Raw genomic sequence first — 144179 nt, forward strand, 5'->3', positions numbered from 1 at the left:
TTGACAGCAAGGAGAGTAGAATATAACATTCTTAGCTGGCCATAACTGTAGGAGCAACCACTATTTATTCCCACTGATTTTTTTCACAGTCATGGAAGGTAAAGTGCTGGCCACACTTTAAACATGAGGGAACTGGGGCTTTGAAAAGTTGCATTACTTGGCCGTGTTTTCATGTTGTTGAGAGGATCCAAGCTTAGGATGTGCTGGGTAAAAAAGCCAAAGATTTTCCTGCTAATAGTGCTGGATCTACCGATGTTGTTTGAAGGGATTCACAGTTTGACCAAAATAACTTTTATATTACCTGAAATTTCACCGTCATAATTTTATCCTTAGAGGAAGATCACAAAATATTGAAAAGAGTACTGGGTAAGCAATGGAAAGATCTTGGATTCTGACTTTAGGTACACTATCTACAAAACATATTTTTGTCTCTCTCTCTTTGAATGCCAGCTTCTTTATCTGTCAAAAGGCATAGCTTTTATTTCTCAGAGTGGATAGGAGGATAAAATAGACAATGTACATATCATGTATAAATGCTCTAAAACTTGCAAGGGCAATCAAACACTATGCATAATTTTAACTTTTTAGTTTTGAATTCTGTAAAGCACAAGATATTCTTGTAAAGGTAACTTCTGAGAGTTAAAGACAAGATGAATATCTGAGAAGATGAGAGTTGGCAAGATAACAACGGTAGAATGGAGGTAACACGGCTACTTTGCAGTGCTGCTCAGATTCTGCAGGTCACAAACCCCAGGCTTGAAACCACCAGCTCCCGGGCCACAAGAACAAGAGAACAGAGAGACTTAGCTGCTAATTGAGCTAAATTCACCCACAATGTTGAATGACAATCCTGAGTCATTATACAATCACCAAACACCCTCTGCCTTCTTGGGACTTCCAACATAGTGGCATATAATCTGATGTAAAGAGACAAATATTAACACTCTGAGAAGACTAGCATGCGTTGTGAGCTTCCAACAGGATTGAAGAACTTGGGGATAGGGTCTTGTGCAGACCTCAAGTTCTTAAGGTATATTTTATCCCAAAATGTGAACAGGATCAAAATATAATAGTCACACCAATGAGCAGGTTGTATCAAACAAATATTTTTAAGATAAATGATTGCTACTAGAAAAACACAAATGAGATCTGGCCTTTAAAGCATCTAAAATAAGTCGAATGAGCGTAAGATCATGATTGTAAAATACTTATAATATATAGTCTACCTTTTTGCCTGATGCTATGGTTTCCCCTTCCTCTTTTGCCTTATGCTTGATTTATTTCCTGTTTGTTTTGGGGTTTTATTTTTACTTTTTATTGAAAGATAGCAATATCATAAAGAGACATCAATATATCCTAAGTGATCAGTACAGTGATGTTCACAAGCTGAATACAGAGTTGTAACCAAGAAACAGAATATTATCAGCACCCCAAAAAACACAACTCTCCCCTTCTAGCTTCTAGTCATTATGTAAACCTCCCCTTCCAAGGGTACGTATATCTTGAATTCTAAAAACCTAGAATGATTTTGTCTGAATTTTACTTTATGGAAATGCAAGCCAGCTTGGTTTTTGTGAGAATATGAGTGTTATACATGAGGAGAGAACAAACAATTCTGCTTGTGTCTGAAACCCCAAGATAGCTATTATTTCTCTGAAAACTACACACAAGTCTACATTATCCAAATTGTAAAGATCTTCGGTTTCAGAGATCACAAATTCTTTTTGTAGTCTCTTTCAATGTTTAACATCCTTTGCAGCTAAGAAACACAGCAAAAGTCCAAAACTAAATGTCCTTGAGAGAGTGGTAGCCTCATTCTTAAAGCAATAGCTGAGTCCCAAGGAAAGGTTGGTTGTAAAGCTTCATTTAATGTTTGGCAGCATGTCACTCATCATCTGCTTATTCAGACAATGATTGATAAGGGGCAGCTGGTGCCAGACTTTATTGGGAGAGCATCCAGAGCCAGAAGTTGCCAATACACCATAGTTTACACAAAAGCACAGCTTGTGGAATATATAAAATGTGTGCTCATCAACTGAAATGGCAACTCCTTTTGTTTCCCATTATAATTGGGGGGCAGGAGGAGGAACTGGGTATATACACACCTAATGAGTATGGTGCGTACTGTCTGGGGATGGACGTGCTTGAAGCTCTGACTCAGGTGGGGCAAAGGCAATATATGTAACCTAAATATTTGTACCCCCATAATATTCTGAAAGAAATATATATATATGTATATATATCTCAAAAAAAGAAATTTCAATTATTTTGGGAGAGCCATTGGGTGGGGTGGGGAAGGTCAGAGGGAACTTGAGGCTTCTTCAGTCAGTCCAGAATGTTAAAATGTCACATTTTAGGGTAAAAATATTTCTAATTTCCTTCACTACAGAGCAGCAGTTTCTCTGTTTCTCCACTGTCCCTCATCTTTCCAGGCCCCCAAATGTAAGGAAAGATGGGACAGAGAAGAAGAAAAAGCATCATGCTGTCCAGCTCTCCTTGTCTTACTTGAGCACTGGTGAAGTCCAGGGCGCCTTGCAGGTGGGACTGGTCTGGGGATATCTTTGTAACCAATTCCATTTAAAAAATTTCAATGACCCCTGTATTTTTTTTTATAATATTCTCCCTTAACTACTTGAACTTTTAGAGTTGTTTCCCAGAAAAGGCGGGATTTTTATAAGACAAAGGAGTTGAGATTCTGAAAGCCCCAGCAAGAATCACTATCCCCCATGACTTATCCCAATGCATATGGCCCCTCCTTAAAATCCCATGACCTGTTTTGGTCACGGAGATAAATTTGAGACTATTTCTCTCATTCTCCTGACAGACATCTTTTGCACTGAAATTCCTGTCTTTCTTGGCAATCCTTGCTGTCTTGATAATTGGATCTTTGTGGGGTGAGCAACTGGATCTAGGCTGAAACTCCCTTGTGGTTTCAATAACATCTCTGCCAAATTCTGATGAGAAATAACCATCTCGAGATTTTTTTTTTTTTATTTTCTACATTTAGCTACTGCATTTGGAGTCATCATAGCAGGGACAGTAAAGTAAAAATCATAAGTCTACTGACTAATACTGCAACTGGGGCATAATCTCCGTACCTCTCTGCTGTGGACCATGCCTTAACAAGTGACTTGTACCTAATAGTACAGATGTTTTTTTCCCTCTAAAACTTTTGACATTTTCAGATAGCTCTCTTTTCTGATATTCAATTGGGTTATTTACAATGCTAAATTTATCTTATATAGTCTAAAAAATTAAAATAAACTTTAGTTTAATAGTCTTTATAATACAATATGGGCACAGCTGTTCATATTCTTCACAAATAGTACATCTGTTACTCTTTAAACAGAAAATACACCTAAAAATATTAAAGGTAACAAAAATGGGGCATCTAGTGGGTAAGAATTCCCCTCAAGTCCGTCTCCACCACATAGCAGAGGTAGAGCCCAGCAGTAAAATGTATAGGCTTTCAAGTCAGGGATCTTGTAATTAATCTTCAATGCTCCATTATTAAGTTTGTAAACCTTGTTTTCCTCATCAATGAAACGAGTAAAATAATATCTCTCTCAAATGAGTTTTGTGAAGGTTAAATGAATTAATAAAAATGAATTAATGAATTAATAAAAAGATGAAAAAGATATGCCATGCAAATGGACACCAAAAAATAGCAAGAGTAGCTCTACTTCGATCAGATAAAATAGATTTCAAAACAAAAACTGTGAAAAGAGACAAAGAAGGTCATTATATAATGATAAAGGGGTCAATTCAGGAAGAGGATATAATAATAATTCTAAATATATATGCACCTAACACTAGACTACTCTGATATATAAAGCAAATATTATCACAGCTAAAAAGAGAGAGAGAGAGAGAGAGAGAGCACGCGCACGCGAGCGCCAAATACAATCATCAATGGTGACCTCAACTCTCCAATTTCGGTACTGTACATCATCCAGACAGAAAGTCAACAATGAAACTTTGGACTTACTCTGCATAATAGACCAAATGGACCTAATTGATATTTATGGAATGTTTCATGCAACAGTTATAGATTCATGTTCTTCTCTTCAGCTCATGGATCATTCTCAAGGATAGACCATATGTTAGGCCACAAAACAAGACCCTTATCTTTCACCATGTACAAAAATCAAATCAAAATGGATTAAAGACTTAAATCTAAGATCTGAACTATGAAACTACCAAAAGAAAACATCTAGGAAATGCTTCAGGACATTGGTCTGGGCAAGGACTTCTTTAGTAATACACCCAAAGCAAAATTGGACACATGGGATCGTATCAAGCTATAAAGCTTCTGCACAGCAAAGGAAACAATCAACAAAGTGAAGAGACAACTCACAGAATGGGAGAAAATATTTCCAAACTGCCCATCTGACAAAGGTTTAATAACTAGAATATATAAGGGGCTCCAATAACCTGGCAGGAAAAAAATCAAATAATCTGATTAAAAAATGGACAAAGTATCTAAATAGACATTTCTCAAAAGAAGTCATGCAAATGACCAACAGGTATATGAAAAAATGCTCAACATCATTGGTCATCAGAGATATGCAAATCAAAACTACAGTGAGGCCGGGTGCGGTGGCTCACGCCTGTAATTCTAGCACTCTGGGAGGCCGAGGTGGGCGGATCGTTTGAGCTCAGGAGTTCGAGACCAGCCTGAGCAAGAGCGAGACCCCATCTCTACTAAAAAGAGAAAGAAATTATATGAACAGCTAAAAATATATATAGAAAAAATTAGCCGGGCATGGTGGTGCATGCCTGTAGTCCCAGCTACTCGGGAGGCTGAGACAGGAGGATCGCTTGAGCTCAGGAGTTTGAGGTTGCTGTGAGCTAGGCTGACGCCACGGCACTCACTCTAGCCTGGGCAACAGAGTGAGACTCTGTCTCAAAAAAAAAAAAAAAAAAAAAAAAAAAAAAAAAAAAAAACTTCAAAACTACAGTGAGATATCATCTCACCCCAGTTAAATCTGCTTTCACCAAAAAGACAGGCAATAATGAATGCAGGTGAGGATATGGAGAAAGGGGACTCCATGTACACTGTTGGTGGGAATGTAAATTAGTGCAACCACTATGGAAAACCATAGGCTCCTCAAAACACTGAACATAGAACTACCACATGACCCAGCAATCCCACTACTTGGTATATATCCAAAGCAGGGGAATTCAGTATATCAAAAAGATATCTGCACTCTCATGTTTATTGCCGCACTATTCACAGTAGCCAAGATATGGAATCAAACTAAGTGTCCATCAATGGATGAATGGATAAAGAAATTGTGGTACATATGCACAATGAAATATTATATAGCCACAGAAAAGAGTGAAATCCTGCTATTTGAAACAAGATGGATAGAACTGGAGAACATTATGTTAAGCAAAGTAAATCAAGCACAGAAAGACAAATCTTGCATGTTTTCATACATTCATGGGAGATAAATATTAAAAATAATTGATCTCATGGAGACAGAGGGTAGAGTAATGGTTACCAGAGGCCAGGAAGGGTAGCAGGGAGTAAGTATAAAGTGGGGATGGTTAATGGGTGTAAAATATAGTTAGAGAATGGACAATATTTGATAACACAACAAAGTGACTATAATCAGCAATAAGTTCTTCAATGGTAGGATGTCATGATAAAACAAAACAACAATAAGTTAGGACACACTTTAAAATAACTAAAAGAGTGGAATTGGAATGTTCCTAACACGAAGAAATGTTAAAGTCCTGAAGTGATGGATACCCTTATTGCCCTGATTTGATTAACACAGTGCTGACACGTGAGTTGTATTTAATTCAGGCTAGTTTTAATCCTGGGGTCTCATGAAGCAAAACCCTGCAGTTGGTTCATGAAAATCTTACTTGTTGATGTTTTTATTGTTACAATTAATATTGAAAATTTAATTCTAAAAACAAGGATTGTGCTGCATATAATTCACACACAGAAAACAATAAAAAATAACAAATTAGGATCATTTTGTTTTAATAAAACACCGTGGCCCCAGGGAAATTTTTTTCCTAATGTGGCATTCAATGAGTTAATTCACATTATATGCCTATATCAAAACATTATATCAACCCTATAAAGATATACAGCTGTTATGTACCCATAATAATTAAAAATTTTAAAAATACAAGAAAACTACATCAGTATGCAGTGGGTTAGGTTAGAAATCATTTTAAGTTGCTAGAGGGGTGACCCTTATGAGATGTCAGATAGACTCTGCTTGAAAAATGAATGGAAGTTGAGCCCACATAGATCTTATTGCCTGACTCATAGCAAGTTGGATTTTCCCAGACCTTATCTCTCCCCTACATCTCTTCACTCTCTAGTTCTGGTTAGACTAAGCATTAGTTTTCCCATTCCAGTTATTTATGGAGGAAGAGAACCAGAAGAAAAGAAATGGTTTCAGTATATGGCAAAGAGGTGAAAACCCACCTATGAAGAAAGAGAACTTGGTTCTGCTGAAAAACGTCAACAAGAAGTATGGCAAGTGCCTATTGCTTAGATATAAGGCCAGCTTTGAATAAGCTGGACCCAGTGCAACAAGCAAGAAAGATACGTCTATGTTCTTTTGCTCCCAATATAAATTGTAACACTTTTTATATCACTAAACAATTCCCAAAATCATCATAAATATTATAACTTCTGTATTTTATGGTAATTATTGTTGATAGGGCAGGGATTCATCTCCCCGTTATATAGACGGGAACACTGAGGCTCTGACAGGTTAAATGACTTACCCAAAGGCAGATAGGACTGGTATATCCCTTCAGGAATTAATCCATGGTGGAGAATGAAAAAGAAGTCCTTATTTTAATGAAAACCAGTGGGTAAAAATATCACTGTATGCATTTCTTCTGAAGAATTCTTATCTTACAATTCTGAAACATTATGAGAATGTTTCAGTCTTAGAAATGTCTGAAACATCTCTTTTATACTGGGCTATTACTACATTATTCACTGTTTATTTCAAACAAAATATGACATCTTTCGTACACCTTGATGTTTCTATCTATTCTCTTGTTTGCAAATTGTGACCTCCAGCTCCCCTCCTTCAACTTGCCTCCTCCTCATTCCATTGGGAGGACAGCCAGGATGGAAATGCTGAACATGGCAATGTGGGCTTTCCTCACAGACTCTGCATTCTCCCTCACAGCTGCATGTGTACGTTGCTCACAGAAAATCTGTCTGCAGCAGTTGTGAACCCTGGTCCATGAATGCCTCAGACCCTGGCTCTTGAATCTGTGTCTGTGTTGGACACGCTATTGCCTGAATGCTGCTTTCTTACTGCTGCACACAGCTGAAGCAGGATGTCTTTTTCTTTTAACACTTCTCAATGTCTTATTTAGGGTGTTGAATCCAATCTTGACTACTAGAAATGTCTGCTTTTCGAATGAGTTTCCTATTAGTTTCCTTTTTCTCCTGTCTGTATTTAGCTATTTCACAAAGTTCCTCTTTATTTTTTTCCTCTGGTTCATTGTCTTTCTGTCTCTATGTCTTTGGCACTCTCAATTTGGATTTTTGTTGGTTTATTTAAATTTTTAAAAATTATTCTGATTTTTCATAATTATTATAGAGAATTTGGAAAAATGCAAACTGATTTATAGAAGAAAATAAATTCCTGCCAAAATTTCACAGCAGAGAAATTTCTTTCTTTCACTCTTTTATTTTCTGTATATAATTAAAAAAATACAAATTTAGAATTGAACTGTGAAAGTCTATGCCATTTTTTCAGTTACATTATCAGTACCCTCGCTATATTTATTTTCAATTGCACTATTTTAAACATTGTATTAAATTCCCTTAAGTAGACATACTATAATCCACCTATGTATTTAATTAATTAAAAAAGAAAAATATCATAAACTATAGTATTTAGCAATGATGGGCAATTTACTTTTGAGAAACTGAACTTTAAACTACTTAAGTAAAAAAATCAGCTTCTATTAGCAATACCAGAAGACTGCCTCATGTTATTTACTTTAAGCTACTTACATTGATTGGCTAGTGCATTTAGATTCATGTTGAGGATTTCAGGCTCAAAATGAAAAAAAAAAACTATATTTGAGGTAGTGTATGTGAGCTATACTTAGTTTCTTTCTTTTTTTTTTTTTTTTTTTTGAGACAGAATCTCGCTTTGTTGTCTGGGCTAGAGTGAGTGCCATGGCATCAGCCTAGCTCACAGCAACCCCAAGTGGGCTCAAGGGATCCTACTGCCTCAGCCTCCCGAGTAGCTGGGACTACAAGCATGCGCCACCATGCCCGGCTAATTTTTTCTATATATATTTTTAGTTGGCCAGATAATTTCTTTCTATTTTTAGTAGAGACGGGGTCTCACTCTTGCTCAGGCTGGTCTCGAACTCCTGACCTCGAGTGATCCTCCCACCTTGGCCTCCCAGAGTGCTAGGATTACAGGCGTGAGCCACTGCGCCCAGCCTATACTTAGTTTTTAAAATTTTATTTAGATTACAATTTTATTGTCTTCAAATATGCGACAAACAACTAAAGTTGAATGCCAAGGAGTTCTTACTTTGATCTCCAACAGTAATGGTGGAGATGAGTAATGAGAGATGATTATCATTTTGAAAAATAAAAGGTACAGACGGATGTATGTCATGCTACCAGCAGAGTTGCAAAAAGGAGAATGTGTGTGTGTGTGTGTTGATATATTTTAAAATTTTTCTTTTGTGTTTACACACACCCCCACCCACAATCTGCTTGTACAGGGATGGAATGTCTCTGGGAATAGTCACAAGAAAGTCATCACACTGATTTATTCCATGGGGAGATACTAGTTTGCCAAGGAGATTTTTTACTGTATATTTTACAATTTTTGCATTTTTATTTTGTGAGTGTGTTACCTCTTTCAAACAAATAAAAACCAAAATAAAAACACTAATAAAAAATTTTAAAAGAGATGAATATTTGACTCAGATATTCATCAAGGTTTTGAATTCTCCGGTACTATTTGCAATGAAATTGTCAAACTGCCAAGAGAGAAGCATTATTCAGGGTTCTTAATTGTCTGAGTGTCTGAGGTATCTCTTTAGCATTTAGTAACGTCCTCTCAGAAAATGTTTTTAGAGACAAAAAAAGGTATGGGGATGAAACAAAGCAGTTGTATTGAAAAATTATCAAAATATTTTATTTTTTGATAAAATAGTTTGTGAGCTTCTTTAATAATGCCATAAATAAGATTTAATGACTTCTGGAATTTTGAATTATCTGCAAAAATTGTAATGTGATGGGAAATTATTTGTAATCTCTATAGGCGACAAAGCACTTCAAATCATACTGTGGTTTGTTGCTTACAATCATGATTAAAGGAAATGTTAAATTTCTGTTGGATGTTAGTAAAAATAAACGAATATATATATATTTTTTTCTTCCCCATTCAAGTTGAGAGAGTACCAAAATCGTATCTCTTGACTTTCTTTGGGGGTATGTTGGAAAAGAAAGAACTTTGTATAAACCCACTGAATACAACATAGGAAGGGCTATCATAGAGCACTAAACCAGTTTGAAGGAATCCAAAGACTCACCACAGAGGTAACATCCGAGTTAGGTCTTAAAGGACAAGCCAGAATTTTCCAGATGAATGAGGAGATAAAGGAATATTTCAGGAGAAGGAACAGTGTGAACAATAGCAGAAGGATGTGGAAATTTGTGGAACTGTAGCACATAGAGAACTATGTGCATTTCATTATTCCTGAAGCACAAAGTCCGGAGAGGAGTTGGGGAGAGGAGCTGTGGAGAAAGGCAGGAGTGTGCATCGGAGAATATTGTAGGCACAGCTGAAGATCTTGGATTTTATTTAGTAAGCAATGGGGAGGCCCTGAAGAACTTTAATGAGTGGAGTCACATGGTCTGCTTTGTGTTTTCTATTGAGTACTCTGGCTGCATTGCAGAGGGTAGGTTTGAATTGGTGGGAGATCAGAGAGAATGTTACTTCAGAGTTTGAGTAGAGATAATTAGTAATGAAATAGGGACACTCCTTTTAGAATGGGGACGGACGAAGGATAGAGGTAAGAAATATTTAAGATATTGTGGTAGATTGGATCATTGGTCTCTAATTTTTGTGCTCTTCCTGCTTTGGAATTAAACACTCACAGCATTTACCCGGTGATGTACCTTGCACCAGAGGCAGAGTGTATTTCCCACCCCTTGGCTTTGGGCATGGCTGTATAATTTTCTTAGGCCAATGGGATATTAGTGGACTTGTTATAAACAGAGTTTTGAAATGTGATTGTGCAGTTCGCCCTCTTGAGCTTCTTTCATCACCATAAAACACACTCTAGGTAGCCTCTTATTCCAGGAGGATAAAAGACACGTGGAGCACACCTGAGTCTCACCCTCAGGCTGAAGCCAAGCACAGCTGTCTTGAGTCTGAAGTACAGCATCTCTGCTAAGAACAGCCTAGATCAACAGAATCACAGTCACTCTGTAGACCCATAAAAATAGCTATTGTTGAGGCCACTCAGATTTTCAGACTGTTTGTTATGCAGCACAAGGTGGTAAGCAGAGAGAGGAAGTTAGAAAGATTCAGTGGTTGAATGGATATGGAGTTTAGGAAACATTGTACAACTTTCTCTAGGTTCTGATTAGAGTGACTAAAAGATATATTTGTTCCAAAAACTGAGAACAGGATTAGTAGAACAGAAAATAGCTTTTGTGGAAAAGATTAACGAGGTCAATATAAGACATTTTGAGTTGGAACTCTTAGTGGAACATCTAGATGAGACACTTTAGCAAACAGCTGTATACATAACTCAAAGTTTGAGACAGTATCAGGAGTGAAGACAGAAAAGGATAAGCCATTAGGTTATAGTTGGTAGCTAATATCATGAGACTTAATAAAATGGCTCACGGAGAAAATGAGTAATGAACATAAAATTGGACCAAAAAAAGAACAGCAGTCACACAAAGTCTGGAGAGAGTAGAAGAAACCAAGAAAAGATGCTGAGAAAATATTGTTTGGAGCTAGAAGGAGAAATACAGTGTTATAGGAAATAAGAAAGGAGTCAGTTTCAAGAAGAGAGAGAGCAATATTATTGAATACAGCTGTGGTAGACTGGTGTAGAAGACAGATTGCAAATAGGTTGACTAGGGACTTTGAGACGAAAATCTTACTTTTTTCTGAAATTTATCCCTAAACTAGCAATGACATCTATATATCTCAACTACAACTAGGCCTTCATGCAATGTAATAGCAGATTGAGTTTAGTGTCCTATATTTAGGTTCATTTATAATTTTTTAAATAAAATCTTATTGATTACTTTAAAACCCTATATATGAAATAAAGTTTATCTTCAGTTTATTACATACTTAATATCTGATTTTTGAAACATTCATTATGGTAGAACCAGCTGATGAATTGGCATTCAATGTCAAACTTCAAATTTGACTTCAAATTTCATTATTGCTTCAGCTACATTACATCACATAGGTAATGGCCACAAAGTGGAATACCAATTACATATGAGTGTGTTTCCATGTTTCAGTATCTGATGAGCCCATTTGATCTATGAGAATCACTTTGGTTATTACTGAAAGTAGACAAGAGCATCTTGGCAGAAACTGTATTTTATTGCATCTGTTAAGCAGAAATTTAGGTAATCCAGGATCAAGGCATGACTAAACGTGTTTCTAGCTCTGTTTTAAAGCCTTATTATGCTTTGCCTAAATGTTTATAAACATTATGTTCCAGCAATGTTGGATTTAATTGAAAGCTCTCCTATAAAATGAATTCAGTCTGAAGCTACTTGTAAACGTTGTTGAGAGAGGTGGTGTTCATGTTTACAACTACTGAAAATCAGACAGAGCATTTGGGGTAAAGAAAGTAAAAGAGTCAATTGTAGGAAAACAAATACTTCCACTTCCTTTTTTAAAAACTTTCTGATTATGATATGCGTTTTTTGGTCATGTCCCACCACTCAGTGACAGTTAATGCTAGAATATGGGTGCATACTAGTGTATATGCTTCTTTCTACTTTTTTTCTACAATATCCATAAATTATATCTTTTTTTAAAAAATGAGATGATATTCTTACAATATTCTGAGTTCTTTTTAAAAGAATATTTTATCTTCTATTTTGTTTTTTATACAAATGCTTCTCAAACTATCTATGGTAAAGGATCATTGTTTTTTTTTTTTTTAATTTGTAGTTCATTGCAAACCAATTCTTTTGTAAAACACAACAAAAACTTATTACTACAAAAAATAAAATAAAATAAAGAAACATAAAATTAAAACCTGAATTTTTAATTATTATTAGACTCAACTGACATTAAACTACTCTGTCAAATTGCTACAAAAGAATTAAAATGCTGATTCTCAATTTTTGTACCTACCCTAGGCCAGCATTAAACTGTTCACCCACTGGAGCCTGCCCCCATAGCACACTTTGGGTAGCCTTATGCCTCAACATCATTTTTGATATCACGTATCCTGTTTCATTGCTCATATATACAGAAATGTGTTCTAATTATCCCTTCTGCCTTATTTTGGGGGAGGGTTTAGTCAGGGACAACTTTTGTAAAGACCAGATTCAACAGTTGAAGAAGCAGTTACCATCAGAGGTGGACTCTATTATATTTGAGATAAAAGGTATAAAATTCACTTAGTAGAAATAAAATGTATAAAATGCATAAATCTGAACAAAGTATAAAAGACAAAAAAGTGCCTTTGGAGAGATAGCCAAAGGAGAAGAAGTTGGCAGAACAGTAGAATGATGTTTATTCTTCAATCTTAAAAAGAGCCAAGAACACAATTAGACTATGACCAGAAGGAGTTGTTTCCTTCCACAAAAGGTTTGTATCAGATGATTATCTTTAAAATTGGAGTACATGTGCCACGAGTAATATACAACATGTTATTTGATGATACATGGATAAGTATGTTTTCCGTATTTTTAGTATGAGTATGCATAATGTTAGAAGAATATAATTTAGCCCCAAAATTCTGATATCATGGCTGGTATCACTAAAAATAAGGTTAAGTAAGATAATTGAGAGAAAATTATTAATAATAAATTTGGTATGCAAATATGGCTCTATGAAAATTATTCAATTTGGGAGAAGTCTGGATTTGATACAACTTAAGGTCCTATTCATAGTCAAAATTCTATATATTTTCAGCTATTGTTTTGGAACATAAGATATATATAATATATAGCATAGAACTCTGGGCCCTGGGGAAATGGCTAGAAACATGGAAGAGAGGTTGTTTTGGTTACTGTTGCTGTGAAGCAAACCACCTTAAAATTAGTGACCTAAAGCAATAATTTGATTGTGTTCATTGATCATGTGGGCCAGGAATTCAGAGAGGGCACAGCAGAAAGGGCTTGTCTCTGCTTGATGTTGCCTGGGGCCTCAGCTGGGAAGCCTTGGCTGGGAGAGGATTTGAAGACCAGGCTGATGCTGAGACTACCTAGACACTTACTGTCTTCACTGTGTGATGTCAAGGTAGTCAGACATTTTACAGAGCTGCTCAGTGCTCCAAGAACAAAAAAGAAGTAGAGTCACTTTTTCAAATCAAATTCAAAAGTCATACAGCATCACTTCTGATGTGTTCTATTGGTTGCAAAAGAGTCTCAGGTCCATTCAAATGCAAGGGATAGACCACAAACCTTATCACTAGATAGGAGGAGTATCAATAGATTTGCAGCTCTTGGGACTCAGAAAATATTACCTCTCCCCAAGCACTTCGAACTAAAGGAAACTGAGAGGGCCTGAGAAGCAAGATCACTCTGACTTCTCCACCTTTCTGTGTGAAACATGGTCATGTTACAGCCCAGCCAGGTTCATCACCTCCTGCTCAAGAGGAAGCCAATACACTGAGACAGTAGGTGTTACAGTGGAGAAAGAGTTTAATATTGCCACGTGAGGAGATGGGAGTGATTTCTCAAATGCATCTCTCCAAGAATTTGGAAGAAATGTTTTTTAAAGAGAGTTTGGTGGGCAAAGGGCTAGGCAGTTGGATTTGCTGATTTGCTGGGTTTGGGGTGGAATTGTAGGGATGTAGGAATTGTCTTCATGTGCTGATCAGTTCCTGGGTGGGGGTCTCATGGGTCTGGGTGCGTCAGCAAATCCACCGGAATGCAGGGCCTGGGAGATATATCAAGAACTAGCCTTAAGTTCCACATGGGTGGTGTGATCTATGGGAGCAATGAAGAAAACTAAAAATCTTTATGACCATCATGTATATGACTACAAGCAGGAAAGCAAGCTAGAGAACAATGGCTGGTTATATATATATATTTTAACTATAACTATACTTTTACAGAGTTCAGGCCCCTACCACGATTCCCACCTTGTGGCCCTTTATTAATTTTATAAAGGGTGGTTTAAAGGAATTTACTGACCAACATTGCCTGAAAGTAGGTCATAAGACACTCATTCCAGAGAGGTCCTGCTCCATATCCAGGGTCGGGGGAAGGAATGCTACACTGAGAGGCCAAGAAGAACCTGAAGAAACAGACCTTGATGTGCTCCCTACCTCAGTCTTTTACCAGTAAATCATACCCTTTTTTCCCAATCACATTCCTTTCTACATAACTGTCCATTTTTTATCTAACCTAAGCAAATAAATATAGTTTTCCCAGGGTCTTTGGGTCATTGTTTCTGAAACTTTTCATTTCACATATAACTTTGTTAAATAATTTTGTTTTGTTTTTCTCTTGCTAACCTGTCTTTCGTTATAGGAGTGTCAGCTGTAGCCCTTGTGATGGGTGATAAAAAATATTAACTTTTTGCCCCTATGTAGCTATTTTTTTTAACAGCCTTAAAGGATGAAAGTGAGCCACATGGCATAAAGCCATGCTGCCCCACAGTATTAAATATGAAATGTCTCATTTCAAATCAAAAGCGTAGTTTATTATATCTCAAACAAGAAGCAGTACAATTAATGAAAGTATGCGCCTAAACTATGGATACAGGTTTGCCGTCTTAACGGTAGCTTGTTTATACCAGCAGCGAAGAAGCCTGGAGAGAGAGTGGCAATGACCTGAGGGTAGCTGGTGGCAGCTGCACCTTACAGATGCCCACTGTGTGACCTGACAGAGCCAGGATTTAAACACAGGTTTGTCCAATCCTTGTCCCATGCTCTCTTTACCATGCCATTCTATTTTGCATTTTATTTTTACATCCCTAAAAATAAAATGTGTAATTGAACAAAAAATAAAGAGAGAAGTGGTGATGAAATCATAAAAGGTGTTTTCCACAGCTTGTTGAGAATTAAATGTTGTTCCTTGCAAGAAGTGACTCAAAGCCTGGAAGAAGTCACAGTCAGTTGGTGCAAGTTCTGGTGAATACAGTGGATGACAGAGAGTTTCCAAGTCCAGCCTCTGCAGTTTGAGCAGCGTGGTTTATGCAACATGCGGTCCAGCGTTGTCCTGCAAGAAGATCGCCCTGTCTCTATTGACCACTCTCGACTGCTTAATCACAACCATCCTCATCATTTCATCCAACTGTTTGCAGTAGACATCAGCTGTAATTGATTGACCAGGTTTCCTGAAGCTGTAGTGGATAATACCAGCGCTGGACCACCGAACAGACACCATTACCTTTTTTTTTGATGAATATTCAGTTTTGGATTATGTTTCAGCACTTCATCTTTATCCAACGATTGTGCTGAACGCTTACAATTGTCAAAAAGAATCCATTTTTTATCACACATAACAATACGGTGTAGAAATGGTTCACCATTATGTCATGATAGTAAAGAAAGGAAAGCTTTGAGACCAATTCTTTTCTCACACTTGTTTCATTCATGTGGTACCCATCTATCCAGCTTCTTGACCCTGCCCATTTGTTTCAAACGGTCCAATATTGTTGGAATAGCAACGTCAAAACTTGCTGCTAATTCACACATAGGTTGAGATGGATTTGCTTCCACTACAGCTTTCAGCTCATCATTATCCACCTTGGTCTCAGGTCACCCATGTGGCTCATTTTAAAGATTAAAATTACCAGAATAGAACTTCTCAAACCATGGATGTACTGTGCATTCATTAGCCACATCCTTCCCGAACACTTCGTTGATATTTCAAGCTGTCTGTGCTGCACTGGTTCCACGACAGAACTCATCTTCAAAAATAAACACGAATTTTTGACTTCCATGATTTCACAAAAATTGATATTAAAAAATCGAAAGATAATCACAAGCCAAAACATGCTTTTGAAAGACTGAGGATGTATCTTCACAATAAAAGTAAAACAGGAAGCGTAAAAGTGAAATGTCAGAGATATCAACTGTCAAACTTAGTACTTAAGGAAATCGGACATTTCATACCTAATAACCTTTAACTTTAATTAATTTGGTTATGGAAATTTCTCAAAAGTATTTTCCATGCAAAAACATTTAACAGTGCCCCTCCTTAGATCAGTATCCCAAGAAAGAGTACTTGGAATAAAGTCATTTGACAAGGGTACAACAGAAGCGTCAAGTAAATGCCTCCACCACATTTGCCCAGTTGTTTATCCAACCCCCAACTTTCCTCACCCCCAACTTTCCTTGACCAGAAATAATTTTCTATAAATGGAAAGAAAAATACGATGATTAAAAGTTCTTCAATGAGAGAGTCCTTCTATCTAGTGAATTCCAGCCAATCACTTAGTGAATTTTAATATCAATTCTTTTGGTAGACCTCTTTTGTGTTATTACTCAGGGTAATGAGCAGAGATCTATTTTTTTGTTTGTTTGTTTTTACTATGCTGATAAATATTTTCTAGTCATTTGCAAGACTGCTAATTTTGTTGAGCTTTTTGTTTTTGTTTTTGTTTTTAAAATTCTATTTCAGAGATAAGGGAAATAAATAGGGAGATCTGGTATAATATATTGTAATTTATAAGCAAATAATCCTTTGCCATTTTAGCCACACTTGAATCATTGCCAAATCAATCCACAACACCACGACTCAAAAAAACATAAGATCAGAATGGCAAACCAACCACTCAGAGCAGCTCTTAAAGAAGAATGAAAGATTTCATCTGATGTTTCCTTAAAAAGGAGAACGAAATCAATACTCATTTAGTAAAACACACAAAAACACCTAAGCTGGAAGCCTAAATATTTGGTGATAAAAATTCCCATCTCTACATGGCTTTATCCTCACTCCTTGAGAAACTGAGATTGGTTTTAATGACTACACCCTTCTTAGTGGTGGTATTCTCTTCATCAACTCTATAATCCTCTTTGAATTAAGTTCTAGCCAACAGAAATACTCTGAAACAGAAACAAACATGAATGTTATAATATGGTGAATATTTTTAAGTAGTGCCCCTTATAGGAACAAAGTAAATCAGCTGAAAACTCTATTGAAAACTTGAATTCTTTCTGTAGGTTGGATTTATATAAATGCTATCTAAGCTACCTTTTTTTTGTTGTTCGGAAATTTGGTTGAATTATCCATATATTTCAAAGCAAAGTATTTTGGAGGCATCTATGATAATGAACTGTGCTTCCCAAGCTTTAATGTGCACAGAATCACTAGGAGATCTTGTTAAAATGCAAATTATGCAAATTATGATTTTGTAGGTCCAGACAGTGTCTGGTCGGCATGGCCTCAGATTCTGACACCAATGCTGCAGGGTACAAGACTACATGGTGAGAAAGAAACTATATTTTGGTTTTCGTTCATTAGAAGAATTTCAAAAATAATCCTAATTATAATCAGCTTTACATGTTTTTTGATACACAAACTGGTTCAAATAATTGCTACAGTTGATTCAAATAAAATAAGTTTATGGGCAGGTAAAAAAGCATTTCTGGCTTTTTACCAGAAGCACAAAGATTGGCAATTTCAGAGTTAAATTTTTAGGAGACATGAGAAAATTGGTTTCCCTGATCATCACCTAAACACAAATCTGGGAATGACACCAATTGGACATCAGACTGAGGTGGGGGGTGGGGGAGGGGATGGGGGTATGCCTACACAATGAGTGCATTGCACACCGTTTGGGGAGTGGTAACACTTGAAGGTGCTGACTCGGGAAAGGGGGGGTGGGGAAAAAAAATATGAAACTATTGTTTTTAACTTGCACTGTTCACTTAATAATTTATCATGAATATTTCCCATATTATTTCATATCATTGTACAAGAAATAATGTATACATTATGAGGACATACTGTATCTAACAAGATATACTGTTAGACTCTTTGATTCTGTAAAACTAAATTGAAAAAAAAAAAAATAAAAAAAAAAATAAAAAATAAAATAAAATAAAAAAAAAAAAAAAAAAACAAGAAATGGCAAAATTACTATAGTATTTACTGAACAGTTGATTAGTTCATTTGAATTCCCAGTTTTCAGTTTGCAAGGCTGAGGTTCTTGAGATGTGTGTTTTCCTTACACACTGACTGTTGTGTTCTTAATGTCAGAATCAAAGAGAAATTGAACTAGAGAGTAGCCAACCACACAGACAAACACACATTGAAGCTAAATTTACTCTGTCCCAGTAGCATACCCAAATGTGTGTGAAGAAACCATTCTAGACATTTCTGTCAGGGTCCCAGCCCTTTACTAATTTTCAAACTCTGAGTTGAAAGGAAAAAACAGCAGTATGTAATTAGAGAAATCTATGATTTACACATTAACGAGCAATGAAATGCAACCCACAGAGGGGAGAAGGAAATTGTGGCCAGCTAGTAAGTGTCTGTACTTATTAAGGCTAAAGAAACAACCTATGAAACAAATCTAAGCCTTTCCCAAACAGTGCAGGGTAATTATATTTGGCATAAGTTCCACAGGGAAGATGCAGCTTTAGAAGCTTAGAGAACTGAGAAATGGGAAGAAGAGAGCCAGCTCAAGATATAAGTAAAACATTTTTCAGATATATCATAGATGAGGGAAAGGATAATGGTGAGAAGAAAGAGACATTGAAGGCCATGGGGAAAAGCAGAAAATGAAATATGCCTTTTTAACCTCAGCCTTCATTCTAGAAGATGATGGGAAAATTTAAATTTCAAAGTCATCCACAAGAACTTGGAGAATAACCTTGATGGAAAATTTCTAGCAGGACTACAAAGATCTTTAATGCCAGAAATCAAAAGAAACAGATGAACAGTCCCTTGAAGAATTTATTCCTCTCCTGATGGTAACTTTTGTTAAACACTGGCTCTTAACTAGAAATGATGAAACAAACATCATTTCTGTCTTTGAGAAGTTTCAGTGGAGGGGAAAGTTTACAAACATATACTTACACATTCCAGCAGCCTATATATGCACAAGTTCAGTCAAAAATCTTTCTTTTTTTTTTTTGTCATTGGGAGCTTTGGGTTCAAACTGCAGATCCTCCACTTACTAAGAAGTAAGTGTGACCTTGGACAAGATGTTTCACCTCTTTAAATCTCTAGTTATCTTTAAAATGGAAATGATAATATTTATAAGTCAAGACTGCTGGAAGAATTAATTATAATTCATTATTATAAGTATCATATAATAAGTATATTATAATATGAATATATTATAAACACAATTCTTATATAATTATTAATTAATTATAATTAATTAATAACTATAAGTCAAGACTGTTGGGAGTATCCAACTTGCAAATACATAATACTTGTTGTTTTAAGCCACTAAATTTTGGGTTAATTGTTATACAGCAATAGATAACTAACGTATGGTAGATCAACTGGAAAGGATTTGGAAGTGCCTGAGCTCAAAAGTGTTTGTCTTGAGAAAGCAGTGCTTCTGGAAGAGATGCAGCTATATTGGCAGGGAAAGTCCTCCCTTAGAGGCTTGGGAGTGAAGAGAAAGAAATAAACAAGTTTATAAATTAAGGGTCTTCCAGAAACAAAAAAGAATTATAGAGTCAGACACACTGCCCTCCCCATCTCACAAACACTCCATTAAATAACCTGCCTTTCACTGTGCCAACCAAAGAGTGCATTCTTGAACTTAGAAACATAGTAAACCACCTAAATCCCAGGCTTCTCATCTCAGAAACACATGCTATTATTCACCCAGGAAAATTTAGGCCATTTAAAAATAAACAGAAAATGGAGAGCAATAGCCATAGAAAGCTATTATGAGAAGAAAACAGAACATGAAAATCAAAAATCCTCAGCTAATGAAAATGTTCCCACAAGAGAAATAATAAAACAGAGAAAACCTATAAAATAGCACTCTGATGTGAATTAAGTATCTTTAAGTATTTGTAAATATGAAAGAACATCTTATGTTAGAAAAAAATTCAGACTAGCAATGGGCCAAAACAGGAAGATGTAGTATGAGAATTGACCAATCCTAACAAAAAAATTGAAGAAAAAGACAAACGTCTCAGAAGTAGAGAGTAAATTATAAGTAACCTAGGTAGTATAGTATCAACTAAAAATAGAAAAGACATTAGGAGAGGAATGCAAGCAGCCTAGAGAAAGAAAAAGGAAGTAATAAAGACAGTGATACACAAGATAGGAAGAAGATCCAAGAAAAACAAAACAGTCAAACAAACAAATATTTAAAAGTATTATCAAAGAGAACTGTCCAGAAATTAAAAAATTTATGCGTATTGAAAGAAGTCAATGTGACCAGAAGGAGCAACTCTGGGACATATCCTAGGAAACAGACGTCAATGCTATAGAAATTTTAAAAATCTGCTACTCCAGGAAAAAAGACCACATTTTTAATGAAATATAAAATCAGTAGGATCTGGACAGTAGTGGGTAAAATAAAATAATAGTGGTGCAATAATTTCAAGACATTCTAGGTAAGGATATATGACCCACGATTTTACATCCAGCCAACTGTCTTTCAAGTATTAAGGCCATAGAAAAACAGATTCAAACACTCAAAAACTTGGGGAATGTTATACTTCTGAGCCTTTCCTGAAGAGTTGACTAGAGGAAGAGCTTCATCCAACTGAGAAATGACTAGAGAAACTTGAACAGAAGGATTAAGATTAAACTTAAAAAAGAAGAAAGGGGAAATTGAATAAAGGTGTTTATTATTTATTAGTGAATGGCTAATATGTGGGAACAAAGGGTATTATTTAAATTTCATAAACCAAATAGTAGAGTCCATAAAATGAAAATATAATGATGATGATAATAATAGTAATAATAGTGTTTATTTCTATTAATATCAACTATTAAATACTTTTGTTGTTATTGTTATTTATTTGGCCAGAGAGTATTTTGAAATAATAAAAATCGAATGCCTTTAAATAGGGCATATGTTATCCAATTCCCACTGGCTCTGTGCTCTTACAATCTCACCCATTTATGTTACCTGCCTGTCCCTGAAGGCATTTTAGTTGAGGCCTGGGGACACTCTATATCAGGGCGAACAAAACACATAGATTCTGCTCTGAAGAAGCTCACACATCTACCTATATCTGATTAGCATTCCTGATCCTGATAAAGTTTTAGGCACTGAGAAAGTGAGTTTCTACGTCTGAAAGCCTGGGGTATGGAAGAAGGGTTTTGAAGAATTTACTAAAGTAAGTACTACTTCAGTTAGTCGGCCTTCCTTGGCAACACCCTATGTTATCACGTAGATTTCCATATTTCCATTAGTACTTCTAAGCTTCTTTCGTCATGGTGGATTGAAGACATAATGTCATCTTCATTTATAAAAATTGAGAAGTTATTGTATCATTTATCATGAGGCCTGGAAGCAAGAAATAGCTTTGCATTGTGATGCCAAAAGAAGAATATTCAAAAGTAAGGGACTTTTATGGTCATTGAGAAAACAAAACAGAACTGAACTAGATTTATTTGAAAATTGACAAGTTTTAAGAATTAAGAGACAAGATAGTGATTCCTTTCCACCAGAGGGCGCCATAGACTAGACTCCAGCAAGCGTGCTTGCAGGTCTGCGTACGTAAACACAATCACCTAATGCCGCTAGTTTTAGGCTTTATATTTTTGTAACAAGGAGAGGTTTTTAAGATCAACAGTGAACATTATTGGTTTGTCAATAAGCTAGGATTTGTCTTAAAGGCATTAATTTGACTATACCCGTCAGACATTTTTACCCTCCAGATGGAAAACAAAAACAAAGCAAAAATGGTGGCTTAATTTTATATTCACATAATTTGATATTTACATGTGTTACTTCCACAAGGTTATGGATGATGGAAAACTGTTTTAGCTACCGTAACCCGAGGATGAAATCTACCTACAGTTTTGCTTGTTGGGATTCATCTGGGCTAAGTATTTGGAATTTGTGTGTTCTGTGGAATAGATCTAATTTCCCAGGAAGCTACAGAAAGCAAGGCTTGTCCCTCTTGCTGTTTCTCTAGCACTAGAAATTAAGTGTGTCTGTCCCTTTCCAACCCAGTTATGCAATGAGAAAATGCTGCCCCCTTCAGCACAGAGAATACCCCAGGTCATCACCTATTGAAAATTCAGGCTTTGCCCCGAGTCTGTGACAATCAAACGCTTGCAAGCCACGCTTTAGTTTGCTTCAAATGCTGAGCCTGTAAAGACAGGTTTACTTACACTCCCTTTGTACTCTGAGCGGCAAATTTTATCAGCTGAAAGCTCACTTGCAGTCTCCTGTGAGTGTTCAGTAAGCCAAAGTGCTTGTGAAGTATAACTCCCACGGCTGCTCTCGACTGGCTGATTAGGACCGGAATAGTGCGTTTGAAAATGGAGCGCCATTTGAAATTCATGGGCTGGCAGAGGATCACAGCTGATCATAATTTCTCATGTGAAAATGTGATTTCCCTCCCCCTGTTTCCTCTTGTTACACCGCCGAGGAGAATTAAGTGCGTTTTGCAGCCCATGGCCAGGGACTTCTGCAAAGGTGCTGTGGGGAGACACAATTAAGAGTAACAAAGGCATCGGCTTTCCAGGCTCAGAATTTCTAGGCTTACTATGGGATGGCTTTCAGGCTTAAGAATTGAGGAATCCTATATGAAGAGGCAGTGGGGAGAGGGAAGTAAATGTTTCCCAACAGCTTAAGCCACTCCCCAATCACTTTGAATAACAACATGAGCTTATATCTAACAAGTGTCTCATAGAGATAACATAGCTTTGAGGCTCAGCAAGCATCTAAACCCTATATTGACCCTCCCACTCTCCCTGGGACTCTGGAGAGGGATTGCAATTGTTTCTGTTTTCATACAGCAATTAAGAAATTACTAAAATTCTCACTTAAGTGTTCTTACCACACAAACAAAAACAAAGAAATATAAGGAAAACAAACAAATATTTTATTATTTAAAAAAGGAATTAGTAAGCCATTTAAATATATAACTAAATGAACATTCCACATAGCATGTTTGTTAGCGAATATAATTTTTCTTCTGGCTTTGCTCCTTTCCCCAACAATATCATGTTTTTCTTATTCTAATCCTGCCCAATACTAGACTATTTTGCATTTTCTACAAAGCCTAAATCCTCCTCTTACAAAATTTAATTATGAGAATTCATGACAGCCACACGTTTGAGCAACTTCATAGGGAACATGGACTCTCCACCTGGGGGCTCCAAGTCAACATAAATAGTAAAGAATTGACAAATTGCAATCAATAATTCAAACCTCTAGATATGGACATTACATCTGAGTAAAGCAGTATATTCTTTTGCATTGGAATTATAGCAAACCACTATGTTTGCATTGATCAGAATCTATTCGTCAATTAAGTATTTCTGACTAATAAAAATAGGAAATAAAATGGTTGCTGACTAAATATATGGAGTGTTCCATCACCCATGCATCCCTACCCTTCTAGTTGCCTTCTCTCTCTCCTTTCCTTCACTGCATTTAAGGAATTTAAAGAGATACATGTTGTCCATATTTCCCATTTTTTCTACAATCCCCAATCATTGTTTTTTGCTCCTGAACTTCACTGAAACTGCTTATGTTAAGGCTAACAATGATCTTCTGGTTGTCAAGGTCAACAGAAGCCTTATTGTCCGTATTTGATTTGCCTTTCTGTACCATGTGGCATCACAGACTTCCTTCCTTGTCTGATTCTGTCATCTGGATTAACTTCCCCTCTCTGGCCATTTCCTCTCTGCATCTTTCCTCTTCCTCTCCCTGTGCTTACACATTCTTTTGGGTTTGAGCCAAACCAAAATATCCTAACCGCTCCCCCCACCCCCGACCCCGACAAACAGAGGATTGTTAAATTAAAGACACTGAAAATGCAGGTAAACACTCTGCCTCAGCCTGTTTGCCTGATGACAGGATGTAAAGCCTCCCTTACCGGAGACAGCACTTGCTTTCTGGCCGAGAGAAAAGGCACCAGCAGGAACCAGAGGAATCTGGGAACAGATTTTATTGTCTTTCCACATTTCCCCACCTTTTAAAAGACTGGAACTGCTCTCTCCTTTTTCTTGTCACTGTATAGGATTTATAGCTCTTTATGAAAATACTATTTAATCAGGGACCCTAAGCCACTGCCTTGAGAGAGAAACTCTTGAAATGAGGCCTCTTCTGCAAGATGGGTACAACACATGTTAATAAACTTCTGCTTGTTTTTGGTTTTTTTTTTTTTTTTTTTGCTAATCTGATTTTTGTTTTCAGGAGAGTGTTTTTAGTTTCTCAGTTAAGAACCTAAAAAGGGAAAGAAAAGAAGTTATGGTTTTTCCCCTACAGTTTTCATTCTTATTCCTTTTTTCTCAATCTACATGCTCCCTAAGTCACCTCATCCTAACTTCAGCTACCATGTATGTAATGATAATTTTTGAATCTTTTCTCTGGTTCAGACCTCTGAGATTCAGTCTCCCAGTTCTGTCTCCTGAATTGCCCCACTTAGATGTCTAGAGTAGGAAAAATGCTATGTGTCCACCCAAACTGTTGCTTTCTCTTTTGTGTTTTACAGGGCACATATTTGCCAGCTTTTCTTGCAGTTGTGTAGGCTGTGCACTAGTCATATGGCTAGCGGAATGTGGGTAGGATCAACACACATCCCTTCTGCTTCTCGTCCCTATAATGTCCCACAGGATCCTCCAAGCTCCTTCTCTTCCCTGACAGCGTTGGAGGGTGGTGGTGTCACAAGATTCACCAGCCAGGAACATTCACACCAGATTTCGATGGAAGGAAGAGTACAATTGTGTTAGGCCACTGAGAATTGTGTTGTTAACGACAGCAGTTGGACTACTCTGATTATTGTAGTGTAATAAAGGACTCAGTATCTCTAAAATGGAACTTATTTTGCTCTACAAAACAACTTCCATGTTTCAGTGAATGGGATCCCCAGCTTGTCGAAACCAGAAAATTTAAAGAATCAAAATTTATGCTCCAGTTTCATCCCCACATGCGGTTTCTCACCAAAACATGTTAATTTTAGCTCTTTAACATTTCCACGGGCATTCTCTAGTTCAGGGCCTCAGGGCCTCATGGCTTCCTAATCATTCTCTGCTTTTGGTCTCCTCTCCTGTCCTTTGGAGTCAATTTCCCATGCCCCTTGGAGTCCATTTCATACACCCTTTGAAGGATAATCTTGTTCCATATAATTATTTCTTTTCACCTTAAAAATTAATAAAACTGATATTCTGGTAAGAAATGAGTATATACATCTTTTAGAAATGTTGGAAAACTCAAAAGTAGAAAATATAAATAAATTATAATCTCAGTACTCCATACAAGCACTGTTAAACATTTGGTTCATGGGTTTCCTATGTTATTATTTTTTTTTTTCCCTGATATAGCATCTCACTCTGTCACCCAGGCTAGAGTACAGTGGTGTCATCATAGCTCACTGCAACCTCAAATTCCTGGGCTCAAGCAATCCTCCTGCCTGAGCCTCCCAAGTAGCTGAGACTATAGGTGCATGCCACATGCCTGGCTAATTTTTCTATTTTTTGTAGAGGGGTGGTCTCACTCTTGCTCAGGCTGGTCTTGAACTCCTGGCCTCAAGCAATCCTCCTGCTTCAGCCTCCCAAAGTGCTAGGATTACAGGCATGACCCACCACGCCTGGCCTATGTTAATTTTTATGTTTATAATCTTTCCAAATTTTTAAATTGAATTTTTGTCAAAGTAATACATATATAAATTTTAAAAGTTGATTATTAACACTACATTTATAGTGAAAAACAACAGTTCCCTGTCTCATCCCTCCCTATGTCCAATTCTAGTCCTCAGAGGCAAATGCTTGCAACTAGTTTAGTGATTTATTATTCAGCTGTTTTTCTCTGTATTTCTAAGTGAAATGAAATTCATTGATTTTTAAAAATTTTTTATGTAATCTACTGATTTTCTATGGAAAATGAGGATTTAGTTCTGTTGTATCCCATATCCCCACACAAATCTACTTGACAATAAAATTATGCTACTCTTTTTGGTTAAGTCAATAATGGTATTTACATTTTTATTACTCTGTAAATACAATTCAAAACTGAGCCTCATGAGTACACTGATTATATTATTGTTCAAGTTTTTGTTTTTCCTGGTATTTAATAATTACCTCCATTTATTGTCTTAGCTTTTTATCAATAACACATTTATCTCTATATCTTCAAAAAGAACCAAACATTCTTTTCACTTTTTAAAAACACATTAGATATTCAATTAAATACATTTTGGGGCAAGTTCCCTGTTACGGCTTTCCATATTCCTATGCTAATCTGGAGTATATATTTTTAGTATCCAAAATACAAAAATAATGTTTATAAATCAATAATAAAAAATAGAAGATGTGAAAGACTATTCTAAAAAGGAGAAAGGCAATGACCAATAAACACATGTGAAAAGTTGCTCCATTTCCCAAGTATTGGCAAAATTATAAAGCTTGATGATACTAAGTTTATCAAAGAGTTGAATTGGTGCAATCTTTTGGGGGAGTGCATCGTAACCCCGGGACGTTGTAGATGTGCATAACCTAGAAGTTATATACCCTAAAGTAACTCTTACTCACAGATATGAGCAGATGTGTGGATGCATGCTTTTTGCAGCATTGTTCTTAATAGCTCCTAACGGGAACAATTTTAATTTCCATTAATAGGACATTGAATAAATAAATTATATTTATGTAGTGGAATGCAGTGCTGCAATGAAATTAATGAAGTACGTATCTATATGATGAATCTCAAATAACAAATGCAGAGAAATGATAAAATGTCAATTTCAACACAGTGATTATTCCTGGGAGAAAAATGTTGGGAAAGTAACAGGGTAGAAGTACACAGAGGGCTTTAACTGTATTTGCATTTTCTTTGGGAAGCAGCATGGTGACTACGTTATATTATTCCTCATACCTCTTTGTCTTAAATATTTCTTATTACGTAAAAAAGCACAACTGGAGTTAAATTATTGTAAGAGAGCATATTTGGTGTGTTTTTTGACTATGCAGAAATTGGCTGATAACATTGGTTGTAAGGTCATCACTGGATGATTTTCCAGAAAGAGGATCATAAAAATAATGGTATTTGACAGAAGAGAAAGGGAAGGGCTAACCACTCGATTCTTTTTTTCCCTTCTTTCTAAACTTCTCTGAGCAATGAGAGGTGCTGTGTTTGGATGGTATTTTGAGAATAATTCCCCTGGATTGGTCTGTGGCTATTGAGCAATTTCATTTTGATTCAAGGGAACTTTATGTCTCAAAGTGCATGAAACAGCAATTAAGTAAATACCTGTCTAGAAAAATGAGCTTTGAAAGTGTCAGTCTTTCATTATAAATGGGAATGTCTTCAGAAAAATTTGGCCCTCTGTAATCCTAAACCTTGCAGGCTTGTGTGGAAATGTTGAAGGCTTTTTCAGATTTTCACACATCTTAATGTTGCAGAAGTTTGACTTGCTAATTAAGCTAAGGTACTCTGCCAGTGATGTTTATTAACAGAATTTTGAATTCAGTCCTAATGCTCCTGGATGTGTTTTATTTTGGATTGAACACATCTGCACTGGGCTGTCAATATTTTCCATTGTAATGATAAAGAAACTGCAACAGACACATAAGATAAAAGACATCAAGCACCAAATCATATAATAATACCAGGAGCTGCATTGTGCTACTTTGTCCACCATCAAAAGGAATTCTATGGATTTCTGCAGTGAAAACAATGGGTCAAAAATTAGAATTCACTCCCAGCTTCACTAACTTACTGTCTGGTGGTGTGATAAGTAACTCCAAATCTCTCAGTATTTAGGCACTAAAATATTAAAAAAGTTTGCAGCATTCACAGGGAGTATAACTAGGCTTAATATATGTTTAGAAATTCCTACTAATAAGCTGCCTTTCTTCCAAAGCATTCGAGATATTAAAACTAATTAGGTGCTATCTACTTATTAAGTGCTAGATGATGAATGTTTTTACTGAGTTTTGAGATTCTGGGGAAGAAATTGTGAAGCATAATTATTGTTGGCAGTGAATAGTATACGTGATGAATAGCATGAAAAAATTTCATTTCATTACTGTAGCAGATTTTAGCTATTTCACTGTAGGAATGGGAAAAGGTGCTGTCTAAATTGAAAGGTGGAACCCATAAAAAGACACATTGATATATCTGAAGCTTCAGGAGGGCTCAGGATGGACTCTCAGGAGGTCACGTGAATTGAGACTGAGGAGAGTGAATTTCTTTATTATCTAATTTGTATCTAGAAAAGCCAATTTCCAGAACCCAGTCTGCTTGGGAAATATTCCAGTGGCTCAAGAAGATGTATAAAATCTGCCCTTTGGTAGAGAAAAGAATGGTTAAGAACTTGGAAGAGAATGAAATACTACAGCCATAATTTCAACATGTTACTCCCAAAGATTCCTAGAACTACCCGCTAAGGTCTGAAGACAGGCCCAGAGCACTGCAGCGACAGTCCTTGCTGCTTCCTCTGCAGGCAGCTGCAGTGGATGAAGTCTCAACCCTCAGCCTGACCATCTCAGCACCCACCCCGTCTTCCAGAAACTGTTACCTTTGAGAGAGAGATTTTTTTCCCTTTCTTCTGTCCAGCTAGGTTGTACCATAGCCTCCCTCATGAATTACAGGGAGCAACTTAATAGCACTAGAATAAACTTGCATTTCAATGATTTACTGTAGCTGCCAGATAAACCAAGGAATAATTATCCTTTACAAAGCAACTATAAAATGCTTTAGAGTTTCTAAAGTGTTTTCATTCTCTGCTTATTCCATAGTCAAAGACAAAAGACCAATTTTTTAATAGTGATTTTTCCAAATATTGATATATTTGCTCCTTTCAAAGAAACGTCTGCATGCTGAGAACCATCTGTCCCCCTCCAAGTCTTAGATTCTGTTCTTGAAACTTTTTGGGATGAAGAAGCTAGAAAACTTGAAGAAGTCTTGTTTGAGACCTCTATTATTTTGCTTCCAAATGAGTGAGAGTCAGTTTTATATGACTTACATTCAATGAGGGAATGCATTAGCTTAAAAATTAAGCTGCAGGTGGGGAAAGATATCAATGATCTCAAAAACATCTGGAACTAGAAACTTAAATGTCAACAAAACCTTATTTCTGCCTTTATTTTTGCTTTTCCTTGAGTTCCAATTTCATTCTCTCTCCTTTTAGACCACTGCTGCAGCTGTGCTGATTTATGTCATCTCTAATTCCTAATTTAAAAAAATCCGGGGGAAGGGCTTTGATATGGTTGGGGTGGGGAGGGACGGTTGGGGTGGTGAGGGTAATAAGACAACCTGATACTCCTAGGAGAATCAGATGGTTATAGCACAGACAAGAGAAGCTCTCCACGTAAAATGGATGGCATTCTTAGAAGAAATGGTGTTTGGGGGCAGACGAAACAAGATGTGTCCATAATAAAATCTCATTTAATCCTTCACCAGTTGCAATTCATAGATGAGAAAACAGCTTTAGAGTGGGGTAGTTATTTATTCAAGGTTATGCAGCTCCTAAGTGAGAGAACTGTGACTTGAACCTGGGCTTTCTGTTTCCCAGGCCATTCTGTTCTCTAATGTATCACCATGAAATTTAATCTATAGGTTGGCATATGTCAGATGACACTGTGAAATATGAAAGATTTCTTGAGAAGACCCATGGAGGTTCTCTATTGTTCCAAGTTTGGGGTTGGCCTCAAAGAGCCTGTGAGCAGTATTAGTGAGTCATTCCTCAGAATCAGTCTACCAACCAACATTGATTCATTGAGGACCTTCTATGAGCCAGGCACCATGTTAGACTTTTGAGTTACAGAAAAGAGGAGGAAAAAAGACATGGCTTAACTAATTAACTAAATAATCATAAAACATAAGTGTGCAAAAAGGAAACTGCCTGATGCTATGAGAGTATATAGAATAATACAACATACGTGTGTGTATGTGTGTTTAGTGACTGGGGCTATGTGGTTATGAAAGTTGTCCTTGTGGAAGACCCTGAGGTCATTTATGTCAGAAACTGATTAATTCTGAGAGTTGATCCTTAAATGTGTGTAGATGCTCTTAGTTTTCTTTCCAGAGGCCACCTACTTTTGAAATTTATACTCTAACAGAGTGCAAGAAACTTGAATTCATTTCAAAGGAAATATATTCTCATTATTAAGGACCAATTAATGTCAGTGTCTGTATCAGTTAGTTATTGCTGTGCAATAAATCAACCCCAAATTTAATGGCTTAAAACAACACTAATTTATTATGTACCCATAATAATTAAAATGTTTTTTTAAAAACCACTAATTACTCATGCATCTACTAGTTAGTGGGGTTTTTGCTAATTTGGGCTGGGCTTACTTGACTGCAGAAGTCTATTTCAAGCCCAGGATGCAGCTAGACTTGGCTCCTTACTGCCAGTTGGCTCAATCTGCTCCCCACGTAACCATCTTGAGGCCCAAGCAGCCACAGAGGGAACCCTCTCTCATGGCAAAGGTGGAAGTGTGAGAGAACAAGCCCAATTACATAAAGACATTTCATGCCTTTGATTGCATCATGTTTGCTGGCGTCCCCATTGACTGAGGCAATTCCATGGCCAAGTCCAAAGGCAAGGGCTAGGGAAAAACATTCCTATCATGGAGATGGTGGAGACATCAGGAGCTGGACAGAGGGAATAGTCCTGATCAGCAATCTAATCTACCATAGGGTCCATAATAAAAGTGCATTTAAAAAAGTATATTAATAAAAGTACATTCCCAGGTGATTCTAGAAGAGAAACAAGAAATATTATAAGGAAGGGGTTGACTTCTAAGAGCGGTAGATATATATATTTTGCCACAGAAGGAAATAATAGTTTTTTTAAACAAAAATTTATTTTCCTTTATATAGAACTTCTCCATCTACTTTTATTAATTTCATGTTAGCCAAGTGATCATCTGATTTACAAAGTGCCTTCATTACATTTTTCTGGGTAAGACAGTAGGAATGTGACTTGGCACACTTTTTCCCTTTTCAAATCTCAGGCTCAGAGTTGAATTAATTATTATCCTGTTTGGGCCACATTGTTATGATTATTATGTTATGGCCATGCAAGGCCACTTCTTTTTTCTTTTAAATATTTAGGGTTTATTTTCTTTTTACTGCTTATAATTTAGTCTTATTCCATGCCCTTTCCCCACTTTTGGCAATGATTCTGAATCTTTCAATGTATATCTTTCTGTTTATATGGTTCTTCTAAATTTTATACTGACAGTTTTGTGTTATTTTATTTTAAAATGGCATTGTGTTATCGGTCTTATTTTATTATTTATTTTTGCACTTCACACTTCCCGGATAATATCCATTCATGTTACTATGCATACCTGTTGTCTATTACTATTTAATACGTGGGAATTTATATTCACCACATTTTACCTGTCCATTCTCTCAAGGATGGAGGCTGCATTTGACTGCTCAGGCTGCCATAATGAAATGCTGCAGACTGGGCAGCTTAAACGACAGAAATTTATTTTCTCACAGTTCTGGAGGCTGGAAGTTCATGATCAAGATGCTGGCCAATTTGGCTCCTGGTGAGAGATCTCTTCCTGACTTGCAGATGCCATCTTCTAACCATGGCTTCGTATGTCCTTTCCTCTGTGCATACGTGGAAAGAGAGAGAAAAATTTTACCTCCTATACCTCTCAAAAGCCCTATCTCCCAATACAGCCACACTGAGGGTTAGGGCTTCCAGATATGAATTTGGAGGGGACGCAGACATTCAATCCATAAGATGTACCTATATGAGAAATTTTTCAGATTATTGTATCCTGTACTGCAAGAGCAAACAACCTCACAACTTCGGTGGCTTAACATAACAAAAGTCTATTTTCCACTTATGCTGGAGATCCAACACAGGTCCTAACACGGGGGATATGCTCACTGTAGCCACCCAAAGATCTGGGTTGATCAAGATGCCATCTTGACATTTTGCTTCCATTTTTAGTGCAGCAGTAGCAAGAGAGCATACATCTACTCACTTTTCATAGGCCAAAGCAAATCACATGCCCATATCAATCTTCAAAGTGGAGGAGAAAAGCAGCTCAAGCTTACTATGTGCCTGGAAGGTTGAGAACTAGAAATATTTGATGATTAGCACTAACTTCCACAATCTATGCCCAAGAGCGGAATTTCTAGATGATAGGGTGAGTATGCATTTTCTTAATTCACCTTACTGATGCTAGACTGTACTCCAAAATGGCTGTACCACTCTACTTTCCCACCAGCAGTGTGCAAGAGGTCCGTATCCTCACCAATGCTCAGCATTACTTAGCTTTCTAATTTGTCAGGCTAATGGATGCAAAACAATATCTCATTTTGGTTTAACTTTCATTTACCTGTTTAGCAATTATTTTGAATATGAACTCATATGCTTAATTTTGAATTTCCTTTTTGTTAAACTGTATATTCATATCCATTGCTTATTTTTTTTTCTTGGTTTTTCTGTCTTATAAATTTGTAAGACTTCGTTTTATAATTTAGATGTTAATCTCCTGGTGATTTTAAACAATTTCAAATTATTTCTCCCATTCTGTAACTTATTTATTAATTTTATTTATGAAATCATTTTTTGAACAGAAATTCTTAATTTTTTATATAATTTATATATATTTTTGTCTTATGGCTTGTACATTTGGAGTTATGTTTAAGAATTACGTTCCTGCAGTTTACAATATTTTTCTTTATTTTCTTCCATGTAGCTTATCGATTTGTTTTTCACATTTAGGTCTTTAATCTACCTGGGATCTACTTTTACATGTAGTGTTATGTAGGGAAAAGTTTCATTTTCTCTTGATTATATGAGAGTTTTCCCAAGTAATCTATACTCTCCTCATTGATTTGGTGGTGCCAACTGCATTGTATATTGAATTTTCATATCTACATTGATCTGCCTTTTACCTTTCCATTCTTTTTATTGGCCAATTTTTGATTTTTTCATCAATATCATACTGCTCTTAAAAACATGTTTGCGGCATATCTTAATATTCAAGAGAAAAAATCATTCCTCTTTTCTTTCTTCTTTAATTAAAATAAACTTAGTGATTGGTGGATATTTATCTAGTCATGTAAGTTTTAGAGTAGATTTATTAAGTTCCTTTAAAAATAAAAATAAATATTTGGTTGGTATTGAACTGAATTTAGTTTAAGTACAATTGACATTTTTACACTGTTAAGTTGTCTTACCCAAGGGCAATGACTGTCTCCCCAGTGACTCCAAATATATTCTATATGCTTTATTAGATATTTAAAATGTCCTCCATATAAATATTGTGAACTTAGTTTTTTTAAAAAACTCATACATAGCAACTTTGCTTAACTTTCTTATTAGATTTAATAATTTCTGATTTTTATGTCTTATGGCAGATAATACTTTTGTGAATAATGACAATTCTGTAAATAGTTACCATTTTACTTCTTCTGTTTTAAATATTATTAATACCACTCTTTTGTCTCTTTTTCTTTTATTACACTGTTGGCCAGGACTTCCAGCACCATGCTAGGCATTGATGGTGAGAGTGGGCATATTGATCTCATTCCCAATTTTAAAGGGAATGTACTTAAGGTCTGCTAGGAGTAGTGTGTGCTATACATTTTTGGTATGTGAACTCTCTGAAGTGCAGAAGGTTCCCTTCTAATCTTAGTTTGCTAAGATTTATTTTAAAGTTTTAAATAAGTACTGAAATCCATCAAGTGCTTTGTCTGAATCAAATGAAAGACTAACCTCATTTTTTTGCTTTTAGTCCATTAATGTAGTAAATTAAGTTAATGTATTTTCTCACTTTAATCACTTTATGTTCTTAGGGTAAGCCATACTTGGCCATTATATATAATATATAAGTACATTTTTGGATTTCGTTGGCTGAAAGTCAATTTCCTTGCAATGGCTTACAAGGCTCTATAGCACTTGCCGGCCCCCTGGGTCCCCGTCCCCATTATAGCTCTGACTCTATTTTCTTCAACTTTCCCTGTGCACTCACGTATTCAGTCATTCTGTCTTCCTTTCCATTCTTCCAAACTGCCAGGCACCTTCCCACATCAATACCGTTGCATTTGCAGATTCTTTTGCCTGGAAAAAACTTTCTCCAGATATACAAATGGCTCACTCCCTCACCAACTTCAGGTCTTTACACAATTTTCCATCTTCTCAGTGAGGCCTACCCTGGCATTCCTATCTAAAATTGCAACCCCCCCCCCCACTCCAACAGTCTCCGTCCCTTTTGTTTGCTATATTTTACTGTATTAACACACCTTTCATATACAAACTAACCAAACCAGAGCTCACACCCCTAACAATCTCCTTTATCAAGCTCTCACATACCAAGGCCAGTATTTCCTCTACCCCTAGTCAAGCCAGGGCCAGTAGTCAGCCCACTAGGGACAGACCCTATGCCCCAGAGTCCACCAGAGTTATTCAAACTAGCCAGTCCAAGGCTGTTTACCTTGGCCTACCTTGCCTTCCCCGTGGAAACCCCAATCAAGGCTTTAGCCTTTGCCTTCCCCTCAGCCCTTCTGCCTTCTGTTCTCCTTGGTGCTTCTGCAAATGGCCCTGCAAGACCAGCTGCACCTCTTGTATCTAGGGATCTGTGAGTATGAACTTCTTCCTTCATGAAAATCATCTTGTGTCTGTGTTTCTTGCCATACCTAATTAAAACAAAACTCGAGGACACATTTTAAACAGTTTACTTCTTATTTCTTATCACTTAGCACATAACATACTATACAGTTTAATATATAATCTTCCCTAATTAGAACACAAGTTCCATAAAGCAGGAATTTATTTTGGTGTTTTTTTTTTCACTTCTTTATCTCCAGTATTTAAATAGTCCCTAGTAACTGCTGGGCCCTCAATAAATATTTATGAAATGAATGAAGGAATGAGACATTAATGGGTAAAATAAATCTCATATTTTTCTTTCAAGTACTAGTTTCAAAACTAGATAAGGAAAATAAGGGGCAATCAATGTTGACATTTTGATACATTTTCTAGTAATCAATTTATGCATTTTTATTTACAGCTGATTGAATGTTTTCCTCTGACAGCAATCATTTCAATGTTTGCTGAGCAGCTGCTAACTCTGTACCAGACACTACCAGACACAGCACTAGGTCCTGGGCAGGCAAGGACGATAAAAATAGACATTAGTCATTCTTGTCCGTAGACAGTTTTTAGTCTTCAATTTTTTGATCTCCTGTTTTTTATATTATAGGAAATTTCCCTTGTTTTAAAAATAAGATTTCTATAAAAAATAATTTTAATAGCTGAATAATAGAAGACTTAAAACAACTTTCCATCCATTACCTTGAGTGGGGGGACTTGCTTTGTTTATAGACAGAAAGTTTAGATTAGCTGCCAGTAATTTAAAAGTTGCTTGATTTAATATTAAATAATCCAGATTTCTACCTGCTCTAGGAAAATAGAAAATTCCAAAAAAAAGGTGCTTGTATCTCCAAAAGGAAACTTATTGTTACTTAGAGCTGAGTGGCAGCAGCTAATTCAGACCGAGTATTGGCTTGTCAGTAGGGTTATCTTTCATCTGCCTGTTTTACTCACTTATATTAACTGGCCTCTACTCATTTTGAATTTGTGACCTCTGTGTAGAATAATACATTATATGGATGTATCATAATTTTCTTAGCTGTTGCCCCAAGGTTAAACAATTAGGTTATTGCTAAATTTTCACTGCTGTAAACAATGCATAAATCTCTATCTATATGTCAAATTCTTTCCTTGGGGTAGATTTTTCTAAAAGGGAAATTACTAAGTCATAGGGTAGGGATACTTTAATTGCTTTTCAAAAAGAGTGTACAATTTTCTACTCCCAATTATGTATGAGGGTGCATATTTCAATGATGGTCTGCTGAAGTTGCATTTTAGAATGTTCTAATCTTTACTAATTTAATAAGCAAAAATTATATTTTAATTTGGATTTGTCTGATTACCACTGAGATTAAACAGTTTCTGTATTGTATTAGCAGTAATGCAGTGCTATTTGCAAATCACTTTTGTTTTAATTTACCATATACATGAGTTTCATGTGAGCTTTTTCTATATTAATTATATTAACCATTTCAGTGCTTTATTTACTATAAATATTTGTTGTTTGTTTTTTAACTTTATGTTTTCTTTGGTAAGTAAAAGTTATTTACTTTTTAATATTCAAATCAAGATATTTTCCTTTGGTATCTCTTCTACTTTTTTAACTTTATTGCATCTTTCTCCTATAGAAATAAATTAAATAGCCACATACACATTGTACTTTTTAGGGGGTGGGGGGCAAGGGAAATGTACGTAACCTAAACTTTTGTACACCCACAATGTGCTGAAATAAGAATAAAAAATATATATATATGCTATGGAAATAAAAAAAATTTAAATATTTTGCTTTTTATTACCTTTAGAATCTATTTTGACATAAGGTGAGGATCTAAATTTTTTTTTTTTTGTTCTCAGTTTCTATTGTTTTGGTTTTTTACTAGCACCAAATCAATATTCTAAAAATATTTCTTAAATAAAACTCCTCTGCACTATGTACTTCATTTACATTAAGCTCTTATGTACAATAGAGTCTGTATCTAAGTGATATTACTTTGTTTCATAAATCTGCCACTCAACTTTTATTCCATTTCATTATTAAAGTTTCATAATGTACTTTAGCAGCCAAATCTTGTTAAATACCAATCTTTTAATTGTTTAAAAAATAGCCATTTTCATTTATTTTTAATTTTTCTAGAGAAAATCTAGAATTATAATTTCAAATTCCAAAAGATATTCAAATTGGGATTATGTCAAACATATAAATACACTTAGAAATAATTGCGATTTTAAAAATAATATTGACACAGACCTTTCAAAAAATTGTTATCTCTCTACTTCTTAACATTTCTATTATATATTTCAGTAATGTTTGGTGGTTTCTTTTCATAAAAGTCCAGCACACAATGGCTTCAATTATTTTTATCAATTTTATGCTTTGTTGATATTTTGAAGAGGATATTTCCTATTACATTTTCCACCTGTTCATTGCTGGTATTTAGGAAAATTTTAATATATTTTTGGATATTTGTATATCCTTCTGAATCTTTATTTGTTTTAACTTTCCAATTAATTCAATAAGTTTTCTATATTCAATATTATAATCCCCAATAATGATATTTTTCTTTTCTAATTATTAAAATTCTTATTTTGGTTACAACTTCCAAAATATTAAAAATATTAATGAAGCTGAATGCACACCCCTGTAGTCCCAGCTACTTGGAAGGCTGAGGCAGGAGAATCACTTGAGTCCAGAAGTTCAAGGTTGAATTGCACAATGATCATCCCTGTGAACAGCCACTTTACTCCAGCCTGGACAACATAACAAGACTCTTTCTGTCTGACTCTCTCTGTCTCTCTCTGTCTCTGTCTCTCTCGCTCTCTCTCTCTCTCTGTGTGTATATATATATATATATATATATGATACTTCACATCTTTGCCTTCATTATGGTTTTAAAGAAATTGTCTCTAATGTTTTGCCTTCGGGTGTGTGTAATATCGTCTGTTGATTTGCTGACATCTTCATCACGTTCATAAATATTCTTTTTCTGGTTTATTACTTATTACTTACTTTTATACAGAATTAGAGTTAAATTCAACCCACTGTCTTTTCTAGGATCTACTGAGACAACCGAATTTTGAGTATTTTATTAGTTGATATTATATATTATGTTAGTTTTAAAAATAATACATATATTTTTGCATTTCCATAGTTTAGCATGAATTATTCTTTTGCTATGTTGTTAAATTGTATTTACTGGTACCTTTAAAGATATTTATATATATATTCATAAAGGAGATTACATAATTTTCTTTTTTGCCATATATATAAGTTTTAGAGCTAGATTACAACTTAGATTTTGCAGTCTCTGTCTCTTTCTGCCAAGGTTGGCATCATTGAGAAGGTAACATTTGAGTAAACACTAGAAGGAAGTGAGGGAGTTAGCCATGCAGCTATTTGGGAAAAATGTTGAAGGCAGAGGAAACAGCTGGTACGAAGCTCTAAGTTAATGAGTTTCTCCCATATGCCAGGCTTGGCAGTAGATCCAGGGGTTTAAAGAGAAAATAAAATGTCAACCCTGCCCTTGAGTCTAGCAATGAAAGTATATTGATTGTTCTACTATAGTAAGAAAGCTACTCTGAGAGAGATAATCACATAGTGCTTTTGGAGGCTATAGGAAAGGATTCTCACCCAGTCTGGAGGTAATCTGGGAAGAACTCTTGCTGGAGTCATTGCTTCATATGGGTTGGGGGAATAGGACTTACCAAAGTCAAGGAGCAAAATCTGTGTGAGAATAAAATGCATAGAGGCAATTTCAAACAGTTGAGTATAATGGGAGTAAATAGTACAAGAGGGTGGTAATGAGAGTTGAGATGAGAAAGCTTGGAGGGGCCAAACCATGTTGCATCATCCTAGGCAGTTTCTTACCGCTATTAGCCAAAAAGAAGTGGGAAAGACTTAACCACATTTTGGTTTAGAAGAGTAACTGATGATCACGTGTAGATGATATCAAGCTTGGCTGGAGCAAGCTGCAGGCAGTGAGGGTAGTTAGGGTTCTGTTGATCCGCTGAAACAAAGACTGAAACAGAACTGAACAGAGGCAGATAGAGGAGAATGATGGAGTGGGTGGATCTGAGAGCTGTTAAGTAGCTAAAATGAGCAGGCTTTGGTAACTGACTAGATGGAAAAGGAAGGATGTCTCCCAGGCAAGGAATGTTGGAAAAGGAGTGGGCTGGGGGGAGATGATAAAAAAAATAAGCACATCATTCAAGGATTTAATGTCAAATGAAAGACACTGGATTCAAGCTCCCAAATGTGTTATGTGTGGGTGTGTGTGAGTGTGTTTTAATTCTCTTTCTTCAACAGTAGTGCACATTTTCATAATATATTAGATCTAAGAGCCTGCTTTATTCTGTACTTGATACCTAATATATGTATGTGTGTTTCTAATAAAGTCTAAATATATCTAGAGGGCTTATTTATTAATTGAATTTCCTGAGGCATAACTCATTCCCTTGATGTGCTAAAAATCTGATAATTTCAGATCCTTAATGCTAGAAATATTGATGAGAACGGTTAAGTAACTTCACAAAGACTCTGCTATTCATATTTGTCTTTTATCTTTTACTAGAATATGAATTTCTTTCATTATCCCCCTGCCATACACACACAAAACTTTCTATTTCAGGAAGCCTTCAACAATGCCCTTTTGCTGTGTTATCATTCAAAAGACAAATTTATCATATCTAAAAGTGTCACCTCAATCACATTGCTTCTAGTAGGAAAAAACTTGCTCCTGATATTTGGGAGAAGGTTAAATGAAGCCAGAAGGCTCCTGTGTCCCATCTCATTGACCTTCCCTGTAGGCTGTTCTTTCAGTCTTCCCACTGGGAGAATCAGTGCTTCCCATTAGATGATCCCTCAGATGGGAAAGAGGAAGCAGGTTCTTGCAAGCAGGGGAGGCCCAGCGAAGCTGCCCTTTAGCACAGTGGAGGACAGACTGTCTGGGAAGGAGGCAGTGAGCTGAGCCTGCTGGACCTCATGGCACCGGAGGCAGAGCACAGCCCCCAGAGGAAGCGAGGGTCCTGAGGAAAATGGCAGACGTGTCAGTGTATTAGTCCACTCCTGCTGCTATAGCCAAATACCTGAGGACTAAGTAATTTGTAAAGACCAGACACGTGTTCTGGAGACTGGGAAGTTCAAGATCAAAATACTGGCAGGTTTGGAGTCTAGAGAGGGCCCAGCCTCTTCTTCTGTGGTGACTGACACCTTGAATGCTGTGTCCTCTAGAGGGGATGAACACTGTGTCCTCTCATGGCAGAAGGGATGGAAAAGGGGGAAAAGGGGGCCTACCTTGTTCCCCAGTCCTTTAATAGAGTTATTGATCCCATTCATGAGGGTACCACCTTCATGTCTTAATCACCTCCTAAAGGTCCCCCCCCTTCATACCATCACATTAATGATTAAGTTTCAACATGGATTTTAGAGAGATCACAAACATTTAAACCAAGGCAGTCAATATGATAGAAGAGTGACAGGCATGTCAAGAGGGGTGATGAGATGTATCCATAGAGGAAGCTATTCTGAGTGCAGCTCTGACAATATGAGCTCTGAAAAAATTCAATCTGAGTGACTTTTAGATTTCTGTAAGCATCTGAGAAAATTTGAACATGATTTGGGTTTATTAGATTTGAAAATTGATTAAATGCTGTAAAGGATTTACTGATGGGAAAACTTTAGCATTTGTATTAATCAGGTAATTGTCACAGATCCATTCCAATGGATTTCTGTGTTGTTATTGTTGCTGTATAGCATTATTTCTCTCTGGGTAACTTTTGGTTCACTTGATGTTATGACAACCCACTCTGAAATCATACCATCTTAATTTTAAATCTTTGTGGTAGAGCATTAAAAACCTGGGCATATCAAAGTCAAGCCATGCCTAAAACTTATGCCTAAGATGCTGACCTCCTGTATGAAACTCTTCAGCTATATCATCATGTCCTTAAAAATATAGCTTAACCAATTTAAGAAACAAATTCATTTTTGGACCAGAAATGTGTATCAAGTTTTATACATGAAAATCAAGATATTTTTGAGAGCCAGAATTTTTTAAACTTGTGAATAGATAGATCCAGATAATGTGGCAACTTGAAAAATCCTGTTTGAATCCCCAGATATCCACTGAAAGTCCAAGTGAATATCTAAAATAAAAGATGGGAGGGATTGTATCAGCCCTAGAAACTAGATAAAATGGTTTCAGCCACAGACCAGAAATATTAAGGAATTTCTGCATACAGAACACAGATTAGAGCCAGATTAAATTACACAACAGCCTTGGACCAGGTAATCGGATGCCCTTTCAAAGCCATATTTTTTGAATATCTGATGAACATTTCTTTATAAAAAACATGAGGGATTGCCTGGAAGAGCAGCGGCCTTCAGATCTAATCAGGGACAATGTTACTCAACTTCCAACTTGCACATCCCACTTAGCAGTTAATACGGCCCCCACCTGTAGCTATTCAGTGATGATCTAGTATTACCTGAGCAGCTTCCTTGTGGGCTTAATCCCCCTATAAACAGTTTATAAAATATTCCTTCTCACCATCTAAAGTCCTCTTCCCAAGGGAAGTATGGGCAAATACAGTTTTATTTTGTTTCATGTTTTCAGTGATATTTTCGCCCCACAGTTGTAGCACCCCTAGCCACCTCTGGAGTTTGGTGACTCCGCAATCCACCTTTGATTAAAATGACAACAGTTTGAAGGAAAAAACAATCTAAGCCCCACCTCCTTCATGCAGATGGTAAGTGATTGGAAGAATATTCAGCTGAAGGCTATCGTTGTCTTCCTTAATTTGGAACAAGTATGCCTAGAAATGAGATGGAGTGTGAGGAAGAAGGTGAGTGAGATACATTTCAATCACAACAGTGCTGGGGACATGCTACAGGTGCCCAAAGCTAGAGGAATCAGGGGCTAGGATGGCACATAGTCTGTATTTGCATATGGCGCCAATGGAAGTGCCAAAGCTGCCTCCAGGAAAGAGCAGCCTGCCAGGGAGGGTGGAGCTGTCTGTTTAACTTAGGGCTGCCAACACACAATGGAAAAAGTCTTCTGCAGAGAGATAACATTCCCTACTGCCAAATCAAAACAAGTCAAACAAACAAAAACAAAAATATCTCTCTGATCCCTTCCTCTACCTTCTGCCTGCTGAACCAAAGCAAAGTCTAGTAAAAATAAACTTTCCCTTCTTTCTCCATATTTACTGAATGATTAAACAAATGACCCGTATCATCTCTCATAACATCCATTTCTAATCCCAATGCTGAAAACAAAACAAAAAACCACAAATCTTTCTCTGTAAGAATGAACAAGTAGCAAATGAAAGGTCAGATATTACAAGAATGTTTAAATGAATAAAACATTTAATTAGTAATCATTAAATGAATTAATAAAGCTAATGAATCAAAGCAAATTTATTAGTACCATAAAGAGACTCTATAATAAAAATTATAAAACTAGAGAAAAATTTGCAATTGGTAGTCTCATCAAAAGATGAAACTTGATTGAACACAAAAAAGGAAATATCAGAGTTGAAAAATGTCCGTGGCTATTAACTACTATGTAAATATGACTGACAAATTAAAAACTGTCATGGAGGCAATGGAAAACATAATGAAATTCTATAAAAATTTCTTAATTAGGCAAAGTAGTGAGAAACACAAGACTTCACAAAAGAAGTATATTGAGAGCTGGGTGTGGTGGCTCATGCCTGTAATCCCAGCACTTTGGGAGGCCAAGGCAGAGATTCACTTGAGGCCAGGAGTTAAGAGACCAACCTGTGAAACTCTATATTTACAAAAAATTAAAAAATTACCTGAGTGTAGTGGTGTGTACCTGTAGTTCCACCTACTTGGGAGGCTGAGGCCAGAGGTCCCTTGAGCCCAGGAGTTCAAGGTTACAATGAGCTATGATTGCACCACTGCACTCCAGCCAGCGTGACAGAGCAAGATCTTGTCTCTCTCCAAAGAAAAAAACAAGAGAGAGAGAAGCATATTGGAATGCTGTAAAAACTTTAATCAGTGAAGGAGAAGAGACAAGCACAAGACTTTCTTAAGTCATAGGGAAATGGAGAAAGGGAGGCGATAGGGCTGTAAAAGTCATCAGTGCTCTTCACTCTTCACTAGGTACTTATAGTTCTCTGTTAAGTTTCCCAGATAAAATCAAGGACAGCCAGTTAAATTTGAATTTTAGACAAATAATGAATTTTTTATGTATAAGTATGTCTGAAATATTGTATAGGGTATATTTATTCTAAAAATTATATTTATATGAAATTCAAATTTAAGTGGGTATCTTGTATTTTTATTTACTAATTTTTGGCAAACTTACTCTATTTTCTATCTTCTGTGTATAATAGGATTGCATTTCCCTACCTCTTGAACAAGTTGGGTATGACCATGTTGCTTGCTTTGGCCAGGGAAATGACAGTGGTATTTGACTCACTTTACAAGGGAAATTGCCAAGAGCTGGTCAACCATTTGACAGAGTAGAATCCCTAATTAGCCCACCTTCGACAATTAGTATGAGGAATTAATAAACATTTCTAGTTTTAAACCCCTGAGATTTGGGGGTTATTTGATACTGCAGCATAATCTAGCCTATCATAACCAGATGGTCTCATGACTGATATATAAGTAAAGATTAAAATCAAGAATATAGACATGCATATATTTAAGATTGCAAATACACTTCCACTTAGAGCTTATTGACCAGGCTAAGTCACAGGTTTCATCAGGGGCAACTGGAGGTACAATCGTACCATGCACATAGAAGTTGGAAAAACCCAGAAAAGTGGTGAATACTACTAATATAACTACACAGAAATAGAAAAATACAGCAGCAAAGGAAAAAAAAAAAATCTTTGAATGAAAAGATTTGTAAACTTAATAGCAATAGTAAAAGTAAAAATCTCAATGTTAATAAATTTATATTAATAAAACAATAGCATTTAAAACAAAAGACAAAGGCCATCCTCAGTAGGCAAAAACATTTTGAAATTGTGGCTGACATTACTGGTGGCCAATCCAGCATCCTCAGTTTTATTTATGTATCTATGTGGGGGTTGCTGGGAGGCAATGTATGTATCTAATTTTGTTTTCCAACCTCTTTTTGAGGGAATAGCTGCCATGTGATATAGTACTGACCAATAGAAAGTAAGTGGAAGTCACTGGGCGCGGCTTCAAGGAGAATGGAGCAAACCCAGAAGGCACATGCTTTGTGCTTTTTGTCCTTCCGCTTCTTTTTACCTGAAGTACTTTTATAATACTAGAGTTGGCCTTGCCATTTGTGACAATAAGAAAATCAGCAAGGGCCTAAAAACCTTGGTGAACGAGTGGAAAGACAGAAGGAGCCTATGTGTGGACTTCTTTTTAGGGAAAAAAAAAAAAATCTCTTTACTTAAGGCACTTTATGAGGATGGTCTTTTAAATGAAGCCAGGCATAGTTCTTAATAGATACACGAATCAAAAAGAAAGAAATTTAAAACACCAAATTAAAATGGGCAAAGTATATCAATAAACACATTCGCCTTCACAAGGGCCAATTAAAAATTACAATAAAATGAGAAAATACCTTAATTGACAGTGGGGTGGGCCAGGGGGTTGGGGAATTACAGGTATGCCTTACTAGTGGGATTGTAATCTTGCTCAATGTCAGTGGAAATTATTTTGGGGAGTACACAGGAAGTGTTTTAAAATGTACACTAGTTTATACCCAGCAATTCCACTTCTAGAAGTTTCTCCTTTGGAAATATTTAGGGTAGGTAGGCAGACCAATGTTTTGAAAGCCTTTATTCTAGTAATGAAAATCTTAGAACAAATTGGCCAAAAATAGAGGTTTGTTAAATCAATTAGAATAATTTTATTTAATTAAATTTATTCTAGAATCTTACATGTAAAATTTAAATTAGATAAAGTTGCAGCTGCTGTGATTGCATTAACATATAAAAGCCCAGGAGATAGATGATATATATCATCAATAATGCACACATATGTATGCATATGTGTAATTATTAAACAACAGAATTAGAATATATGCAACTTGCTTTTTCAGAATTAAATATGACACCCTGCCATTTTAGCATACTCACATTTACCACGTTCTTTCTTAATATCTTCCTACTGTTTCTTACAGTCTTTCACACAGAGTTTTGCTGTTGTTTGTAGTCTTATCTAATCCATCTTTTTCTTTGTGCTTGCTTCCACTGCTTTAAATTTTTTTATCCTCCTTCCCACCCTGAGGTCAGATTCTTTTAAAAGTAGTTTAATTTCTTGACCCTGATCCTTTTATACTACTGGAATGTAAAGTATAGTGGGAAGTTTGTTTAAATTAACATGTTAACCAATTTTCCTTGCACAGTTCATTGAATGAAATATTTGTATACAAACCTTTGTCTGGGCATATGTTAAATTGGCCATAGATCTGGAAATTAGAAATCTGAGTAGAATAATATAACCTTTCAGAGTTTCTCCTAGGGGATTTTAGGCAGTTATATTACTGGTCAAAATCCTTCATCCTACATTTGCAAGATAAAAGCATCCCTTGCTTTTTTTTTTCATGGGAAGGCCAGTGAGGGCCATACGTCTGTCAGTGTTACATGTGATAGAACACTCAATAGCAGCATTTGACTAGAACTGTCAAAACAAGATAATGGATAGCTTATTTGGATAGATCAAATCGTGACAAGACTTCCTGTCTCGCAGGGAACTACCTTTCTTAACTTTATTCCAAAGCCCAAGAGGTGCATTAGAGGGATAGATGAAAAATATTCAGAGAAGAATGAACAAGGGAAGATAGGCTGAGAAAAATAAAGATGTATTCCCAAGGATGCCTTTGATCTTCAAAAAGCTTAAGTGTCCTTTGGATCAGAGAGCTGCAGGACGAGGCTTGGGAAGTAGAGCCCAGAGCAAGCCAGCTATCCCCAGTGTGAAGCCAAGTGGACTACTCTGGGGCTATTCAGAGCCGCCTGTATTTCATATTCTGAAAACATTCTCCACTGAAGAGTGGTGGTATTCTCCTTTTCATTTTTCTGTTCGTTTCCAAACTCAGGACTCTTAACTTTGGACTCCTGTGTAGCCACAATTCTCCCTCTGGCCACAGAGGTCACCACCACAAACCTGAGGGGACTCAATGAGACACCATTTGGAAGTCATCTTTCTAACTGAGAGCTCTGCCATAGTCCCAGCCAGCCTGACATCATAGGGCTTAAGGGAGGAGCTGCTTTTGCCGTGGCAGAAAGGCCATTTCTTCCCAGACAAGGCTTTCTGAAATTATAGCCTGGGAGGAAAATGGCTCCGTGCCAATTTTAATACATGTTCAAATTCAGGGTGCAGCCTCAGAGGTCCAGAAGACAGAAAGAAAGAAAAAAAATAAAAATGTACCTTTGGTGACTGTTCTTTTCCCTTTTGCCTTGTTATTTTACTCTTCTTGGGAACTGAAAAGATTTCTTACAACTAGCCAGAGAGGGAACGGGGAATATATAGCATTGCCAATTTTCACTTGGGTTTATGGATTTTGCTAACTTCAAGTTTAAATTATTAAATTATAGACAACTCAAGAAATAACTAAAATAAGTACAATTTTGGTCTTCAGGCAGTGCTTTCAAAGGTACTAAATTTTAGTTCAATTGTTTTTATTTTGTTTTGTTTTGAGCATTACATATGGCCAAGTACCACACTTGGAGAAACAAAGAAGGAATAAGAGAAAGAAGACACAGTTCCTACCCCTCAAATATTTCAGTCTAGTAGTTTATAAGAAGAAAGTTAAATTGAGTATTTTGTATGTTATTTAAATTTGAATTTTTCCTTTCATTTCAGAGTTATCATTTCAGGGCCCCAAACTAAGAATAATAGCAGGGGTTAGCTGAGGCATGATCTATATAGCCTTTCAAAGCTCCTGTCTTCAGTTTCCCATAGCAGTAACCTGCTTGATAAATACATTTTTGTTGGCTTGCTTTCCTTCCCTGTCTTACTTTTTCCTACTCCCCTACTGGTGCCTCCTGGGGTCACTGTCAAGAACTATGAAGGGTCTGAGATTTCATTATACACACAAGGTCATAAGTTAACTTGGCACAATATCATGAATGCTGGTAGAAGACACAAGATTGCTGAGTCAGACACAAAGGGCTTTATTACTCGCAGCAATAACAGTAACCAGAGCATTAGTGCACTAGCTTGTTTCCCAAGCCCCAATTCCCACAGTGTGACACCAGAGGACCACATGATACTTGCACATTCAAGTTGTGTTATAGAAGATGAACCTTTGCTGCAAAAGTGAGTCATCTTTACTATTGGAAAGTAAAAATACAAAAAAAAAAAAAAAAAACCCAACAAAAACAGAAACAGAAACACTCTTTTTCTGTGGAGAGAGACACTATCTCTATCTTCCAAGCATGTTTGTTATATAAACAACCTTGAAAAAATATTTCAGATCCAAGACAGTGGTTGGTTCTGTTCACAGTTTGTGTAGAAATGTGAGATACCCATGGAGAAATGTCTCCTGACAATCACTTTCCACATAAACTACTTGTGCTTAAATCTTTGTCCAGATTCTGCTTCTGGAGGAACTCAACCTAAGAAATAGAGCAGGAAGTAACTTTTTAATATCTTATACATTGTATTATTATTTATAGTTACTATTAACTTTCTTCTTGATCTTATTTTTTTAGAATCATCATCTTGATGTCACCACATATTATTTGAGTGACTTTGGGTCACACACATAATCTGAGTCTCAATTTCCACTTGTGTGAGAAGGGGAACATACCCAGCCATGGCTAACAGGGAGGGTGGTAATGAATATCTTAGATTATGATGCACATAGAAATGATTTTGAACTATGAAGCACTATATGTGGATTGGCAGATAATTATCATCCTGAACAGTTTAGCTATATCATGAATAAAAATTAAATCTTGGATCCTTATATTTTTAATTTTAGAGATTTAAATTCAGTTCTGCAAAGCTTATCTTGCCAAATTTCAGGGCAAAAATTATGTAGGGTAATTTCTTTCCAAAATTGGAAAACGTGCCAAATCTGCAGGGTCTCCTTCTGCCCTTTCAGAATAGTCACTCTTGGCTAAATGTCACTTCCATCCCTCTCCCACTCCTGCCCCAACCAAGCTCAGGATATACCATGCCAACCACTGGTTCTTGCAGCTTCTAAATGGTCTGGCCAACCCAAGATTCCAGAGGAAGTCAGTAATGGAACAGTCAGCCTGCACGCCTGGTACTTCCTCCTGACAGCTGTAAACAGCTTGTCAAAGCTAAGCAGGTCAGACCTGAGATAGACAATGACATCAATATGCCAATAGGCTCCTGCTTCCTCTACCTGCTGTGAAAACAGGGTCAGCAGCACAGCATTGTGGGATGAAGAGCTCAGGGCTCACCCCGAATTCTCCTCTCTATTCCCATTTTCCTTTGATGACCTGTGTTCCTGGGCCCTGAAGTTCTGAGCAGCTTAAATCATTACTTGCCCAAATATGTTGACTTTTGCTAGCATTTTTCCCCCCTCCCTCCCTCCCTTCCTTCCTTCCTTCTTCCCTCCCTCTTTCCTACCTCCCTTCTTGCTTTATTCTTACTTTCTTTTAAATAGATAGTAGCAGCTATGTAGTCTGGGAAAGATGATCTGGCAGAGAAAAAGGAAACTAGGGCAGGCCAGTCTCTCTGTCTCTCATTTTCTCAAATAAATATAAGACATATGTATACAGTATATGTATAATATGTGTATATATATTTTATCTTATAATAAACAGTACATTTTCTAGAATCATATTTTATTATTTATATAGTAATATGGATAGCATGAATATTCATGAATATATACATTTTCATATAAGATACATAATTTATATTCAGATGTATATAATATATAAAATGACTATATTGTATAACAAATGTGTATTTATAAAAATATACTAGATAGTAACAACATGGACAATTATAACCACAATTATTGCAAGAGTGGTTCAGTTAATCTTTCTGCTAAGTGATTTACATATATTATGTCATGTAATCCTTACAACAATCCTATGAAGGAATAGTATTTTCCCCATTTATTTAAATGAGAAAACTAAATTTTTAGAGCTATAAAATGATTCAACTTAGTCAAGGTCATCCACCTTGTACATGGTAAATGCCAGATTAAAACACAAATCTGTTTGTGGATGAAGGGTGATGTGGACTCTGAAGTCCTCACATGTTAGGAAGAACAGGTTTATCTGTGGGTGTTCGATTCTGCAGAACTTGTGAAGTCACAGGAAGGAATATACCACTTGCCAGATCAAGAAACCCATAAAACTTCATTATTTTTTATGAAGTGAAGTCCACTTGGAGCAATACAGTCAAACATTTTTATCTGATGTCATTGTTTCTGGCTATGAATGACAGGAAAGCATTTTGGAGGGCAGAAAAATGGCAGATCATCCACAAGGATTCTCAGGTATTGATGTATTTACCCCTTCAAAGGAATTTTGATATACACCGACCATCTCAGCACTAATGCCCACTCAAAGCCATCAGCACCCAGGGCAGTAAACGCACAGGCTTCAAATGACAAAATGCCTATTCTGTTAAACCCCAATGGTCTTCTTCTGCTTATTTTAAGAAATATAGTAAAACCATAAGGTGATTCTTGAAAGTGATTTTAGAAATCATAGTAACTGGACCCCTTTTGTTTATTTATACTTTCTAAATTAAGAGTGTTACATATTCTTGTAAGACAAGTGAAATAAAGATATACAAAGGCAAAGCTAATCGCCTTTTCATCCCACCTCTTCTCAAATGCCATTCTACTAAAAAACTTACTGGTAATGGCTAGGTGAGTATCCTTCCATTCCTTTATCCTTAAAAAGACATAACCATGGTATCTATATGTACGTGTGTATGCTGGTAAAGACAAAAGAAATTTTTTTTTTTTTTTTTGAGACAGAGTCTTACTCTGTTGCCCAGGCTAGAGTGAGTGCCGTGGCGTTAGCCTAGCTCACAGCAACCTCAAACTCCTGGGCTCAAGCGATCCTCCTGTCTCAGCCTCCCGAGTAGCTGGGACTACAGGCAGGCACCACCATGCCCGGCTAATTTTTTCTATATATATTTTTAGCTGTCCATATAATTTCTTTCTATTTTTAGTAGAGATGGGGTCTCGCTCTTGCTCAGGCTGGTCTCGAACTCCTGAGCTCAAACGATCCGCCCACCTCGGCCTCCCAGAGTGCTAGGATTACAGGCGTGAGCCACCGCGCCCGGCCTGACAAAAGAAATTTTTGTCTGTATTTTTGCCAAAATTAAACAATACCATGTATCACTTTGCAAACTTTTTTTTTATTTCAAAGTATCATGGGGTTACAAATGTTTTTGGTTACAAGGATCAATTTTATAATGCTTGAGTCAAGGTTATAAGTGTGCCCATCACCCAGATAGTGTTCATTACCATTAGGTAGGTTTTCAACCATCCCCTTCTCCCTCCCTCCCTCCTGTTTGATTTCCTTTGAGTTTTACTACCCTCTATGCACATGTGTGTCCATCGGTCAGTTCCAATTTATTAGTGAGTACACGTGATGTTTGTTTTTCCATTCTTTACTTCACTTAGGGTAATGGTCTCCAGTTCCATCCATGGATATTCAGACCAGTCACTAGATAGAAATCAAACTCTTTTTTTTTTTTTTTTTAGTTTCTTCAGTCATATATACAAACATATACACTTTTTACAAAATGGGCTTATATCACACATGCAAGGTTTGTAAAAGTGCACACTGTTTTTTTAAAATTTTCTTTCATTTGTCTTTCCATGCTTATCTCTCAGTCCACCCACAACACCACTCCCCCCCAAGCTGTGTTTAGGTAATTTGTGCTATCACCTAATGTGCAAGTTTATTATACTCTTATAATGATATGATATATATAGACATATATATAAATAACATTGTAAGTACATACTTTTAAATTTATTTCTAAAATCAATTTTATTGTGTAGACTTGAAGTTTAAAAATGATGTTATGGGATACATACAGAGAATACAATGGTTAGGACAGTGAAGCAGCATAACATACTTATTATTTCATGGTTACTTTTTTTTATAGTCAGGAATTTTTAAGTAACATTGTAATTATTTTACTCTACTTTATATTTTTGAGTAGGTAATACATAGTATGAAATATTCAAAATGCTCCAAGTTTGAAACATAAAATGTAAACTTTTCTTTCCCCTGAGAAAACCATTATTATCAGTTTCTTGTGTATTTTTTCCCCAGAGATAATCAACACAAATGTAAGGGATTACCATATACACACATATACATTTGATACTTTAATTTTCCCATGTAGCAATATTCCTGTATAGAGAATTACTTCACTCATTTTACTGGCTGTATAATATTTCAGTATATAAGTATACCAAAATTGATTTAGCTAGTGTCATATTGCTAAAAATTTGTGCTGTTTCTAACCTCTTGCTATTTCTGAAAAGTAGCATTTAATATTTTCCAAATGGCATTTTGTACATGTGTAAAAGAATATTTGGAAAATAAATGCCTAGAAGTGGAATTGGCATGTCAAAGTGTGTGTGCTTTTTAAGTGTTGAATAACTAGTTATTAGCAGATCTGGGTAAAGAATTAGATATGGAGATTTTTTTTCTACAGGGCTCTCTCAGACTTGAAAAATAGATTCTTCTCTGATGAAATTGGAATCTTGCCTGGGACAGGAGCCAAGCCTGGGATTTCCCTGAGATTGGAAAAAGATCCCCCTTAAAGCAAACTCACCTCCTCTTGGCCCTCTAAACGTAACAGTGGGATAGGAAAAAGGGTAGATGCCCTGCCCGGTGGCCAACAGGTTAAGGCTGGGGTGGGGGCGGGCAGGAGAAGGTCTACTTATCTTCAGGTATCAGAACTTAAAAACTTGAGAAAAGGGTTGGCTTTTCTGTGTAGATGAGTGGTTTGTGCCTACCAGGACCAGTTTCCGAAGTATTCAAATCAGAATGAAGGACCCCAAGAACTAAAGCTGATTATTGAGGGTTTTCCTGAAATCATATCTAATAACAGAATGAGCAGGGGAGAGCTCTGCTATCAGTTTGTATTATTTTTATCTTTCACTCATTCTCTCCTTCCCCCTAAATAGCTCTCTGTATATTAATTCTAAGTGTGAATATTTGGTTGCAATTTTACTGATGGGACCAGAGCCATCTGTTTATCAATGTGCTTGCTTTAATTAATTAATTATTGTATTTATTTATTTTAGAGATGGGGGTCTCACTATTTTGCCCAAGCTAGTCTCCAATTCCTGGCCTCCATTGATCCTCTCTCCTTGGCCTCCCAAAGTGCTGGGATTACAGGCGTGAGCCACCACATCCAGCCATGCTTTGGAAGACCACTCTTTTTACACGTTAGTCTTTAAAGTAAGCAGAGATATTTCCCTTTTGCTCTATAACACATTCTGTTTCTGAGCTGACATACTTTCTGCCAACTTCCAGAAAATGTTATTCTTGGTCTTTTTTCTTCTTCTTCTTTGTTTTTCCCCTAGCAGTGCAGCAATATTCTTAATCTGTTACTGTTTTAATAGTCGATTTAGGCTGACTATTAAAATAAAATAGCACACTATAAAACTACTGCACTGATGAGTGCCCTCCGAATGGTAGATTCTGAGGAGATGGTGTTCTTCTTAAGGGATAGCAGAGCTTGATTGTAAGCTCTGTCTTTCCCAGCAAGAACTGGAGAAACAATTCCATGGGGAATCTCCTAGCATTGTCTGCCCTTAGGCAGAACACCAGAACTATCTTAATGTTAATACAGATCTAAGAGAAACAGTAACATTCTTCCCTTGCTGGTTCTAATTAAGAACCCAAGCAAGAATGAACCTTAAGCAAAATGGGATTGATTATATCTTCAGCACCTCCAACTCATTTTTGGATTCCATTTTCACCTAACCTTAATCAGGTCACTCTTTGACCTCAGGTTGCTTCCTGATTATTCCCCACATTTTAGACTTTTCTCTACTTTTCCTTTCAATACTTTTCTTTTTTTTTTTTTTATTCATTCACCATACCTCATTCCTGGCAGGTGACAATTTTTCCATATAAGATCTTCCTTGATATAATGCCTGAAGCACAAAATATGGCCAAGGGAGCATTTTGGCAATATATTCAGGGAAATGGTTTAGGTCCTGGGAAGAGGGAGGGTTTTGGTCTTCTATTAATCATATCGTATATGTTGTTGCCTACTCTGTAAATTTACAAAATTGATCCCAGACTTTTGAAGGCTTTATCTCAAAGAAGATTAATTTGTTAGGAACCTTTAGGAAAGATCACTATATTTCTTCATCCTTAAAATCTTCTCTAAAATCCTGTTCCTGGTAATACCATGTCCAGAGTTAATAGAAATGCACAAGAGTCCTGGGAAGTACTAGGCAAGTATTGTCCTTTCAAATCTGAAATTAACTGGCTAGATTCTTTTTTTACTAAAAAGAATATTTTTCTGAATTTTATCCTTGATCTCTCAACTCTAAATTTCATTGAGATGCAAGACTTTGCATTAAGTAAGTCTACAAGCCAGGTTTTAAAGGAGAAAATCTGATAGAATGTATGTATGTGAACCTATGTTGAATTACATAGAGCAATGTTTATTTATGCTCAATGAGTAAGTGCTAACTATGAATCTTAAAATAGGTCCTAGCATCTTTGGATGTGTTCAAAGTTTACTTCTTAAGAATATGCCCTTCTTTTAGAGGTTGAAAATGTTCCAACTTGATATGCCTGCACCTTTCTACACAAGTCTATTTTCTCAACCCACTTTCTGTGAATAGGTTTTAATCTGCTGTAGTTTTTTTGAGAGTAGAGAACATGAAACTTCAACATAAGAAAAGGAAAAGCTGAAAATTTCAGTACTAGAGTTAGAGTGAGGAAGAGAACTTAAAAGCAAACTAGAAGGTTTCAACTAGCTAATGGTAAAACCTCCAATGCCCATAATGGGCTGCAAATAATTCTTATTATCTTCATAAGGCATGTTGTTACTTCTCTGTCAGACCACAAGGAAGAGTCAACTCCATATGGAGTGACTTTAAATGCTGACCCCTAAGGGGATTTGTAAACTGTTGACAGAGTATGGCTTCTCCTATGTTCTCATAAGAGATCTAGTGGTTGGCAGTTGCCAAATAGGATGCTTTTAAACTGTGTTTTGCCTCCTTTAATCACACTAAGATGGAAATTGTGGGAAAATCAAGAGCAGAGGGCAGTACAAAGCTTTTCCTTGGCTTTTGTTGCCTATTAAATGGAAGAAGAAGTGATATCCAGATATTAGTTGTTCTGCTTCCAGAACTTGGCTTCAAGGAGGTTTCTTCAATTCTCTACATGGTCCAAAAGCCCAGGGCTGGCACTTCCCACTCAGTGATCAGGAGCAGATCATGGGACTATGCCCAAAGCAGACTATGGAATCCTTATAGTCATCAATTCCAGCAAAGGAAGGGTCTATTTCTAGCAGAAATTGTAGGAGCCGCAGTGAAGTAATAGGATTACAGCTTCCTTTTCTGTGTTTGAAATAATCTTCCCTAATTTATCAAAAAGTTCAGGCATACAGGAGTCCTATGCAAATAGACTTTAAGCAGGATATTTGCTGATGTCACATAATCTTCAGGAAAGAAATACCACCTATGTCTCAAGAAATGGCCCAGTGACAATGGCATAACTCACATTGAAAATAAGGAAGAAAACTCTTAATCTTATCTGTTCCTATCAGGAGAAAAAAATCACCTGGAGGTCCCAGATGCCTCAACCCTTTCTAAGATATTTTCTCCTTCTTCATGGATCTTTCAGGAAAAAAAGTTAAGCTTAGATAGGGTTTGGTTCATATAAATTATTAGGAGAAATACAGAAAACAATAATCTAGCAGATTTATTAAGTAAACATTTAAGACCTATGAGGAATGATGAGAGTTATTATGATTTTGTAATTTCAAAACAAGTTTACTCTTTCTTTTCATATCTAGAAGAACACACAGATCTATAAACCAGTGATTTTGAAACTAAAGGAAATCAGTTAAAGTTATCATAATTTTGGTAAACTGGTTTATCCAAAAGGTGGACTCTTGGCCGGGCGCGGTGGCTCACGCCTGTAATCCTAGCACTCTGGGAGGCCGAGGTGGGCGGATCGTTTGAGCTCAGGAGTTCGAGACCAGCCTGAGCAAGAGCGAGACCCCATCTCTACTAAAAATAGAAAGAAATTATATGGACAGCTAAAAATATATATAGAAAAAATTAGCCGGGCATGGTGGCGCATGCCTGTAGTCCCAGCTACTCGGGAGGCTGAGACAGGAGGATCCCTTGAGCTCAGGAGTCTGAGGTTGCTGTGAGCTAGGCTGACGCCACGGCACTCACTCTAGCCTGGGCAACAGAGTGAGACTCTGTCTCAAAAAAAAAACAAAAAAACAAAAAATAAAAAACAAAAGGTGGACTCTTTGAGGCTAAGTGGTATCAGGACACTCCAGAATTAATCCTAGTGAGATAGATGTTTAAAAAATATTATATTAATATATAAACAGTAAATGATTTGATTTAGTTGCTTCTAATGATAGATACTTCATAACAATTTCTGGTTTTTACTTTCCTTCTATAATAAATGTAGCAGCTCTCATCTATCCCTGGCATGATGGACCCAAACGCAGAAATGATAATAAGATGAAGTCTGAAAGAACACCTACCTACCTGTGGTCACCTAATTGAAAGTAAAAATGAATAAAAGAGCTGATGGGGCATATTCTATCCAGGATAGGAGAGACAGTTGTTGAGGTGGGGAATAACTAAAGGTTCAAGGATGCTAAATATCAGCACTGATATAAAAGAGTTGTCCCAAACCTCATTGCAAGGTGATAGTCCTTTTTTTTCTTTCTTTCTTTTCTTTTCTCTCTCTCTCTTTTTTTTTTTTTTTGGAGATGGAGTCTCACTCTGTGGCCCCAGCATCACCACACCCAGCTAATTTTTCTATTTTTTCTAGAGAGGGGGTCTTGCTCTTGCTCAGGCTGGTCTTGAACTTCTGAGCTCAAAAGATCCCCCCTCTACCACCTCGGCCTCCCAGAGTGCTAGAATTAAAGGCATGAGCGATGGCACCTGGCCCCAAGGTGATAGTCCATAATCCTTCACTACTATTGGAGCTACTTTCCACCCTGATTTTTTTCCATTTCTGAGTTTCAGAAACTGCTTAGGGCAGAATGTGCTTTTTCGTGCCCACAGGCCTTCACATTTTTTGGACCATTAGGAAAATCGAAGCTATGTCAACCTGGTAGGCTCAGGATTCAGCTACATTATTCTACTATAGAATTCCCTGTCCCTTCCTGCTGTCTTCCTTCAGCCTGCCCCTATCTCAAACTCTCTTCTTTTTATATTTGTAAACACCAAAGTTCTGACATCTATCTTCTCCTCAAACATTTTAGTGGATTACCACTGATTGAGGCCTCCCTCTTTGTTATATTATAGATTTTGTTTATACAATGTCTTGAGATGGGGGCATGGAGGCTCATAATCATTGTAACTTTTTTTATCCATTGTTGTGGTAAAAAACACATGAGTTATATCCTCTTAACAATTTTTTTAAGTTAACAGTGCAGTATTGTTAACTATGAGCGCAAAATTGTATGGCGGATCTCTAGAATTTTTTCATCTTGAGTGACTGAAACTTTATGTTATACCTATTGAACAGAAAGTCCCCATTTCCCCCTCTCTCCAGATCCTACTACTTCAATTAATTTATGTTTTTATTGAGGTGTAATTGATATAAAAAATTTCATGTTTAATGTATACAATTTGACGGATTTGAACGTATGCATACACCTGTGAAACCATCACCACAATCAACATATGTAATAATAAACATATTCATCACCTCTAAATGTTTCCTCCTGGCTCAACCCTTCTCTTTTTCTGGTAAGAACATTTAACTTGAGATCTACTCTCAACAATTTTTTTAAGTGTACAATAGAGTATTGTTAACTATAGGCACTATGGTGACAATACAAAACAATATTGCCAATAAAACCTTACACTTAAGATGCTGGAAAAACTTGAATTTTGCTTTCTTCAGTTATATTACATTTGACCCTTGAACAACATAGGTTTGAACTAAGTGGACCCATTTTTATGTGGATTTTCTTTTACCTCTTCCATCCCTGAGACAGCAAGACCAACCCATTCTCTTCCTCTTCCTCCTCCTCCTCAATCTAGTCAATGTGAAGAGGACAAAGATGAAGATCTTATGGTGATCCACTTCCTGTTAATGACTACTAAATATATTTTCTCTTCCTTCTTATTTTCTTAAAAACATTTTCTTTTCTCTAGCTTACTTTATTAAAAGTAAGATCTCTAGATATCTAGAACTTTTTCATCTTGTATGACTGAAACTTCCTATCCACTGAACAAAACTCTCCTTTTCCTCTCCCCACAGCACCTAGCAACTACCATTATGTTCTCTGCTTCCACAATTTGACAATTTTAGATACTGAACATAATAGAATAATGTAGTATTTGTCGTTATGTGATTGGCATATTTCACTTAGCATAATGTCCTCAAAGTTCATCCATGTTGTCACAAATGGCAGGATTTCCTTCTCTTTTTAAGATTGCATAGTATTCCATTGTATCTATATATCCATTTTCTTTATCTGATTATCTACCATGGATATTTAGGTTGTTTCCACCTCTTGGCTGTTGTGAATAATGCTGCAATGAACATAGAACAACAAATATCTCTTCAAGATCTTGATTTGAATTCTTTTGGATAAATACCCAAAAATGGGATTGCTGGATTATATGGTAGTTCTCTTTTTAAATTTTTGGGAAATCCCTAGACCATACTATTTTCCATGGCATCATTTTACATTTCTGTTATACTGACAATGCACAAGGTTCCAATTTTGCCACCTCCTTACCAACACTTGTGAAGTGACACCTCAGCATGATTTGGATTTGCAATTTCCTGATGATTAGTGATGCTGAGTATCTTTTAATATACCCACTGGACATACATATGCCTTATTATAGAGGAATATCTATTTATGTAACTTCCCTTATTCTGACCCTTAGGCAGAAAAGTCTTTCTTCAAGAAACTGTCCTGGACCATTTATATATATATATATATATATCTTCAAGGTGCTTCAGAATTTCTAAGAGGCATAAGTATCCCATTGCAAGGAAAAGGTTTGCATGCTTTCACATGGGTGATTTTGTGGCACCTTTCTCAACAATAAAGAAAAAAGATATCTTTTTCTCCAAACTAATTTACTAATTAACATATCAGTCATTATTCAAACATGAAACAGAATTCACTCCAGATGGTTCAAATGAGAAACATTGATGAAAGAACCACTTTAATAAGTGTGGGCAGAGATGAAAAAATAAAAAAAATAATAAAATAAAAAGGCAATGATGAGACTAACCACAGTGGAAAGCTGTTATCACCACTAGGGTTGAAGAGATAAAAGCAGAAGACAGTACTACCAGACTGAGAGCTGGAACCATGGAGGAAATGTCTAGTGGGCTGGAGTCATGAAGACATGTAGCTGCTGCCAGAGATACTTCATCAGAGCAGGAAATAAATGAGGAACAAACACCCAAACTACTTCCTTCTGCCATCTGGTCTCCTGCTACTGTCTCTCTCATTGATGAAATCCAACCTGAGGCCAGCTATTAAGGGGGCCCATTTGTTGCCTCAATCTAGTGTACAAGGCAAGGCAGAGAATAGGGAATTAACCTGGTTCGGCAACAGGGGAACAACTAGAAAGGAACAAGCACAACTAGCTAATTCAATGACAATACACAGTTGAAATTTAAGATTGTGCCAAGTTAAAAATATAAACCTCTCTTCAACAGCTTGAGGCATGCAAAATACAGCTGGCTCAGTCTATCACACCTTCTTAGTGTCTCAATGATGAAAAATCAGCTTAGCTTATTCACCTGGTTTAGTGTTGAAATCTGCCAATTGACTCAGGTAATTAAGACTTCAGTGTTTTCTAAGAAAAAGGACCTACTGCACATGCTCCTGACATTTCAACCAGTAATGACTTGTTTATTTTATTAAGACTCAAGAAAAACAATTTTTATTTTGATTAGTACATTTTGAAAACCCAGAAAAATTTACCCAAGTTAATGCATTAGTAAAAAAAAAAGTAACTGATTTTTATTTTCCAGTTTTCCCAAAAATAAAAAACAAAAAACAAACTCAATTAACCAAGGAACTAACCAACCAACAAACAAATTAAAAACCAGGTACAGTTGACCCTTGAACAATATGGAGATTAGAGGCACTAACCCCTGTGCAGTTGAAAATCCAATATAACTTTTGAGTCTCCCAAATCTTAACTACTAGTAGCCTATTGTTGACTAGAAGCCTTACCAATCACATAAAGATTCAATTAACACATATTTTGTATGTTATATACATTATATACTGTATTATTTTAATAAAGTAAGCTAGAGAAAAGAAAATGTTATTAAGAAAATCGTAAGAAAGACAAATTATATTTACTATTCATTTAATGGAAATAGATCATCATAAGATCTTCATCTTTGTCCTCTTCACATTGAGTAGGCTGAGGAGGAAGAGAAATAGAAAGGGTCTTTCTGTCTCAGGGATGGGAGAGGTGTAATAAAATCCATATAACAATGGGCCCACACAGTTCAAACCTCTGTTGTTCAAGGGTCAACTGTAATATAACTGAAGAAAGCACAATTCAAGTTTTTCCAATGTCTAAGTGTAAGGTTTTATTGGCAATATTGTTCCTGGAATTTAATATGAAAATTTTACTGTTTGAGGTGGTGCTGAAATAGCCCAAAAAAAAAAAAAGAGGAAGAAGAAGAAATATTCCATTTGCTATTGCTATAAAAAAATCACTCTGAAACTTAGTGGTTTAAAACAATAAAAATCATTATTTTGATTATGAATCCACAATACTGACAGGGCTTTGTGGGGATGACAACTCTGCTCTATTTGGCCTTTGCTGGGATGGCTCAAATGGAGGCTAAATGAGAGTTCTCTTTCAAGCTTGCTCACTCACATGGCTTTCAATTTGGTCTGGCTATTGGATGGATCAGTTGGGCTGTGGGCTGGACGACTTGATTCCTCTCCACATGATCCTCTACATGAGCTGCTTGAGCTTCCTCACAGCATGGTAGCTGTGTCCCAAGAGCAAACATCTCAAGAGAACCAGTAGGAAGTACATGATATTTTTTGAGTTAACCTCAGAAGTTACATAAAGCACTCTATTTAACAAGACTATCACAAACATCCATCCACAGACCCCACTTCTATATATGGGAAGAATATCAAGGTCACATCGTATAAAGGTATGTGGGATGGGAGATGTTGGTGTGGACATCTTCAGAAAATACAAGCTACCTCAGGAGAATATTGGACTTTGATTTACAAATTTTTCTTTAAGTGTTTTTATTTTATTGTCGCCAGGGAAAAGTATCAGCTACCTAATTTCTCTGATTTTTACTCTGCCATTTCATCAGTTGCTTTCTATAGGATGAAATCTTTTCATTTATTTAACGATATATGTGGTTTTCTGTGTAGTAACATTTTACTAAATATTAATGCTATCTTTGTGCATTTGTTTTATTCCTCTTTTTTATAAGTTCTTTTTGTTTTTCTTATTTCCCTTTGTTCATACCTCCTGTTTTAAAAAAGAATGAAAGAGATTAAGCAGTGTTACAAAACATCAAGTTTCTAAGTAGGTGAAGGATGGCAGTTCCTTAAGTGATACATATTTTTTAAATTAGTTATTTTAATGAAGAACATTTCAGCCTCTCTACCCCTCTCTTGCACTGTCAAGAAACAGCATGACAGTGGTTAACATCTACCTAGGACTATGCCAGAAATCAAAAGACACAAAAGAGGAATTCAGCTGTAAAGACCTTGCGGGCTGGAACTTTGCCATATTCAAAATTCTCAGTACCTATCAGGAAGTCTGACTCACAGCAGTTACTCAGTAAATGTCTGTCAAATAAATGAATGAATCTATAAAGAAATGAAGAAAGACATGGCTTCTGTTCACCATGACGTAATGAACTATTTGGAAAGAGGTCAATAATTTATAAGGTAACAAGAAAGAAAGATGTGGTATAAGGGGTAGACTGACATGTCTCCAAAATCAAAGAGCACTGGAGGAGTAAGATGATAAAGGAAGGAGCAATAACAAGAAGTATCCATCACTAACCCGAGAACTCAGATGGCATCGTTTCTCGGCCTTTTAGCTAAAATCAAGTGCAGAACTCAGATGGCAGTGGCAGCGGCTGTGGAGATTGCTGAGGGGCAGGGTGGGTGGAGTGCAGATAGTAAAGTACCGAATCATAGGTAAAGGCCAAAGAAGATAGCCATTCAAAAGGTGAAAGAGGATGGAGTAGTGATTGAGAGCACAAGCTTCCGAGTCAGAGACCTAGGTTCAAGTCCCAGCCTTAGCAGTGGTATGATGTTGAACTAAACTTCCTGAGGCTCAGTTTTCTTATCAATAACATGGGATAAGAATATTTCCTATGTTGAGCAAAGTAGGCATGGATACACATATAATATTAATACCACACCATTTATTACAGCAGTGGAGTATCAGAGCACAAATCCCTTGGTTCTCAATACACCAAAGGATACGTGCATTGACAGAATGGTATTGGGTTGGATGCCCCATGGTGAGTGTCCACTGCAATGACTCTGCCCCTACAATGCTCCACATATCAACAGAGAAAGGGGGTAGAGGACACCTAGGTCAGTGTGTAACATAGAGCCTCTGGCTCAGGAAGACAACCTCATCAGAAAGAAGGAGACTGCAGAGTGCAACTTCTGTTCTTTATTGTACACCAGCTCCTTGTTAAGCTGCTGAAAAGAAGTAGGAAACAAAAATCCAAGGTTCCCCAACTTTGTCTCTACTCAACCTACTTCTTCAAATTGCTGTAATGATTAATGTAAAATGCTTAGCAAAGTGCCTGGTATATCATAAACTCTCAATAGACGTTAACTATTATTGCATTGTTATTGAGTTTCTACTGGTCTCTTAAGTATCCCCTTTCAAACATAAATTGATGACATTCATAGCAGAAATATGTCACATAAACATAAGTTATAGAATATTACTATTGTCGGAGTTGTATTAGCTAGTGATTGCCAAAAAAAAAAAAAAAAAAAAAAACCAAGAGCCATTTATCCCCAAGGATCTGTAGATTACCTGGGGATCAGCTGAGGGTAGGCAGATCTAAGTGGGGCCTGGCTGGGTTTGGCTCAGCTCTGTACCGTATGTTTCTAATTCTCTTTTTAGGAGCAATGGTAAGCCTTGGCATACTCTTCTCATGCTGATGGAAGAGGCAACAAGGAACAAGCAAAAACATGCAATTCTTGAGTCCTAGATTTAAAATTGGCACACTGTCACATTCACTAGTTATTCTGTTAGTCAAAGAAAATATGCTATTTGGCCATATCCAAAGTCCAGAGGGGGAAAAATACACTTAAATTCTTTAGTGGGAAGAACTACAAAGTCATAGAGGGGATAAGTGAGGCCATACCAAAACGATGGACTTGCACAATTTAGTCTGTCAGCAACAGAGGAGTCTATGGGTTACAAAGTCTTTTGCACAACTTCTAAAAAAAGACAGCATGGCCCCCAAACCTGTCTCCCTGCCTGGACTGGGTTGAAAAGTTTCCCCCCGGATTTCATGCCCACTTAGAACCTGTCAATATGCTCTCATTTGGAAATAAGGTCTTTGCAGATGTAATCAAGTTACCGTGAGATCATTCTAGATTAGGATGGACCCCAATTCAATGACGGTGGTCCTTTTAAAAGGAAAATTTGAACACAGGGATACAGAGAAGAGATCATGTGAAGGCACAGAGGCACAGAAGACACAGAGGAGCATTCCGTGAAGACAGAGGCAGAGATTGGAGTGACGTGTCTCCAAGCCAAGGAACACCAAGGATTTCTATCAACCACGAGAAGCTAAGAGAAAAGCCTGGAACAGATTGTCCCACAGAATCTCCAGAAGGAACCAACCCTGCCAACATCTTGATTTCATTTCAGATTTCTGGCTTCCAGAACTGTGAGAAAATAAATTTCTGTTGTTTAAAACCACCCAGTTTGTGGTACTTTGTTACAGCAGCCCTAGGGATCCAATACACTGGCTACAGCTCACCAAGTGACAAAAGGTGCCATTGGCCTTAAAGCATTCCAACTTCTATGCTACAACTTCCTACAGAGTATTTTAAAACTCCAGGTACAATCTCAGCATTTCTTCACAAGTAGATTGATTTCCAGTCCTGTTTTTGTTTGAGGCAATGTATTTAGATGGCTAGAACATGGAGCTAAAATTTGGAAATCTTAGTCATCTTCCTTTTCATTCTCCACATCTAGTCATTCACCAAGATCAGTCATTTCTTTCTCATGAATTATACTTGAATTAGCCACCACTGTTACTGTGTTACTATAGGCTCTCATTTCTAATCAATGATACTCACTGGTCCAGTGCTACCACAGGGGATTTTTCAAAAGTTTCGAACTGGTCATATCACCATAAGACCTTGCTTAAAAAGAGGGACTTGAGGATTCCAACTAAACTCTTGAGCATGTCAGATGAGACCCTTCATGGCTGGGCCCACGTGGACATTATCAGTGCACCAGGTCCCACGCCCTTGCATGCATCCCGTGTTACAGACACACTATTATTTATCCTTCATTGCCAAACATCTTCCTCTACCTCCCCACCTCTGCACATGCTATACTCATCATCATTCTCCCATCTATCCCTAGCTAATGTCTACCATCCCAAGACCCAAGTTAGGCAACACTTCCTAGGGAAATAACTTCCTTAATTCCACTAGATTTGATTTAGCATTTTTTAGATCACTCTTTGTTTTAGCATTTTTTCCCACAGTGTATTATAGTTGTTTTCTACTTTTCTATGCACTAATTGAAGGCTTATTGTGTCTTCCATGTTTCTGTCCCCAGCACTTGCTACAAAACAGCCATACTGATGTATAAAGGAGTCATGGTTGTTGAAAGAATTATTTATTCATCCATAAAATTATCCCCCTTGTCCATGGGATAATGTATTTAAAGATGCTCACACCCCCAGTACTAATTATGTCTTGTATTCATGGTTTTTGTTGTTATTGTTATTGTTTGTAACATTTTATTTTCTAAAAATTAGTAGAATCCTTACTTCTCAGTGCTTAAACTTTTTAAAGTATAAGATTAAATTGCATAAACAGTCTTTGTTTCTGTGGAAAAGCTAGAAATGAGATATCAAATACTATGAAATATAATTTTAATTTTTAAAGTTTTGCTGAAGAACGTACCTGTGATTATGATAACATAAGGATTATATTTTTGTTTTATAGTTATAAATTTTTAAATCCATAGTTTGTAAGTTTAGATTTCTTGTTCCTATGCTGGATTATGAGATTTTTAACGTTTTTTCCACCTTAAATTTATTCCAAACATTTCTGGCTGTTCTCTCTCTCTCTCTCTCTCTCTTTCTCCCTCTCTGTTTAATACCGTTCTTTTATTAAAATGTTTTATTTGTGCAACATTTATTAAAATTATAATAAAATTAAAATTTTCCCTTTAAAAAATATTTCTGATTCTATCTATATTTCCAGAACTTTTCCACTTAACCAAAAAAGAGGTGGAAGGTCTACATTCCCTTCCCTTGAAATTGGGTGGGCCCTTGTGACTGTCTCAATGAATAGACTGAGGCAGAGGTGGTGATATGTAATTCTGTGATGTAATACAGTTTACATCTGGCTCATCCTCTTGGGATGGGACTTAGCATATGGCCACCATACTGTGAAGAAGGCCAGGCCTCATGGCTCTGCCAACTTAAAGAAGAACTGAAACTTTATCCTTCAGCTCTGCTGAGTTTCCAGCTCACAGCCAGCATCAATTGTCAGCTCTATTGGGAATAAATTCCTCAACTCCTAGGCAAGAGACTCCTGCTAATGTCACCTAGAATAGAAATGAGCCTTCTCCATCCAGACCTACCCAAATTACACATTTGTGAGAAAAATAAATGATTGTTATTGTTTTAAGTCATCAAGTTTTCGGGTGGTTTGTATAGCAATAGATAACCAAAAAATTGTTACAAATGTAAATAATGAGCAGTCTTTAATAACGGTCTGATCAACCTGGGGTAAACAATCATGTGTGAAAGCTTGCGGAAGATCAATGTCTGGGCAATATCTTCAAAGGCCCATGCGAAGGAAACATTAAAAAAGAAAGGAGGGATCTTTTTTCCATTTAAATGTACGGAGAAAATATTTCTTAAATAAACTTGAAAAGTCCATACATTCCAAATGCAAAAATTAAGAAGACATACAAATTGACAGATTTGGGGCTGCATCTATATCTGCATACCACCCAGGAGATGCACTTACAAATCTAAAACTCTCACTGGTCTCAGAATTAGTTGGGTTATTACAATGGGAACTCTTTGATCATCTGAGAATACCCATCTGATATTTTATGCTGCCCTTTGATGAATCCTTTAGTTAGGGGTCAGCAAATTATGGCTTGCAGGCCAAGTCTGGTCCGCTTCCTATTTTAGTAAATACAGTTGTACTGGAACACAGACATGCATATTCATTGACTTATTGTCTGTGGCTACTTTCACACTAAAATCGCAATGTTGAGTCATCATGACAGAAATCACACAGCCTACAAAACTGAAAATGTTCACTTTTGGCCCTATGCGGTCAAAGTTTGCTGACTTCTGCTTTAGATGAATAATTTGGGGGCTTTACAGGAAGCCTGTCAGCTAGATTGGCCTGAGGAAAGCTCATTTCCATCATATCCAAAATTTCTGCTTCAGAGAAATTCACAATCCTGGGGAGAGCTGTCCCTGAGCAGTTTCTTGTTCTAGAAAGGAGAAATAGGGGTGAAGGTCAGAAGAAGCCAGGGAAGGCTGTATGTACACACAAGCCTGGGCGTCCAGTAGATCTGATTTAATGGGCAAGTTAGAAAGGAATTGACATCTCTCAGCTTGTTAATCAGAAATCTATGGGTTGTAAGGGACAAAATCCCATTTAAACATCGAGGAGTGTACCTCACTTCAAGTGTAGCTGGAACCGGAGGCTCAAATAATTTCACAGACAGTTTCTCTCCTCTATCTGCTTTTCGCTGAGACGACTTTATTCTCAGAAGCCCCTCAAGCGATCATGTCGCCCAAAGATGAGCCGGATAGGTACCAGCCGGAGCCTCTCGGGAAGCGGCCATCTGTCCTGCCCTTGCTGGAGTTGGTCCGGGAGGCCAGTTATGGCCCCAGCATGAATGAATCACTGCCCTCGACGCCGCCCCCAGCAGAGGAAGACTAGGAAGACGAGTTGTAAGGGCAGTCGCGGGAGATTGTCTCTTGGTACCTAGGGGGAGCAAGCAACCGGCGCCAAGGACGCAAAGCCAATGGGCAGGTCTGGGGCCGCCAGCAGGAGGGCGCTAGAGACCTTACGACGTGTTGGGGACAGTGTGCAGCGCAAACACCAGACGGCCTTCCAAGGCATGCTTCAGAAACCGGATATCAAAAACGAAGACGATGTCAAATCTTTGTCACGAGTGATGGTCCATGTTTTCATTGACAGTGTAATATACTGGGGCAGGATTGCGACTCTAATTTCTTTTTGTGGCTTTGTGGCCAAACACTTGAAGAGCATAAACCAAGACAGCTGCATTGAACCATTAGCAGAAAGAATCACAGACATTCTTGTAAGGACGAAACAAGACTGGCTAGTCAAAGAGACTGCAATGGGTTTGTGGAGTTCTTCCATGTAGAAGCCCCGGAAGGCGGCATCAGAAACATGCTGCTGGCTTTTGATGGTGTTGCTGGAGTAGGAGTTGGTTTGGCGTATCTAGTAAGATAGCCCTGTAAATGCAATAATTCTAACCGACAACAGCCACCAGAACCACATACGTCTGTGAATCAAATGTATTTACGAAATTAGGCTTAAAGCTGCCCAGGCTGTGACCTGACCTCTGAGAGTTCCATTCTAGCAACCTCGCCAGAAAAGCAAGTGCCAAGAGGGTTATGGCTAACAGGAATAAATACATGCGAAAAGTAATCCCCCTTGATTGAAGAGTCACTGTCTGAAAGAAGCAAAGTTCAGTTTCAGCAGCAAGCAAATTTTGGGAGGCCATGGAGGAAGAATTTTAGATTTAGTGAAGATAGTAGGGTGGAAAGACTTATTTCCTTGTTGAGAACAGAGAGTGGCCAATAGCCAGGATAGCCATAGAATTCATTAAATATGCTCATAAATTCATTAATTTCCTGTAGTGTTAAAAGAGAAGCACTAACAATGCCAGTGACCTGTATAAAATGGATTTAAGCTACAAGTAGTAGAACTGACTGGAAGCCTCAGTACTGTACAACTAGAAGCCTGTTCTACTTTCACTTGGTTTGAATGATTCCTAGTTTATTAGCCTAGTAATGGCTAAGAATACTTAAGGCTTAATAAAGTTACAAACATGGAATATCCTCAAATTAGTTTTTTTCATACCCTTTTGAACTTTTTAACTTCTGTAGTTAGTAATCTATTTCTTACAGCTTTTCTATGCTAAACTTTGTCCTGGTCAGTTCTAGAGTGTGTATAGAACCAATTGATGTAATTGTATGCAACCTGGTTGTAGTAGAACAAATCTGATTCGTAACTATGCAGGCTTTAATTTTCCTATCTGATTTTAATTAAGTATTCCATAGATAGGTTTTTCTTTGAAAACCTGGGATTGAGAGGTTGAAGAATGGAAATTAATCCTTTCACCTTGTTGTATGTAGGTTTTCAATAATTGAGCCAAAGAGGAGTTTAAGGTTAGGGGAACTGATGACTTACAAATAATGGGCTCTGATTGGGCAACTACTTATTTGAGTTCCTTTCATTTGACCTAATTTAACTGGTGAAATTTAAACTGAGTTCATGAGCTCATCTTTAAAGCTTTTACTAAAAGATTTCCGGCTGTTCCAAATGGGACTTAGTGTGTGTATAAAAGATCACATCAGGTGAATAGATGGGAGACATTTGATTCCTTGTTTGCTTGGGAAATTGTAAAATGATGGCTTGGAAAAGTTGGCTAGAGTCTAACCATGGTGCTATTACTAGGCTTGTTTGTTAAACACTTAAACACAGGTCTAAGCCTACTACATCAATAAAACAAATACTTATTGTTTCATTTCTGTTAATGATTTCTCCCCCAAATGGTTTAAATACCAGCAACCTAATAACTTTACTTAGCAAAATAGATCATTTTTAGAAAAAGAAAATGGTCTAATATTTTCTTTAAAAAAATAAACATGCTCAAAATATAATTATATTAAGAATTCATATCAACAAAGACAATGTAGGAATAAAACACTTTATACTTTGGTTGTCAGAATATAATACCATAGTGTTATGTTAGAGGTATAATTAAAAGTGTTACAAATAAAACACCAGTGTGTCTAATCTTTATCTAAACGTGATAAGGAATACTAGAAGAGGAGAATGTTTACATGGGGAGAAGAATGTAGATTAGCAAGCTCTGTGACTATGAACAGGTAACATCTTTTCTGAACTTCAGTTAACCTGATAATAAAATTATAGGGATACTTAAATTTACAGAGCTATTGTGAAAAATAAATAGTATCCTGATGTAAATGTACTTTGTAATGAACAAACTGCTACATTAAAAAAAAAAAAAAAGAATCTCCTCAACTGTCAAGCAATTCTAAACTCACGTTGTGCTGACAATTAGCAATCTAGTGAGAAAAGTTTCACCAAAAGTCCTGGGAATCTATCCATTGGTCCAACTTTAGCTACATGCTTATCACTGAGCAATCACTCTGGCCAAGATGATGACGTCTTTTGACTGGCTAGGTCTTAGCTATGCGTAGTCTCTGAACTTAATCACACTGGTTAAGAATGAAGAAGGGGCCTTTCACTAAAGAAATTCTGGGCAAATATATACATATATTTTTAATATGTTCATCATATCTGCCCATAATACCAGCTTAGGGCTGCCAGATAAATATAGAATGCCTAGTTAAAACTGAGCTTCAGATGAGCAACAAATATGAATACATTTTTAATATAAATGGGTCCCAAATATTGCATGAGATATACTGAAAAAATTCTTTATTATCTGTCAGAAATTCAGATTTAACTGAGTATCTTGTATTTTTATTTGTTAAATCTCGCAATCCTATAACCAGCTCAAAGTTGTCTTCATCAATTCTGACCTAATTTAGGGACGTTGTAGCTAAAACTCACAAGATTATTTTGAGAATCAATGAAAGTAATACTGGCAAAAGCATCTAGTAAATTATAAGTGCTATAGAAACACAAAAAATTATTTTTTTCTTGGCTGGATTTTTAAAGTTGTGTTTTAGCCTTGGTGCTATCATGAGATAGTCGTGTACAGTATCATTGCCACACAATTCTAAACAGGAAGACAACTGCTTTTCCTGATAATTAAGGGAATTAACAGGCTTAAGCTTATACATGTATTATTTAAAATAATCATAATTGAAATGATTTATTCTTAAAGCCAATAAAATAAAGTAATCAACATTTCTCAAAGACACACATACATCTTTTCTCTATCCCAGGTAGAACCTAGTTCAGTGTTGACGATCTGTAACTGATAGTGAATCTTAAACTTTGTCTTCAAATATTTCCAAGAGATTTGACTCATAATTCTGATTTGGAGTTTTAAAATCTGCTTATGTTCCTACTGCCAAATTTTAATTACTTCCTCTAGGGGATCCTTTTCTAGTTCCAGAAATGATTCAGAAGAGAGACATATGCTTGCTGCTAAACTGAAATGTTACTTTAAGCCACAATGACTCTTGTCTTTTTTCTTATTTTTTCTCTCCAACCAGTGAAGAATAAGGTCTATTTTCTTCTAGGGGGAAAAAAGGCAAACGCTTTGCCTATTATCTATCTTCACTTCCAAAAGGGCCTCTTCTTGTTATTCTCTTAAAAAATGGAGGGATTTATCTGCAAACAATAGCCAAGGTTAATTAAATAAAACCCCAGTGCCAGATTTTCCTGGAAAGCTGAGAAAATGGTATCTTTTACAACCTGGTTTCATTAAAGAGGTAAAGTGATAGACTCTATTTCAACAGAATAGCAAATTAAATGGGAAAAAACACTACTTGCATTCAACAGTGTATACAGACATGACAAAAAGCTAAATAGTCCTGCACAGGCAATTAGGAAACAGGACATTATATGGTATATTAATTATTTCAAAAATGTGATCGCTGCAGGGAAGTTAGAGAAGAAAAGATGGGCACAGGACAGAGTTATAAAGCCAGAACTCACACAGCATACAGGGCAGGGGACTCTAGGTATCAGAAATGGCTTTGACACTTACTCGTTGAGTGACTGTGAGCAAGTCATGTTAGACCCTGTGCCAAAGTCTCATTGCTAAATGGGGGTGGCATGATGGCGACTTGCAAGTTTATTGCAAGAATAAGAGAGAAGCAGCTTTTGATGCCCCTTGAAAACTGCCCAGCACATAGCAGATCTGAGCTCTGGATTCTTTATACTTCTCCATTTCTGTTTACTTCTGATTCCTTCTCATCTGTCAGAAACTGTTTTCAAATGATTGATTGTCATTCATATCTAAGTGCCAGGCACTAAAAAGCACTGTGTGCAGGGATGGGCTTCAAGACAAAGTGCTTATTTGTGAAACAGCTCTTGGCTGAAAGACACCCAAACATCAGTGTCTGAAGGTCTTTGCTCAGGAGCTATTCTGTTTTTCCAGAGAAAATATACCCAGCTCCTGCCTGGATGGGGATAGAGGTGGTATATGCTTGGCAATTAGTAGTGTGGGCTCAGGATGCTTAATCCTCATGTTTTTAGCTTTATATTCCACATTGACCCTGTGCTTTTCCATGTTCCCAGGTTCAGAGCATCTCCAGTCTAACTGCTCCAGAGAATAAATTCTAGGTCTCTTTTAGGGGATGAGGAGGGTAATAACTTAGCTGATTGGGGTCAGGAAAGGACCTAAGCATATGAATTATTTATATAAAGTCTTAATCAATGATTTGGTCCATTTTGGATTTATGCATCCAACCAGCTTGCTTCCACGTGTATCTGTAAATTCTTTGGCACTGCTCCCATCAAGAGGTGAAGTCTAATTTGCTTTCCCTTGAACATGGGCTGACGTTACTGTTATGCATCTAACAAATATAAGATGGAGGAAATGACATTCAGTGACTTCAGAGTCTAGATTCTAAAAGGTGCTTATAGTTCTGCCTAACTCACTTCCTGAGACATGCACACTGGGAGTGCAGCGCCATCCTGTAAGAAGTCTGGCTACCCTGCACCTGCCGTGCACCAGAGGAGAGATGTCATAGAGATAAAGAGAGACAGATGCCAGAGTAGACCCAGCTGTTCTGGTCTCCATCTATTTAAGTCTCTCCAACCCAGTCCACCAGATATGTAAGTGAAGAAATCTTTAAGATGACTCCAGTGTCAGTCATGTGACTACAAACAGGAGAGCCTCTAAGTGAGAACCTCTTTTCTGAACCTAACCCACCTCCAGAACCATGAGAATGACACTAACAAGTAACTGCTGCTGTTTTATATCACTGTGTTTGGGTGGTTTGGTGTGCAGGTGGAGGCAATTGTAACACTTAGAGTGTTCACCCAAGGACAAGCGGGATACCCCAGTGGAAACCCATTCTCTCTGAGGAATGCTTAGTTCTGCCTCCATTAACTTTATGATCTCAGGGAAGACACTAACAAATTCTCCAAATCACCGATATGTCATTCAAAAAATGTGAATGATAATACCCTGTGAGCAAGACTTTTGTAAAAATTAAATGAGAAAAATTATAGGAAAACTCTAGGTACTACAAAACACTATATAAAGTTGTAAATTATTATTGGAATTTTTATGATGAGAAGTACTTCCCTTAAGTGAGATCACTGAGGAGTTTTCAAAAACTTAGTTAAGATTATGTCTGTTTTATGGTTAAGGTTTAGGGGAAGGGAGGTTACTTCTGTCTAATCAAATTAATTTCTTTACAAATTATTGTATTTGAAATTTTATAATTGCATTGACATGTAAAATCACGATGTGAAATTATTATATATTCTCCATACTTAGGAAATTGTCAATTGCATCTAGGGGTGGAAAGGTAGGGGAAATGTGCTTACACTAGCAATGAAAGCCCTGTAAAGATTTGTGGTTGAAGATTGGGTATTTATTTTTTTTATGGAATGCCACCATTTATGTCACCATCAGATTCGTGCCTTGTTATTTTTAAAACTTAATTTTTTTTGCAGTAGCAAGAAGGAATTTGCAACAATTTAATGAGAATTTACAGAGCTTAGCAATCTTAATAACCAGTAAGTAGGAGTGGCAATATAGTGTGGCAGGTACACTTTAAATCCACAAAACTAAATGTGCAAGAAGTGATATTTTCTTTTTTTCTCTAATGCAATTTAATTTTTATTTTCAGCATCTGTTTTACCTTGCATGTTTTGGTGGAAAATTAATCACAGTTAATTTGTGCTTTCCTCTTATCCAGGACTGCCTCTGATTTCTGGAGTACTAATGTAATCTTAAAATGTTGGGAGAGTGATATGTTCTTTTATGTTAGCTGTTGTTGCTAGACCTTACCCCTTAATTTTGAAAGATGACATTACTACCCAATGTAATGATTCTTAAACTTTAGTGAGTATCAGAATCACCTGGAGGGCTTGTTAAAAGACAGATTGCTGAGCCTCAGCCCCAGAGTTGTTTTTGTAAATCTGGGGTAGGGCCTGAGATTTTGCTTTCTAATAAGTTCCCAGAGGCTGCTGATGCTGATGGTCCTAGACCACCATTCGAGGATCTATGGCCTTAAGATGAGATAGGTGGATCTGCCTACTTTACTGAGAGCCTAACCTAGCTTAGGGAAAGACTTCACCATGAGAAACCCCATTGTTCTGTATCAAACACTAGCCAAATTAGAAAGGTGTTTCCAGGAGGATTTGAGAGGCAGAGGGAGAAGTATATTTTAGGTTTTCAGCTTTAATGTACCTTAGGTCATGATTTATTTTATTTTATTTTATAATATTATCAGCTAGCTAGTTAGTTTCAGAAGTTACCAAAAATATCAGTAAAATGTTAGCTGGATAGAGAGAAAACTCTTCTTTCCTTTTATCTATCTCGCTACCTACTCACAGAGTGGCTCATATGCCCCATGTTCCATTAAGCAAAAATGTCAGTTTTTGGCAATGATGAGAACAAATGAAACTCGTCTCATCACCCTTTCCTGGATCTGAGGCAATCACCTCCAAATGTGCCATTCATTTTACTTTGTATCAGAGCAAGTGCTAGAGAAATCTTGAATGGTATAGGTACATTTTAAAAAATTATATGTACTTTTTGGAACTTTGCTTCTTTGAGGGTAGGGAACACTGGCCACCCACATAGCTGTGAGTTCTCTCTCTCTCTCTCTCTCCCTCCCTCCCTTTTGCTGGTATTTTCTGCAATCTATGGGCTGCATATTCTATAACTTCTTTCTGCACATCCAACCCACTTATTTGGTGAGATTTCTGTAGAATCTGCTAAGTATGTATTGCGTGGTTTACTGGTTTTAAATATATTCTCCTTTGGGATATTCTGTTTGGTAGACAAATAAGAGAAAGATGAACAATATCACAGCTGCTTGATAATGAAGATTAACAAATTATCCTTCTGAAGTAAAGAACTAGACCCATCTTAGACACACAGATACAGACACACAGACACACACGCACACAAGTTAGAATTCCTCAGTACTGAATCCTAGGTCCTCTTCTCTCTCTATTTAGTCTTGTCTCTAAGCTTGGTAAGTAATATGTGATATATGACTTTATTTCAAAAAATATCACAGAATATCTAGCATCTATGTGTTCTAGAAGAAAATTTATTAATGAAGTAGAGCACTGGCTTTGGAGTCAGACACCTGGGTTAAATTTCTGGCTATGCCACATTCAAATTACACAAACCTGGGCAAGTCATTTAACGTGTCTTTGCTTCAGCGAAATGGGGATAGTAATTCCTGTTTCCGAGGGTGTGGGGGATTGGTAGTGTATGTAAAGTACTTAGCACAGTGTCTGCACAAACACTCAACAAATTATTGTTGCTTACTATTACTCCATGTATTCTGTTGCTTTTTCTTTCCTGCCACTTTTTATCTCCATAGAGATGAAAATCTTCTTTTCCTGGCCACTAGGTGGAGAAAGCAAGCCTTCTATGGTAATTGAACTAAACAGGCCAAATACTACAGAGATTTAAGAGAGAAAAACAATTTTTCCCCTTCCTGTTTTTCAGAACTTTAGACGGCATGAACAGGCAATCTGGAGAGACGTTTGGGGAGTTTTTGAGCAGTTTACAATGAAAGTGTTTGTGTTTTAAGTGTAGTCATGACTTGAGGCACTAGATTTCACGCAGGGATGGTCCTAGGCGTATTAAGAAATTCTAAGGTCACTTTCTAGTACCTTTACGTCCTCCATGCCCTAATCTCTTCTGGCCTGCGTTTCAAGCAGGCACCTGTCCAGGATTCTTTTCTTTTTGAGATATTATGTAGTGACTGATTCCCAGGAACATTTGCATTTTAAGATGAAATTCCTTGACAAGTTACCTTTCTTTAATCTGTAATATAGTAGTAACGAGAATCCACTGGACTCACTTCATAGCGCTGTTTTGAGGATCACTTAGTTAATACATGTGCAATCTCATAGTAATCCTGAAGTTCATATAAGTAAAAAGTTCCATTTATATTGAAAACTTCAGAACTGTTCAGATAGTAAGGAAAGAGGCCACTATAATAAAATTAGCTCGGAAGTTACAGGCATGGGTCTCCTAAAATCCCACATGCAGGTGGACTCCTAGCAGGGCAAATTTGCTACCCTTATCTCATTAGTCTTTCCCAAGGTCAGTTTGCTACATTTCTTTTAAAAAATCTTATATCTAGTGATTTCACACTCCAGATTTTAAAGATCCTTTTCTGATATTTTCTCCCCAATTTTTGCCTTTAAGGAAACAAGATGAGAAGTTCAAAAAATTGCTGAGAAAGATTTTGTGTGAGGTAACAGGAAAGGATACTGTTGAAACTTTGATGTTAACAGGTTTAGGTGATAAGAGGAAAGGGGTCTGTCTTTATGGATATTTGCATGCATTTCAAACAAACAAAATGTTCCTGGAGATGATCCACATTCACCACTGTATCCCCACCCCATACTGAGCCTGTGGGCATTGTAGGCAAATATACTGTAGCTCCTTGCAGCACAGGCTCAGGTATTGCTTCAAGCCCCACATTATGCTCCTTGCCTTATGCTGCTCATTACCCCTCCTCACCTAGTTCCAAAGTCTTTCTTTCATTTGCTTTCATACTATATTTACCTTCCCAGCACTGACCCTTCAAATGAACAGCTATTTGGAATGTTAACACATTCTATTAACTAGCATCTCCCAAGGAATTATCTCATCAGCTCCAAAAAGTACAGCTACCACGTTTAATTCCTGAAACCAACTTCAAAATTCCATATTATCCCAGAAAGTACCCTATGACCCCTTGTATATAACGGCACTCAGAAAGGAAGCATCCAAAGATTTTTTATTTTTACCCATACTTTCACTTACAAGCACAAAATTGTATGGAGGAAAATACCCCCAAGTTGCATACCAAATTTTCAGTATGTAATTGATGTAATTTTATTGCAAAAAAAAAAATCAGCTTATATTTTTTAAACAGTCATCCTATTTGCTTTTCTACTAGTGCTATTCACAGGCACTTTTGTTGTTATTTTGGCTTTCCTATGTCATTTCAAAAGAGAAAAGGCTAGGGAGGAATTTTAAATTATGTTCACTAAATTTTTACTCTAGGACCAAACAAAAATTCCTACATGCAGCCAAGAGCATGACTGGAGTCTTGGAATCTGTTTCATATACATGTGATTTGAAATAGCACACTTATTTCCGCTAAATTTACTTTTAGTCCACCTCATAGGATGATCATTTGTGCATAATTCACACAGACACACACACACACACACACACACACACACCCCAGGCATGTAAGACACAAATATAAGCTCTAAGTATAAATTCCATGTTTTTTCCTTACAACATTTTTTGATTCTCAATTTAGAGTATCAACTTTTGATCAACATGTTCCATATGCATAAGACACTCATATATGATATTAAATGTCTTATGTTGGTTTCCTCCAAAGCAGGCTCTGAGACAAAGATTTGAGTGCCAGCAGTTTATTGGGAAGTACAAGAAGCATGGGTATGTAGGTAAGGGGTAGAGAGATACCATGGAGGAAAACTGAACAATAAAGGATATATTAATCCTGTGGAGAAGCTCTGGAAATGATGCAAATATATTCCTCACTGTTACCTGGTGAAGGACAAGGAAACTGGGGTATTTACATTCCTATACTCTTGTCAGTTGTTGGTTAAGGGCTTCTGCAGGGGAGAAGATGTTAATTCTCAGCCTTTCCTGTTAACGTTGCCAGGAAGATTGTCAAATACAAGATCAACATGCAACAATTAATCACATTTTAATATTAATCACATTTTTATATACTAACAATGAGCATGCAGAAACTAAAATTAAAAACATAATAACATTTATAATCATTTCCAAGAAAACAAAACACTTAGGTACACACTTAAGAAAAATCTAGGTTCTGTACACTGAAAATTATAAAATGCTATTAAAAGAAATCAAAGATGAAAATACATTGTGTTCATGGATTGGAAGGTTCAACACAGTAAACATGTCAATTCTTCCCAAATTTAGTGCAAATTTAGGTTTAGTGCAATTCCTTTCAAAATCACAGCAATATTTTTTCTAGACATAGTCAAGATCATTTTAAAATTTAAATTTCATTTCTTTGAGAAGCAGAATAGAGTATGACTAATAACTCAGGCTGTGGAGTTGAAACCTATGGGTTTACATCAAATGCTTGGGTTTGCATCCACACATAGTGGCTCTTCCATTTACTAGCTCTGTAATTTTGAGCACGTTCCATCAATATTCTGCCTGAAGTTTCCTAATCTGTAAAATGGGAATAATGACAACAGACCTTATCTCAAAGGGAAGTTAGAAGAATTAGGATTAAGTCAGTCAACTTGAAAGCGTATAGAATGGTACCCAATATATTGTAAGAACTCTATGTGTTCACGGTTTTCCAATATTTAATTTTGAATATTTTCTTACAGTATTCATTAGGAAAATGTTTTCCAAATCCATCTGCTGAAGGCGTATTGATCTAAAGCAATAAGAACCCTGCATTTTTATTACTTGTATACCCAATCAGGCTATGCAAGATAGTTAGACTTGTTTTGCATTATTTTTTCAAAGGAAGCTGTTTCCAGTTCCATTTTGACCATGGAATGGTATATTTGGCTATTAGAATAAGCTCATAGACACCCATCTGAGATCTTAGCTTGGTACAAAAGCAGAACTGGTTTGAAACAGATATCAGAGTGAAGATAAAAAGTGAGTAAAAGATAACGTAATTATGTGCAAAGGTGAGGACAACCCCAACAATAATGGTACTTTAAAATATAGGTTATTTGGTCCTGCACAGTGGCTCATACCTGTGATCCCAACACTTTGGAAGGCCAAGGCAGGAAGATGACTTAAGGCCAGGAATTCGAAACTGGCCTGAGAACGTAGTGAGACCCTGTCTCTACAAAAAATAAAAAAAAAAAGTCAGCCAGGCATGGTGGTGCATGGCTGTAGTCCCAGCTACTCAGGAGGCTGAGGCAGGAGGATGCTGGAGGCCAGGAGTTGGAGGTTGCAGTGAGCTACAATCGTGCCACTGTACTTCAGCCTGGGTGACAGAGTGAGACCCTGTCTCTACCTGTCTCTAAAACACACACACACGCACACACAGGTATATATATATATAAATATATATATGGATATAGATTATTTCCCACCCATATTGGAATTGATATCTAAAGCTTACAATGTAAGACATTTAGCCCCTAAATTAAGCATTATCTTCCTTGTTTTGAGAAATTTTGTTTTTAAACTTGGAATTTATTTCCTTGTTCTTTCCTGTATTTATCAAAAACTATGAAAAAATATAATTTATTCTTATCACATGGTTACTTTCAAATGACTATTCAGTCAATACATTTAGGGGTTTTATTTTACATTTTCTTTTACATCTCTCTAGTAAAAATGTATGCCTTGATTTCATGCATATTCTGAAAGCTAAAGTGAAATTCTTATTTGTATTTTTCATACTCAACCTAATGCCTGATTCTTGGTGATCTTTCTGGAATTTGTGTAGTATTTTCTTTTCTAAAACACTGACCTGTTTCAAAATTATTTGTGCATTTATCCCTTATGAAACTTTTATTCTACTCACTCATACTGTTATCATTACTAGTTAAGTATAAGACTATTTTGTCTTATTTTTTAAATTTGTTCTTCTATATCTGTGCTGCTTTGGTTTCTTTCAGACATTTTATAACTGGCATCATGTTAACAGCAATTTACTATTTTGTTGGGTCTTGCTCCTAGTGCAATCACAAAACTGAACTAGACTATCTGCTGTCAGTTTTGCACCACCACAATTCTCTAAGGCTGGGAACTATATTTCTCAGAATCTGCTGTGTATGGTTCCAGATCCATGGTTGCCAATGAAAGGAGCTTGTGTCAAATTCAAAAGGTGGAGGCAATGCAGAAAGCATTATTTTCTGGAGGCAGGGACAGCCAGATGTGTAGGGAGATGGCAGTTTCACAGCAGCTTCCTGGTGAACTCCAACATATGACCCCCTTTGAAGGTAAAGCAGATGGTGTGAGCTTCTCGGTGACTCTCAAAAGTTGTAGCAGCCTCCAGACAAATTCTGAAGCATCACCAAATTTGATGCTTCAGACTGAAATCTTCAACATCAATTCCTCTGACTTTTGGTGGCATGTCCCCTGGCCTTCCATAGTAGCTTCCCTGCCACTCTTCTACTTGTCACATACGCCCCTAATTCTATAATAAATCTGTTATGCAGTATGACCTCACTTGACATCCTCCATAGATTCTTGGAAATTGTGACTTTAAGCAACACAATGTATAATTAAACCAAATTTACAATAGTCCAATTGATATAAAACATCACCAAACTCCTAAATACTCAAAACACTTCCAGTGTTAAACATTGAAATAAATGTGAGCTATACATACATTTAAGAAAGATTAACAAAAACAAGTAAGATAATTATTTACCCAACTTTTGGTGAGTTAGTGAGTTACAGCAGTTGTAGAGGCAGTGAAGTAAATCAAAGAATAAACATTTTCAAAGCAAAAATTATCAGGAGTACATCCTACCACCATGCAATTCAAAAACCAACAATCACAAATATGGCAGGCTCACTGAGTGCTTTCATACTATGTGTTTATTGTCATGAATTTGTTTGCTTATCAAAGATTTTATGAATTTTTATTTGACAATAATTTGTATTCACTTATTCATTCATTTCTCAGCCCACTTATTACAGTTCAAGGTCAGTCGGCCAGAGCCTACCCCAACAACTCAGAAACCAGCCCTGGACAGGACGCCACTCCACTGGGCACTCACACTCACCCACACTCTCTTAGACTGCCACCATTCACCCATGCCAATTCACCTAATGTGCACATTTTTCAGATGTAAGAGGAAACCGAAGTACCTGGAAAAAATCCACACAGACAGTGGCCCCTGCCAGGAATTAATTTTTTTTCCTCATCAATGTTATATGAAATGACATTGAGTGAAGAAAACATTTGAGGACCTATTATACTCGGAATACATACAGTGATTTTGTTTATTTGACTGAACTCTAACTGATACAAAGATCTTTCATACCTTGAAAGTAATATTCCACGTATTTACGAGAGTCCTTATCAAATATCCCAAGTGAGTCCATAAAAGTCTTTTCTGCCTCATGGCACCTGCCTATTGCTCTTCCCTGAGGTATCCTGGTTGCCATGGCTGCTAGGATATCTATGGGCCCCAGTAATGACCGAGGAGAGTTAGCCATCTCCAAAGAGCTGCAAACTACTGAGAATGACATCTTAAAAACCCGTGAGGTGCCAAGGCTAAACAGCAACCCATGCAGAAACAAGAGAATGCTTCCATTGCCCCATTTAGTATCTAACTTCAACACTTAAACACCAAACACCACTACCTATGTCCAAGTGCTTGACAAAATCACTCATCATAATAACATCACCTTTGAATTCTGCCTACTGTCCATTCCTCTTTTGGAGTTAACATGTTTTGGTAGAAATAAGATACTGTATTTCAGACCCTCTGTCTTTACAAAACTGCCCAACCCAATTCTTCCACCCTGGAAAACTACCACACATAGTAGCTTTAGTCAGATTTGCCATGTAAGTCTTCTCTGTGTGGCTATGTCTCTATTACAGCATTGGGCAGGACTTAAGCTAGAGTGGTGACTCTACTATGTGAATATTGATTATTTGACTTCAGTGTTTAGAAAATGCAGGATAATATTAAAAAGAAACCTATAGTATAATGGTTAAGACTGGAAACTTAACCTTGGCAGGCTTGAATGCCACCTAAACTAGCTACTCATTATGTGTCTTAGGTAAGTTATTTAACCTCTCTGTATTTGTCTGTGAAATAGATAGAAAAATAGTATTCATATAGTGTAGTTGTTATGAGGACTATCTTGATTATGATAATACTTCTTTGTGTTCACACTAAGTAACTATGGCAAAATCCTTTTTCATGACTTTTGTATTTCAGAATCCTCAAATGGGTGTTCTAATAGCCTTCCTAACTTGAACATTCTGTGAATCTATGTGTATTTTCTTTATCAATTATTACTTTGATCAAATTGGAAAACAATAAGAAGCCAGACTGAATCTAGCGCCATGGCAAGCCTCACTGAAACCACTAATCCCTTCACTAAACTACATGCTGAGCAGTTAATTTTTAAAATATTAAATAGCTAGAAAAGAAAGAAAGGAAAGAAAGAAAGAAATAAAATAAATAAATAAATAAATCTCTCAGTTAAGAATGCCCTCTAGAGTTAGGTGGGATGTAAAATTGGTCACTAAAAATTATCCTTATTCCTTTCCTACTGTCTCTGCAAGTAGGATCTGTCAATTTGCTTCTCTAATCAGCTCTCAGACGATGCAAATGTTGCTGATCACTGGACCACAACGTGAATGTCACTGCCTTAGACAATGTGCTTGGATTCTTAGCTGTTAAGGAGATCTATATCAAATGGCGCCCTAAATATAAAGATGTTGGACATTGTTCTTCTACAGTTGATCACAAACACAATTCACAGTGTTTGTTAATGTGAAAATAAGTGGGAGAGATGTGTATGGAATCTTGAAAGAGGAGTAGAATTCCAAAGAAGGGCGGAAGGGATAAAGAAAGAGTGGTGGTGGAATAAAGAGTAGTTCAGACTTGCTGGAGGGGAAAATCAGGCAGGAAGGGCTGTCCAAAACCAGATGTTGACTTTTTAATATATCCCTGGGCCTTGGGTTGACAGAATGGGGCGTATATATATTTAATAAACCATGTGACTACTTTCGATCTACACTAATTGTGTATCAATCAGAGAATCATTTTCATGGCCATGTTTCACATTTGCAAACAGAAAGAAAATTTCCATTATTTAAAGATTCATGTTTTATTTTATCTTTTATTTTTAGCTTGAATTTTAAACATAAGTTGTCATACTGGAAATTGCAAATGTAAAACAAAATGTTTCTGTCTTCTTACTTTCTTGCATAGCTGCTAATATATATGAGGGGCAAGAACCATTTTTTAATATATTTCAAGAGCACCGCCTGGGTCATAAAACATGTAGTCATCTTAGATGCTTTCCTTCTGTCCTCTATATTCAATAGCACGAATACGTTTTTGTTACTATTACAATAAAAATTTATGTAGATGGTAGCATATTGAAGTTTTAGTTTATTTTCCTTCGCCCTTAATACCATCCCACAAATTCCTTTTTTTATTTGTGCCCTAAGGCCCTCTTGTAGTAGACTTAAATTACCCACTATAAAATTTAAACAAAGGCTAAAAAGTACTCAACTATTGAGGCACAAACTACTGGCTAAAGTGAAAGACATAAAAATTTCGATGCAGGCTTACTTAGAAAACTTTCCTTGTCCCACAGATGAGTGAAAAAAAATGACTTGGACTCGAAAAGAGGAAAAAGCAAGGGACCCTTTGGAGAGGAGAACATGAGACTGAGAAGCCTGGGACGAGCACTGACCTGCCACTGAGAAAGCTGAGTTGTCCTTCACATTCCCCCCCACCCCCACCCCTGTGAGGACCACGGCACCATCAGTAGGCCCCACCTGTCAGTCATCCCATTTAGAATGATTCTGCCAGTCTCTGTCTTTTTCATTCCATGGGAACATCCTTCTTTCCAGTCCAGGACACACACATGCACCCCTCAATGAAGGTAGGGCATGCTAGATATTTCCAATTTTCCCCTCCAGATCGACTCCTCTATCTTGTCACCTGTCCAAAGAGGCTGCCCTGAAAGGTACATGCATCTACAGCTCCCTGACTTCCGTCTCCTCCTTGGGTGTGCAGACACTAGCAGAAGATTGAAGAGTACCAGGGTGTGTGTCCCTCTGGCCCCCTCCCTGCTGTGTTGCAGTGGAGTGCCTGTGGCTTTCTTCTGAAGGTCACAGCTTCTGGCGGACGGCCCACACTATGTGATCTGAAAACCTCTCCATTCCCTTGCCACTTTAATAGTGGCGCTCCACTGTTAGTAGCCCTGGGGAAAGTGCAAGATTCCCTGCTAGTTTCTCTTAACCCTGTACATACCTTCGATTAATCCCTTTGCCTAGAGACTTAGGCATCTCTAAAGATGATGATAGTATGAAGGGAGAGTCTCACCACTGGTTAATGTGTAAATATTTCCTTGTAGTTGAGCATCTCAGCTAGGGGAGAGCAAAAGCCCTCGATACAGTTATAGCTCATTAGATAGATATGTTCCTTCAGAATAAAATCTGTGTAAAGCATTATCTAGGCCTATGGATTTAGGCAGCATAGAGGGTTGGCAAAATTTTTAAAATCACATGTGTGCTTCTAAGGGCCTTAAAATTTAGAAGACAAATATCCATGCATGGAATGATACGTGTGTAATGTGTGTGTGTGTGTGTGTGAGAAATAATGTAAGGAGTGAATGTATTGATAGAAGAATGGGCCTGTTGCACCTGGGAAGGACAGGGGACCTGCTGAGTATGCACCGAGACCTAAGTTCCCAATCCAGACAAGGCTTACACAGTAGATGCTAATCGGTGGTGGTTAAAGAGAACTTCGGTGGGCAGTGAGCACTGGGGCAGACCCTCCCAGGAGTGTGGCTGATAGAGCTCGTCTGCAGATCTTGGGCCAACACAAACAACAGCCACTTGGGCTGTTTAGACACAGAGGAGGGAAGAAAGCAGAAAGGGAAGCCAGTACAATCTGTTACTATTACTTATGAAAATCAATACCAATTACTATAGAACTTCTCTAGAAAAAAATAGAAGCTAGTAAAGGCGAGGTGCTATAAAAAATTCAGTGTTCAACCTTCTTTCTTAACACTTCTCTCGTAATTCACTTTTCTTCACCTCAAATTTTATCTAATATTTACTTATTTCACTCTTCTTTTCACTGGTTCCTCTAACTGAAGAAAGTTGCTACTTTATTCTAAAGTTAAACCAATACTTTGGTTATTACTCTATCAGGCAGCTACTTTTTTTCCCTTCCATCTTCAATGTCTTATTTTTTTTTTACCTATAACATATTCTATTCTTCTATTCTCTAAATACTGTTAATATTTCCTTAACTCTCTTCAGTGTCATCCTGTATTCCTGACCTAAGAGATTCTTTTACTATCTAGGCACATTCATTTATTCATTTAACAATTTCTGATTGTTCAATTACTATATTCGAGACACTGTCATAGACACTGGAAATGCAGATGGAAATGGACTATAAATAAAACAGAAATGAATAAGATAATTTCAGAAAGTGATGAATGCTTTGAAGAAAATAGAGTAGTGTCCTGAGAAATGACAAGCAGAGGTGGTAGAGCTACTTTAGACGGGATTCTGGGGAAAACCCCCTAAGGAGGTGACGTTTGGACTGGTATCTGAATGAGGAGAAGGAATCAGTTTTGTGGATATCTGGAGGAAGAATGTTACAAGCAGAGCACATCCATATACATATACTGACACACCTACCTACACAGATATATGTATACATACCGAGAGATATACATTTTCATTTTGACCTTGAGTTTCCAATATTACCTGTTAAAGGACTTTCTCTTCAGTACCCATTTCCCTGGTTCTGTGTTTGCATAGTAACTTAAGGCAGAGACTAATCTGGTTTATATTGTCTTGGAATTTTTCTGATTTCATGTTGCCCAGGGGAGCCTATGGGAGCTGGAGTAATGCATGCTCCTGGCCAGCCTCAAAATGGACAGTATAGACAAGGTTATATAGGAAATATAAAATCCTCTTTAACCCCGAAATAGATAACCTCTTGTCAACATAATTCTCCCCAACTCCCCACTAACAAGAAAAATTATGTTATCAGACAGGAAAATGGAAAACCTTTAAGACAAAAATCAGTCTGACGCTCTAAACTTGCTCTTAATTCTGTTACCCGTGTAAGAAACCCTCTCATTATCCTCTTTTCAGCTCTGGCATCTTGTGATATGGAGTCTATAAGCACTGAAAGATCCAGGTTATTTTATCATCTCGGTAGGAATGATGTTCCTGTGTCTTCTACCTCCTGCCCAGGTTCAATAGATCAGATGTTATTTTAAAATGCATTGGTTTTACCTTTCTACCCAGAGAAAGGTGAAGTCAATTATTCTAAGACAAAAAGGTATTGCAGGAAGATACAGGAGTCCAGGGCATCACTTGCCAAGAAATATGAACTAGAATAGCTTGGACTTTTGATCTCTGCCTGCTGATTAAGCTGGAAGCCCAAAATAGCCTCTCATAATACCATCTGTGACCTCCTTAATCCCGTAGCTTTTTTCTTTTACTCCGGTCATGCTACTCAAATTCTGTCCTTGAAGGTCACCAATGACAAATGACCTTTCAGTTAACAATGTCCAATAGTCATTTAACAATCCCATCTTCCACCTTTCAGCAGCATTTGATGCTGTCAGCCACCCTCTGCTACTTGCAGTTCTGTCTCTCTTCATGCAGTAAATAGGACTGCTCTGTTTTTTTATCTCCCAGAATTTTCCTTTTAAGTCTTATTTGCTGATTCTTCTGCTATACTACCCCGTTAATGTGAAGGTGCACTTTTTTTTCTCTCTGTGTCTTACCATCAGTGGTGTCAACTCTCACCTCAATGAGAATGGCCTCAGAGTCTAAATCTGTAACCTTAACCACTCTCTAAAGACACAGCCCGGCATTGTCAATTGTTTGCTGGTATTTCTTGTCAGATAACTTTATTGGCGCCTTATCCATTCCTGGCCCAGCTCCTTAAGGCCCCCAGCCTGGACAAAAGCACCAGGGTCCTTGTAAAAGAAATGCCCTGGCTTGAGCCTGATATTCCCACATTAAGGTTTTCAGAGACACCCCCCAACCCCCACAGCTTCACTTGCTTGAGCTCACTGTGGTTGTTAGATCTTTTCCATGATATAGCATATGCATTCGTTTGATGTGCTGATCTGGGCTTCCTCTCCTCTTCTTCCTTAGAATCCTACTTATTGATCTTATTTCTTTTGTTAGCTGGACAATTCCATGATCAGTCTCTTGGGTAATATCCCCAATAATTTCAACTCTTTCCACCACCCTAGTGGAAGTATCTATTCCCTTTAACAGACTTGGATTTAATTAACATGTTTAAATCTGTGTTTATTATCTTCATCACAAACCCAACTGCATGTCTGTAGGTCTAATTCTCTTCATGACATCGACATTCTCCCAGTCTCTCAAATGCAAAACCCAATTCATCTTTGGCTACTCACTTTTCTCCACCTTTCATAGCCATGCTATTAGCCAAATCCTGTTAGTAATTTTTCTTTATAGCTTCTGATCCTCTATCCCTACTTCCAGCTGTGAAAACCCCTAAATGTTGATCTTATATACCACTTGCATCAATGCTGTCTTCTTGATAACTGTGTTCAGCATTTGGTTTATTCTGTGAACTTGCATCATTCCTTGCATTTTAGCTGCTTATTAAGACAATCAGATTATTAGCTCAGTGAAGTAAAAGGGAAACAGAAACTTAGATCTCTTTTGTTTTTCTTCAGTATCATTTACTTACGAATAGCATCCCCACAAAGAATTATAATTGATTATTTAAAATGTTTTCCTATAGTTTTGGTACATCGAGCTACGTTTTCACAAAACATAAACCTTTCCAGCTATGTTAAGAAGAAAATGACTTAATATAGTGAATTAGGTCAAATCAAAAAAATTGGCAGAATGTCTCGGGTCTTTGGCTGTGCCATGAATTCCATGAATGCCAGAAAAACACTGTGGGATTAGTCCACTCGAGGAGCTGTAACCTCTGTCAAAAGCTAATGGAAATGTGAGTTCCAGAAGCAAATCAATTTGACCAGGTTCCATGGGTCAGGAAGTCCCTACCATGTCACGAGAGCCATGCCATGCGTACTAGATATCTGCTGGGGAAAAAATGGATGCCCTATGCCTTGCCTCTTGACCTCCATAAATACCATGAATTTTAGTGTTGTTCAGGGAAACCCAACATCATTCCAACTATATCTCTGCCTCACTTCTGTGTTCCAAATCCCAAAGAAATGAGTCTAACTGGTTGAGCCTAAAGATGATTTGGAACTCCAGCTACAAAAGAGTCAGAGAAATGCAATTTTTGGCTAGTCAGGCTCAGTAGTACACTAAGGCATATGAGAAGGAAGAAGAGGTTCTTGTTGAAAGCCAGTCCACCACAGCCATCGCAAACATTTATGGAGGATATTTAATTTTGTTCTTATTACAAAATTAATACAGACTTTTTATTGAAAATGGTAAAAGAAATGAGAAAAGTATAAAGAAGAAAAAATTTAAGTCTCTAGTTATAGTGAGAATATTTTGATATGTATTTCTATCTCAATTTTTTTTAAACTTTAACATTAAAGGATCTTACATTTATTTGCAAAGGCCTTTGCAATCTTGGGATTTCTGTTAGGGATAGAAAAAAACAATTCTGGTGCCCCTTTCCATTCAGTGTGCATTGTACTTCAATATATCATTTAGAAAAAAATTTCAATTTTCAATTCACCCAAGTAACCAGATATAAGTCAGAGTAACAATAACCAAATGGTCATCAACATTTTTTTTATTCTACGTGGAATTAGATTTCTAACTTTAAACTTTCTTTTCAAAGTGCTACCAAGTACAGAAAAATATTAAATGATCTAAATAGTATTATATATTTTAATAAGCATATATAATGAATAGATGACATCAGGTATATTGAAAAATTGATATAAGAAAGTCTATTGCCTAAAGGAAATATGGCTTGGGATTTTAGAAAATAAAACTAAAAAGTCAAGTTCAAAAAGCTCATCGTAACCAGACCCAATCCCCTAATCTTTTGATCTCCATTTCTTAATTTTTGCAAATATTTGTGAAAGCAATCTTCCCATTTCATCAGTATAAACTGCAAGAAAAAGAATACATTTGAAATTGACAGAATGAGTGAATTTATCTGGATAATCAAGTCTCACACTGATTCCGTCACAATGTGAAAAATCTGAACTATAATTAAACTGGGTTGAGACAATGAAGCATTCATTTGTTGGCTATGACACAAGGTGGGGGTTAGGGTGGGGGAAGGTGCTGAAGAAAGCAAAGCCTATGGTCCTAGCTTTCTCAAACTACCTTCCTGTTCTTTTTCAGAAATTGAATTGCTTCCCACCAGCATCCTCAAACAATACTTGATCATCCAGGGTAGGGGAGTATTATGGACTGAATTGTGTCCCCCCAAATTTGTATGTTGAAACCCTAACCCCCAGTACTTCGGAATGTGCCTGTATTTGGAGATAGGGCTTTAAAGAGATAATTAAATTGAGTGCTTTAGATTGGGCCCTAACCTAATATGACTGATGTCCTTATAAAAAGAAGAGATTAGGACACACAGTGAGAGTCACCAGGAATGTATGAGCACATAGAAAAGAACATTTGAGGACCCAGCAAGAAGGTGGCTATCTTAGCTCAGAATGCTATTGCAGAGTAACATAAACTGCGTGGATTAAACAACAGAAACTTATTTTTCACAGTTCTGGAGGCCAGGAAGTCCAAGATCAAGGTGCTTGTAGATCTGGTATCTGGTAAGGGCAGTCTTCCTGGTTTGCAGATAATGGTCTTCTCATTGTATCCTCACATGGCTGAGGGAGAAATCTATCATTGCTCTTGTGTCTCTTCTTATAAGGGCACTAATCCCATTCATCAGGGCTCCACTCTCATGACCTAATTACCTCCTAAATCTGCACCTCCAGATACCACCACAGTGGAATTAGTGTTTCAACTTAGGAATTTTGGATGGTGCAAACATATTCAGTCCATAGCAGGGACCATCTGCAAGCCAAGGACAGAAGTCTTAAAAGAAACCAAACCTGCTGACACCTTGATCTTGGATGTCCAGTCTCCAGAACTTTAAGAAAATGAATTTCTGTAGGTTAAGCTACGCAGTCTGTGGTATGTTGCTGTGGCAGCCCTAGCAAACTAATACAGGGAGAGAAAAAAAAAAAAAGTGAAATTTGTAATTTAAACAAATAAGCTTGATTCTTCTCTGTGTGTAGAAAAGTGGTTCTCAAATATGGGTGATTTTGCTCCCTTCTAGGGGACCTTGGGCAATGTCTGGAGACATTTGATTGTCACATTGCTGGGGGGAGTTTCTACTGGCATATAGTACGTGGAGACCAAGGATGCTACTAGACATCCTATAGTGCATAAGACAGTTTCCCCCTCACAGTTCCCCTACCTTTAGTAACAAAGAATTATCCAGCCCCAAATGTCAGTAGTGCCAAGGTTGAGAAACCCTGCTATAATGGCATGAATTGCCTGACAGCTTTCTGATTTGGGAGTGAGGAGCTTTAACGTTTTTCTTACTTACTGAACATGCAAAGTCATTTCTGCACCAGTTAATTATCTTGTGCCAGATACTTTGAACAGTCAGCTAGCGGATGCTCTCACTAATGATCTCCATCAGGCCAGTTGGCCCTACCTGTGATGGACATACTAGGCCGGGGACTTTCTACTTGACAATTAGCAGAATGGAAACATTTCTGCTACTTCTCATCTCAGAAAACATGGAAGGCAGAAACTAATTCCATATGCTGATGTATCTCCCTTTAAACATGAAAAACAAATAGACTCATTCTTTTTGACCACAATGTACTGGATATAAATTTATTATACCAATTAATCATCAAAACAAATTTTAAAATGCTTTATTTAGTGACAAAGAATGTTAAAAATGAGTTAGGACACGATTTTGAGACAATGAGAATGCAGTCACTTGAAGTTTAATTTTGATCATTTATATTATCTTGTGTTATTTTACTTTTCTTTTCTTCCTTCACCATCATCTGTATCTAGTCACTAAGGAAGAACTAGAAAAGTATAATATTCAAACCTGAAAAGCTGCATGAATTCAAGTATTCGCCTTCAGTGAAGTTGGACCCCTGCACTGGGGACTGGCAAGGCACCAGCAGACAGAAACAAGTTTTTCTCTAATTGCAGCTAGAGGACAGCCTAGAGCCAACCAGCATTAAAATTGCCATGTCTCATCTGCTTCCAATTTACCAAATTAGATCTTAACTGAGGACATAGCAATCATTTCGCCATCGCCTCTCCGGAATCCAGCAGAACACGGTATAAACCCCGGAACTTACGAGGTTGGGGATGACCACTGTCTTGATTTAATAGTGGAAATGAGGGCTATCACAGCTGCTTGCCCCAGGCTCCGTTTGTCTTCCCACAGTTATGACACTGGTTTTAAGGAAGTGAGGACTAAATGTTACAATTAAGAAAAAAAAAATGTTAAAAAACCTAGAGTAGGTAGAAGTATGTCAACTAATATGATTTACTATCTTCTCTTCTGGGAAGTAGTTAGCATTCCAGAGAAAATATTTAAAGCAATTTTCTGATAGACTTAATAAGATTAAGATTTCTTTTGAGGAGTTAATTACCCATCCACACTGCAAACTGTTAGTGTAGAAGTTAAAAAATTTTAACTAGACATTCATTTACTACTTCCTATATTTTCTATAAAAATATTTTGACTTTGCTTAGAGTCTATACCTTTGCAACAAATTGGAAATAAAACTTTGACCCTTGCTTAACAATTTTTCTTAGGATTTTTCATTTATTATTCTACCCCACAAGAACGTAACCATCCTCCTGTTACCATTTGGAAAGAAGGGGCCATGAACTATAACTTAGTTAAGATTTTCCTTAACAGCACTTCAAAAGGCACCCAGAGAGATTCTGCCTCAAAGTTTGGTGAAGTAACAGATACTGAACTAGTTATCTTGCCATAAATAAATACAAAACAGGGAATGTTAGGTATACAACTGTTTTCAGGTATGAGAAAAAAAGTAGCCAGTCAACTAAAAATAGAAACAAAATAATTAGCGAAGCGTTGCAGCTCATGCCTGTAGTCCCAGCTAGGGGTTGAAGCAGAAGGGTTGCTTGAGCCCAGGAGTTTGAGGTTGCTGTGAGCTAGGCTGATGCCACAGCACTCACTCTAGCCAGGCACCAAAGCAAGACTCTGTCTCAAAAAAAAAAAAAAAAAAAAAGGGAAAACAAGAGGATAACCAAAAACTTAAAAGGAAAAGCTAGGAAATAAAATTTCCATAGGGGCCTTTGAAAAGTTCTGACATGATCTGGGATACTAAAAGGCTGTGTGCATGCACAGATGCATGCACAGATTTTTACACATGCCCAGAAAGACCTGAGAAGACCTAATCTCTCACCCTGAGCCTCTATGCAAGCAGAAAAGAAAGCTAAGCTAGAATGTTAAACTGCCTGCTAAAGCACTGAAGGCATGCTTCAACATACTCATAGTCCCTGGGCAAAGGCTGATAGATTTATTGATTAAAGGCATTTAAGGAAATCTTTATGCAAACATTAGCTAACAAGTAAAATACTGAGCAGAGAAATCAGTGGCCATGCATGAAAAAGAATACAAATGTTATGGAGTTACTTCTGGAACATCATTAAACAAACAACCAAACAAAAAGTCCCTAACCAAGAAGCAGCAGCAATACAGCATCATTATATTATTAAAATATTATTTTTTATTTTAACTATAAAAGCATGCTTCGAGACAAATAGTTCTGAGTTCATTTCTCCACCATGCCACCTACATGACCTGCTATAAATTAAAGACATGCAAAACACCAGGAAAGTATCTCCTATACACCGGAAAAAAAAACAGTCAATAGAAATTATCCCTGAGGAATTCCAAACTTTGAATTTGTTAGATAAAGACTTTAAATCAGCTATTATAAATACGTTCAAAGAACTAAAAGAAACTACATGTAAAGAACTAAAGTATAAGAATGATATTTCACCAAATAGGAAATATTAATAAAGAGCTAGAAATTATAAAAAGAGTTAAATATAAATTCATCAGTGAAATTTAAAATAGGTCAATTGAGATTATATAGTCTCAGATTATGTGTAAGGGAAAAAGAATGAAGAAAAATAAATAGAGCCTAAGAGATCTATGGAACAATATCAAGTGTACCAACATGTTTAAAATATGAGAAGAGAGAAAAGGGAAAGAAAGAATATTTGAAAATGTAACAACAGAAAACTTCACAAATTTGATAAAAAATACTCGTTTGCACAGTAAAGACACTCAGTGAATGTTCAGTAGGATAAACTCAAAAAGATCAATACCTAGAAACATTGTAATAAACTGTGTAAGCCAAGGACAAAGACAGACTCTTGAAGGCAGAAAGAGAGAAACCACTCAACACATAAAAGGGATCCTCAATGAGATTAATAGCTGAGTTCTCCTCAGAAGTCATAGAAACAGAAATGCAGTGGGGTGCATATTCAAAGTGCTAAAAAAATAAATATTCTTAGCTAAGAATCCTATATCCAACAAAACTGTTCCTCAAAAATGGAGAAATTAATATATTCTCAAATAAGTAAAAACTGAGAGAACACACTATTACTAGACCTGCCCTTCAAGAAATAAGATGGGGGTCTTTCAGGATGAAATAAATGTGGTTGGACAATAATTTCAAAACACACAAACTAAAAAGGAGTACCAGTAAAGGCAAATACACAGGTAAATATAAAAGACAGAATAAATGTATTTTTAACTTTTTGATGCTCCTATCTGATTTAAAAGACAATTACATACAGCAATAATTATAAAATTGTAGTGATGGGCTTAAAACACATATAATTTTTATGGCAATCATAGCACAAAGAAAGTAGAGGAATTAAGATATATTTGAATAAAATTTTTGTATATTATTGAAATTAAGTTGGTATTAATTTATACTAAATTGTTGGGTTGCTCATTATAATCTTCAGGGAAAATAACAAGAAAATAACTTAAAAAATATATAAAAGAGACAACAAAGGAGTTAAATATTACAACAGAAAAATCTGTTTAACTAAAAAGAAGGCAGAAATGGAGGAATAGAAGAACAAAAGACATAATACATATAGAAAACAAATAACAAAATGGCACATGTAAATGCTGCATTATCAGTAAGAGCATTAAATGTAAATGTATTAAACAGTCTGATCAAAAAGCACAGACTGGCAGTATGGATAAAATAAAACAAGAAAACATGATCAAGCTATTTACTATCTACAAAAGATACTTTCAAAAATACACATAAGTTAAAAATAAAAGAATGGTAAAAGATATACCATACAAACAATATCCAAAAGAGAGCTAGAGTGGCAATAATATAATACCAGACAAATAGACATTAAGACAAAACTTGTTACTAGACACAAAGGACATTTTGTAATAGTAAAAGGCTTAATCCATTAGAAAGATGTTAACAATTATGAGCATCCATACATATAATAACAGAGCTCCAAAATACATGACACAAAAACTGACAAAACTGAAAAGAGAGATAGACAATTTAACAATAATAGGTTAAGAGTCAATTACTTCACTTTCAATAATAGATGGAATAAATAGACAGAAGATTGACTAGGAAATAGAAGATTTGGCAACACTACAAACCAACAGACATCTGCAGAAAACTTTACCCCCCACAACAGATATATTTTCTTCTCAAGTGCATATGGAGCATTTTCCTATATAGACCACATGTTCATATGTTAAGCCATAAAAGAAGCCTTTTATCAAAGATTTGAAATTATACAAGTTTGTTTTCTAAACATAATGGAATGAAATTAGAAATCAATAACAGAAATTAGGAAAACTCAATCTGTATAAATTAAACAATACTCTTAAATAAGTAATGGATCAAAGAAAAAATCATGAGGGGCATTACAAAATACTTTGAGATAAATAAAAACTAATTACAACATACCAACACACACACAATGCAGCTAAAACCATGCTTAGAAGGAAAATTGTATGTGCAAATACCTATATTAACAAAAAGAAACAAGATTCCCAAATCAGTAACCTAAACTTTCACTTTAAGAAACTATAGAGATAGAGCAAAAGAAACCCAAGCAAGCAGGAGGAAGGAAATAATAATAATTAATGTAGAAATTAATAAAATAGAGAATTAACAAACCAATGGGCAAATTCGATAAAACTAAAAACTGTTTCTTTGAAACAAATCCACAACATTAATTGATGAATCTTCAGCTACACTGGCTTAAAAAAATAAATTCAAATTACTAAAATTAAGAATGAAGTCCTGGACATTACTACTATTAATCTTAGAGAAATTTTTTTAAAAAGGATTATAAGGAAACATTATGAACAAGTAAATGCCAACAAATTAGATAGCCTAGATGAATGGACATATGCAGAAAAAAGAAAAACCCAAATTGACTGAAGAAGAAATAGAAAATCTGAATAGGCCACAAAATATAAATATTGAGCTAGAAATGTAAAACCTCCCAGCTAACATAATAGTAATATGATATAATGTTGAATAAGTAAATACTTTCTTCCTAATATTAGGAACAAGATAAAGATATTTGTTCCCCAGGAGCCAATTTTTTCCTCCTATGGAGGCAATATCTCTCCTGTTGAAAATGCATGACTTAAAGCTTCTAATTCACAACTTTCATTTTAATAATAATAACTCTAATTGAGACAGTGGGATAGATGCTTTTCTGTTTTACCAAAATATCATAGACTGAGCCAGGCGTGGTGGCTTATGCCTGTAATCCTAGCACTCTGGGAGGCTGAGGCGGGAGGATTACTTGAGCTCAGGAATTTGAGACTAACTTGAGCAAGAGTGAGACTCTGTCTCTATTTATTAAAAAGAAAAAAATCATAGACTGGGTAAATTATAAACAACATAATTTTATTTCTCACATTTCTGAAGCCTGGGAAGTTCAAGGTCAAGATTCCATCAGGTTTGGTGTCCACTGAGGACGCGGTCTCTTCAGCCAAGATGGTGCCTTGAACACTGTGTTCTCACATGGCTAAAGGTGGAATGGCAGAATGGGGCCAAAAGCTGTGTGAAGCCCCTTAGTAGGCTCCTAATCCCATTTATGAGGGAGGAGCCTTCATGACCTAATCACCTGTTAGAGGCCCAACCTCTTAGTAGAGTTGTATTGGAAATTAAGTTTCAACATGAATTTTGGAGGGACAAAAATATTCAAACTATAGTAATGGATTATCCAATTTAATCCTCAATATCAATCATATTTTACAGATGAGGCAACTAGATTTAGAGATTTGCAATAGAATGCAGGTTCTAAAAGCAATTTAGACAAAATTTGAAAAGTGGTCTGCTATTTACTATGTGACTTTCTGGAAAGTTATTTATTTTCTTTATGTCTCAGTTTTCTCTTTTGTAAAATGGGGATACTTAGAATTCCTGTCACAGGGTTGTTCAGTGTAAGTAAGGGACGTAAAGCACTTGGAAACAGTGCCTGGAACAGTAAAGCTTACTAAGAATTGGCTTTTATTATTATTATTATTATTATTATTACTAGTTCCACACATAGCAAATAGTGAAGTCAGGATTTGTACCCACATATGATGGACATGGAGACTGACCATGTCTCACTTCAAGGACAGACATGCTTTATAGGTGTGGAGACTGAGCTCAGCAGAAGCCTCCAGCTGAGATCTTCTTTAGTGTTCACCTCTTCTATAGAAAGCTGTTCTGGTCAAGGTCACACAATTTTCAGTACAGTTCTAGATTCAGTGACTGAATGAGATGGAGATAGAAAAATCTAGTCATTTTAACCATAGGACAACTCTGGTGGGTAACATTTATTTCTGAGCTGCTTGTCTGGTTGGCCAAGGCTTCATCAGACCTTCTTCATAGTTGAACTTCATCCTCCTCCCAGTTCTGCTTCGGTGCAATTCTTTTCATAGGTGGTGACCCCTAAAAAATACCTTGCACACCAAAGTCTGCCTCATATCTGCTTCTGGACCAACCCTTCCTGTAATACTAACAAAACATTTAGAAACCATATATGGAAAGAAACTAAGTGGCATGAGATTTCCGTTGTTATTAAATGAAATAAGTGGGAGAGAACTAATATTTATTGAACTGTCATTATATGTTTGACCAACTCCTAACATCATTTCATGATTTTAAAAAATTACAACAGTCACTATCATCACATTCATAATTGGAAGCATACAGTGGTTAAGTAGCCTGTCCAAAGTTGCACAGCTAATAAATGACCTGACTACAACGTGAACCGAAGTCTATTTGATTGAAAGATCATGATCTTATGATGCATTTGAAGGAGCTCTTAAACTCATACATAGTGAAGACATTTCAAAGCAATAAATAATGTCAATAAAATTTGCATTAATTCAAGTAAGAATATACTCATAGTAATCCTGACAATTGTCTTGAAGCACTTTTTAAAAGATTTTGTAAAATCTTGCAGCTTAATACTACAGATCTTGCCTGATTTTGGTGGAATATTGCTGTGTCAGGTGGGGACAATTCTTTGGATTTCCTTTTGCCCTACATTTGAGATTATTTATCATTCAAGAAAACTGAAAGAACACTTTCTGAGTTCGCTTTTTAAGGTTTTGTAGCATTTCCAATTTCAAAACAAAGAGAATTATGATCATGTGTTACATAGCATTGTTTCAGTCAACAATGGACTGCATATGCATGATGATGTTCCCATAAGATTATAATATTTTTACTGTACCTTTTCTATGTTTGGATATGTTTAGAAACATAAGTAGTTACCAATGTGTTACAATTGCCTACAGCATTCAGTACCGTAACATGCGGTACAGGTTTGTAGCCTAGAAACAATATGCTATACCATATAGCCTAGGTGTGTAGTAGGCTATACCATCCAGGTTTGTGTAAGTTCCCTCTATGAAGTTCACACAATGAGGAAATTGCTTAACAGTGTATTTTTCAGAACATATCCCTGTCTTTAAACAAGGCATGACTGTACAGTTGACCCTTAAATAACTCGGGGGTTGGGGTACCAACTCCTCATGTAGTTGCAAATCCAAGTATAACTTCTGATGCCCCCAAATCTTTACTAATATATTAACCTACTGTTGATGGGAAGCCTACCAATAACATAAACATCCAATTAACATATATTTTGTATGTTATAAGTATTATACACTGTATTTCTATAACAGAGTAAGCTAAAGAAAAGAAAATATTATTAAAATCACAAGCAAGAGAAAATATATTTACTACTCATTCAGTGGAAGTAGATCATCATAAAGGTCTTCATCCTCATAGTTTTCATGTTGAGTAGGCTGAAGAGGAGGAGGAAGAGGAGGGATTGTTCTTGCTATTTCAGGACTGGCACGAACAAGAGAAAATCCATGTGTAAGTGGACTTTTGCAGTGCAAACCTGTGTTATACAAGGGTCAACTGCATATTAGCCAACAAAGGTGTTCTTCTGAAATCTTCAGCAGCCACTTGCCACACTTGTGACTTTACTTTGCATCACAATCACCTGGAGGGCTCCTTAAACTACAAATTAGCCAGCCCCACCCACAAAGTTTCTGATTCAATGGGTCTGGGCTGGGGCTCAGAATTTACATTTCTTACAAGCTCACTGGCAATGCTAATAGGCTTGGTTCAGGAACCACCCTTAAAGAACTACTCCCTACTCCAGTAGTTTTTCCATAACCCACAACCTGTAAGATCTCTGTCATTCCTCACTGCTCCCCTATCCCTACTTTAGATACTATAGTAGAGTTTTATTATTCTTTAACTAAAGAAACTTAATATGGCCTACAAGCATGAACGTAGGCATAACAATGAACATTTGTTGAATAAATAAATAAATAAGCAAGTGTCTTGAGCTTTTGGAGTATGTTGTTTTGTACTTTTGTAAGTACCAACGCCCCACTAAGGGGCCATTATGGTTAAGATACTCTTACGAGCTACTGTGATACATTTTGCCTAGAATGAGCCATGCAGTTTTCTTATGCTTGGGAGAAAACAAGAAAGATGAAAAACACTTGGCCAGAAAGATCCATCAGAATTCTGCAGTGAGGGATGAATGAAATAAAAAAAAGAACAAATGTCTTTTCGGATAATGGGATCACGTAGCAATAATTGAAGGCTCAGCGAATGCAATAGACACAGTGATTACATCTGTCCGTATATTTCTGGCTCTCACACAGCAAGGTTTATTCAGGTGATTTCAGTGCTGAGGGAACCTGCACATCACTAACGCTGCTTCTCCTCTGCTTCTTCCCCTCATCCAAGTGCTAGCCTAAATCAAAACTTTAAGATTCACAATTCATCAAGATGACTCTGTGAGTACATCATAAATTGGGCAGATTAGATTTTGTATATTTTTAGCTCCACAAATCATAATTTATGAGTCTCCCTGTTGGATGCAGAGTGATAAGAAAAATATGGGACCAGGGTGAGATAATCTCATTTGAATTAGACAAATGAGGCCCTGCTGAAAAGGAATACCCAGTGTCTCTGGATGAATTTATGAAGTCAAAACAAAAAATAATTACAGTGCAGAAATGGTTGGTGCTGGATGAACCTGCTTCATTCCTAATGTTGGTTGGCAGCTCTTCATCCTGATTATTCCATCTGGAGATAATTGTGTGATATCATCCATAAAATTAAATCATAAATCAACCCAACTAGTGAACAGGCCAGAAAGCTGCTGAGAAAGCCATGCGTAGGGGAGGTGAGACTTCTCATCTTAATGAGAGGTATGGGAGTGAAATTAAGAGAAGAAGACATGTACAGGGTGACCCTCAGCATGTCTACAGGCTCACTAGCTGAGCGCTGCCGCCAAAGTCCATGCCCAATAGCATCAGGACAGCCAACATCCTGCCTGCATTACCAATTTGCTAATGAGAAAAGAATGTTCTGTACATGAATGAAACTGTCTATTGCTTTTCAGGGATTGCTGGTCTGAGTTGTGGATTTCCAAAATGAATGCCTCTTACTTCCTTTCCTGATGAAATGTTAACAGGGATGGAAAGTCTATAAAGTTTTATACAAGAACATTTGGCCAAACATTCTCTCTAGGCTTAGTTTTGGAGATTTGAAGAGGATGCCACCAGTCTTTGATTTTGTTAGTAAGTGAGTCAATTTGCAGGTTATTTTTAGACAGGATTTGGCTTTTTCAGACAACAATGTATGGTTTTAAAGCAGTTAGTTATGATACCTAAAAGAGTAAAGTTATTAAAATAAGGACAAACGTATGATTTAATTAATTCCTGTTGATTGCCACAAATGCTTTCGCTGTGGCCAGCAATTTGGAGGGGGAGTCACAAGTCCAAGTTCGTCTCATACTTCCTGGTAGCTCAGGTGAGAGCAAATGGCTGAAGGGTATGTAGTGCTTTGGGTCAAATCATCTGACATAATCAACCCCACTGGCTTTGGAGATTCCATTTGTGACCCTAATATATTCAAAGTCCAGCTGTACATCGAGTCTCTGAATTTCCAGAGTAGCAACGGTAACAGATGTTGAGAAACTGGCAGCTTGTGAGCATCTGCATTGGGAAGGTTGCTGTGACACTCAGCAAAGATGCAAGTACAAGCACAATAATGAAGATAAATTTTTCTTGTCCTTTATCCGCCGCCCCCCCCCCAATAATATTAGTTCCAGTAGAGCAAGAAAATTCACCAGCTCTGAAAAATGCATATTATTTTTTTAATTATTGATTGTGTTGAGTATGTACATATAATACATATATATTGCACTATGTGTATTTGTAAGTATAGGGGTCTAGTTGGTTTTGAACAATTCTAAAATGTGGGCCAATCAGAAAATGAAAAACCTTCATGGAAATAAATACTGTTTACCTGTCTTTCATTACAGGCATATTTGCTTTCCTCCATGTGCTAACCCTCAGGAATGTTTGTTATATGCTCTTCATTTTGGCCAATCTCAACTAGAATCCAGAAAAGTACATATATCAATTTTATTATATTGAACAGCACCAGAATTCCATTTTTATCAGATTCATTATATTGGTCAGGAGCCATTTAGTGGCAAATTGCAGAAACTCAACTCAAACTAGTCTATGCAAAGAGAAGAAATTTATTGTAAAAAATATATTTACATAAAGATCTGGATATTCATATCTAGATCATTTTAGGCATGGTTGTATCCAAGTCTTAAATAATCCTGTCAGCTTTCCTGTTCTCTCTCTACCCACCTCTATCTCCATCTCCATTTATCTTTTTCTCCATTTATCTATTTCTTGATTACTTTTTTCTTTTGGTTTTACTCTCAGATTCTCTTTTTTATTTTTATTTATTTGTTTATTTTTCTTTAGAGACAGGGTCTTGCTCTGTCACCCAGGCTGGAGTACAATGGTGTGATCATAGCTCTCCACAGCCTCAAACTCATGGGCTCAAAGGATCCTCCTTCCTCAGCCTCCCAAGAAGCTGGAACAACGGGCATGCACCACCACATCCAGCTAAGTTTTTAAAAAAAATTTTTGGAGACAGAGTCTTGCTCTGTTGCCCAGGCTGGTCTCCAACTTCCAGCTTTAAGGCATCCTCCACTTCAGCCTCCTGAGCAGCTGAGATTTCAGACATGAGCCACCATGCCCAGCTCAGACTCTCTTTCTACAGAAACAAACAAAACCCCAAGTGGTAGCAGACTTATATATTTGAGACCTATGATTTCCTAGAGGACAATAATACATATTTTTCAATGATTTCAGCAAACACAGTGCAAAGTAACTGGAGAATGTAACTGGGACATAGTGGAAGATAAGGCTAGATAGTATTGGAGCCAGATTGAATGCCTCACATTTAGCATGTAACAGAGAGCTTTATATAGTTTTAAAGCTGTGAAATGAAATGGCTAGATCTTTATTTTTAGAAGGATTACTCTACTAGCAATGGAGAAAATGAATTGGAACTGGAAGAACCTGGGTTCTTGAAGAGGCATGCAGGCAGCATGAGGTGAGGCTTACCGGCAGAAGGGCTAGAAAGGATACAAGCAGATCCAAAAGCCTCTAAGGAATAGAATTAAAACAACTTAGCAACCAATTGATGGTGGCCAAATGTTAAAGAAAGAAAAAAGGAAAGATGGCAAAAAAGTTTCCAATTTGGTGATTGAGTGGATCTTAATGTCATTCACTGATGTACTGAGACACCTCGAGAGTATGGAGTTTGAATGCATTATTTCTTTGTAGATGTTTTAAAGCAATTTTTCTACCCTTTATGTAGAAGTGCTACCAAATCTGTGAAGGAAACCAAAATATTTTACTCCAAAGTATATTTCTTTGATATATTTTGATATGGCTGTCAGAGAGCCAGTAGTTCTCCAAAGCTGTCCTTTGTGGGGGAAATTTGCATCTGTGCAGAATCTGCATGATGCAGCCAGGCCTTCCCTGTGTGGATCTAAGGTAAGAGTAACTAAGTCTGACACCTTAAGGATCTGAAAGAAAAATTTACCATCTGTTTTCTCTGAGGGCTGCTACTTATGAGGTTTTATTTACAGAACAAGACCACCTTTACAGACAAGCCTTCTCTTCTTCCTGTTAGGTGGACAGCGAGGGATTCTGGGTCTCCTAGGGACAAAAGTGGGTGCTGTCACTTTGGTGCAATTTCCCCCATCTTGGTCCTGCCCCACCCCTAGTCTCCTGAGCGACTGCCATACCTGGAGAGGAGGGAATACCCTGTGAATCGGCCAATCATAACTTAGTGCCCCAGCTGAGAAAAAGAATGGAGAGGACTCTAGCACATGGGCCAAGCAGCATAGGCACCACAGAGTCCAGAAATTGACCTAGAACAGCCAGAATATGTAGTGATGTAACTCCCAACTGTCCAATCAAGGTGGTTCCATGGTGACATCTTAATCACAAGGGAGGTCCCAATCTAGGAACTATAAAACAAGATGAAGACCATAACCAGTTCCCTTTTGCACCCTGACTTTTGCCCTCTCTTTTCCTGCAGTAGCAAGGGGTCCAATGGTAGTCTGTGGTGTATGTATCATGCTCTGTAAACCTGTATCTTGCTCTTGCCCTATAATCCTATTGTAATCCTATCTTGCTCCCCCTCAATAAATTTCACCTCATGCTTGCCTTACTATCATGCATCTGGTCATTCTTCAACCACGGGCATGCCAAGAAACGACATTTTCTGACATTCCCCCTCCTGACATTCCCCCTCCCATAACCTATTTTGCAACCATAATCTGTTTTTCCAAGATCCAAGCCCCCATTCTTTCTGTAACCTCAAGATGGTGTATAAGCTTCTGTTCCCCATTGGGGAATTGGATAATCACCCTGTGATGCTCCCCATGTACATGTTAATAAATTTTATATGCCTTTTCCCCAATTAATCTGCCTTTTGTGAGTTGATTTTTCAGCAAACCTTCTGAGCACAAAACGGAAGTTTTTCCCTTGGCCCCTACATCTGGTACCTTTTGCATTTCATTTTCAGTGGAGAAATTTAGACAAGGCAGGGACCCCTTCTAGAGGCCTGTGGGGTAGGTGGGGACAGCATGGAAATAAGGAAAATCTTGAGTACCTTCAGGGGAAGTTCTGGGCACCTCACTAGCCTTAAAAAGTGAATGGGAGTAACAATAGTCCTCCAGGCCAGCTAGAGTCATGACTTTTTGTTCCGCATAGAAACTTAACACATGTTCTTGAGTTCGTGTTCAGCTTAGATCTATCTTAATATTCCCTGGTCCTCGGTTCCCAGTGTCAAGAGCGAGTACTGGTACCGTGTTGAGCTAATAATGGAGTGGTCACAAATACAAAGCAATCCCACACAGTTTATTACAGAAAAGAAAGAAACTATACAAAATGAAAGTAAAGTAGGAAGCTACCTAGAGTGAAAACACATTCCAGAGAGAGGAACGGATCGATATCCACGAGTGGAGAAAGATATTGAGGACTCCCAGGTGGTTTCCTTTTATTGGCCTGGTGGGGGGGTGGGGCTTACAGGAGGTGTGGGATGGTACCAACTGATTATCAGGTGTCCTGCGTTTTCCTGCAGTCCCTTCTGCCCCTAGGCACCACCTTCCTCACCTGTACCAGCCACCTGCAGATTTGGTCCCTGCCTACCATTCAGAAACACCCAACTAATGGGAAAAGCAGATAAGGGAGAACTGAGGAATTGAACTCTGGTTGCTGTTTGTTCTAAGTTTCTCCCTGAGGGGCGTGGAGATAGTCACACCCATCTTAACATTCTTTTCCGACAATCCAAAAATCCTTGAATCCACCTTATGGCCCTTAGGCCCCCACTTTAGGATATCCCACCTTTTTGGACCAAACCAAAGCGTAACCTCTATGTATTGATCCACAGTTTTGCCTGCCTGAAATGTACCCCTGCCTGTAAAAACCCTGGCTTATAAACCATCTCTGGGTTCCGGTCTTAAGCATTAGCTGGTTAGCCGACTGTACTCTTTGCTTGGTGCCCTGCAATACAACCTTTTCCTTCCACTGAAACTCTTGACTTCCGTTTTTGGCTTTGCTGGGCTGGGCAAGTGAGCTTCAGTTTGGTTTGATAACAAAATTGTGGGACAGACTTTAGGCAACATTAAAAACTGGAATTAATATAATATTTTTACCACTGGGGCCATTCTACCTTTCAGGCTAATTCCATTAAAAGACATCATAAGTTCAAATATTCCTTCTTAACTTTTAATAATACAGAGTATTGATGTTAAAATATTTGATTTTTTCTTCAAATATTGTGCACTACGGTTTAAGATTTTTTTTTTTTTTTAAAGTCAGTTTATTGAAAGCTGCATTTAACGACGGCCTGGAAGAGGGCATTTAGATGTCTGATCTAGCCCCTCCTGCTGCAGGGTGCAGTGCCCAACAGGTGAGGCAAAGAATATCTGGACTAATAAAACTTTATTTATAAAAACAGCTTGTCAATTTAATTGTTTACAATATTGAATTATAATACTCTCTACCTTGATTACTAATTTTTTTAAGCCTCCCCTTAAAATTTTGTTGTCCAAGGATAGTGTTTCACCCTTGTCCCGGTTTTGTTGGTACTAAGCTAAAGGAGTTTGTTACCAAAACATAAGCTCAAGGCACTGTATTCAGGAAACTATGAGCAGGAAGATTGAGAGCCAAAAGAATCTATCCATCGGATCACCAGTGAGGAAGCCCAGGTTCTGGGGGAGCCAGCCTCACTTGCAGAGCATTGAAAGAAGCACAGACCTATTTGCGGACATTGCCTTTCAAAGCAAGACAGCCTAACCATAGTAGTATGTATGTGAGCGGTTTGGTAGGTTTCTTGGGCCACGGATGTGCCTTAAATTTTTAAAAATGTGGTAAAGAGGAAGAAGGAAATAATTTATGAAATGTGATATTCGATTCTGAGTCTTGTTGCTAAAAATGCAGTCCATGGACCAGCAACATCAGCATCACTTGCTTGCTTGTTAAAAATGCAAATTCTCAGGCCACGCCTCTTACTGAATCAATATCTGCATTTTAACAATATCCCTAGGTGATTTTTATGTACATTAAAGTTTGAGAAATGACCCCCAAAGTGGACTACAAAATTAAAATAATAAAATTCTTATTTATTATTACATCTCGTACTCTTGCCATTTATATATTATATATAAATAAATTTTATAATGTATTATTTATATTATTATAGTAGTACAAATCTATTACTATTGGGGATATATTCACAAACTATTTTTAATTGACAGAAATACGTGGCCAAAAATTTTTAGCGACCACCACTTAGAAAGTTGCAACTCTGACATGCAAGTCCTTGGAGAGAGAAATAAAAAAGGAAAGAACAAAACCTAGAATATTCTAATTTTCTGGAAGTACCCTCAAGGTTAGTCGATTATCCTAAGGTCATGGGGACTAATTATTGCATCCATGACTTAATCAAAATCCTCATAGAGCCATCCAGGAAACTTCTTTATATAAGTTGTCCCCAGATGGTTTATAATTTTCCTTTAATACCTGATCTTGGAGCACAGAAGGTAGCTGGATTCACAAATCAATGCTTACAGAACTATCAAATGATAAAGAACAAAGCAAATTCTGAATTCTGCATAATCTTTTCTTCAACTGATAAATGGAGCCATAGCCATCCTTTTAAACTTCCTCACATGGTATTAATTTTTTCTGGGTGAACAATGAATTGCAAATACCATGGGTCATTAATAACCTGATAAATGTTCCCTCCTCTAGGAACAGGGAAATTTGTGCTAAGGTAGATCCCATTTCTGAGATATATCCTCCTATGCAATTAGTGACACTTTGACTCCACCACCTAGGCCAAAAGTCAGTTTCTTTCTTCCTTGCTTGCTTCCTCTATTCTCCCTTTCTTTGTCCCTTTTAGTTCCCTTTGTTGCATAATTCGGGTTATGGGTGACTCACATTAACAGAAATATAAAGAAAAATCAGCCAATGGCTCTTGGAAAGCTCCTAATGATAATATTTAACTTGAGAACTACCTGAGGATTAGATAATAGACATTTTAATGTAATATTTAAATTAATTGCTTTCATATACCTGAGTGTGGCCCTTGGGGAAAATTCAAATGACAAGTCCTGGGTCAAACAATTTTCTTTTCAGACTTTGTACTCAAGCTGCTCAAGAATGCACGCTTACAGCACAAAGAAACCACATTTACAAGATTGCCTCTGTTTTCCCTTCCAATTTACCATATTGAGCTTTACTCTGACAGGAGTCCATCTGGGTCCACACATGAATCTTGTTTATGAAAGCTTCCTTTCGGCTTTTCAATCGCTGTTAGTAAATCTCTTTGGCAGGCATCCAGGATTGCCCCAACTCATATTAAAATCCAGTTTTTAGTGAATTATGTTACAGTGGATGTTGGGAGCACTTGAGTGCTACAATTATGGGAAATTTCTTCAAAAAATATGAAAATGAGCAAATAGGTGATTGGCTTTTGAACGTTAGAGTATAAGAGGCAGAGCAACACACAGGAAGAACACAGAATTTGGAGTCAATATTGGCTGTCCAATAACCTAAGACAAGTTACTTAATCTCTTTCAGCCTTATCTGTAAAATGGGGACATATTTATTTACTTTGTAGAGCTGCAGTGATAAATGAGATAAATAAAAAAAGTTCTTGCTAGGGTGCTAGGAACATAGAAACTACTGTAGGCGAGGTAAAATTTCTCCTCTATCTTTCTAGGGTCTCTGATTTGGGCCTACGAATTAAATCAACATAAAATGAATTAAGAGAAAAGCATGCATATTTTACTTTGTAATTCTTACATGTACATAGGAGCCTCCACAAGAAAAATGAAGACCCAAAGAAGTAGTTAGGGCTGAAAGCTTCTATACTAAATTGGAAAAAGAGTAGTAAATTGTGCAAATGTCACAAGACAAAGGGGTTTGGGCCACCACAGTTAATTGTGAGAAACTGCTAGATAGATAAGGATTAGTTTAACACAAATTGTACAGATTTCTCTCTGCCTGGACTCCCCATCTCTGGTGATAAGAATGTCTTCATTCCTGCTGGTACAGGGAGGTGCCGTTCTCATGAGAATTTTATCTTCTGCTTTCAGGAAGAAAAGGGAAGGTCAGAGTCCCCTTTTTGCATCTGCTGTTTTTTTAGTGGATTGACTCAAAATAATCAATATACCAAAGTAGCATATTTTGGGGTGGCATGCTGTGAACCCCGATGCTACCCCCTTGGTACCTGTTGATATTATTATTAAAATCAGCACATTGGCTCTGAGTCTGTTACGTGAAGTCTTTCTGAATAAGCCTGGACCACTATAACCTGACTGAATGGATCAGCAATACCTAAGAAAAAATTATGTCAAATAGAAGGATGTTCATCAGATTTGTAAACATAGAAGAATGAGAGTATCAGAAAAAGAAAATGGTAGTGAATTTCCTTGTGCTGTTGAAGGAAAAAGTAGGAGAGGCATTAACCAAACTCAGTTATTTCTGGTCCACGTATGTGTTAGGGTATCATAAACTGATGCCAATTAGCATTTCAACTTTTGAGCCATCTAACTCAATAGTTCTCAGCCTTGGCAGCTCATCATGATCATCTGGAAAGTTTTTTTTTATAACAAAATATTTTTCCTGGGACCCGTCTCCCATAGATTTTGAGCTGATTATTCTAGGGTAGGCCTAGGCATTGGTATTTTATAACATAGTTCCAGGGCAGCCAGGGTTGAGATCCACTGATATGACCACTCTTGTTCTAAATTGATGCTCACTGATCATCCTTTTGATTCCTATGTAGACCTTGTTCACATCTACAGAGTGAGATGATCAAGAGAATTGTATTTTAAAGATTTCCAGGCCTGTGGCTGATATTTCCCATGATGAGCCACTAATGTGACATTTGATTATAACTTGGTTTCCCACAAAGGCTGATGGAAGAGTATGAGCCAATCATGCCAGAATAAATGTTACTGGTCCTCATGATCGTTATAATTTTTACTTCAAGGTAATAAGTCAACATTTTGTAGCTCTAGCTTAGTTTCCTATTTCCTCTTCCTTATGAGTCAATTCCTTGAGGTCTGATCACTTCTAATAATAGAAAAATCTTTATCCCTTTGTTCTTTTTGGTCCCTTTCTCCCTTCTTCCCTTTTTTGTTCCTTCCTGAATAGTTTAGTCTAAAAGCTATTAAAAATAAACAAAGTATATATAGGGGAGCCACAAGTGCCTAGAGCAGGGTGATGGAGTCCAAGCTTGCTAAAAAAAAAAAAAATTCTACACAGGGTGGACAGTGGGCAGTGACCTAGAGAAGGTGTCAGAACCCAAGCAGAGTGAGGAAGACTGCACATGGGCAGGTGGGAAGAGGCGTTACAGCCAGTGCATGAATTTTTAGAGCCCAAGTCGGGTAAGGAAAGCATCCCCATGGATGGGTGGCATATGGTGTCACAGCCACAGTGGGGTGAGGAGGATGTTCATGTTGGTGAAGCCCAGCAAGTGCTTTCATAGCCAGAGCAGGGTGAGGAGGGCATCTGTGATGGGGGTGGAAGCATGGTGGCCTAGAGAGATTGGTTACACACAAGGGATTGATCAAATAAATAAATATATCAAGAGTAATAGGAGCCAGGTCGATCACTGTCAGATAGGAAAAGTACAAATATGGAAAAGGGGAAAATCATAATTTTCCTTGTGACGTTCACTTGGAATTGGAGATATTAGAGTGCATGATGGGTCACAATATAAAGATAGATAGATAAAGAGATAAGTGGATAGATAACTGTCTATATGCATTCTACGGTTTGAATGTGCCCCCTCAAAAATCCAGATGTTGCCAGTGTGATTATTTAAGAGATGAGGTCTCTAAGGGGTGATTCCCTCATGAATGAGATTAAGGCTTTTTTTAAAAAAAAAGGAGCCTTCACATATTAGGCTAGCCTGCCCTTCTGCTTTCTGCCATGTGAGGACAAAACAAGAAGACCTTTACCAGATCAGATGTCAGAGCCTGCTGGTGTCTCCAGAACTGTGAGAAATAAATTTCTATTTTTTATAAATTACCCAGGCTGTGGTATTCTGTTACAGCAGCACAAACAGACTAGGACAATGTACACAAACACACATCTATATACTACATACACATATATGAATACACATACACACACATGTATTCTTTAGTTCTATTTACTAAGAACAACAACATTCCAATAGTTATGAGGACACTTAGCAACCACCCAAATCTTTATTCCTTATATTCTTCTCCATTGAAAGAAAGCAGGGATGCTTGGATTAATGACTGGTTCTAGAGATGGGACATGAAAAACATAAGAACCTAGAATACCTTTTAACAGGAAGTAAGAAACTCCCCAAATAATGATGGGCTATGTCAAAAAGACACAGAAACCAGACTGCAAGGGTTTCCCTGGCCAAATCTGAGGAAACTGTTTTCCTCTAAGTAAAAGGAAACCATGAGTTTATAAGGATATAAATAAATAAATTAAAAATTTGATGAGGAATGGGATATTTACATAGTTTCAATGTACTTCCCCACAAAATTCTTATTGATTTCAAAGAGAAAATGAGTGACTTTCCAATGAAAAAACCTGGTAGATATCACCTTAATCAAATGATCACAGTTGACATAATCAATAAAGGGACAAAGCAAATTGTATTCCACCAGCTGACAGACTGCAATGAAAAGAACACAGCAACTCATCTGTGATATTCCTGTGAAGGAGGCACAATCTAAGTCTAATCATGCGGAAACATCAGATAAAGACACATTGAGTAATATTTTATGAAATAACTGGCTTGTAATCATCAACATCATCAAGGGAAGACTGAAGAACTATTCTCAAATAAGAAACAGAAAGACACGGCAACTTAATGCAATGTTTAGTTTTGAACTGAATCCTTTTTGCCATAAAGGTCTTTATTGAAACAATTGACAAAACTTGAATGTGGTCTGCAGATTATAGGGTAGTAATATATCAGTGATAACTTCCCTGATTTTGATGAGTGCATTGTGGTTCTACAGAATATCCTTGTTTGTAGGGAAGACACACTAACTTACTGGTGATGGGGTGGGAGGAGATAAGGCATCATGTTGGCAACTTGCCTCAAATGGTTCAGAATCAAACATTCCTGGTAATGCGTCTGCAAATATTCTGTAGCTTGAGATTGACAAAAGACTAATTTCTGATACTTCAAAGGAAAAAAAACAGATTCTGAAAGATGATTCCCAATGAGAATTTTCATCTTTTAGACACCTTTCCTTTGGAGACAAAATTAGCATTTGGAACTTCTTGGTCTTTCTTTGTCTTCCCTTCTTGCCATAACTCCCCTTATTACTCTCCTTGGCAAGTTGGACTGCAAGATGCTAGGTATTTACCTTCTTGATACTCTTGTTTCATGGCCCTCTATATTCAGAAGTGCCTCTCACACTTACAAATTGGAAATTACACAATTTCACCAGTAGACTGCATGTGAGACATCTGTGTTATATGTAGCCAAGTGCACATTATGATGTTCAGTGTTTGTTCAAAATCCAAATACTTGAGAGGCAAAAAACAGTAAAAAAATCTTAAAAGTCGAGTAAGGTCCTATTTAGACTGTACTGTAAGCTCCTTGAAAGCTTTGTTTACTTTTCACTCATCAATGCATACAGTAGTGGTTGGCACAAAATATAGGTGCTCAAAAAATATTTGTTGAATAAATGTACTAATGAATAAATTCACTTAACCTTTCTGAATGTAAGCTTTTATAATTAGTAGACTAGAATAGATTGTCTATGAAATAAGTTCTACTTCTAAAACTTAATTATTTATGACCTCTGATATTGCAGCTAGAATTTATATTATCAGACCAAGCATTAAGAAGAAGCTTGTCTACCTCACTTTGAACTCATGTCCTTAGCTAAGACTGAAAGTCTAATGAACACAGTGTATAAACTAGCTATATTTTTTAATGAGTCATTTTGAATTCTCTGAGCTACACTTTACTTTGCTCAGGGTTCTTCAGTATGTAGAGGAGATTGCCTTAGATTTTTGAAGGTTTTATTTTTTCTACTATGAAATGTTGATTCTATGATACTTTGTAGATACAGAGCAATAGCCACTGAAATTGTGAATTTGGAACAAAATTACCTCATCATTAAAACTATTCCAAGGAAGAAACTGACTTAAAAATGCAGAAAGTGATAGAATAATCCTTCAAAATGACTGCAAGGATAAAAATATATTCAATTGCCTTAATTGACCAGATTGACATGTATCCCCCAGAGCACTGTGGAGTTCACAGTTGTTTATCATACACAGAGGCACTAACTGTAGGAGATACACAGAAATTACCCCACTGGTAATGGCAACGGTTGTGTTAGAATAAGATAGTAACAGAGTAAGAGTCAAATTATATGGGCTAATTATGATCCTACTTTCTAGAATATTTGAGAGATGGTTCAACAATTCCTGAAGAGCTCTGGGCTTGTGTACAAAAGAAAATACTAAAATAATGTCAATATGAGTTCAATGTTTAGCTCTAAAAATAGCTGCTCTGCCAATTTTTTTCTTATAGCACTATTCCAATACAGGAAATGAGAATATCCATATATCCAATCAGCTTTTATTAAGCACTAATTATGACATAGCAACTGTGTGACACTCCAGCTATAGAGAGTATAAAGACTCAACTCCTCTTAATTGGGTTTTACCAGAGGCATTCGGAAAAGCAAGGACTTGGGTGCAGACAGTATTTGGAAGGTAATCCCAGGAAGCACAAGTAGAGGGCTGGGGAAAGTGACACAGTAAGTTAGAAAAACCAGCCATGTGTATACTTATGAATAGGTTATTGCTGTAGGCAGCTGGCACTCAGTCTTACTGGAGACACTTGGAAGAATCACATATACCTGTAATTCCTAACCCCAGGGCCACGGCCCAGTACTGGCCCACAGCCTGTTAGGAACCAGGCCACGCATCACCTCCCGAGCTCCACTCCCTCCACCCTTTGCCTATGGAAAACTTGTCTTCCATGAAACTGGTCCCTGGTGCCAAAAAGGTTGAGGACCATGGATATAGAACATATTTCAAAATTGTCCCAATAAGGAACAAAAGAGCTGAATCTGGGCATATTTTCCTTTCTAAACATGACCACAACAATATCTCCTATCCCAAATACTCTTGTTACTATGTGACTCAAGAGCTTGGGTCTACATTCCCTCCCCCTAAATATGGGTGAACTTGAGACACTAGTGGAAGTGGTGCTATGTGACTTCAGAGACTGAAACATAAAGGGCAGTACAGCTGCTTCTAGTTTCTCTTAAGATGCTCACTCCTTGAACGCATGTCAGGAAGAAGCCCAAATTTCATGGGGATTATACATGCGGATGTCCTAGCCATTAGACCCAGATGAGGACCCAGCTATGCCAGTTTTTACTGCCAGAAAAGTGAGTGAGCAAGCCTTCTGATGTGTCCAACCTTCAGTCATCAAGACACCCGAAGCCTTTGCATCTTCTCTAATGAGACCTAAACATCGTGGAGGAGAGACAAGCTGTCCTTGCTTTACTCTTTCCAAATTCCTGATTCCCAGAATTTGTGAGTTCTCTGGTAAAATCAACATTGCTGTATGGCTCTAAGTTTGGGGTACTTTGTTACACAGCAGTAGATAAACAGACCTGGGCATGTATCCACCAATATCCAGCCCTCATTAGTCATGAAACATTAAGTCTCTAGGACATTTAGGCTGTCCTACATACCTGAGCAAGTTCCAGCAGGTAGATAATTACAGAGATTTAGGCACTTGAATTGGGAAGCTGTCAGAGTGCACAGTCCCTGTTCCATGAAGCTGCAGGTGATTGCTGAGGTAGACTGAGGACACAAGGGGCAAAGCAACCCAGCATCTCACCTGTGATCAAAGAGCTTGCGTTATAGAGTGGAAGATGAACATGTAAACTGACAAGGTGTAATATGCTAAACCTAGTGACAGAGTTAGCAGAGGCTCTCTGGAAGCTCAGAGGAGAGCCTCCTACCCCAGACCTCAAGGTATAGGAAAGGTTTCCAAAAAGAACAACTAAGTGAGTCCTACAGTCTCCACTGCATAAGGACATGGGGAGGAGAAGTTAGTAACTTCTCCAATATTCCAAACCCCTTTAGAGAAAAATATTTTTATAAAGTATCAGTTTTTAGGATAGCATTATGTTGGCCTACAAATAAAACCTCACTAGGTTACAATTAAGTATACGATGACTACTGGCTTCCTTTTCTCAGAGAACAATGTCTCAGTTTGCATGAAATTGATTTAATTACTTGCCTACCTTTAAAATAGAGAAGGATACTTTTGATTTTTTGGTGAGTAAGTGAAGATAATATGCTGTCTCATAGTATATTTTATAAACCCCTGTTTAGTTCAAATGGCATCATTTTGGGGAAAAAAAAGGAAGATGGACAAAGGGGAATAGAAAAATGTCATCATTCTCTGGCTCTCCATCTAAATATGATGGTTTTATTAAGCACTACTGTCTTCAACTAAAATTCTGATGTCCCATATACTAGTTTTTTTTTTAAAAATTTCTACAATGCTGAATGAACTCTTGTGTGCATATGTCTTCATGTGAATACATTTTTAATCTTTTTTTGATCTGTTGAGGTTTAGTAAACTTTTTATTAAAGTATAACATACAGAGAAGTACATAAATCACTGCAGCTCAAGGACTTTTCACAAATTATATATACTTATGTAACCAACAGCCAGATCAAGGAACAGAATATGACCAGCACTCCAGAAACTCCTCCTGTGTGCTCTACCAGGTACTACCTCTTCAAAGGTAACTCCTAGCCTGATGTCAAGCCATAGGTTTGAATTTCCTGCTTTGAGCTCTATAGTGATGGAAACATACGATGTGTACTCATTTGGGTCTCACTCCTTTCACTTGTCATTACTGCAGTGAATGAGATTCATCTGTCTTGTCCCTTGTCCAGAATTATCAGACTTTGATTGATTTTTAACTGCCATGTATTAAATTTTTATTTCACTAGAAAAATCAGGGGATTCATGATTATCATCTGACATCCTGACATTATGCTTCTAACTGAGGAGAGCTTTTACTAGGAAAAAAAAGAAAGACAAAAAAAAAAAAGAAAAAGAAAAAAACAACTTTCTAAAATGTACTGCATTACAGTTAATGTTTCCTCTGCAAGTTTGGCAAGGGTGGAGGAAGGGGAGTATATTGCCATTCAGAGGACTTTGTCCTCAGATGCCCTAGTTATGTAGCTGAGCAATTCCTATTGTAAGGTAGAATTAATGCTGTTTTATGGTTTCTGTGTATGACACCATATTAGAAATTTAAAAGCTTGAGTTTAAATTCCAAGTACAATCAGTTATGTTTATCTGCTTGCATTAACATAGTCTGAGTTCATCATCTCTATTAGGGCTGGGAATTTGGGGCCAACAATGAGGGGAAACTCCTTCCTGGTATGAAACATGTCAGTGTCTCTTAAAAAAATTGGTGCAGAAAGATAACCTTAATTTAGTGATCTTATTAGTAAGTTCTACCACACTGTAGTAAAACTGCAGAATCTTCATCTTCTTTGCTCAGAAAGCAGTGGTATGCTGAGTTGAGCCTGTCTCAACAGGGGAAATAAACTATTTTAGAATGTGCAGACAATTGAAAAAGCAATCCCTCCAGGAAATTGATTGACTCAAAAGAATGTGGGCAGCCATTTGCCAAAGAGGTGCAAACAAGACCCTAGTTTATTAACAAACTGGGTAGGAGGACAGGCCTAGTAGCTCTGGCCAAGTTTCATTGTCTTTGTGTTTTCTTAAATTCTCTGTAAATAAACCCCAGCTAACTGTAGCCTTTGTGTGTCTAAAGTATGATATAATGTTCTGGAAGGCTGGAGAGCTTCTTGGACTGGTTTATTAGAGGGAGCTAAAAAACAAGGAGGAAATTGAATTGCTCATTTTTGTTGGTCAAACTGCCCCTGGTTACCATATTTAATATTTGGTGCCTTATTTTGAGGCAGTTATTGACAAAATTGAGTAGTTTTATGAATAATTAACAACAATAATAATGAGAGGACTTGAGATGCCCAGTAATGGTCACTAACATTTATTATGCACTTATAGCATTCCAGACCTTCTCCAATGATGATTGCCCTTAAATCTCCAACAACCCATGTGGTGGTTATTATTATTATACCTATAGCTTCATACATAAGAAACTTAGACTTACAGAGACCAGCTTGCCAAAGGTCACATAGCTGGTTGAACTGGCTATGAATCTTAAGTGGTCTTACTCCAGAGCCATGGCATGTGGACAACACATGCCACATGCCCTGTAGTTGGACCCTATGACTGTAATATGGGAGTACAATTGCACTTGCCCCATGGGGTTCTTGAAATACTTAAATAAGGTGATCTTTATAAAAGGCTGACCAGACATCTTGACCATAATAAAGCCCTTAATAAATATTGACTACTATTATTATTGACAGAGTAATGGTGAAAGAATGATTAACCTGGAAAAGCTAGTGGGAATATGGCAGTGGTCTGATTAGCAATAACGTTCCTGCAGGTTATGTGCAAGATGGCAGACAGCATGGTGTGGCGGGAAGGACATTGCATCGGGCAGAGTACTACCGTTTCTTCTTATAACTGACTTTTGGCAAGTCACTTACCTTCCCCGAATGTTTTTCTGTATCTCCACGATGGAGACAATAATTGCTACCTTTCAGAATCTGTATGAAGCAAATGTAAAAAGTGCTCTAAAAATATCTGGCACATAATGGAAATCTTGCAGAGGTTAATTTTCTTCCCAACAACCTCCGTGACTTTGGACTAGAGGATGGAATTGTGATCAACCAGAGGAAGTTTAGATTTGGTCCAAAAACTATTATCTGTAATGGGCTTCCTCAAGAGAAAGTGCTGGCTCATTGTGAAAGCTGACTAAGAACAGTGTTTCAGATAAAGGATAAGCCGGGTGAACTATTTGACCCCATCTCCTTTAACTAACACGGAAGCAAGAAAATGCTCATACAGACTTACAGAAAATTCCCACAGAATCACTCAAGCCACAGCAGTTTTTAATAATTCCATTAACTTTGTCTACAGCAAACACTAGTAACCGGAAAATGTGTCACAAACACATAGATCCTATTGCCTACTTCTAGCTCTCTTTTTATCTGAGCTTTGTTTCTCTGTAGTTTGAGGTGGTGCTGGTCTGTGTTGTTTTACTTAGTGACAGAATTTAGGATGATGCTTTATTAAAATAATTTTTAAGCTATCTGTTCATTCTATAATTTTCTCTTTTTCAAACCAGAGGCCAAGGACTTTGCATAAAAAAAAAAAAAAAACTTTTGCTGAGTAAACAGTGTGAAGCAGGACAGGAAACAGTGTAATGATTCTGATGGTAGTGTTAAGGAAAAAAATTATTCATGACACTTGCTAAAGCTGATAAGGAAAACCTTATGCAAGGGGGGCTACTACAATGTTTTATAGTAGGATAGAGAGAGTCAAGTTCAACTCCAAATGTCACAAGGACAAGCAGATATTTACAACCAAGGAGCAGGGTAGGGGTCAGAGGATAGAAACATCAGCGGTATAGGGAATTCTGACTAAACCAGCTTGACAGTGTTATTGCTGAAGGTGACAAGACATTGAGGATGGGGGATAAGGAATTTGACCAGATATCAAGGGTGGGGAAGTTGCTAAACTGACCCAGCAGGATTCTTCTAAAACTGGACTAAACAGGAAAAGAACAGAGCCCAAAGTTGGGATAAGTCAAAAAGGGAGCTCAAAGGAACCTGACTCAAGTTCGGTCAAGGGAGAGAGTCTTTGCCAGTAGTAAAGGAAAGAAGAAAGATTTCTTTCAATCAATTTCTTCCTGCCTTCCTCCAGGAAAGGGTTAGAAGGCATCTATCCTGTGGACAGGGAGGACACATTGCCTCCTCTGCTGAGACAGCACTGGGGAAACAATGCGACCTCAGAGGGAAGCTGCCTGGTGGACAGAAAGTGGAGGATCTGAGGAACTAACTGAGATTTCCAGCACCAGCTGACATCCCCATGAACAGAAGCAGCAGTCGGCAGTCCTGGAGGAACTGAGCAAGCTCTGCCAATGGACCTCTCACGGTGAATCAGTGAGGACCAGTGACTGGGTGCCTGAGAATTCCTGAACTCTGATGGGGGTAGTGTCTACAAGGCTGAGATCAAATCTTCCATCACCCTGGTGAGATGAAGGCTGGCGTCTGATTTAGGTTGATGGTTAAAAAGTAAGAAATTGTGATTATTTCTACCACATCTGATTTTGTAGTTGCAAATTCGTATCTTCCACAAATATTAACCCATTTGAGAGTTTGCAGTCTAAGGTTATATTGCACACTGGTCTCTCGTAATGATTAGAAAATGTTTCCACGTTAACCCAGTCAAAGGTGAAGACAGAATGACTATGAGAGTGATTAAGGAATTGATCCAGCCACAATACCATCAGTGGAGTCCAGCTGAATGAAAAACATAATTCTAGATTTCCTAGCTCATAATTGCTCCTTCTCCAGGTTTGAGAAATGTTGTCTCAGTATGATATCCATTATTTCAAGCAATACTTTATTTCTGCTCATGATATTTATGGAAACCTGGTAGAAGATGGAAATGTAACTGTGCTCTCCTAGTGCCTTTTAGAGCCTTGTTTCCCCACACCCTTTCTTGCACAGCCTCCACACTGCTTCTGCCTGGTTCTGAGAAGAGGAGGCTTAGAGAAAGCAATTAATGATTGAAAAGGACTTCAGAATCCTGAAATGAAAGCGCTTGATGAGCCTGAAGTGCTGCTCCTTGAAGGATTACCTCTGTTTATGCTTTGGCTTGCCAGTTGGTTGTGTTTAAGAGAAAGGCTGATTTCAGAAATTGGTCCCTTTCCCCTTTGAACAAGCCAAATGGGCAGAATTGAAAAGGGATTTGAGACTGCTGCCAGCTGCTTTGTTGTGGAGGCCTCTTATCACCCCTGCATGGAGACAGTCTCTCCGGCTTGGCTGGCCTTGGAGCAGTTAATGAAGGCTCCTATAGGGTCACCTTAATCCCTTTGCTGCTACAGCTTGCACACTTGAAGGTGGGTGAGAGAGACGAGCTCCCAAGAAGGGAAGAAGGGAGGAGAAGGGGCACTTGCCCAGCTACATGCTGCCAGGCCCCCTAAGCCCTGCCCTTGGTCCGGCTGCTCCCAAGCCTTGTGGTAGCTGGGCAGTGGGGGCTCATCCCATGGGTCTCTGATGAGAAGGTAACAGGCTGGATTGGATGGGGAGAGAGAGAAAGAGGGTATAGGAGGGTGAAATGGACTCTGGGAAGATGCCCATGACCTCTGATTCACCGCAGGCGAGGGGCCTGTGTGCCATCCTCACATCTATGATGTCCAGAGGCTGCATCTACCTGTCTTTCTTCTGCTATATCACACCCCTCATCTCACACCCACTTCCTTGATTTTGATAGCCTTTCTTACTACAATCATGAGCTGCATAATGACAATTCGGTCAACGATAGATCATATATACCGTGGTGGATCCCATAAGATTATATCATGGAGCTAAAAAATTGCTATTACCTTGTGATGTTGTAGCCTTCTTAATGTCAAAGTGCAGTGCATTTCTCTCATGTTTGTGGTGATATTGGTGAAAACAAACCTACTGCACTGCCAGTCATATAAAAGTATAGCACATGCAATTATATACAGTACAAAATACTTCAAAATGATAATAAAAGACTATGTTACTTGTTTATGTATTTACCATACTATACTTTTTTGTTATTTTAGAGTGTGTGCCTTTTACTTATATATTTTAAAAAGTTAACAGTAAAACAGCCTTTGGGCCTTCAGGAGGTATTCCAGAAGAAGGCACTGTTATCATAGGAGATAACAGCTCTGTGTGTCCGTGTATGTTATCACCCCTGAAGACCTTCCAATGGAACAAGATGTGGAGGTGGAAGACAGTGTATTGATGATCCTGACCCTGTGTAGGCCTAGGCTAAAGTCTGTGTTTGTGTCTTAGTTTTTAACAAAAAATTTTAAAAATAAATAGATAAAAATTTTAAATATAGAGGAAAGCTCTAGAATAAGAATATAAAAATCTTTTTGTATAGCTGCACAATGTTTGTGTTTTAAGCTAAGTGTTATAACAAAAGAGTCAAAAAGTTAAGAAAACTGAAAAGTTTATAAAGTAAAAAAGTTACAGTAAATTCTGGAAATTTATTATTGAAGAAAGAAATTTTTTTTTTTGAAATTTAGTGTAGCCTAAGTGTAAAGTACTTATAAAGTCTACAGTACTGTACAGTAGTGTCCTAGGCTTTCACATTTACTCCCTAGTCATTCACTGACTCACCCGGAGCAACTTTCAGTCCTGCATGGTCAGTGTGCTATACAGGTGTACCATTTTTATCTTTATCCTGTATTTTTACTGCACATTTTCTATGCTTAGATACACACATGCCTACCACTGTGTTATAATTGCCTATGGTGCTCAGTACAGTCACATGGTATACAGCCCATCTTCCCTCCCCTCCCCTCCTATTCCCTTCTTTCTCCCTCTTCCTCCCTCCCTCTCCCATTCTATCTCCTCTCACTCTTCCACACACAATGGTGTCAGGAAGTAGGAAATGAGAGTCCTTGTCCTGACTCAACAAACAGCTATGTGACTTGCTGAAAATCCTCCTGCCTTAGAATTTCACTTTGACCATCTGTAAAATGAAGGATCTGATTAAAGGTTCTCAGTGACAGTGAAAATTCTATGTGTTCACCAAACCCAAATATTTTTTTTTTTCTGGGCATGTGGGAAGAACACATTTCCCAGCCTCTGCTCTCTTATTTGGAACCAGATGACTGAGGTTTGGCTGGAGGAATGGGCTGGAAGTGACACACCTCACCCCAAGACTGCATCTTAGGACACCTTTCCAGGTCCTCCTTGCCCTCCTTCGCTTCTGTGATGACCTTGGAGCATGCATAGAGAAGTTGGCGGTATCATGAAATGGAGAATGACTGTGTGGAGCACTATGCACCCCCTCACATCCTCCCCATACCCCTCCCATAGGGCCCCCGCACATGCCCATCTACTAAGTCAGACCTCACTATGAGAGCACTAAACCTTTTTTAAGTTACTTAGAATTAGGGAATTTTTGTTATAGCATTAGCATATTCTGACTAATAAAATCTCTAAGATTGCTTCCAGCCACAATGTCCTAAGATTCTACTAATTGATTCTACTAATGGTTGTTAATTTATTATATTTTTCCTTCCTTCAACATTTATTAAGCACTTACAGTATACCACTAATTGTGTTAAGGCTTAGTTCCCACTTCTTTCAGGGGCCTTCTAGTCGCAAATCTAATTCTAACACAGTTGGGAAAAATTCAGTGTATGAAGTATAGCTTGCCTTTGATTTCTCAGTCTTTCTTCCTACCACAGTTGTAAAGACGAAGCTGGGAGGAAGGGCTTTCAATTGCCATTATCCAGCACCATTCTAAGAAAGTCTCAAAGCAATTATTAAGTACCAATAGGCAGGTTACAAAAGAATGAGAGGCAGAAATGTTTCTAATTATGGGGCTGATGGGACCACTCCAGGGAACTGGGCTATGTGGACTATGGGACTCCATTTAGAAAGACCTGTATTGGGCCTTTTGGGTTCTTTTGAAATCATCTTTAAATCAGGCCCATGGACAAGTACTATCTGTCCTCATTAGAACTGTCAGTTCCCTACTGGCTGTGATGTCCACTCCGACTCTTAAATTCTTTAGGTACATTTTTCTTCTCAGTATTGCAGCTCAGCACATCCATCTGGCTGGCCAGTGAAAGAATATAATAGGGCATATTTTCAGCATGACCAATTAGATGTGCAACTCCCATTAACAATAACAGGACTTACGCTCCAGATTCTTCCTCAATAAATCTGGCCTTTCCTCTTATAAGCAACAGATGGGTTTTCCACAATGGCTCATTACCTTCTGGCTCAGCTCTGCTGCCAGAAGTGAAATATAAAGTTATTTATGGATGGAGAAAGATGCATAAGTCACTGTGGATTATTTTCTTCCATCCTTTTTCGTTTATTTGGTTAGAGTTTTCTATTGCTCAAGATGAACAAGTTAGAGAAGATGGCTGCATCCCCAGTGGGAATGGAGATGGATGTCCCTTCAGCTTGGTTACTTTTCCTGATGGCCACAGATCTCTGGGGTGATGTTGCATTTCCCACAAGAAATAGTAATTGGGATATTTCCATAGAGAAGACACCCATTCCTCAAAAGATTCTCTAGCCTCTGACAGGCTATCTCGGGTGAAATTTGGTCAGTGGTGCCACAAGTCAGTGCCATTTAACTGCACGTGACACACTTGAGAAAAGAGAACAAATTGCTTCTTTAAGGAATGCCAATATTTTTTCAGCACTTGACATCTCAGCCAGATAGAGATTATTCCTCTGTCAATTGGGGGAGAAGGACTGGGAGCCAGCCAGCCCAAAAGGTTGCCTTGGTAGGTATTATAGGAGCAAGAACACAGTAAAAGGATAAAAATCCATGAAAAGTAAAGAGAAGAGAGATAGGGGGAGAAACCTAGAAAATACAACTGAGGATCATGTTCTCAGACTTTGTGAATGCTAAGCAGACTGTGCCACGTGAGTAGATTCTGATTCAGTCTCGTTCTACCCTGAGCAATTCCTTAAGTGCTCTGTGCCTCAGTTTCCTCATCTCTAAAAGAAAATAAATGATAATAGGAACATTATAGGATTAGTATAAGGATGAAATGAATTAATATTTGCAAAGTGCTTACAATAGTGCCTAGCATATAGTAAGCACTATAGCTGTTCATTATATCAAGCAACTCAAGCCAGCAGTGCATATGAATTGCTCTGTTTTCTCATGTGGTTCAGTAGGGCTGACAATTATAGGAACTTTCTTGCCCCTCAGGCCACAGGAGTGGATACATTATCCATTCCAAGTTCTTTCTTAGGATTTTTTTAAATGAGTACAAAGGAAAGATGGTCAATCTCTCTCTTAAGGGTTAATTAAAAATCTAGATGCTTCCAGAAACCATGCACCCTGTACACGTAGCCAGGAAAAAGCTGATCAGCAAAATCCGGTACAGAGGAAAACAGAGACAAGAGATGAACAAAGAGGCCATAACCAGTGTTCCAGTTCCTGGTTTCATTGGTTTCTAAGGCAGCTATACCCATTCCCTTCCTGCAGTTTGCTTACATGAATCAAAGTATTCCCTTTTCTGGGACAGAAGAAAGGGCATATTCAATTCAATTTAGGTTTCTGTCACTCACAAAAAAAGACCAAAATTTACTAGAAAAAAACCCAAAATGATCAAAATTTGCTGGAAAATACAGTTCCCTGTGCTCTCCCCCTTCCCACAACACTTGCCACAGAGATACCGATAAAAATGAGGGGAGGGGAAGGAAGGTGAGCAAAGAAGAGGGGAGAGAGAGCGAGACAGACAGACAGAAACCATGGGGTATGGGAAGGGTGGAGGGTCGTTTTTAGAAACACATCTAGCAGAGAAGTAATCCTAAGGTTATTTCTATAGCCCAAGCATGAGAATCACAGAGTCCCAGAGCTGAGAATTAACCTCACAGCTCTCATCCAGATGATGTGATTTCAAACTTTGCCTGGGTGTCACAGAGCACAGGGAAACCATTTCTTCTTAGGTGTCAGTAGCTCTAACAGTGAAAATAGTTATTCCTTATATTGAAGCAAATCTGACTTCCCAAAGCATCCCCTCATTATACCTAGTCCTCCCCACTGGAAAGCAGTAAGTGTCTTTTCTCATTCACATGAGAGGATTACTATATTTGAACATAGTTTTTCTTTCCTTGTAAGATTTTTTCTTCCTTGGGACAAATGTCCCTACCAGGACATCTTATTAAATATTACGGAGATATAAACTTTAGGACACTTGCGAGTCAACAGGGTTGGCGGAAAGAGCGTTTGCTTCAAGTGTGACCCGTGGTACTAAAATGTGATGGGATTTATTGGAACCTGTCACCTGGAGTAGGAGGGAGGACATCCTAGGCCTGGAAGAGCCTTTCAGCAGAAAGAATAGTTAGTTACACAGTTGCTATTACAGGTTCAGGGGATCCCAGACCACTAAACCAAGAACTAATTTGTAATATATAAATCCAATTTCATTTTTTCCTAGGTTAATTTCCTTTAGAATTGACAATAATTAAAGCAGACATTATGCTAAATGGCATCTTGTATTTGGAAAACAGAGCTTTCATTTAAAAGATTTTACTTTACAAGGAATCTATTGAAACACTATCTACTTTACCTATGAAATAGTTTTAAATGAAAAGAACACATTTTTGAAACCTCATTTCCCTGACTAAGAAGGAGAAATTACACACTAGAACATAGAAAACTTTCATGCGTCCAATCCTGGAGGTTTGATTCTGGCTGGGATTTTGTTCCTGTTTTAGAAAGCAGAAGTAATGAAACAGTTCTTGCTGGACCTTTTTTTTTTTTTCTTTTTTTTTTTTTTTTTAATGCAGTCAGTGGAGCAGACAGGTTACAGCTATTAAAATAAAATGAGGGGACAAAAAGGGAAAGAACAGCTACCTGCAGCGGCAGTTGTTGCATAGAACAGATACACTGTCACTATAACATTAGAGGCTACAGGAATTAACACTGGACATTATGGAAGTCCTGATAGATTTTCAAAACTTTCTGGAAGACTGAATTTGCAACAATTAAAACATAGGTTAACTTTTGTGATTTTTTTTTTATTTAAATAGCAGCAGTTTAACTGTGAAGTTCAGAACACCAGGAAACCTTGTAGCTGGATCATATTGGCTTAAATCTTTTGTATGGTTTAAGCACAAAGATATCACTCAAATACACTTAGATACCATTGCGCATCTCTAAAAATGGCTGAAATAATAAAATCTGACAATAGCCAGTCTTGGCGAGGATGTGGAGCAATAGGAACTCTCGTACAATCCTGGAGGTGATGCAAAATGGGAGAGCCACTTTGGGGAACAGTTTGAGTTTCTTATAACATATACTTCCATATGGCCCAGTGATTCTGCTCCTAGGTATTTAAGCTAAGTGAAAACATATGTCCACGTGAAAAGCTGCATATGACTGTATAGCATCTTTATTCATATAGCCCCAAAGTGGAAACAACCCAATGTCCAAAAGCTATAGAGTATATAAACAAACTGCAGAACAGCCTCACAATGGAATACTATTCAGAAATAATAAGGACAAACTACTGATAAGTGCAACAATATGGATTGATCTCAAATGGATTATTCTAGGTAAAGGTAGACACAAAAGCTACATACTGTATGATTCTATTTATATGACAATCTAGTAAAGGCAAAACTATAGAGACACAGAGCAGATCAGTGATTGGCAGGGGCTGGAAGTGGTAGAGGGGAATGACTGCCAAGAGGAATGAAGGAATTTTGGGGGGTGATAAAAATGTTTTATGCCTTGTTTGTGGTTAAATGCCTGTAAGCATTAAAAAGAACAAATTGCCTCACCTATAAATTATATCTTAATAAACATCAGTTTAAAAATTTCTGCACAAAAAAGCACTCTAAAATGTAGTGGATTAAAATAGCATTGTTGTAATGGTAAATATAAAATGCCATTATTATCTCTAGGACCTGTGGGTTGGCACAGAGGTCATAGACAGTTGACTTGGCTAGACATAGTTACAGCAGCTCTGCTTCTTGCTGCAGGTCTATGGGTCTGGGTCTAACCTACAAGTCTCATCCTCCTTGGACCTTCAGGATATCCAGAACATGTTCTCATGCTGATGGTAGAGGCACAAGAGCGCAAGTCTAACCACAGAAGAGTATTTCAGGTAGTTGCTTGCATTCCATCTGCTAAAATCCCTTTGGCAAAAGGAAGTCGCACGACTTACACCAAATTCAAGAGGTGGGAAAGTAAAGTCCACTGCTAGAAGGAAGAACTGCATGGCAAATGTTGAAATGAAGTGTTGGAATAATAACCCAATCTTTAGAAAGCTCTTTGCTGAATTACAATTTAATAGTATGCCCTTATGTTTTTTTAAGGATCACAAGAAGAAATTATCATATGAAGATCATTTTTACTTTTCTGCATTATCACTATAGAAGATTTGTTCTTTAGAATTCAGACTAGAAATTCATACTCTGCTTTCTGAAAAACAGTATAGTTGCTTTACCAGACAATTAGAAACCTATGATTCATTTTCATTTCGCTTCACATTGGTAACCACGAAGCTCTAAGCCAATCATATTGCTCAGTTGAGCAAACCATAATATTCCATGTTCCTTACATGTTTCTCCTTGCTCTGCAGGATCCAGAAGCTCTTTTTAATCTTTATATGTATCAGACTTATTCTGTATGTGCTTTTATTGCAAGTTTCTCAAATATATTTTGAAAATAGGCAGAAATACAGAAGGAGAAGCATCATAAATAATGCAAAGACTATTGGATGCAGAAGGGTAGAATATTTGCACTCTAATCATTTCCTTAGAATATACTATATGAACTTTGCAAATCTCTTGATCTCTCTATGCCTTGATTGTTAATCATTTTATAAAGCTAATTATGTTTCTCTTTGCTTACTTTTTGACATAATGGAGAAAACATGTGAAAGCACAATGTATTTTTTTTTGGCACAATGGACTCTTTGATTATAAGCCATTTTCATTAAGTGAATACACAGGTGTGACTTTGGCCCTAGAGGAAGCCCATATTGTTCTATAAATGGAACAAAAGCCTACTTTTGATTTTTTGCAGTGGCTTTGCCTGCCGAGTGATTCAGGAGATTTATAACAAGCAGGAGAAGGCTCAACTTCAGCTCACTCATGCTTTCAAACCTGTACAGAAGGATGACAGTTCTTTAGTTGCTGACAGTTGTGAAATGAGCTGGTGGTCTCAGGCTGATCTTAAGTAGAAAGCTTGCCACAGTCTCAGCAAGATCCTGAGGGATTTACTGTGTCAAAGCCAAGGTTGAATGAAGTGCAAGGATGAAGGAGCTTGGCTGGCCACAGAGGAGCAGCTTCTAGGTCAGTGAGTCATTGAAATGGTATATGCAACAATCCTTTGGTGAGAAGGTAGTGAGGGAACTCTGAGATGAGTATAATTAGTTCTCCGACCTATTGCCACTCTCCCGTTGACCCACAATATAACACTGAGCAAGTGTCACAACTTTTTTGAGTCTTTTTTAATCATAAAAAGCAAGAAGAAAGTGACTTAAATGTATAATTATTTAGACTTTGTAGAGCCATTTGAGCCATAAGATTTGTAATCTACATGATCCCAGAGGCATGTTTGATTGTATAAAGACTCTAAGACTGTACATGTTTTTAAGAAGCCTTGGGTCAGTGCAAAATCACTTAAATCTCAGTGCAAAGTTACACCTTGGAGCTCTGTTCCTTAAAAAGAACCACACTTAGGAAAGTATCATTCTATACCTAATAATCTGAGTGTTAAACAACTAAAATTACCTCTTTACAGAGTTATCAAAACATAAACTTGCACTGGAATCACCTAAATTGCATATTAAAAGCCCTGATTGGAGGTCTTCCTCCAGACATCCTGAATTAGAATTTTGAAGGCGGGGCCCTGCAGGGAATTTTACTTTCCAACAGGTTCCTCAGCTGATCTTAAAAGATGATGTTATAAGAACCATGGTGTTTAAACAGGGTCTGGCCTAAGTCATTCTTCACAAACCTTGATTCTTGCTTTTCCAAGTGCATCCAACCATAGAATAAACATGGAACATTACCCCATTTTTTCTTCACTTTTAAAAGTAATTTAGCTGAGCATTAAATTCTTGCTTAATAAGAATTTTTATTCTGAAATATTGAATAAGATGCCAAAGTAGCATGACGTTTTTTCAGATTAAATAAGAACCTATAAAGAAACGTCTTTGCTTGCATTTCTGGGTGTGCTCCCTACTTTCTTTTGCACTCTTCACTGCCTCTGAAAGGATTTAGTTGGAAAGTTTGAAAGATACAGGGAAGAATTCTGAATGATAAGATGATGTCAGGGTCATAACAATTCTCTGTACATCTGTTTATTCATTCTCCAAACATGTATGGAGCACCCGCTACATGGGAGGCACATGGAAAATATAAGATAATGTACTTGTCTGAAAGGAACCTCAAAGACATCTCTAATATACAGTGAACAATACAGTGTGGGAGCCCACAGAATACAGAAGAGCAACTCTGGCTGTGGGGCAAGGAAGAGGGAGGTAGCGGTTTTGCATAGCTGTGCTACTGATTAGGGAGGTTCAACTGAGAAATGGCATTTATGCTGGACTTTCAGAGATGGATAGGACTTGGAGCAGTAGAGATGGAAAGCATGTCTTGGACTGAAAGAACAGACATGAGGAAAGAAGAAATGGAAGGAAAACATTTATTTAGCACCTCTCCCAAAGTTTCAGGCACTGCATACCTTATAGTGATCTTTTGGTATTTAAAACTCAATTTAAGTGATGCTTCCTTTTAAAATATTCCCCCTAGCATTTCTTTCCTTCAGCTTTGTTATATTACCTGCACTTTTAAAATACTTAATCATAACTGGGGCAATTATTTTTCGGTTAGCTTAGTCTAACTAGGTATGGTCATTTATTATTTGAAGTACTCTAATCAACAAAGCACTCTTAAGGGGTGGGTAGTTAGCATTTAAAAGCTCTATTCACGATCCCGCTTTTTGGGGGCTGCTGCTACCAACTATTTATCTCAGATAAATACCAAGGTTGGAGTTGTAAATTTGTTTAATGGATATAAGAAATTATTTTTTGTCAGGTAAAAAATGGTGTTATAGATGTTTGACTAGATTAGAAATATTATATAGGCACATTTGATCATGCATGTATCTAACAAATTATACCCAGCTAGGTGTACAGGCATATGACCATTTTCAAGCAATTTTGTCACCTGAACAGACCTAGGTTAGCTGAATCCCACTATTAGAATATTGTTGAGTGACTCAAAGGTGTTTGTTAGAGGACCTCAAAGAGTGGAACACTGGGACTTCCTAGAGCTAATAGCATGTATGGATGGCCTATGCTTTTGTGCTGGCTTTCTAGTAAATGTTCAAATGCTTAATAGAATAATGTCTCAGACTTGCTGTCTTTTCAGGACATCATTCAACACAGCAGTTGATAATGAGATTGTAGGCAAAGAAACCTGTAGCCTTTATCTACTCTAACTATAGGAGGCTACAAATGTTTACCAAAAAGAACTTAATAATTGTGAATAAGCAGACAGGTTTGGGTTCCTTTATACCAATATACCAAGACCCTTCTTTGATTCAAATATGCCTTCTCTATGCTTTCGTATCACCCTGTGTATACACCTCTAATACTTCCCTGTAATTACCGCTTTACTCACCTGTCTCCTCCCCTTGACAGAGAGTCTCCTAATGATGTAAAATGACCCATCCGATTTCATAGGTGCACGTGTTTTAAGTGCTTTTTGGCAAATACACGTAGACGTCTTCACTCATAAAATTGTAAAGGCAGATATTTATTAACTAGACATCTATTGATAAACAAGCAATCACAAAACAATCCACATAAACTGCTCCAAAAGCTTAATCAAATCTCATCTTTTAGTGTTTTTAGGTGTTCTAGCCATCACCTTGCACAGGGAAGATTCAACTGAGGCAGCCCTGCTAACAAGCAAAGGCAGGTGCTACTATCCTTTCAGCAGGCGTTCAGCAACTAGAATCCTCCAATTTCACAGAACCATTTAGAGTCTCTTGGCATCATCGCTCAGGAAGAAAGCCACACACTTCATTGTATTCCTACATCCTGTTCATGCAAGACTGGAGAATAGCTCTAAACACTTAGCCAACCCATAGATTTCTCTAATGTTAACCTATTTCTTATATTAATTACACCACCAAGATACTAATTACACAAATAAAAACTAATTTTTGATATTCACTTTGCTAATTGAAAAGCCTTTATTGTTGGTAACAAATCCAGTTTGTGATGGTACTTCTGGAGTACAGGCTTCTCAGGTAAAGACTAGCCTGCTAGTTAAGCAAACCTGGAGCAAGTGTCTTTTTTTATCTTTTGTTTTCTTTTTATTTCAGAATATTATGGGGGTACAAAATTTTTGGTTACATATTGCCTCACCCAAGCCAGGGCTGCAAGCGTGCCCTTCCCCTATACAGTGCGCTCCATATCCATTAGTTGTGAGTTTACCCACCCCCAGCCCACCCTCACTGACCGGCACCCAGTGAGTATTACTACCATGTAAGCAACTCAGTGGTGATCAGTTAGTACCAATTTGATGGCAAGTACATGTGGTGCTTGTTTTTCCATTCTTGTGATACCTCACTTCGAAGGATGGGTTTAAGCTCTATCCAGGATAATATAAGAGGTGCTAGTTCACAGTTGGTTTTTGTAGTTGAGTAGTATCCCATAGTATACATATACCACATTTTATTAATCCACTTATACCGATGGGCACTTGGGTTGTTTCTACATCTTTGGAATTGTGAATTGTGCTGCTATAAACATTTGAGTGCAGATGTCTTTTTTTCCTTTGAGTAGATGCCTAGTAGTGGGATTTTTGTAACAAATGGTTTTCCATTTTTAGCTCTTTGAGATATCTCCAAATTACTTTCCACAGGGGTCGTACTTATTTGCAGTCCCACTAGCAGTGTAAGGGTGTTCCAGTCTTTCCACATCCACACCAGCATTTGTTGTTTTGTGACTTTTTGATAAAGACCATTCTCACTAGAGTTAGATGATATCTCATTGTGGTTTTGAATTGCATTTCTCTAATGATTAGAGATGTCAAGCACTTTTTTGTATGTTTGCTGGCATTATTTGCCTTGTTTTGAAAAGTTTCTGTTCATGTCCTTTGCCCACTTTTTGATGGGGTTGTTTGATTTTTTTCTTGTGAATTTTCTTAAGTTCTATATAGATTCTTATTACCAGCCCTTTATTGAATGTGTAGCATGCAAATATTTTCTCCCATTCTGTAGGTTGTCTATTCACTCTAATGATAGTTTCCTTGGCTGTGCAGAAGTCTTTAAGTACAATGTTATTTGGATCTGGGTTGTAGCTTATTCATTCAATATTCAGAGAATATCATTCTTTCTATGGTAAAATATTTTAAAGAAAATTTTACATATCTTGAACCTGGCTATAGGGAGCTTGCTTAATTGGACTTTTTAACTCCACAGTTTGGTACAATGACACACAGTGGGTGTCCATTCCCTATTTGTTGAAGTAACTGATAAATAACTGCATAAGTAAACAAATGAATCAAGTAGTGACACCATTTAATCCTCATTGTAACCCAGTGTGATATTATCACCAGTTTATAGATTAGAAAACTGACACCTAGAGAGGGTAAGCAAATTTCTCAAGATATGTTCATTTATAAATAGAGCAACTGGTGCTTTGACCAAAGTCCGTCTGCTGCCAAAGTTCACACTCTTCCCACAGCACAAGTTTGTTTCCTATGCACATAGAGGTATGGAAGTCCATGATATGTCTGAAAAACGTAAGTTTGGTTTGATACAATGGTAGACCAGGAGAATGATGAGTAGAAGATACTCTGTAAAGACGGGATTTATCTGAAAGCTATATACTTTATTTTATAGGTAATGAGTGGGTAATGATGCATCGAAGACCTTTTTAGTAGAACAGTGACCTAATTCCACCTATGTTTTAAGAAGATGTAAAAATGGCTAACAAACATATGAAAAAGTGTTCAACATCTCTAATCATCAGGGAAATGCAAATCAAAACCACAATGAGATATCACTTAACCCCAGTGAGAATGGCCTTTATCAAAAAAACCCAAAACAACACATGTTGGCGTGGGTGTGGAGAGACAGGAACACTAATACACTGCTGGTGGGACTGCAAACTAGTGCAACCCCTGTGGAAGGCATTATGGAGGTATCTTAAACAGATTCAAGTAGACCTGCCATTTGACCCAGCAATCCCATTACTGGGCATATACCCAAAGGAAAAAAGGTCATTCTGTAACAAAGGCACGTGTACCCAAATGTTTATAGCAGCACAATTCACAATAGCAAAGATGTGGAAACAACCCAAATGCCCATCAATACATGATTGGATTAGTAAACTGTGGTATATGTATACCATGGAATACTACTCAGCTATAAGGAATGATGAAGATACGACATCTCTATGGTTCTCCTGGAGAGAGTTGGAACCCATTATATTAAGTGAAGTATCCCAAGAATGGAAAAACAAGCATCACATGTACTCACCAGAAAATTGGTTTCCTTGATCATCACCTAAATACAAATCTGGAAACGACACCAATTGGACATCAGACTGAGGTGGGGGGTGGGGGAGGGGATGGGGGTATGCCTACACAATGAGTGCATTGCGCACCGTTTGGGGAGTGGTAACACTTGAAGGTGCTGACTCGGGAAAGGGGGGGTGGGGAAAAAAATATGAAACTATTGTTTTTAACTTGCACTGTTCACTTAATAATTTATCATGAATATTTCCCATATTATTTCATATCATTGTACAAGAAATAATGCATACATTATGAGGACATACTGTATCTAACAAGATATACTGTTAGACTCTTTGATTCTGTAAAATAAAAAAAAAAAAAAAAAAAAAAAAAAAGAAGATGGATCCAGGAATAATTACTGAAATAATTTGAAGGTGGGAAGAGGTTGGAGGAAGGAAGTCTAAGCAGAATGCAAATGGTAAGGAGAATGGAAAAGAAATAGATGGGATAAAAATAGTTAAACCTAAAAGGATAGAATTCAGTGACTTGTTGAATTGGGGATAATGGGGGGGTGGGGACTATAACTCAAAGTTGGGTGCTGGAGTCACTGTAAAAATTAAAAATATAAATATTGGCTCACCTTGATTAAAGCCTGTTGCCTATCTCCGAGGAAAATGGTTACCAAATTCCATGCCAAGATGAAATTTTCTTTAATTTATGTCATCCTGCTCAGACAAAGTCACCTACGTCCTGTGTTGGGTGATCAGGGCCCAACTTTCACAGCTCTGTGATGAGTGGCCACCCAAAAGGGTGCACACCTGTCGTGGACTCTCAAATGTTTAATTTTCAAAATGTAAAAAAATATCACACACACCAGTATACAAATAGAAAGTGAGCAGTGAGCATACACCAGAGTTTTATTTTAGCTCATTAATGGGGGAACCAGGAGGATGATAAAGATAATTCAAAGGTAGATAAGATGAAATGATTGAATATTTATATATTACTTCAAAAGAGAAAATATATGTGTAGTCATTAAATTAAAAAAAGCCCACAAAGTAACCAAGTAATATTTATAAGTTAAAGACAAAACCAATTCATGTTCCATAATACAATAAAACATAGCCTCTGTAGTTATCTCCTCTAATAGACAAAAGTCATTTGCATCGCTATCAGGAAAAAGAACTCTTTTGCATACCTATGAGATAGAAATAATTTGCATCCGTTTTCTAAGACTGATATCTTGCAGAATTGTAACTTTACCAAGATATAATATGTATTAATATATGCCCTAATTAATATAATGGTAATAGTCTTCTACATTCCTCGGGAGAATCAAGTGATCCTTAGGCAATCTTGATGCAACAGCATTACATCAATGATCTCAATAAGCTTTTTGTTTTATTTCCAAACTTTAGATAATTTTTCTTTATGGGAAATACATTTTTCCTGCCTACCAGTCACATTTTTCTGGGAATTGCATCTTTCCACTGACTCCATGCATGGGCTTTCTGAACCCATCATTTTGTCAGTGAAAAGTTGTCTTACCCTCAGTATGATCCTCATCTCAAGGCTGAGGAAATGGCTCAGGAGAGGGCTGGAAGCTTGGGGCTGTTGTTCAACTTCTCTCTCATCACCCAGAATTTGCCAAATTGAGTGAAATCATTTGAGATGTGTTGTTTTCAATTCTGTCAATTTACAATTTGTGAAACTGAATTTTTGGCAGTGAGTGTAATGAAAATAAATTACCTGAATAAATTGATTAGTCAAACTCCACTTTATTCCACACTGTCAAATGTGCACATATGTATGAATTGGCAACTTTCCATCAAAAAAGGATTCTATATAATGCCATATCATATGATAAATTTTATGTGGAGATATTTCTGTCTTTATTAACATCTCTTTGGTTTTATTTTATAGTTAATGTTCTTATCAAGAAAAATAAAAGTGGGTAATCCTACCTCTGCTCCTTATTTTCTTGTTTCTTTTGTTATTTACAGGTAGCTTTATTAAGAAAGTCAAGCCTGGAAATCATTCTAGAAAACCTCAGAGAGCAAAGTCATACAATGTTCCCATTTTTCAGAGTTTATCTCCAAACTTTGCAACTTTAGAAAACAAATTTTTTTTTTTTCTCTCATGTAGGTTAGTGCATTCAGGGTAAAACCAAATTTATGATGAAGAACAAAAATGCCTATTGATTAAATTAAAATTTGAATTTTAACTCCAGAGGGGATGGTATAATTAAGTTCAGCACTTCTCCAGAAACTCACACCATTAGGGCTGCAAGATTACAACCAGAAAATGACTGATTAGCATGTAATCAGAGTACAAGGGACTTGGTTCTAGGGTTTGAGGGCTTGATTGGTAAATAGCTGTAAGCTTGCCACTGGGGCTTAGAGAGAGATGCCAGGGAATGTCCTCTCTTGACAGCACTTAGGTGGACATTGCAAACATTTATATCTATGCTCGATTACTAATGAAGAAGTAAGGAATGGGAGACAACTAGCACTCTCTGACACACAATTATAATTGTTATAATTTCATAGCTAATATTATCAGGCTGTCTTTATCAGGCACTCTACCAAATCTTTCGTGTAAATTTTCTTATTTAATCCTTCCAGAAATCTGTGCATTAGATATTACCATTATGGTGTATTTGATAGATGAGAAAATAGAGGGCAAAATGGATAAAGTTAATTATACTAGATTATACGGCTGTAAGGTAGTGCTAGGATTTGAACTCAGATTGGTCTTCTTCGTTGGATCCATGAGCTTAATCACCTTGTTATGCTGCCTCCAGAGCATTTTGTAAGGGATGATTTTTACCAAGATTTTCCCAGGCCATCGACCAAAATCCTAAGCATAATAGTAACATAAAGTCAATCATTGGGTTGTTATAGATTTCAGGAAGAGTTAGATGTCATGTAACTATAATGGCTCCTCAAATAAAGCAAATACATTCACATCTATATGTAATCTATATGTATCCACATAAATGCATTACAAATTTTACTGGTGAAAAGGAAATATAGCATACAATTTTCAAATAATAAATATACAGCATTCTTTATTAAAAATTTACATGGCCAATTAATTCTCATGGAATGCTTTCTTGGGTTTTTGTTAAACTCTGTATTCATAGTAGCCTACAACTATAATTGACAAATAAATATAGTTCTGACCTGAATGCTGGTTGATATTCTTACTTGTGTTAACCAGTGAGATGGGAGTGAAGTCACAAGATGATGGAAACTTCACTCATTCGCCAATAATGTGAGTGACTTCTTTGTTGAATTACATAATAGTTTTCAAACATAGGAAGACATTTACTCATTTTGTTGTTATTGACCATGTAACAGCTACAGACGTGGCATACTTTTAAGTTTAGTCTGCATTATTAACATTTTCTTCATCATTTTTTTAAGTTTAGAATAGGAATTAAAAACTATGCCCATTTAGCCAAATCTGTCCTTCCACCCATTTTTATAAATAAAGCTTTATTGGAACATAGTCATGTCCATTCACTTACATATAATCTATGTCTGCCTTTACATTACAATGCCAGAGTTAAGTAGTTGTGACTGAGGACTTATGATCCGCAAAGATGAAAATATTTACTATCTGAATACTTATGGAAAAAGTTTACCAAATTTGGGCCTAAAAGGACAGAGAACAACAAATAAATGGACAAGGGGGGGTCCCCATTTTCAGTTACAGAAAAGAGAGCTTTCACAAAGATAAGTAACTGTTTGGAGAAAGATCTTAGAATACCTTAGAACAGTAGTGTAGGTAAAACATCTTTGGTTGATCTATGCATAGATCCTGGGATTTCAGGGAATGTGGAAGACTATTTAGCCTGACATAAGATATTTATTTTATTTTTCCTACATGTTGATTAAAAAGAAATTAGGAATGTAAAAAGATATTGAAGAGGAACCAAGCCAACCCTGGATTGACACAAATGGTTTCTTTGCCTAGAATTTTAATTATATTAGCTTTTTTTTTTTTTTTTTTTGAGACAGAGTCTTGCTCTGTCACCCCAGGTAGAGTGCAGTGGCATCATCGTAGCTCACTGCAACCTCAAACTCCTGGGCTCAAGCCATCCTCCTGCCTCAGCCCCCCATGTAGTTAGGAATACAGGCACATACCACCATGTCTGGCTAATTTTTGTGTTTTTTCATTTTTTTTTTTTTTTAGTGGAGACAGATCTCACTCTTGCTCAGACTGGTCTCTGAACTCTTGAGTTTAAGCGGTCCTCCCACCTAGGCCTCCCAGAGTGCTAAGATCACAGGCGTGAGCCACTGCACTTGGCCCTATATTAGCTTTTGAGCTTCATAACATGCAAAGAACTGGGTGACTGCCAGAAACAGAAGCATGAAACAATTACCAGATAAAATCCTATCTAAAAATTCACCTTCTTTCTTCTGAAGCACAAAGGCCTTAGATTTCAAGAATACCTGCAAGTCTATTTTAATTTCACAATTCTTTTTAGGTATTTACAGTGCTCAGAAAAGAAAAAAAATAATAAAATAAGATTGCAAGAGTCAATGAGGGAACCTACAAGCTGTAGAAATAACAGATGTCTTAAAAAGATAAATGATATTAGAGGGAAAAATTGACAAAGTGCTGAAAATCCAAGTCCTTAGTTACTTATTTGTTTTATGGGTATGCAATCCAAGTATTGCTGGAATCAGAAAGAGAAAATACTTCCTGGTGTATTTATAATAATACCATTAATCACAGAATATTTAATATTAGCAGAAAAGTATTTATACTGCTAATGAACTGCTCAAAGCTGTTACACTAAAGTGAGAAACTCCTACCAAGTGTCCTCTCAGAGAAGCATTGTATGCTTTGTTACAAAGCAGGTTCGTTTGAGGTCAGCATCATCTACTCCATGTATCTTACGATGTCTCAATTCTCTAGTCATTTTTCTCTTTTGGAAATGATGCCAAAATTTAGTTTGTTTTTGATGCCAGAGGATCATGTGATCCTGGCATTGGCATCAATTAATAAACACAAAAGGGAACATTGACACTGAATTCTCATGAAAAAGTTTCATTATAAGGAGGTCATATACATAATCTAGAACATGTTTGTAAATTTTTTGATGATTATTAAAGTAAAAACATAAAAAGTTCTCATAGAGAACTCCTAGAGCTCTAAGATTATGTCCAAGAATTCTGAGGAATCCACGTGTAAATATTTGATAGGCAGTATGTTTTCAAATGCATTGACTTTAAAACCGTATATTTGCAAAGTGTCCAGTGGAAGCAAACTTTGGGAAATATTGGACTCATGGAAGAGTCAAATTCTGTTTATGTGTCTCTTCCCTGTGATAAAATAGCCAACTGGAGAAATAGCCTAACCTAGGGTTTGTTTTCTCAAGGTACTGGGGAAAAGCTAGTTCAATATCAAGTTGAACTATCACCTTCCCACAGCCCAAAACATTTTTCAGCTTAAAAAATAAGAAATAGATCACTGCACTTTCTGAGTCCTGAGGGGACCAAAAGCTAAAGTGCCAACCTATTGTAAAAAGAGCTCTTTTGGTGTTCTCTGACATGATTGGAAATTGACAGTTCAGAATGCTCTCAGGAGAGAGCCTGTTCTTAAGAAACCTTGAGACCAATTTTGCAGTCTTGGTTAGTGTGGCTAAAGTCAAGTCCCTTTCAAACTCTTCAGGGCTTTATCATGATTATATCTTTACACTTCTAGAGGATCTTTTCTCAAAAGGCCTTCAGGCATTGTATCAACTATGAGAAAGAGAGAGAAAGGAAAAAGAGAAAGAGAGAGAGTGAGTGAATGAGCTTATATATCAATAAAAACAGTGGGTGTATTAATCTGTCAGGCTGCCATAACATAATACCACAGACTGGGTGGCTTAAGCAATAGAAATATATTTTCTCACAGTTCTAGAGGCTGGAAGTCCAAGATCACAGTGTCGATAAATTTGGTTTCTCCTGAGACCTTTCTCCTTGACTTGCAGAGGGCCAGCTTCTCTCTGTGTTCTCGCATGACCTTTCCTCTGTGAATGTGCACTCTGGGTGTCTCTTGCTCTTCTTATAAGGATACCAGTCCTATTGGATTAGGGCCCCACTCCTATAACCTCATTCAACCTTAATTATCTCTTTAAAGGCCCTATCTTCAAATATAGTTATTGGGGTTAAGGCATCAACATGAATTTTGGGGAAGGGGAGACACAATTCAGTCTATGGCAATATATGATCATTATAGAGCATTCTAACAAAATATCAATGTATTTAAAAGAGTAAATTTTTAAAAATCACCTAACTTTCTACCACTCAGAATTCATAACTTTAGCTTTAAGTGTATTTCATTACATCTCTTCAAACACTTGGCTGAGTCATCAGCTTAATAAAGAGAACAAGGTGGACAGATTTCTATCTACAAAAATGGAATCATAGTATACAACTTACTTTTTAATTAAATAATTTGAATTTTAAGTGAGGTGATATTTTTACTTTAGTTTAGTTGATTCTAAAACAATGCATAAAGGCATTATTTTTTTTCCAAAGATTTTTAAATCACTGATTCAGTAGAGTACATTTGTTTTCATGTACAAATGCTGTTCACTAATTCTTACAAATATTACATATAAGACTCTCTAAGCTAGCCTAAAGGAAAGGGGAAAAAAAAGAAAACCTATGTATATTTAGTCATTTAAACCATTCAATAGGTATGAAAGAAAGGGTAGAAAATTATGAAACACTTCTAGTTGCTTACAAGGATTATTTCTGTCTGTTTTAAAATAGTCTCTATAAGATGTTTTTTTATTTTGATTATTTAACCAAATAAAACCTATGACAGCACCTAGCACAGAATAGCTGTTCATAGTATATGTTCAATAAATATTTGTTGAATTAGAATGTAAACTTGCTTAATCAGAGCTACATGTATTCGTTTTTTGAAAAATTATAGAAAAGAATGGCGAATTTAGCATTTTGTTTTGGAATCCTATTGAATAATTATCACTCTTATGCTCCTAGGTCTTGGTCCAATGGAGTGGGATTTTACATAGATAAATTCGGTAGTCATCCATTAGTTAAATGATATAATTCTATTATACTTAATGTAGCAGAAAAAATTTAAACACAATAAAATAAATTTAAAATTTAGTATCAATGTTTCTTAATCCCAATACATATTACTTCCTAAAAGATTCCTCAAACTGTATTTTAAAAGATTATAAAAATAATTAAGATTTTGGAGTCACTTTGGTATTTTTATAATGTATTTTCCTATTTCAGATTACTTGCTCTAGGTGAAAATAAAATTAGGCTCTTATAATTCCTCCTGTTTCCTTTTCCTGGCACTTAATTTTTGTTATCCACATGGGTGCACATATATGTGTATGTGTGTGTATGTAAGACTTACATTTGTATTCTATTCTGGGATCATAATTCCCATGGTTTATTCATCAATTTTTTAAATAAATTTGATGTTTTCCAGTAGTCTTTTTATTTCATCTCCTGTATTTCCAAATTTATTTAAAAAATCTCTTAGTTATTGAGAACTCACTAAGTACTTTTATGCCATGAAATCTGTGAGTATACATGGCTAGAGTTCTTGCATGTTTAGGAATGTCTATGACCTTTATTCTGGAATGACAACTTGATTGGGCATAGTATTCATGGATTACATTTTTTTTCCTCTCAGAGTTGTATAGACTTTGCTCTTGAATTCTAGCTTTGAATGCCAATGTGGAAAAGCTTAAAGCCAGACTAGCATCTCCCTCTTTTGCTGTCTGAATGCCTAAAAAATTTCCTTTTTTCAGTAAATTTTAAAATCTTAGCTAGGATTCACCTGAGTGTCAATCATTCTGAATCTATTTTTTCTTCTAAAATAAATGGAGTTTTTTTTTCTAACTTGTAGATCAAGTTCTCCTGACTTTTCATGGCATTTCTTTTAATGCCTTTCTATTTCACTTATGATGTTTCTTACCTTAACAGGAACACTCAGGAGTAAAATTTTACTTACATTGAATTAGTTTCTCCATCTTACACAAGATTTTCTTCCCAGATTGTTTTAATCATTCTGTCATTTTCCTTGGTGATTATCTCAAGACTTTCCTTAAGTTCGTAATTCTATTGCCAACTATGTTTACTGTGTTTCTTATTATGTTTAATTAATTTATTGTGTCCCTAATGGAATAATTTTTCTTCTCATTTATTGCCTCAATTTTTACAACCTCCATTTCTATTTTATTCCATTGTTTTGTCATCTAGATATTCGTTGAATTCATGTTCTTATTATTCTAAAACATAAAACATTAATGAAAAATATACTTCCATTTTTTTAATTATTTTTATTTTAGAATAGATTTTTAATCCATTTATTCCTCCCAGTTTGAACACATCCACATGCCAGGAAGGTGGTGCACCCTAACTCCCCACTGGACAGAAATTCCTACATTCAGGACCCTTCTCAATCTTGCCCTCTATATACTTCCTAATGTGGCTGTTTATTTGCCTTTTTATAACATCTTTAATAATAAACCACAAACATAAGTAAAGTATTTTCCTAAGTTCTTTGTAGCAAAACTGAGGAAGGGGTGTGGGAATCTGATACATAGTCAAGTCAGACAGAAACATGGGTAATTTGGGGACCCACCACTTTCAACTGTGTCTGAAGTCAGGAACAGTTGTGAGACAGCCCTTAAGCTATGAAGTCTATGCTAACTCCAGGCAGTTAGTGTCAGAATTGAAATTAAATTGTGGGGGCCCAGTTGATTCTATAGAGTGTTAGAGAATTGGTTGTTCGTGGGATAAACTTCACATATTTGTTATTAGAAGTGTTGTGAGGTTGTGAGTATAGAACAGATTTCCTTTACCTTGCCAAAACCTTTTGATATTTATGATACTGGGCTCTGCCTCTTATTGCTCATTTTTTCTTTTTTCTTTTTTTTTTTTTTTACTTTCTTAAAAAGTTATTTTTATTTTGTATTCATTTTATTTGATAGATTTTGGGGGGGTAGAAATCTCTGATATGACCATAATCTGAAATAATTACCTATACGCTCTTAATGATTAGGTTTTAATTCTTTCAGTGCTGCTAAGATATGTCCTTGTCATTTTCATCACACTTTCAGATGAGCTGGGTTTCATCAGCTAAAAACTAACCATAAACACAAATTGTTGATACTTGTGGTTATAACACCTAACACAGGATTTTGGGACTCTAACATGATTCTATTTCTTGCTATAATAAATATGCTAGCAATTTAAGTCTAATAGTATCAAAGGGCTTAAGGGGACAGTCAGTGGGCATTGCCCTTTTTTGTAAATGGGAAACAGATACACAATTGCAATATCTTGCTCAAGGTCAAATAGCTTTAGAGGCAGCATTTGAACTCCTGTTAACACCTAGACTGTGTCTTACAAATGGTCCTTAGACAAAAATAATGTTAAACAACGATCACCATCCTGGACTCTGGACTGCGCAGATTCTGAGGTGAGGGACCACGTGGTGAGGCATTGCAGAGGCCCACCACTGACTCAGGCTGTACATTTGAACATCCAGTAATCAGCCTTTCATCAGTGATCAAGCACTGATGTACACAGAGGTGTGGAGATTTTTTTCCCACTTCTGTTGGTTAATACATTTCCTTCTTTCATTGTGGAATTATACTGGCTTAGGAACTGCCAACTTTGTGTCTCTTAAAAAATTCAGCACATACTTTTCATCGTAAAAGCAGAAACCCAACTGATTCCTGACCTAGTGAATTTTAAGAGCTGATTGAAACTGTCCAAAGAAATCACTCTAAATGTTCAGCTTTATTTCATGGGGATGAAGAAAGGCAAAGGGGTATGTAGGGTCCTTCTGAGAAGGGAGGAAAACAGAGGAATGTTTTCCTTTACACATTCTGAGCTAAGAAAATCCAAAATAGAATCAATGCCTCTAGACATCCTTCCATTACACCATCTCCTCAAAATCATGACCCCCCCAAATCAATCGCTTATGGTATCAAATATCACAATAAATTTTCTTTAATCACATGCATTGTTTTATTAACGAGAATTTAGATAATTTTAGGCTAGTATCCCTTCACAGTAGAGCAGGCACTTAAAAAAATCCGTATTGTGATATTCACATCCTACTCCATAGAATCTTTGAATATGTTACTTAATATGGCAAAGGGGACTTTGCAGATGTCATTTTATTACGGATCTTGAGATGGGGAGATTATCCTGAATTATTCCAGTGTAATCACAAGGGAATTTCTACGGGCGGAAGTAGGAGAGTCAGTCAGAGAAGGGATGTGACTACAGAAGAGGTCAGAGAGAGATTTTAAGATGTGATACTGCTGGCTTTGAAAACGTAGCAAGGGGGCTATGAGTCAAGGAATACAGAGCTTCAGGAGGCTGAAAAAGATAAGGAAATAGGTCTTTTCCTAGAGACTCCAGAAGGAATACAGCCCTGCTGACCCATTTTAGAATTCTGACCTCCTGAAGTGTAAGTTAATAAATTTGTGTTGTTTTAATCCATTATGTTTGTAGTAATTTGTTATAACAGCTAAGCAAATGCATACATTCAATGATTAAATAATTGGCATGCTGATTTCAGAGGAATAAGACATGGCTACTGTAAGAATTCTGAAGGAAATGGTAGATCTGGTAGTATGCAATGAAATCCAAGGTTGCTTAAAAGTTGCAGGAAGGAGAACCTCACCCATTATTAATTATGAAAGAAGCATTTCTGAAGGCATAAAGACCTGGTGGTTTTTTTTTTTTTTTCAAGTGCAAGCCTCCATTATTTTTCAGGAGGTGGTAGAAAACAATTTTGAGGGACACAGGAATTATTAATATCTGTTTCCTGCTGGACTGTATCGAACAGATATGCTTCATCTTAAACCACTGCTGTTTCCATTTCTGCATGAGCAAGTGCCCCCTGAGCTTTTAAAGCTTTTGACAGAAGCATGACCTCAACAGAATACTTCTGTTTATGCTTGTGTTTGTCTCTCTCCAAGGGAAAGGCTGTTTGTTTTCAAGTACAGAGTCGCTCTCCACAAACTAGAGGGAATATGATTTATCATGCCACAGAGAAATGAAGAGCCTTTGTTTCCTCAAAGAGACCTCTAATGGCCTTTGTGAAGAATCCCACAAAATTCCTTTACGTTCATCTTCCTTCCTTCCCCCTAACAAAAGCAACAAGATTAACAGTCACTGCTCTGGTGCTGATAATTCTGGTGCCAGGCTCTCCATTCAGTCACGTCTTCATGGCTCTGCCCATCCAGCTGGCCCATAATGCTGCTCTTATTCTGTCACTTCCGTCACCAGACACTTTCCATGGTTTCTTCTATCCTCCTTCAGCAAACTCCTCTGCCTGGCCTAAGAGGGTTCTTCATAAATCGTTCTTTTCTTGCAACCTAACCACCTATGACAGTGAATCTCTTATTGAAGAAATTGTGATTTGGCCAATAGGCAACAAAGATTGCATTTTCTCATAGAAACAATATTTTACAAGGTTCTGGGATGTCAGGACCAGCTTTCAAGATGCCTATTAACCTACAATGTGTTAATATAATAATATTCATACTGTTTCCACAACATATTCCCTTCCCTGGCCCCCCACAGTGAGCACATGTCAGCAAGAATTCTCACTTGGGTTGCTAAATGAATTTCTTACTCACTAGGATTACTTCCTGGGGATGGGCATAAGATTAAAAGCAAGGCTATGAATTAATGTAGAATCTTCTAACTAAAAAGGAAATTGCAAAGAATACATCCCTCCTGCCTCTTTAATTCTCTTGGGAACTGTAAACTATAAACTGGGCTTGACTGGAGTTTAGGTGGGGTTAGGCAAGTGCCTCTTTTAGGCAAGAGTAATGGTATCATACCAAAATACACAATAAAAACTCACTTTTCTATAACTTTATGGTTGCACAGAAGAAGGTGTCACTTGAATCTAATCATTTTCTGTGTGATTAGAAAGACCTGTTGATTGGAATTCCCTCTCACACTGTCAGTGAGTTGTGGTTGTTCTTATACAGAGGAGTTAGTGTAACAACTGGTACTTCTCTGTGGGAAACTTCTTCTCTCAGGCCATTTTCTCCAGGTTTTGTCCTTTGTTTCCCTTTGGTTATAATTTTTTGTTCTTCTAGGTCACAGAGCATGTGATTTCGGAGCCACCAGAGAGTCCTTTTTCTATACATGTCCAAATTTGATGCATCTTTCAAAGCCTATCTCAGTCCTCTGGGAGACATCCCCTCTCTTCTCTAGCTGTGGTAGACAATTATTCTATGAATCTACCACATTTCTCTTGTTAAGGTAATAGCACTCTCCTCCTTTTGGGGAACTCCTCTTTTTCCAACTTTCTGTCTCCCATCACTCCTATCAATGGAAACTAGTAAGACTGCATCTCCATGGCCACAGTGAACGACACCTGGTTCAGCGGGAGACCTATAGAACTCCCACCACTCCTTGTCACACTGATTACCCTCCAGGGAAATCTCTTCTCTAAGAGTTGTGAACTGGAGCTGCTGTGATGAGCCCTTTCCTTCCTGGTCACAAGCTGTGTGGATAAGCCCCTTCAAGTCACCCCAGATTAGCTGGAGGAAATCAATTTGCCTTGTAAGAAAATCAATCTATAGTAGAGGAGAATAGAACTGAGAGGCAGAGAGAACAAGACAAGAAAGATAAGATACAGAGTTTCTCTAAGGCCAACTTTACTCTTATCTGAAAGGATGGCATTGTTAATAAACCATCTAACAAAGAAAAATAAACTAACAGAAAGAAAAAAGAGAGAGAGATCACAGCACCCAACTGTCCCCTTTGTTTGATCAACCACCTGTGACTTAACTGGTTGTCTTTAACAGTTTGTTTTTATAGCATTTGAAAAGAACTGAGTAGATAGAAGGAACATGACCCTCCCCCACATCCCACCAAACCACATTCCCGGGAAACTGATAAAGCCAGCCTCACTGAAAAAGAAAGAAAGGAGGAAACAAACAAACAAACCAAACAGCTTCACAGCCACCTCTTGTCATCAGCTTGCAGCAATACCTTTTTTTACGCTTTATAATCCCCAATAAAAAGCCCAAAACCTTCACCCTCAGGGTTGGCACTTCTTTCTTTCTTTCATGTCATGCCCTTTCCTCTTTTGGAAAGTAAACTTCTTAATCTGAAACCTCTCCTAATCTCTGTGTCAAGAATTCTTTCTCGTCCCATGCTACGAGTTCCTACCCAAACACTATCTTTCTTGCATTTTGACTAAAGAAAATTTTTCCTTATGCTAGTTAGATCGAGTGTCACTTACAAACAAGAGCCCTGACATCTTCCAATCTTCCAGCCCCTTCCCATAGACTTCTAAGATTTTTATATTACCTACATCATCAGCACTTATCTCTGTACTATCCCTTTGCAGAGAAATTACTCCACTTGCATAGGCTTTGTCCTCTAATTGGATTACTTGACCTGAGCCCAATTTGACATTAGCAGAATACTTATCATCATGAGAGAAACCTTAGGAAATACTTGGCTAATTAATGGAAGAACTTCCTGAACAGATAAATTGCATGTTTATCATACATTATCAGATATTATCAGCTCAGTTGGGTATATGTAAAAAGACACCAGTCAATAATTTCAAATCTTGCCTCTTCTTTGTCTTTGTGGCATTGTTTAGTTACTTCACCTTCTGATGTCTAGCTTTTTTCTTTATGTTCTAAATAAGGAATAATAATGTATTGATCTTGACACTGGGTTTCAAGGCATTAAAATCCAATTTAGATTAAGCAGAAAAGGACTTTTTAGTCATATTTAATTAAAAGGGCATCAGGAGAACAGACTTTCAGGTAGAGTTGGGTATGAGTAAGCAATGATGTCAATCTTTCCATCTCTTGGTCCTAATTTTTCCATGATGCCTTATTTTTAGGTGGAGGTACCCTAACTGGCAACAAATATTCCTACCAAAAGCTCTAGACTTTCATTGAATTCACGCACAACCCAAGTGGAAACAAATTTCACCTCTCCCAGTAGTTCTGATATAAGTCTCATTAGGTCAGCTTGATGCACACACTGTAACTTGATCTAATCACTGTGGTTAGAGGAAAGTGGATTGCCCTGATTGGGCAAGCCTGGGTCATGCCCCACACTTAAGCCAGTGGATGGGGCCACTCTCTGTTAGAACCACATATGCAGGGAATAAGATACTATGGTAC

General features: G+C 37.1%; 1 pseudogene; it reads left to right on the forward strand.

Moving 5' to 3' along the window:
* Window positions 1–15394: 15394 nt before the first annotated feature.
* On the forward strand, window positions 15395–66727 carry LOC138385806 (induced myeloid leukemia cell differentiation protein Mcl-1 homolog pseudogene; annotated as a pseudogene).
* The last annotated feature ends 77452 nt before the right edge of the window (window positions 66728–144179 follow it).

This window comes from Eulemur rufifrons, chromosome 7 (assembly GCF_041146395.1).
Source record: "Eulemur rufifrons isolate Redbay chromosome 7, OSU_ERuf_1, whole genome shotgun sequence".
Lineage (NCBI taxonomy): Eukaryota > Metazoa > Chordata > Mammalia > Primates > Lemuridae > Eulemur > Eulemur rufifrons.